At 41.9% G+C, this 121,896-nt stretch overlaps 2 protein-coding genes across 4 annotated transcripts; both read right to left on the reverse strand.

Moving 5' to 3' along the window:
• Positions 1-50,285: 50,285 nt before the first annotated feature.
• Positions 50,286-90,900, reverse strand: RPAP3 (RNA polymerase II associated protein 3). 2 transcript variants are annotated; one of them, XM_055318654.1, is made up of 17 exons: positions 90,827-90,900; positions 87,431-87,610; positions 86,525-86,665; positions 82,891-83,013; positions 81,957-82,084; positions 70,841-70,962; positions 70,055-70,125; positions 68,798-68,923; positions 67,715-67,842; positions 65,242-65,363; positions 63,625-63,695; positions 63,408-63,509; positions 56,037-56,269; positions 54,623-54,809; positions 53,719-53,816; positions 53,147-53,247; positions 50,286-50,586 (listed from the first exon to the last, which is right to left on the reverse strand). In XM_055318654.1, the coding sequence occupies exons 2-17, from the start codon at positions 87,581-87,583 to the stop codon at positions 50,501-50,503; spliced, it is 1,992 nt and encodes a 663-aa protein (XP_055174629.1). In that variant the 5' UTR covers positions 87,584-87,610; positions 90,827-90,900; the 3' UTR covers positions 50,286-50,500. The 2 variants fall into 2 exon arrangements, with proteins under 2 accessions (XP_055174629.1, XP_055174630.1); XM_055318655.1 differs by lacking the exon at positions 82,891-83,013.
• Positions 90,901-103,493: 12,593 nt separating this feature from the next.
• On the reverse strand, positions 103,494-119,654 carry ENDOU (endonuclease, poly(U) specific). 2 transcript variants are annotated; one of them, XM_055318800.1, is made up of 10 exons: positions 119,370-119,654; positions 114,110-114,232; positions 111,707-111,778; positions 111,102-111,239; positions 110,470-110,641; positions 109,915-110,114; positions 106,720-106,833; positions 106,208-106,314; positions 105,318-105,460; positions 103,494-104,633 (listed from the first exon to the last, which is right to left on the reverse strand). In XM_055318800.1, the coding sequence occupies exons 1-10, from the start codon at positions 119,422-119,424 to the stop codon at positions 104,513-104,515; spliced, it is 1,245 nt and encodes a 414-aa protein (XP_055174775.1). In that variant the 5' UTR covers positions 119,425-119,654; the 3' UTR covers positions 103,494-104,512. The 2 variants fall into 2 exon arrangements, with proteins under 2 accessions (XP_055174775.1, XP_055174774.1); XM_055318799.1 differs by lacking the exons at positions 114,110-114,232; positions 119,370-119,654 and adding an exon at positions 112,316-114,103.
• Positions 119,655-121,896: the final 2,242 nt, after the last annotated feature.

Here is a 121,896-nt window from a genome sequence, read left to right on the forward strand (position 1 = left end):
ATTTTTTTACAGACCGAAAAAAAATGATTTGTATTTCTTGAAAGCTTAAACAGGTGGGTGTTGGTGCACATAGTTCTGCAGTACCCCACCACAGAGCCCACCATTATCCCTCCAAGCTAGCTTAAGAAGCAAAACATGCTGGGTCATGCGATCCAGCCAAAAGAAGTCATTAACCCAGTAATTAACATGGAGGATATTGTCCTATTGAGAACAGATGCTTAACTTTGTCAAGCCACTTCAGTTAAAATTTGCCTTTTCTGCTCTCCAAGGTGGAGTCAGAGAGGGCTCTTGGGCTCGGCCCTGAGGCGCCCACAGGAAGCCCGGACCCCTGCGAAGGGCCCTCAAGGCTCAGCCTGTGCGACCCTACTTGCAACAGGCTTGGGGTTCGGAATGTCAAGGGGGCGGGGTGGGGGGGCCTCACCAGTGAGGCTGAATGCCTTCTGCTTCCTCATTGAGAAGAGCCACGGGAACCTGGGCCTCTAGCCTCATGTCCAGGATGACTGCACTGGTTTAGATGAAGATGAAGATGCGCATGTCTGGGAGGATAATTGGGATGATGATGATGTAGAGGATGACTTCAATCAGTTATGAGATGAACTAGAGAAACATGGTTATAAGATGGAGGCATCATAGCATCCAGAAGAAGTGTTGAAGCAACCTAAACTTGAACTGTTTATTAATTCTAGGACAGAGAACCCAGGATGGGGTACTTAAAAAAAATGTTTGTTTCATTACCCATTTGGATTTCTTTTTATTTTTGTAACAAAAAAAAAATGTTTTGATCTAAAAAAAATTGCCTTTTCTAGGATTGCATTTCCTAGGTGGTTTTCCAATAAGAGTTGATATTCACTTTAGTTTCCAAAAGTTATGAGTTCAACTGGTCAAACCAAAGGAAAAATGTTGCTAGAGAAAATTAGGGAAAAGAGCAAAAGGAAGAAATGGTAATTGAGTAGAAAAAATTAATTTACATACATATTGGGTGTAAAAATTACATGTTAATGGTGTCCAAAGCTGTCATTTGTTGCTTAGTCATTGGGAAAATGTTTAGGGTTGTTCCACATGTGGTTAGTTCTCTTTTCACGAGTTATATTCATGAGGTTTCCCATTTTTTTCCAGGATTGAAAGACTTATTCTATTTTATAGATTATTAGTATGTATTGTCATATTTGGCTTTTCCTATATCCCTTGGATTTCACTGTTACATCACTGTACTCTTGGGGGTGTCTGTGTGGTTTCTTTGGTATATCTATATATACCAAATATACCAGTATATATATATTACAACCTATTTTTGAAAAGCAAAACTTGGACTTGATAATCATTAGGGCAGCTTGTATAAGGTTGCAACTTACTTTTCCACTGAAGACTTGTCAGCCACTGTCTGCTTTTCCCTGACGTACCTGTCGTCTTTCCCCGTTGGGTTTCCCCATCGAGAACTTGAGTTAATATTGAATTTAATCAGACTTTAAAACGTTGTTGTTGTTGTTGTTGTTGTTGTTTTTTGTCTGTCTCATTAACTTTTTTTTAATAAAACACTTTGACTGGTGTGGAAAAAAAAAAAGACTAGTCTTACAGTTAGTGGTGTGATCACAGGATGCATCACCCACACAGGCCACTTCCAGTTTGTGACATTAATATTAGTGTACAGGAAGAAACTCACTCAATCTTTTTCTATGGCCAACGAACAGACATTTACATTTACTAAAGTCAGTTTCAAATCATTAATATTGAATTAATACAAAAGGGGTTGCAGAACACAACCTTGCTTTGTGCTACTGAATACTGTTAGTTGACTCATCAAAAGAAGCCAGAAACAACCTAAGTGTCTGTCAAGAGATGAATGGTAAAGAAGATGTGATATATATATATAATATGTATAATAATGTACTTATAATATTATTCACCCATGAGAAAGGAATCTTGCTATTTGCGACAATCTGGATAGACCGTGAGGACATTATGCTAGATGAAATAAGTCAGATAAAGAAAAACAATATGAGTACATATTATCTCACTTATAGGTACAACCTAAAAAAGCAGAACTCTTAAAAACAGTGAGTAGAATGATGGTTACCAAGAACTGGAGGTGAGAGAATGGGAGAGAAGTCCAATGGCACAAACTTGCAACCAGTAGGTAAATAAGTCCTGGAGATTTAATGCACGGTATAGTGACCATAGACAACAGTCCTGTATTGTGAACATCAAACTTGTTAAGAGACTAGATCTTAATGTCTCCCACCACAAAAGAAGAAATGATAATTATGTGATGTGATAGAGGTGCTAAGGGTCACCACAATAACAGTCGTGACTTGGTTATCAACAACCGTGAATCCACGCTGAACTCATTCAGCCTGAGCCATAGCTGGCTACTGTCAAATAGCCACGTATTGAGAAGAGGTCAGTAAAAGTTTCAAGCAAGTTGGAGGGTGCACAATGACCATCAGTGGACAAGCCAAGGTAAAGCTTGTTTGCTCCTCATATGAAATGTCAGCCTGGAAACCCACAACTGCAGGATAGAGAGAAGAGAGCTATGACAATCAGGCAAAATGCCTACAGTGCATAAAATGGTTGTCATTTTAAGCATGGGGTCCCATGTTCTAATCAGATGAAACTGTGTCCATTGCTATGAATGTTTGTGCCCCCAAAACTCATACTTTGAATCCTAACCCCAGAAGGTGATGGTGTTAGGAGATGAGGTCCCTGTAAGATTATGAGGTCATGAGGTATCTGCATTGTAGAATCAGAGCCTTAAGTCCACAATAGCCAAACTGTGGAAGGAGCCTCGGTGTCCATCGAAAGATGAATGGATAAAGAAGATGTGGTTTATGTATACAATGGAATATTACTCAGCCATTAGAAACGACAAATACCCACCATTTGCTTCCACGTGGATGGAACTGGAGGGTTATTATGCTGAGTGAAGTAAGTCAATCGGAGAAGGACAAACAGTGTATGTTCTCATTCATTTGGGGAATATAAATAATAATGAAAGGGAATAGAAGGGAGAAGAAATGTGTGGGAAATATCAGAAAGGGAGACAGTACATAAAGACTCCTAACTCTGGGAAACGAACTAGGGGGGTGGAAGGGGAGGAGGGCAGGGGGTGGGGGTGAATGGGTGACAGGCACTGAGGGGGCACTTGATGGGATGAGCACTGGGTGTTATTCTGTATGTTGGTAAATTGAACACCAATAAAAAATAAATTTATTAAAAAAAAAAGAAAAGAAAAATCTGCACCGAAGTCCCTAGCCCTTTCCACCGTGTGAGGACACAGGGTGTAGTACCAGCTATGGACCAGGAAGAGGGCCCACTCCAGAACACAACCATGTTGGCACCTTGATCTTAAACACTCCAGCATCCAAAACTGTGAGAAATAGATATCCCTTGTGTATAAGCCATGCAGGTGGTGATATTTTGTTAGATAGCTGGAATGAACTAAGACATCTATGAAGTTTATTGAAGTTATGAGGTTGATAAGGATTAGTGCTTACCAATATGAAAAATTGCAGACTGGTTCCAGCGGCAAAAGGTATTCAACTGCTATCTTATTTTTAAAATGAGGGATCCCTGGGTGGCGCAGCGGTTTGGCGCCTGCCTTTGGCCCAGGGCGCGATCCTGGAGACCCGGGATCGAATCCCACATCGGGCTCCCGGTGCATGGAGCCTGCTTCTCCCTCTGCCTATGTCTCTGCCTCAATCTCTCTCTCTCTCTCTCTCTCTCTCTCTCTCTCTCTCTCTCTCTATCATAAATAAATAAATTTAAAAAAAATAAAAAAATAAAAATGAGAAACGTTACTGGATCTCAGCTGGAAGGTGCATAGGGTCTATTACATTTGAATCACTTTCCCAAAGGCATTAAGAAATAGGTCCCTTGGGGCGCATGGGTGGTTCTGTCATTTTCAGTGTCAGACTCTTGATCTCATCTCAGGTCTTGATCTCACGGTCATGAGTTCAAGCCCCACATTGGACTCTGTGCCCAGCATGGAACCTACTAACAAAAAATAAAAAATAAAAAAGGAAATAAACAGGTCCCTTAGGGAAGAGCAACCTACAATAAAACCAGTGAAAGATGATCTGTAACCTTGAAGACATGTAACTCAGAAGGGGAAAATGGTGAAATGAAGGAAGCTCCCTTGGCCGTAAGCCTAGGCCATGGTCCCCACAGAACAGGCAAAGCAGACTCAGAGAGTAAAATTTGTAGCAGTTCTTCAGGATCTTCCAAAGAAAGGAGTTTCTGACATTTCCTTATTCTTTAATGCAACATAACCATAAATTTAGATGAATCGTAAATGAGAAGGGTCTTTTGAGAATAACCAGCTCTCTTTGCTCTGGTTCCTCCTGCATCAGGCAGTCTCCTGAGGAGTCATTGGGCTCCTGCACAGTTGTGTACACCACAAGAGGATTCCTCTCCCCAGAGGCAGGAGCTGGACCGGGGCCCGGTGTGACTCACTGTAAACAACTAAGCAGGACAGAACAACACCTGCTGAGTTTAATTCTTGTGACTCCCTCCAAATCTGATTTTCCACATGTGTACAAATACAAGTAAGCTGGGTAGCCAGCAAACTGAGGCATAAAAACATCAAAAGCTCATATGCCTCAAAATGATCTGCCTGCCTTACCTATTTCATCATTCGTTAATTTGTTCAAATATTTATGGAGTACCCACTGTGTGCCAGGTAGTGTTCTGGGTGCTGGAGTGAACAAGAGATAAAAATCCAGACAGACAAAAAAATAGATAAATAGGTCAATTATAGAGTTAGACAATGATAAGCACTATGGTATGGGGAAGGAGAAAAATTGAAAAGAGCGAGAGTGCCAAGGGGGTGGGAGAAGGGTGTCATTTTAGATAATGTGGCCCCAGAAGTCTTCAATGAGAAGGCCATATTTGAGCAAATTCTGGAAGGAGATCAGAAAAAGCATTGTGATATTGAGGGAAATAACATTCCAGGAAGAGGCAACCGCCAGTGCAAAGGTCCTGGAGTAGGAGTGTGCTTGGCGTGTTTAAGGAAGACCTCAAGGAATGAGCAAAGAAGAACTGTAGATGAAGCAGGAAAGATAATGAGGCCACAGGGAGTGGAGTAGGGGGGAGGCACACTGTGTAGGGCCTTGGGAGGAGTGGCGGGAGGGAGGGGGTTTTGTTATTACTTTAGCTTTTTTTTATTCAGTGGGAAGCCACTGGAGTTAGTCCCCATAGTAACCCTATAAAATCGGAGTGATTACAGGTGAGGAATCAAAGGCTCACCAAGCTCATGAGCTTGCCCATCAAGGCCATAGACAGTGAGGAGGGACCCAGGTGTTCAGAATTCAGAGTCCAAACCCTTAGTCCTCAGGCCACAGGGCCGCATTTTGTCTTTAACACCCACACAAAGGATGTCACAGGAAGAAGGCTCCAGCAGGAACCTAGCAGACGGCCCTCACTGGCTCCCCAGGATGGGTGGAGATAGAATCTGGGGAGGCCTGGAGCTGAGGGCCCAGGCACTCAATGTGCTTGTCACAAGGGAAAAAAGCAAGATGGCAGGGTGTTGGTGGATGGCAAGAAGACCCAAAGAACGTCCAAAGAGAGGAAGGTCCCACTGCGGAGCAGCTGGAGGTGAACTGGAAAGGAGAGGCTGGGCCAGAGGACAGGTGGCAGTCTTAAGTGCATCTTCCAGGCCAATGGCTTTCAAATTCGGTGTGGCTGCTCTGCTTTTTAGCAGTGGGATGCCATAAAATACAATATTACATGGGAAGTCCATAAACCAAGCAGGTGAGGAGAAGCAGAGGGCCCGAATTCCTGCAGATGTGGCCCTCACCCCCACCCACCCCCCCGCAGAGCAGCTGCGGGTGGGGTGGGCAGGCGGAAAACCCTTGGAGGGGGGAGAGCGGAAACAGAGGTGGGGAGGGGAAGCAAAGGAGAGATTGCTGAGAGCTGAGTTTTTGTCTTCTTCCTTCCTGTTTTTTCTTTCCTTTCCTCCCTTCTTTCCTTCTTTCTTTCTTTCTTTCTTTCTTTCTTTCTTTCTTTCTTTCTTTTTTTCTTTCTTTCTTCTTTCTTCTTTCTTTCTTTCTTTCTTTCTTTCTTTCTTTCTCTCCTTCTTAATAATTCGGTGCTTGAATACAAGCACCCTAGGCTTTCTGATACCCACTGAAATATGGAAACCACTGCTCTGGGCATACAGGGTTCGGAAGGGAGCTCTCCTCTCTTCTCTTTCTCCTCTCTTCTGCTTTCTCCATGTTCATCTTGTCTTTCTTTCTTTTTTTCTTTCCCTTTTTTTTAATGTTACCAAAGCATCCAATAGCCACCGAAGAACACACTGTCTTTTTTAAACATCAGCATCCGGAGCACCTCGGGGTGGAAGCCAGGTGTGAGGTGCATCAAAGCCTCAGGTCTAATCCAGAACCTGCCCTAGAGTCCACACTCGATAAGTGTTGAATTATCAATGACATGAGGGATAATACGCAGAATTTTTAAAGTTTCTTAAGTTCAGACACTAACTTCCTTTACCCTCCTAGGAAAAGAATTAGTAGCCGCATTTTTCAGCTGTACAATTGCTCATGACTGATTTTGACATTTCTCATTCCGAGCTTCTCGTAACCAACACTGCCTGGCTTCTACAGAATAACGGCTGCTCATATTCTTGATAATGAGCCTACAGCTCTGCAAAACCCTGAATCACTACCGGAGCACAGATTATGTTGAATTTTAGAGCTGTGTGTTGCCTTGTGCCCAACATACACGGGTAGGAACTTCAATGCCTCACTGGAAATACCAAAAAGACTGAATGGGGGTCAGAGGCAGGTAGAAGGAACTCGTACAACTACAAGGGGAGGGAAAAGGCAGGCTGGATGGTGTTGTGCTCTGCTAATAGAATATGCCATGGTCACGATTTGTAATTTTTCAAAATTGGCAAGAGAATACAGCAAGGTTTATATCAATAGGAAACTGGTTAAATAAATTCCGTTCTACTTACTGAAATACCACACAAGGAAGGAGATAGGGAAAGAAGCCCATGATCTATTTTCTTGAAATAGACTGTAAAATAGAACATAGTAACTTTTCTAAAAATTTGCCATGAAAACGCAAACAACAGAAGATTAGGTATATATAAACAATTTTAATTTTTAAAAGTAAATTTTGGGTGTTTTGGGAAAGAGAGAAGAGTTTTAAATGTTCATATAAAAATCCAGATGGCCTTAGACCAGGCTATTATTGGTAGCGAGCTCTGGGAAGTGAGAGCAGAAGGGGCCGGGGAAGAGGTGGGCTTTTGTGTTTATATACATTATACTTACTCATATTGTTTGAAACTTTTACAGCTACGTAGCATTACAGAATTGTACATTCTCAGTCACATCAAGTCACCTACTTGTGAGTTACCACTCATGTGAGCAACTTGCCATTAACCCACACGAATTTCCTGTTTCTTACACAGGCCAGCTCATCCCACTTGGAGCTGAACAACAGCCCAGTCAGAGGCAGGAGACCCCCTCTACTCCGCCTTTGCCCCAACCAGCTGTGTGTCCTTAGACAAGTCACTTCAACTTTTGGGGCTTTATCAAGAGGATGGACGCAAATTCCTTCTGCATTTCTTCCTAAGCTCAGAATTCCTGAAGACAAAAGAAATTTTATATAAGGGTTCCAAGTAAAAACCTGATTCAGCTGCACCTACCTAAATATATTTCCTCCATGAATCAAACAGTTCAAAACTTTGAAGAAAAAGGATTCAGTGGGAATTTAAAAAAAAATCCATTGGACTTTTACCTCTACTGCCGATTTTCCAGTAAACGACCAAACTCATTTGCTCACAAGACAACCTTTCTCTGTTCTCTGATCCCGAGTATGGCTCGCCCAAAGTTACCAAGAGCTGCAAGTTGCTTTTTCCTACAGCCTCCTGCTCCATGAATATCTATAACTTCTGTCTTCTTTTGGGAAAAAAAAAATGGAGTTATAAAAGAGTTTGCTGTGGGGCTATCTAACCAGCCGTTAAACCAAACAAACTTCATGACAAAGCAAGAGTTATGAAAAGAGATGAAATGATTCATTCTGAGCCTAACTAAATATTTGATAGTAGAGTGGATAATATATCAACACCATGAGATTTCATGTAAACCCAAGAAATTGGTTATATTTCAGCAATGTTTTAATAATAAATAAATTTTTAGTCCAAGCCAGTCCAACAGATTGTGTTTATCAGTCAGATGGAGCATAGCTAATAAATAGGCCTGCTTAAATGCCTTTTTAAATTATTTGACTACTGCGTGAAGAAACATGGCCTGGAGCATAAATATGTTGTCAACAGTGACGTTAACGCAGGATTTCCATGACTCTCCAGTGTGCAGGGTGCATCACAGAAGGTTTGTGGCTACTGGGACAGTCAGGCCTGGGTTGCACAGCCACACCAGGCCAAGCCCACCTTTGCTTGAGGGAAGGTCTGTTGTGATGGCCCCCGCTAGGAAAGTCTAGTGAGGAATTGTATTCCACGATCCTGGCAGTTCTGGGCTTTGGAGCAGGAGGAGACGGGTTCAAGTCTATCTCCACCTCCCACTAAGCAAGTCACATAAACTTCCTGAACCTCAGTTCTCTCATCTGTGAAGTGGGAATAATTCACACATAACAACACAGGGAGGTGGCTGCCCACTGGGAAAGAATACGGGTAACACGACTCACCCTTGGTGTAAGCACTCCATAAATACTAGTTTCCTTCCATCCAAGCAAAGATTTTGCTTCCAAAGCCTCTGAATACCAGGGTGAATTTAAGAACTATTTTACACTCTTGGTCTGATGATTTTGCTGAGGCACGCTGGACTACCATGTGTTCCTAGGTAAGCTGCTCAGGCCCCCTATCTATTTTCTCATTTATAAGATCGGAATGACATCTCCTTGCCACCCTACTACTGCATAGGGGGGTCACGAAGACTGAGATTTTCTATTTCTATAAGCAATGAAGTGCTCATACAAGTGTAAGCAGTAACATGATTATCGCCTTTCAATTATCAGATGAAATTGCAGGTACTGCTTAAAATTCTAAGGTGAGAAAGAACCTCGTAGAGGTTCCTGGATTTTGCCATTGGCAAGGAACACCTCCTATGTAGCGCCTCACCAGTGGCCTTCTGGAGGTGATGGCTAGCGACAAACTTCAGCCCGGTGAGCCAAGAAGATAGATACTCAGGGGAAATGAGGGTCCTCAGAGCAGCCTGAGTCCCCCCAGCCCTTGGGCACACATCTGCATTCAAATGAGCACCAGGACGAGAAATAAAATGCAGACAGTACACAGCTTGAGAATAGAGCCTACCAGCTTTCCGCGACGGTAGGCCCTCCAAGACTTTGGGAAAGCACCAGCCCATGCTCCTTCTGTGAGGCGCCTCGGTGGCCAGGAAGCTCGCCCCTGAGACCCCAGAGCCGATTGCTGACATTTTGTTTCCATTTGATTGTTTTTATTTAATGTCCAGTCCAAGACTAACAACATGATACACTTTTATTTTTCTTCCAGAAAGCAACCAAATATAAGGCTTTGCTCAAGGAGAGAAGATAAAAAAGCCAAATGTGGCTATTCTTCCTCATTAAAACTTAACATGTCAAGCTCTAAACCCCAAGGAAGAGGCCGAGAGGCAATAGCTGGGAGACATTTATTGACTAGAGAAAGGCAGTGATGGATAGAAAGAGAAGGGTAATGCGATTGTGTTTTCCCCATCTCTCACTAATGTTTTCCAGAGCTTGCTGTGGGAGCTCCCATTGCGTCCTGCGAGCGACATTTGTCATCCTGTAACCCCAGCTGCCTCCAAATCGTGCCCCCCTCCTTCAGACCAGGAGGGGTGAGATGGGGGTCCTCGAAGCGCAGTGAAGGCCACCACATGGCCGCTGGGCCTTGGGCTCCAGACTCTGTGGAACGTTCCTGGAACAGCATTCATAAAAGCAAGAACTCGTTGTCTCACTACAGCCCAGTGGGGAAGTACTCTTTTCATCTCCATTTTGTACGTGAGGAAATTCAGGTGTAGAGAGATTAAGTAATTGGGAAGAGATTAAAACTGTTGGCTGAGGACTCAGGATGCAGTCGAACAGCCTCCTCTCTGGGGGGCCGGGAGTGGAAAGGGCAAAGCGCGCCCTTTTCAGAAATGCTCAGGCTTCCTCCATTTTCTAGTCATTCTTGAGTAATGGAGGGACGGGTAGGAACGTCGAGAACACAGGAGATAGCAGGTGGGAGGAGCACGGTGGCCCACAGTAGCACCCAGGCGGTGGCAGGTGTCCTCATGAATCCTCACAGCATCCCCGTGAGGAATCTGCTTCCACTCACCCATGAGGGGGCTGAGGCTTCACCACACAGAGATGGGCCCATGGCCATCCAGGTAGGAGATGGAGTTGCTGGAAGGGGAGCCCAGTTCCCACCCAGTCTGGGACCCTCCCCACCACCTCAGCCACCCACAAACTCTCCTGGGGTACGCCCCCACCCCACACTACGTGCTTATTATTGTATTCAGCGCACACCACAGCCTGGTGAAGATGGTGTGTCATTGTGCATGTAAAATTACCTGGGATGAGACCTTTGAAACTTCCAGACGAAATGCACGTATCTCTACTTTTCGATCCTTGTTGTGGTTGCCAAGATCTGGGCATTCTGAGAACAGCCGGACAGGGAACACGTTGCCCATTTTTATGATATTTCAGGTCTGGAACTGAATGACTTAAATTAGAAGAGAAAAAAAATCAAATAAAACAGGGAGAAGATTAAATTTCTCAATTTTTTTTTTTTTTTTTGTGTGTGTGGGGTTTTTTTTTTTTTTTTTTTTAGGAGAGAAGCTTATTTCTCATTTGATTCAGGCAGCCCAGGTAATGAGCAATGCCTCAGGTCACCTTTTAACAGCGTTACAACATAATGACTCCCCAGACAGTCTCTTGAGACCCTAACTTTATTCACTGAAGCTGGCATTGAGGTTATTTTAAATAACATTTTAATTTCTTCACTCCACCACGATAGAATTATACTTTGCATCTGAAGATCCTTTATGACATTATGTTCTCGGAATTAGCTGTGAATCAGGAATGAGTCTGCCCCAGAGCTGCTCCATCTACTTGATATGATAAAGTGAAAATCGCATGTCTAATAAGGCATGTCTGAATTGTACTGTTTTGTAAAACTTTGAGATGAAAATCTTTTGAACCAAAGGAAAAATGTAAAACTTTACTTCTGAGGGGTAGAGTAATACTCAGAAGAATACTAAGGGCAGGGTTCTGAACTTGCCACAGCCTTCTAAAACCTACTCTTCTGGGGAGGAAGAGGGTTGTGTCTTGGGGGTTGGGGGTGGGGCATGGAAGGGTCCTGGCTCACTGAGAAGGTTCTGGGTCCTGTGTGGGGCAGGGGTGGTACTGTCCAACAGGTCATTAAACTGTCCATCTGTTTTCTGTGTTTTTTATTATATTTAACAATTTTTAAAAGTTTGGGACACCTGGGTGACTCAGCGGTTGAGAGTCTGTCTTCGGCTCAGGTCATGATCCCGGAGTCCTGGGATCGAGTCCTGCATCGGGCTCCCCACAGGGAGCCTGCTTCTCCCTCTGCCTGTGTCTCTGCCTCTCTGTGTGTGTCTCTCATGAATAAATAAATATAATCTTAAAAAAATTTTTTTGTTTGTTTTTAAAAGTCCTACTATGGAGAAGCCAAGATACTAGGTTCCGAGGATTTCAGATCCCTTGTATCTGTTTGTTCACTGCTGAATCTTTAGGATGTAGAAAAGTACTTGACCCTCAAGAGGGACCTGGTCAGTATTTGTGGAAGAAGATTACACTTTGAAAAGGACATTTGTTCATCCATTCCCTCACTGAGATAGCATACTTGACAAAATAAGATGACAACTAAGGGTTAGGCTCATTCAGGAGATCTGGGTTGGGGACTGGGAGTCAGAATTACTTTTAACTTTTTATTATGATATTTTCAAACGTATAGAAAAAGGGTATAATGACACCCATATGCTTATTATCTAGGTTAACTGTTGTTCACATTTTTATCATATTTACCTCAAATTTTTTACTAAAGTATCTTTAATAAATTATATGAACATCACTAAAATACGAATATTTTCCTTGTTAAAATCAATACCATTATGCAACTTTGAAAAATCATATTAATTCCTTATTATTATCTAATACCTAATCTATATTCAAATTTTGCCAGTTTCTCCAAAAATGTATGTTACTCCCATTTTAGCCCTACCAAGATCCAATCCACATTATGTAGAGTTGATATATCTCTTAAGTCATTTATAGCCTAAAACAATGCTCCCCTTCCCCATTCTTTGGCATGACATTAACTTGGAGAGACCAGGCCAGGTGTCCCTCGGAATGGCTGACTTTCTGTATTTGTAGTGTCGTGTAACTTATTCCACTCACACATGCATTCCCTGTAAACTAGAGTTTGGATCTAGAGGCTGGATTACATCCAGGTAAATATTTTAAGCAAGATATCATTATTTATGCTATATGACGTTGCAACACATCGTGAGGTACATCACATCTAATTGAACCGTTATTGGTAAGCCAGAGCTGGTTTCCCCCTCCACTAGTAAATTTCCATTTTCTTTTTAAACCTTCAGATCATTTGTAGAGTAATACTTCAGCTGCACTATACTATCCAATTCTCCATCAGTATATCACCTGATGGCTTTATCATCCTCTGATGATTTTGGCCTCAATCAATTCCTTCATTAGGGGTTGAGAAAATGGTGATTTTTTTCTATTTCTATGATTCATTCCGTATTTATTAGCTGATGATCTTTGTGAGACAGAGAGAGAGCAAGAGAGAGATTTATCTGATCAACTGCTCCTCCTGGAAAGGCAGAGAAAATAATTATTTATCTTGAATTATCACTTTTCAGAATAAGGAGTAGGTGGCAAATGGTATTGTGTTTTGTTTGTTTTGTCTTTGGTTTTCTCTTTTCTGAGTATCATTTTAGACACTTACAGATTTGTGTAGTGAGCATGTTTCATCCCATTGTAGTGACTCTTTTTGAAACTCTAATTTTTCCATCTTTGCCCTTCATATTGGCTCTTTCTTAGCCCAGCAAGGTATCCCAGGCTCATTCCCTCACCCAGACCCAGAATCAGCCATTTCTCTAAAGAGTAATTTTGCTAAATGGTAGCAAAATCTGGGTGCTAGGGGTTACTCACTGCCACTGGATTCTCAATGCTTCTAGGCCCTTCAATGGATAAAGGTAGGAGGAAATATACATGCGTGTATTTTTAAATCATATGTTTATGCAGAAATTTCCAATTCAAATTTAACAATACAGAGCTTCTACTTTAAGCAGATGGAAGGTGGGAGATTGATTACAAAAAGGTGGATTAGGCAAATAAGGAAAATGGAAGCCAAATTAGTGTCAGAGAGAGACATAACAAATAATAGAAAGGAAGAAAACGAGAATGAAATCTGTGATATTAAATAGAAACTGAAGCTATTAAGGTGACCTCAATTTCCAAAATATACTCACAGACACAGAAATAAAGATAGATGTAAATTTATACACATGCAAATATATATATATATATATATATAGCTTCATCTGTCCACTAATATGGCCTTAAAGCAGACACCACAATAATAATAAGCGCAGCTGGGGATCCCTGGGTGGCGCATCGGTTTGGCACCTGCCTTTGGCCCAGGGCGCGATCCTGGAGACCCGGGATCAGATCCCACGTCAGGCTCCCGGTGCATGGAGCCTGCTTCTCCCTCTGCCTGTGTCTCTGCCTCTCTCTCTCTCTCTCTCTCTGTGTGACTATCATAAATCAAATAATAATAATAATAATAATAATAATAATAATAAGCACAGCTATCACATAAATCTTAGTTTCTAAACATCATTCTCCAGTAAAAGGAACCAGGTATCCTTGGAGAAGTGGCTGATTCCAGGGCTGGGGCAGGGAAAATCCAACATTAGAACACCTTGTGCCAGAAAGCATGGAAGTACTCCAAGAATAATGAAACCATCTCAAAAAGACACATAAGCCATCTTGTAGGGTCTCCTACTAGTCAAATTTGGCACAGTTTGGCCTCCAAATAATGATCATAACAAACCATAATCTATGAGTAATATAGGAAACCATGATATGAATTAATTAATCCAAAGTTTGTTGAGGAACAGGATATCTACACACTTTCAAAGTCCCTTCCCACGAACTACTTACTAAATAATCACAAACAGAAAAAGAGTAACTGTTGTGGACCATCTTGATCTAGTGATCAAAGTCGACATCATCGGTAATGGACAACTTGAAATTATGAAACGAGAACACACCTCATTTTTGTTATGTTCATCCCCAAATGCACAGCCTTGAATCTAATCATGAGAAACATCGGACAATCCAAATCAAGAGATATTCTTCAACATAATGGGTTGGCAATATTCAAAATCTTCAGAAGGTCATAGAATAAAGACTGAGGAACTGCTCCAGACTTTATGAGACTAAAGAACCTGACACTAAATGTAGCATGTGATTCTCAGCAAGGACTCTCTTATTCTAAAGGACACTCAGAGACTGAAACTTGGATGGGGCCTAGGGATTCCACACTTATCATGTTTCCATGTTACTGTCCTGATGTGGTGAGCGTAGCATGTTTCAGGGAAATGCGCGCTAAATTTTTGGGGTGTGAAGGAAGCACCATTTCAGCAATGTACTCTAAATCATTCTGAAAAAAAGTTATTTGCACCAGACTTGCAACTTTCTTTAACTTTGAGATGACTTTAAGTTTCAGATAGGTTACCCTTTTTATTAGTTTCTGATTTTAAACTTCCAGTGGTTTGTGAGGAGCAAAATAAAGAAAAAAATACATGAATTCTTATGTCCTCTCTTCTTGAGTAAGGGTAGTATAGCACACACTGTTCTTCATTTGGTGTCTTATTTATTTATTTATTTATTTATTTATTTTACAATTAACAAAGTATTCTGGGTAGCATTTCACATCAGTACATGGAGATCTTCCTCATTCCTTTCATGGCTGCATAGTGCTCCATTAAGTAGCTGTATTAGGATTCATCCTAAAACCCTCTACTAATGCTCATTTCAGTTATCCAATACTTTTAAATTATAGAAAGAGTATGAGAGAGAGAGAGAGAGAGAGAGAGAGAGAAGAAAGAAAGAAAGAAAGAAAGAAAGAAAGAAAGAAAGAAGAAAAAGAAAAAGAAAGAAAGAAAGAAAGAAAGAAAAAGAAAGGGAAAATGCAAGCCACGACGAATAATTTTACACACGTGTGTTATTTTGTACTTACGCAGGTATATGTTTAGGATACATTTTTAGAAGTGAAATTGCTGAGCCAAAGAATAAATACTTCTTTAATTTATTATTCTATAATGTATTGTCAAATTCTCCTGCTTAGAATCCGTTTGCATTCCCACCAACACATGAAAGGATCTGTTTCCCCCACAAGTCTCACAAACAGAATGGGTCTTATTTTTTACCATTCTAACAAATAATTTGCATTTATTTTATTGTGAGTTTAGTCACGAGTCTTTTCCTATGTTTGAAGGTCATAGAAATTTTGTTCGGCCCCACAGGTGAACCTGATGGGTGCCAGGTTTAGAAACTATTTTCTTGTCCTTTGTGGTTTGGGTAGTTAAGAAGTGCTGAATAGTAAATCTGTTCATGTTTATTGATTTTCATTTGAATTTAGATAGATAAAGGAAGATAAGATTAATCTACTCAAATATCATATCATCTATGAAAACTTTCCCAACTTCACTGAGCTGGTCTTAGAATGGTTTCCCTTGGCATTTTGTGTGTACCTCTATTAGCACTTATCTTACCAAATTAAATCTATTTGTTTAAATGACAAATTTAAACAAATAGATTAATCCACTTCCTGCTTCATTTTTGAGCCTTGGAAGGTAAAACACTATTCATCTTATTCATCTTCAGACCTTTAGGGTCAAGGCCCCATTTCTAGCACATGGAAGATACTCAGTAAGTGTGAGTTTGAATAAATAAATAAGCAATCGATAACACTGGTTTTCAATTCATACTCATATCTAGCACATAGTTTCTCAGTAAAAACAACAGAAAGGAAGGGAGTTTTCTTTCTTGGACACCTTGAGCTTTGAAGGACTGTTTATTTCAGGCTTCTGATCTCTGCCTGAATTTGTCTGGCTTCACTATGGAAACAAGTCAGTCTCCCAACTTCCTGCTTCCTTTCCTTTGCCAGTGGGTAGGTAGGTGTAGGAGCCCAGCTCCTTACACAGTGACACCTCCCGGTGCTGCCCAGAGGGAATGCTCCACAACCTGAACCCTACCTTAGCAGCAGCATCTCTCACATTTCCAGAACATTTGGAGTAAGTCGAGTTATCATGGGATGCCTCTCTGACGCTTTTCCTTCCTTCCTCCATGCTCTAAGCAATTGCACTTCTGGCAACTCACTTCATCTTTGAAATTTCATTAGGCTCAGGTTAGAGCCCAATCATTTGAATCTGGAAGATGACAAGCATAATGTTGTGCCTTGATTATTGTGCTTCCATTTTTCTACCTAAGGGGGGAAGGTCTTCAACATAAAACCACTAGTACTAACGATATACCTTAGGAAACCAAACTCTCTTTCTAACAGTCTCCTTCCCAGTTGATGGTCATACTTATTCTGAGGAATATTTTAAATATCTTTCAAAAGACAGCCATGTTCCTATTACAAAGCATTACCACAAAATCACATGCTAAAACTGCCAGGAGCCACAGCGGCGCACAAAGCTGTAATCAGGGAATAGGCACGTTTAGTCACATCATTTGTAAGTTAATTTAAAAACATATGAAGATTGAAGCTCTGGTCTTCAAGAAAGCTGTTCTGTATAATAATAATTGCAGTTGTTAACTTCAATACTCTTTTTCTTTCCTAGTCCCCAAATATATCTGTACACTTCTATTAGAATAGCAAATCAGGGGTGCCTCGGTGGCTCAGTGGTTAAGCATCTGCCTTTGGCTCAGGTCGTGATCCTGGGGTCCTGGGATCGGGTCCTGCATTGGGTTCCTCATAGTGAGCCTGCTTCTCCCTCTGCCTATGTCTCTGCCCCTCTCTCTGTCTTTCATGAATAAATAAGTGAAATCTTAAAAAAAAAAAAAAAAAGAATAGTAAATCAGTTCTAAGCTATCCATTACTATTTGATTTTTTTTTTAATTTTAGTTCAAAATCAAAGATGTTAGCTAGAATTCCAACTTGGTCGTGAAGAAGGTTGAGCCATCGCATTTGAGGGATGAAAGAAAGTGAAATGTGAAGAGGTCAAAAGAAAGGAGCACCTCAGGGGAGTGGTTCTGGCTCTGGCCTGGCTCAGAGACAGTGGTGGGGGCCAACCAAAGGCTCTGAGGAGTTTCCCTGCGCTGTTCTGTGCTAGCTCCCTGGTCAGGCAACTTCAAGGGCCAACCCAAACCAAGACAGATGGAGGATGTAAGATACAGAAATAGTGAAGCCAACTAACCTAAATGTATAAATCAAATAACATTAAGTCAACAAATTGTGCCCACTGCTGTCTAATAAAAGAATGCAAAGTAGGGATTCTATTTTTTTTTTTTTGCTTTTTTCTGTGATGTTGTATAAATACATTTTAAAAAACAAAAGACCTTTCCATAATTCAAAGATGAGCCCATCTCCTCTTCCTAATGCCCCTTCACGCATGAAAGGCCCTTTCCTGGCTGGCCTTTTCTCTCTCCCCCAATCTCATCATTTCTCACTTCCAGCATCACCACTTTCAATATACACCCTAGCTCCAGTCCTACTTAAAGACATGCAGTTCTCCCCCGTATAACAAGTTCTGTACTTTTTTTGCTTGTTTGTTTACGGTTTGTCTCCCTTCACTAGAATACAGGGTAGTGAGCATGGAAAATTTGTCTATCTATGTGTAGCAGCATTCCCAGCATTTGAAAATATTCCTGGCAACTTAAAGGCACTTTTGTAAAGATTTGTTGGATAGACAGATGAAGGAATACCCCAGTGCCCTTGCATGTGCTGTTTCTACTATTTTAATCAAGTCTTTTCTCACTGCCATCCTGACTTAATTTTTTTTTTCAAATGCAGTCTGAATATCAATTCTTCTGGGAAGCCATCCATTGCTATAATATCTCTTCCCTCCCCCACCACACACACACACACACACACACACACACACACACACACAGTTAGGTTTCTCTCTCATCTGGGCTCCCATTACAGTCCTCCTCTGTGTTTAAGTCCCAGAAACAGTTGACTGTTCACCAAAGGACTAATACTCCCCTTCCATTCTGTAGAATGGTGGCCAGAAAGTGGCTGCCCAGCATGGCATTATGCAGAAACGATGTGACTAAGCTCTGACAAATGGCTTGTGGCCACCACTTTCAAACCTAGCCCAGAAAACCTTCCTGTGCAAACTCCAGTTTTCTCTTTCCTCCATCTGTTGGCTAGCTGCTGAGGATCCATCAAAGAACTCCAAGGCCATGGAGATTGCTGGAGCCATGTGACGACTGCCTTCCAAACACCTGCATGAGTCTATAATACAAGAGAGAAATAAATGTCTACCGAGCTGAGTCATGGGCTTGTTTGTTACAGCAACTAGCCCATCCTAACCTTCACAGCGTGCCACTACCACAGTACACATCCTGCCATTGCCCGGGTGTCTGTCTCCATCTCTGTAGTCTGCACACCTTGTGCCACATCCCCACAGTACCAGGGTCTAGTCTGGGGTCTGGCACTCGTGTGAGGTTCATACATGTGGCAGCTGTATGACTCCAGGACATGTGGCAGTGTTATGACTCCAGGAAAAAAACCAAACTGGGCCAACTCTTAATTTTGTCCCTGAAAAACTTTTTCCCATAAATTCTTCGCCATTTCTACTATAGAGAATTTCTCATATGTTTTATCTTGAGCATCAGCTGGACTCCCTCCCCTCTGCTAATACACCTCACCCATCTTCTCAGCTTGTGACTTTGTTACCAGGATGTTCAGCTCTCACCTCTACCCAAAGAGCTCATTGAGTAGAATTACCTTTGAAAAAGCAATCTATGCCTGTAATTAATTCCACCCTTCCCTGGAATGCTTTATTTGTTTTATAAATAGCACTTTTTTCCTATTAAAAATGAAATAAAATGTGCCTAATGTCTCTTCTGTTTTCCAACCCAAGCTCATCATTACTACTTCTGACTTTGGTGAATTCATTCTTGTGAGTCTTACATTTAATGGGGGTCCTAAGAAACCAAGGTGGGAGTTAATTCCATTTCTAATGCAAAGCATAAAATCTAAATAGGTTCTGGAGTGTACAACAAAATGGTCTTTTCTATTCCACGTTCATGTATGGACTCACCACATCGAGTAAACCACTTAGATAGGGTGGGACCATCATTAAAATCATTAATAATAATAATAATAATAATAATAGGCACCATCTCAAGGATTTATGTACCAAACGCTATAGTAGACACTTGAAATGCCACCCTCACTGCAACAGGAGATAAAAGTCATCCCCCTTTTGTAGGATCTTCATATAATCTATTTGGGACAACGGAGACACTGAGGAGAGATGCTATGCATATGTGTGCCCGGGAACAAGGCATAAACCAAGATCAGCCCTGGGGAAAGCAGGGCATATGGTACCCTACTCATGTTTCAGCTAAAGAAACGCTGACCTGGGGTACCAAGTGCCTTACCAGGCCACATGGCTTACAAGGTGGCAGGATGTAAAAACAGGTCTGGGTGACTCCAAAATCTGTGCTCTTTCTAGTGCCTTTGTCTAAAGTACTGGGTGTAGTGGGAGGAGATGGGAGGGTAGAGCGTAGAAGTGGAGGGGTTAAGGGTGACTGATCTGGTTCTATCCACCTGCTTAACCGGGTCAACCTCACTACCACAGACTGCCACCCCCACTGTTTAATCTGCATCTCCCCAAACTCCAGACCCCACAGAGCCTAGGGACACAGTCAATACGTGCTCACTAATGATGGATTATCTGTGGAAGTTTTCTGGGAGAAAGAAAGAGAAAATGAGAAAAGAACAAACCAAAAGAGACTAAGGGATAATGACAAGGTAATCTAAAGAGAATCACCAGGGAAACCAAACTAATGAATGCAGGAGGCTTCCCAGAGGACCCTTGGATTTTGCTCTACAGGAACCGTAAGTAAGAAAGGGGGGAAAATATACTTTTAGCAGAAAGCATGATTTATTTTTCCACCTGTCAGACTATTTCATAACCCAACCAATGCTTTCAAGAAATTGTTTACCATTGCCTATGCAGATGGGTTTGCATAACAAGGCTTCCACACTGGCAAATATTTATCATAAGATAAGAAAATACATCTGACTTCCACAGGCTATAATGTTTTCAAGCAGTTGTTCTTTAAAGAAATGTTTGACTCATGCATTTGCACTAACATGCCTTGATTGCAGCTAAAGAAATATGAAATGAAATGACAAGTACTTCAGCTGGAAAAAAAAAATAGAAAAGCAGTCACCCCCAAGGGGCATCTTATATGTCAGTTCAGACTATGCAGCTTGATTGATGTAAAAGTATTCTTCACCCTCTAAACAGATCCTTCATTCCACTGTTCGGTCCCACACCTCAGTTCAGGGAGAGGCATGATGATTTCAGCAGTGAACAGCTACCCAGGGGTAAAAGTGACTCACAAGGCAGCAACGTGGAGATGGGATTGTGAGAGCTACAGGATGGAAAAACTTGGTAAAGAAGACACTAGAAAGATAGGGAGAAGGGAGAGCCACTGAAGAGCCCTGCAGGCAGTGTCAGGGTGGGCGGGGTGGGCTCGGGTGTCAGGGAAGAGCTGGGGAGGAAGTGGTTTTCTGTTTGTCTGCCAGCTGCAGGTTCTGACCGTTAGGCACCTGCTGATGAGTCCCCTTCTCCTGAAGTCTCTGAGGTCCCTGAAAAGCCAACCCTGATGGAGGAGGAGAAGCAGCGACACAAATGCTCAGAGTTTTTAAACAAGCTCAAGATCTGTTTAAAACTGATCCCGTTGCCTCTACCCCATAGCTCCTATTTCTGCCTTTCCATGTGGTTACATCTTACTGTTTTCCTATATTTAAAGGTATCCAAGCCTCCCTTGAAGCTCCCCTGATGAGCTCTGTTTGATTAATTCCCTTTTCTCCGTCTGTGCCCAGGGATCCGGATGCACCGGGGCAAGGCCGGCTCGACATTTGCTAACGCAGTGACCCAAGTTGCCTCTGTTTCGTTTAATAAACAGGCAGCCTTTTAGCCTGGGGCCAGTGATACATCTAAGGCTGCAGCGCACCCCAGTTTGTTTATGACGGATGTTTTTGCCTGTGGTAAAATGTAGGCATCAGCTATTGATTCCTTCTGAGTTTATTGAATGGACCGAGAGTCAGGAAAATTTTTTAAGCTCTTCAAAAATGCTCATAGAGGTGTTCTCTCTGTGTCTTAACATACTCAAGGAAAGATAGAAATTTCTTCCCCTGCTATGCTTGCCAATTTCTGTCCCCTTCTGATTGCCAACTGGAAGGAGAAGATATTGCCCATCAGTGCTCAGCGCAGAGAGCGCACTCCGTATAGGGCCCTCATTTCAATGACTCCTTTCCTAAGTCTTCTCGATTTACCTTGAGAACTTTACATCATATTTGTACATCTGCAGCAGTAACTAAGTATTCTTTATCGAGCATCTGCAATGTATCATGCTCAGAGCTAAGCACTTGACATTCATTACCTCATTGATGCTTCGTAAGTACACCTTGAGGTAGATACCACTAATATTCCATATTATGGATATCCAAGAACACACGTCTATTAAGTAGAAGAATTAAAACCTAAATTTGTCCTACTTCGTACAGACTCAACCATTTAGAATCATTCTAGGAGTCCATAGGACTATAGATTATAAATTACTTTAGCTGTTGTAATGACGAGGGGTCCAGGATATGCTACCCTAAAATATGGCACCTTGGTATATCAAATATTTTAGGCTGAAGGGGTTTGAGAAAAGAGAAGAAGCAAGAAGGTCACTTTGATCTCTCTATCCTTCTCCCCTAAACAGATCATAAAACCCTCCTGTGAGATGTGCCCTCCCTATACGTGGAGGAAAGGAGTGTCCTTATCTCTCCAGACAAAGGGACATGGAGAAGGACCCTAGCACACAAGGCTTGCTGGTTTCCCCAGCTTCCTACACTTACTTCATATGCTTCCATCTATCAGGGTCCTCCATAACTATTCACTCCTCATCAAATCTGGCATAAAAATACTCAGGTCTAGCTGATTCTTTGGGTCTTCACTTCCTTAGGAAGGTTCCCATGTCACATGAAACTCACAATAAACAAATCTGGATGATTTTCTCCTCCTAATCTATCTTTGTTAACTCAATTTTTGGACCCAGCCAGGGACCCTAAGAAGGTGGAGAAAAACTTTCCCCTCGCTGCAGTGACCCCATCTGATCCTAAGCACAGCACTCCAAAGTGGGTAGTATTGTGTCTATCTTTCAGGTGAGAAAATTGAAGCTCCAAGAGTTTAAATGCCTTGCCCAAAGTAAGATTGCTAGACGTAAGGGGAAGAAACACAGGATCCCCAGTTAAATTTATTTTGGATAATAACAAATAATGTCTTAGTATAAACACATCCCCAATATGATTCATTATCTGAAATTCACATTTTTCAGAATGTCCTGAATTCCTATGGCAACCTTAGCCCGAAGTCATGGTACTGATGTGAGGCACTATTGGACAGTAAGACAGGGCTTCTCACCTAAGCCCAGGGCTCTTTCCACCACCCTGAGGAAAAGGGTTTAAAATCCCTACCCAGATTTGCAAATCATTATAGAAAACTGCCACCATCAGATACTCAAACAGCCATGTCAACTGCTAGTTGTCACTATAGCGACATGGACTTTGTGGTAGGTATGAACCTCAATCCACACACACCCTGAAATCAAAAATTTTTTTTCTTTACAACTCAACTTAGTTTCTATTTAAAATCGCCCTCCTGGGACAGTGGAAGCACTACTTCCTGACCCTCTCCCCGGGATGTGGCACTATGAGATAATAGAAAAAATATATATTGATTTCTGTTCCTGTTCTTGGCACGGAGCTCCTAAGTGGATACTGAAGTGATAAAAGCACTTTTGTTCTAATGTTTGGTCTTTGACCCCAGTTCCTGACATGGAGTTCCTAAATTCCTTGAATTTTATGAGTCATAATGTCTTTTTGTTCTAATGAGGTGACTCTTGGTGGGCTCCTGAATGGCTCCTAGGTGGGTCTGGTCACCAGCAAGACCAAGCCGTGATTAGAAGCTTGGAATTGGCAGCCTTCCTCCCCCACCACCACTCCCTCCCATTCTCCAGAGAGGAGAGAGGGGCTGGACATGGGGCTAATCATTGAGCATGCCTATGCCCCCAAAGTATGAAATCAGGAGAGCTTCTGGGTTGGTGAACACATCCACATCACATACTAGGAGGGTGATACGCCCTGACTGCACTGAGACAGAAGTTTCTGTGCTCAGGATCCTCTCAGACCTCTGCCTACATACCTCTTCACCTGGCTGTTCCTCTGGGTCCTTCATGACATCCTTTATTATACAATAAACAGGTAAAGGTAAGTAAGTGCTTTCCTGAGTTCTGTGAGCTGTTCTAGGCAACAATCAAATCCAAGGGGGAGGAAGTCATGGGAACCTCTTGATTTGTAGCCAAGTCGGACAGAAGTTGTGGGTCACCTGGAGACCTTCTACTTGTGATGTATCTGCAGTAGGCAGTCTCGTGCAACTGAGCCCTTAACCTGAGAGATAGGATGCTATCTCCAGCTAGCAGGTGTCAGAACTGCGTTGAATCCTAGGACACCCAGCTGACATCAGAGAATTGCTCGGTGTGGAAACCTGTCCACACCTGGTGTCAGAAGCGCTGAGTGCGGTAGTGGTGTGAGAGTGAAGGAGACACGCAGGAGGGCAAGTGCGGGCTTCCTGCTCAGCCACAGCTCTGGAATCTCACCAGTACCAGGTTGCTGTGGGCCAGGGCTCCCTCTGGTGACTATGTCATCTGCTCACACAGGGTGCCTGCCGCCTATGCAACCCTTCAAGTCCCATGGCCCTGATGCTGCAATGACATGGAGGTGCAGGCCTTGGGGAGTTGCTCTGGCCATGTCTTCCTGCTGCAGGGTCTCCAGGAGACTGGCCACCCTGTGGAGCTCTGCCCGGGGAGCAGGCCACAGGCTCTCTGCTCCCATCACCTCTCACCCTCTCACAGGGAGTTTTCTTTTTCTGGTCTTTGAGAAATCACACCCCCCTTCAGTGTCTGGCCAGAAGCTTTTACCCATCCTTCAGAAACTTCTCGCTGTTCCTTGAGGTTTAGACTTTTGAAAACCACATTCGAGAAGATTCCCACACCTTTGTATCTCTACCACATGCCCTTCCCTGTGGTATGGAGCTCAGGACCAACTCATTGCCTAATTGGGAAAGAGAAGTGAATTCCAGGAGAGAAAACTATCCTTTAGTATCTTACAATAATCTCCTGCCATACATTACAACATAAGAGTTATGCTTTTGCAAATAAAATATTTATATGTTATGGTTCCTTTGTTCAATACACCGCTGGCTGCAGCTCCATAATTAAAATTAATACAATCGTCTTACACAATCGTTACACATTGCAGCCAGACCAATTTCCTAAAGGCAGAGCCATCAGATTACTTCAGAGCTCAAATCCCTCTAAAGGTTCCCCTTTGTCTCCAGAACACAGTCCAGGCTCCTGGGTGTGGTGCTTGAGCATGTTCACAACCTGCCCCCTTTTGTTTTCAACTCTAGCTTCCACAACTCGACACGGCCCCTCGTGATCCCACTACCACCTTACCCTCCTGCAGCACCACCCTGCCCCCCTGCTGCCTCCCCAAACTTGTCAAGCATAACTCTGGGGTGCATATCCCACCACCCACAGCTACGCCAGCCTGGACCAACCAGTTGCAGTCCACATCAACCAACTCTCCCTCCAACCGCATCACTCGGTGTCCCTTTAAAGCTTCTGAGAAGAACACTTTGCTGTTTCAAAACATGGGGGCTGGGAAACACACGCGCTGGCACACACGGTTGTTAAACACATGCAAGTTGCTTTGCTTTGGAATTATACTACCTCATAGTGGTAACACTGGTTATGCCATAAAAATGAATGTCTCACCAATCTTGGATCAAGAAAAAGTGAGAAAGTAAGATTTGGTAGAAAAGACTGGAAAAGAAAGGCTCAGGACTGAGATATAACAGGTACCTTTAAGACCATCCCACCCATCCAGCACACCCTTCATCTCACAGCTGAGGAAATAGCTTCCACCACCCCCACCGCACCCCCAGACAAGGTCCTTCCTGCCTAGTGAAAGGCGATACTCCATACAATGTGGACAACCCACCTGCTGAGAAGCCTATGGAAACTCCTAGGCATAATTAGTGACAATCCAGAAATGCACTAAATGGGTGGATGTGATGAATGACACCAGAACAGACACACTCTGAGGAAGGCACTGAGGAAGAGGGACAGTTTGCCCAACTGTGTCCTTCCAGGCCTTCACTCTTCAGATTTGCCCCCAGTCAAGCACCATTGACCAGAGACTTCCTCCACGAAGCTGTACTTGGGTAGTTCTTGAACAAATGCTTGCATTGATCATTTCCCCCCTGGGCATGTTAAGAACAAACTGCTTTTTCTAAGCAGAGAAAAGGTCTCCCCTGAAATGCATCATCTTCTCAGGTGGCTGGAGAAACACCCGTCTTTAGACCAGAATCTAAAACTCAGGGGAAAGGTCCCTACAAGAAAGACAACACTTGCATTTTTCCTTGGCCTTGTCCTTGAAGAACTGAAAGTGTCAAGGAAACCAGGTGCTGACGTCTGGGAAACCAGAATGAGGCCTTGGGGAAGAAAGAAGGTGCCTTCCACATGGAGGCAGTCTCAGAGCTGGGACTAAGGGAGTTGGGAGGACCCAGCAGAATGCTGCAGGCTACCCAGGTGTCATGAGACCTGGACTGTGTGAGCTGAACTCTTTATACCTCTAATATCTGCTTCATTTATATTCGATATTTGCTCTTAGAATTTGGCAAAGTCCTCTTGAAAATGCCAATTTGTCCAAGCTCTGCTGAGGGGAACCAAAGAAAGAGGCTTGCATCTGTTCATGGGTTCAAGTTTTCAAGCTTCATCCCTCCACCCTGGGATGAGTGCTCCAAGGAAAAACCAAGTCACATCCCCGTGGTCCCACCACATGTCCCCATCTGGCAAGTCCCTTCAGCTCTGTAAGAGAGACCCCCACATACCTGGCCCACAGGAGCATCCTCCCCACCCGCAACAGGTGTTGCGGAAAATAGCAACAGGTCCCAGCCCTGTTAACAGCTGGCCCTCAGCAATATTCTCAATCCTGTACGTAAATCTGAGCTCCCACACTCATTTCTTCCCCCGTAAATCTCTAGCTGCTACTTATTACATGTCAGTCTTTGTTGAGAGTCTATCTACTCATGCAAAAAAAGAGCCAGACAAGCATGAAAGGCAGAACTTCAACGCTGTCCTTGGAACTCTGGCTTCACAGCCTGCGGAGGGAGGTCCTGGATTGCTGGTGGACGAGGGCTTAGCTTCAACATTATCACTGGTGTCACTGGCTGAACAATATCCCAGTGGCAGGAAAAAGAGAAACACTAACCCTCAGACCCACAGAGCCTGGGGGAGCCCAGACCACAGCAGGAGCCCTAGAGCCTCCTTTTCTGGAGATCCAAGTCCTAACTACTATTCCAAAAATAGGAGTTAAAAAGCCAGAGGGCTCCCTAGTGGACTGGAGATTTAATTTAGATAGCACATGCAGAAGGAAGCATGAAATCTGAACTGACAGTAGATAAAGGGCTAGCATGTTTCTTCCAATACATGACCCAGGCTCTAAGTGAGTGAAAGTGATCTCAACCACATCAGATTATTAAAGTCACTCACTAGCATCGTTAACCACAGTGTGCTTGCTGTTAGCGGGCTGTCGCCTCCCCTATAAGGAGGAACCTGATTCTTGGGCTGCAGGGAAGTTAGACAAGAGCTCCTGGGTGCACGGAGAACTTGGGTAACGTCCTTCTGGTACCATGATGCCAATGAGGACCCTCACTAATGCCTCTCCTTCAACTTGGTCTGTTGATGTGGGTCATGGGCATAATCGCCTGGACATGGTTCGTTAATGAAACCTTCTGAAATAGGTCTCACCTGAGCTGTCATTGAGGCTGCCTGCCCTCCCCCTCCCCCTCATCCCTAACATTTTATTGCATTCTCATTAGAGTCACTCCCAGTAATAATAAAGCACAGCCCTTGTTGCCACTAAGTCGCAATCCCAATGCCAAGCACTTTAGATGAGTTATTTTTATTTAATCCTCACATCAACTCTGAAGTACATGCTATTATTATCTCCTCTTCACAGACGAAGAATCTGAACTTCAGAGACCTTGGGTCATCAACCCCACAGCTGGGATTCAAACTGCTAGCTTTTCTGACTCTCAAGTCTACATTCTGATGCGATACCGCCTCTCTAGACTACAAGCACAAAGGCAGAAACATGCCACTCATTCATTCACTAATATTTATTGAACGGCTACTCCAGACGAGTCTAAGATATTCTAAGGGCTAAGAGTACAGTAAACAGGCAAGGTCCCTGTTTGCAAGAAGTTAACATTCTAGAGGTTAGAAAATAGAGAAGAAACAAATAACTGATAAATAATAAGGGTCAATCGGGTGGTGATAAATACTGAGACTGTAACCAAAGAAGTGGATATACTGGCTAGAGAATGACTAGAGCCTGGGGGTGGCAGGGAGGGAGTTTGTTCACTTCAGTCTGAACGATTAGGGAAGACCTCTCTTAGGAGGTAACCCCTGAGCCGTGGCCTACAAGGTGAGGAGGGAAGAGAGTCCCAGGCCAAGGCCCAAGGCATGTTTGAGAAACAGAACCGAGGCTCACGTGGCTGGTGTGAAATGAATATGGAGATTCTGATGCTGAGCGTGAGAATTTATGTTCAGTGCCAGAAGGAGCCAACACCATCTCCTTGACCACTGAATCTCCGGCCCTGATGTGTTCAAGGTACGTGTCATGGTCACTGAACAAAATGCTTGTTGCTTGGAGGAGGGAAAGGGCGAACATCACCCAGCTTCCAGTTCAAAGGAAGAAGTTACACAATGGTCTATCCTGGAGTGGACTGTACCTGACACTGACCCGCGACGCAGAGTCCTACCTCCCAGCCCGCGGCACACTGGGAGCGCCTGGCTGGGCGGCTGGACTCCCTAGAGGCGCTGCAGAGGGCACACCAGAGCCCACTGGCGTGCATGCAATACAAGCAGTAGGAGATGGGCATGCTGCTGCTGGGGCGGGGGTGGGGGTGTGTGTGTGCACACATGTGTGTGTGTGTGTGTGTGTGTGTGTGTGTGTGCGCTGCCCCTCCTCATAAACTACACAATAGCTTCTTTGTTTGGCTGCACGTACAATCTCCTTTAATCTCTGGAGGACACATGTGTGTAACATACAGGAGGAGGCCAATTTCCTGTGGACTGTGGTCCTCATTTCCGGGTGACAGATCCCGAAGAGTCAACGGATGAGCAGAAGGGAACTTGGCAGAGAATCACACCAGCCTCACAAAGGATGAGAGACCATGGGTTTAAGCCAGCCTGTACCTAACACCGTTTGCGGGACTCACGTGTTGCCTTCCCTCATACTGCTTTTCTCATCTGTGACACGGCATCTGATGAAAAAGGTTTTCTGATTATCTCCAAGCCACAGATTCACTGGAGGAAGCAAGCCCACAGGCCACCTTAAAGGGTTATCAGGTACGTTTTATTTTGCCAAGAATCTTATCAGCCTGTCCAGATAATGCTTCTACTCCTTCCACTGCTCTAGATAGACAGCACATAAATAAGGTCAAAGAGACGACTCTTGGACTAGAGAGACAGCACCATCCTCAGGGTCAGCCCGAAGTGTGACTGTGACCTGAGTGAATTCTGGCCTCCATGCTCTACTTCCTTGCCATTTTTTTTCCTACCACGCACACCATCACCACTACCCCCATGTGACCATATGCTGTACACTACAAAAGGCGGGTGCAGAGAGGCAGTGCAGCTTTGGAAGCAGATCTAGTTTTGAATTCCAGTTTTACTGCTGTCAGCAGTGTGATCTTAGTCCAGCTATTCAACGTCTGTGTGCCTCAGTGATCCAATCTGTAAAATTAAAAGAACAGTGTTGAGAAAATTAAAATTCCAAAAGCACCAGAACACCCAGCTCTGTATATCTTTGGCATAATTTGGCACTCATCCTTCTCCCTCTTGCCCTTCCCCTACAACCAAATGCCCATTCCCTTGGTTCCCTAAGGACACTGGCCAGAACAGAAGGAGGATGCTCACAATTTGTTCTCACGAAGATGTTAATATTCAATAACAATTGTATATGTTTCTCTTCCCAGTAATATATTTTTTAAAGATTTTAGTCATTTATTTGAGAGAGAGAGAGCACAAGCAGGGAGGAGAGGCAGAGGGAGAGGGAGAAGCAGAGTCCTCACTGAGCAGGGACCCCGATCTAGGGCTCAATCTCAGGACCCCAGGATCATAATCTGAGCTGAAGGCAGACACTCAACTGAGCCACCCAGGCCCCTCTTTCCAACTGGCAAGATTGAAGCCACAGCCCAGAATTCCTAGCTCAGGAATTGCATGCTACACGGTCACGCCTTCCCTACTATGATACATCACACCACAACAAGCCTACAGAAAAAGCAAACCAGGATATTTGTGAGTTTACCATGATCTTTTTTTTTTTAAATTGGAGTTCAATTTGCCGACATACAGCATAACACCCAGTGCTCCTCCCGTCAAGTGCCCGTCACCCAGTCACCCCATCCCCCCCACCCACCTCCCCTTCCACCACCTCTTGTTCGTTTCCCAGAGTTAGGAGTCTCTCATGGTCTGTCACCCTCACTGATATTCCCCGCCCCTTTGGGATTTTACCATGATCTGGTGCCCGCTTCCACATGGTGCAGCCACAGTTCAAGGTGCAGCACCTTCATTCAGATAGAAGAGGCTGACTGAGGAAAGAAACCACATACAACTTTGGAAGTGAAATCTTAGACAAAGCAAACTTTTATTGACTCTTCGAGATAGATCAAAAATTCATTAACTCAGAAAAGAACGAAAGTCTCTTCACGCAGTTCTTGGGCCAGATTCACTTTACTGCTGACTTGCATAAATGTTGTGAAAGCTCAGCCTGCTCTCAAACAGCGAACTAGGCTCTCTGCTTTCACATCTCTCCCTCTTTCTGTCTGGAAAGCTCTTATCGCCCCTTCTGCAGCTGGCAAAATCCTATTCATCTTTGAAGGACTAGCTCAAATGCCATATTCTCTGTAAAGCTTTTCAAAATCTTCATCCAACCATCCAGCAAAATTAGTCACACAATTCTTTATCTCTTAGTGTTTTGTTCCTACCTTGAGAATAAGGCTTTACCGCAGTTTATTCACACATCACGTTGTAGTACAGTGAGTGGTTTGTGCTCTGTCCCCCATACCAGACTGTGAGAAATCAGAGGGCATGAGCCCTGCTTTACTCATGTTTGTGTTCCTGGGATCATATACTGTGCCTGGCATATAGTGGGCCCTCAGTAAATGATGATAGGATTGAATCCATTAAGTTTGGGGAAAGTACTGAATCGCCCCAGGCCTCAGTTTCCTCCTTTATAAAAGGTGACCGAGATAACTATAACAAAAGGCCACTGTTCAGATTCTGTATGTCAGATGTGAACAACTATCTTATGCCCAACGTGGACCGCTATACATAATTAGTTCGCTAGGAGTTGATTAAATTCATCCAATCGGTAAAAGTTATTTAGACACTGTGTCTCCAGTGCATTTCAGTAAACAAGACAGGCAATAACCCTGATCTCATGGACTTTATATCTCATAGGGAGAAAACAACTAATGACTAGTAAACAAATATACAAGAAAATAGTAGGAGGAATAAATGTTTTGAAGAAAATTAAACAAGGTGTTGATACAGAAAGCTACTTAGGTAAGAGAGGTGGAAGGGAAAGCTTCTCAGAGAAAGTGAGGTTTTAGCTGGAATCCACATGAGCAAAGGAACCCTGTGAAGATCTAGGAGAAGAGAACTCTGGGCTGTGCAACAGCAAGTGCAAAGGTACCTCAGGAGGCAGGTACAAGATAGAAATACTGAGGAGGAAAAATGAGGTATGATGGGATCATTTTGACTTAATGGAGGGATAGAAGGGATGCAGTTAGAGAGGTAAGCAAGGGGTAGGTCATTTGGACACTTAACAGACTAGGATACAGAATTCACATTTTATTCAAAATGAAATTTAAAAAAACATTTAGAGGTTCTTAATCAGGGTAGTGACATGAAGTGATTTGTTTTTTAATGTTTACTATAATAATTGTGTAGAAATGGATTGTAGGGGCAAAAACAGAAGCAGTGAGACCTGTTACTCTTACATGTAGTAGTCTAAGAAGGAGATCCTGACTTGACCTTGGCTGATGAAAGTAAAGATGGAGAGGAGAGGATCTGAATATATTTCAGAGACAGAGCCAAGGGGACTCACCGATAGAAAATGAGGAAAAGTGAGGAACCAAGCATGATATAGAGGTGTTGACTTGAGATGCTTCTGGGAGAGATTAAGTTTGAGAGTACACAAAATATTTTAAAACGATTAGTAATAGGTGAACTTTTCCCTAGTTCTCCTGCTAAATACAAACAAAAATCCCTGGATATTACTCATAAATCAAATATAAGAAGATTGAAATGTAGAGATAATGAGGCAACCTCAGATCAACTAGGGAGACTGGGGCCCAAAGAACACAGTGGTAAATACCCTGGGCTTTCTTTTTGCATCATATACTCAAACATGTTGCTGAAAAGACCAGCAACCCAGAAACATCAATGGGCCCTGACCAAAATAAAGCCCCCAAAAGTTTGCCAAGAACCAAGAAAGGAGCAGCAAAACAAGGCAGAAACTTTTAGGTAATAGCTATTCTGCTCCAGACAAACACCATAGAAAAGTCTGTGACTTCACTCTCATTCATACCAGCAAAAGTCAAGTAGGGAGCCTAGACTCCCACCCTCATGAGGCTCTAATGAAGAGCTCCAAACAAAAGGGGGCTGGTTTGACAGAAAGACAAGTAGGGAGTCAGGAATTTTATCCCCACTGGCCAGTAACAAGCATCCCAACCCCTCGTGGTATCAGTGGACACCACAGGGCAACTGGACTTCTACCTCCACCCAGCGATAATGAGGTGCCCACTCTCCTTCCCAGATGGGATGGTGTCAAAGGAGACCTAATAGAGAATCAGGACTTTGACCTCCACTCAGCAATAAGGAGACTGCCCCAGGGCACTTGGGTAGCTCAGTTGGTAGCTCATGTCAGGCTCCATGCTCAATGGAGAATCTGCTTGAGAGCTCTAGCCCTCTTCCTGTGCCCTTCCTCCCTGCACATGCTTTCTCATTCTCTAAAATAAATGAATAAATCTTTAAAAAGAGAGAGAGAGACTGTCCCTATCACAGTATCAATGGAGACCACGTGAGGAAATGACACTCCCATCTCCACCCATCAGTAATAAGGAATCCCCACCCTCACCCAGGTGTCAACAGACGCTGAGTGGGAAACCCAGAATTCTATCTCCACCTGACAGTAATAGGGTGGTGGTGCCCCCCACCCACATCTCTGTCAGAGAAGTGCCAGATTAAATCAGTTTTAAAAATATGATCCAAATAAGACCCAGACTTTCATACATAATATGAATATCCCCAGGTTTCAATTAAAAATAACTTGGGTCCTCTTCCTCCAGCTGCAGGGCTAAAAACTAGTATTTATACAAGACAGAAGAAAAAGGTGTCATTCTGTAAAGTAAATATCATCATCCTGGTCCTGGCTGTTGCTCTCTTCTGACTGGTTTTTCACCATAACTTCCTGGGCCTGAGCAGTTTGCTAAGGAATGAGGTTTCAGATTCAGGAATTGTGGGGTTTCAGCCTATTGTCCCAAATGTTCCCCGACAAGCTGTAGATGGGAGAGAAGAGGAGATTCCTGTGGTCATTGCTGCATCTGAAGATAGGCTTGGAGGGGCCACTGCAGCTATGAACAGCATTCAGCACAACCCTCGCTCCAATGTGATGTTCTACGTTGTACTCTCAATGGTACAGCAGACCATCTCCGGTGAGCTCTGCTTGCCTGACATTTCTGCTTTTAGAGGATGCTCTAGAATAGGCCAGCTGCCAATCCAGGAAATGTTTTTTTCTATATGTATATACTTTTTTTATAATTGGGACTATATCACGTAAAAATTGCACATGTTTTCCATGTGATTGTATCATAAACATGTTCCCAAGATGTAAATCAACTGTGCCATACACACATTGTTAACTCAAGCTGATACTGTTTTGGTAATAAGAGTTTCTCTGTGAAAGAAGCAATATGTTAATTTACATCCTGTTACAAGCTCCTTATCTCATGATATACCTTGAGTAGGTCTAGAGTGGGATGGGATGGGGGAGCAGTGGCACAGTCGTGTGGTGGTGTGAGCACAGATACTAGATCCAAATCCTGGTCCAGAGTGATTACAGCCCATTTCCACATCTTTAAGTATGGAGTGAAAATATCCAACTTAGAGGATTATTGTGTTGCAAATGAGAAAATATATAAAGAACACTAAGAACATAATCATTCAGCAGATGTTCCTTACTACAGTTGTGACTAATCATAGAATCCTAAAGCGAACAAGATCTTGAAAATGCTCTGAATTCAGATTTATGAAATTTAGTCAAAGAAATATCTTGTCTAACAGGCTAATAGTTGTCAAAGTTCTAAAACATTTCTGTCCTTGTGGCTAGTTTCTCTACATGGTTCATGCTTAGTTTGTGAAAATTATTTTCCCCATAAAAACTCTGAAACCATCTAAAATAATGTAAAAACAAGTAATGCATTTGAATAGCTACAGGAAAAATGTGCAGTACATTAGAGAAGATGGGACTTTTTACCTTAGATTCAAGTGGAAAAATTAGTTATTACAGTGAATTAATGAGTGTAATAATGGGGCGATTACCACTTTTTGTTGCTAATTAGCTTTCACTACCATATTTTGACTTTTCTTCACCATGTATTTGGAGAGACAAGAGTTGGACCACATGTGGTGATAGGATATTCTCAACTACACAGGGTGCTTTTCTACCGCATTGATCCCAAGCGTGAGCCTGGTGGGACCACTAGCCATCACCACAGAATCTTGGTTCAGGCAGTGACTCTCTGATGGGCATACCCTCAACTGCAGATGAAATAAAAGGCTGTAGTTTGCGGACATGGTTATATAAAACTGAAATTTGGTGCTTTATTTTCATCAGATCCTGGCTCAGCAGCAGTACCTTGAAAAGCATCAGGTACAAAATTGTGAATTTTGATATTAAACTTTTGGAAGGGAAAGTAAAGGAGGATCCTGACCAGGGATAATCCATAAAACCAGTGTGTTCCATGCATCCTTGTTTGTACTTGGGAGTACAGTTGACTCTAGAACAACACAGGTTTAAACTTCGAGGGTCCACTTACATGCAGTTTTCAATACAGTAGATTTTTTTGATACAGTACTGTAAATATTTTTCCTTATCTTAACATTTTCTCTAGCTCACATTATTGTAATACAGTATATAATTTGTAACGTACAAAACGTGTGGACTGTTTATATTCTAGGTAAAGTTTCTGGTCAACAGTAGGCTATTAAGTTTTGGGGGGAGTCAAACTTTTTTTTGACTGTCCAGGGGGCCGAAGTCCCTAAATCCTGCATTGTTCAAGAGTCAACTGTATTAGGAAATGGATGGGTAACTGGGTACACTGTAAATAGCTCTTTGGGGACCAAGGCTGGGCAGTTCTAAGATACCTACAGCTGTCTTCTCCTACATGGGTATGGAGAGCATTCTGGGAGTTTCTAATAAAGGCATAGCCACTGATGAATCCTTAAAAAAAAAAATTAAAATTAAATTAACATTTAAAAAGTAACTTGGTACACAAAGAAATAGGAAGTGATCAAACTGAAAAGAAAAGGACAATAAATGCCAACACCAAAATGACAAAGATGTTGGAATGATATGACAAGGATTTTTAAGCAGCCACAATTAAATGCTTCAACAAGGAATTATAAACATACTTAAGGCAAAAAAAAAAAGTGACAATCAGAAGATGTAAAGAACCAGGTGGGAATCTGAGAACTGAAAAATATAATAACCGGGATAAAAATCTCAGCAGATGAGCTCAAAAGCAAGATGAAGCATAGGGGAGAAACCATGAACTGAAAGATAGAACACTAGAAATTACAGAATAAATGAACTAATAGATTGGAAACCTTGAAAGCAGCCAGAGAATAATGACAACTTACCTGTAGGAAAATTACAGTGACAGTGGATTTCATATCATAAACCATGGAGACCAGAAAGAAGAGGCACAGTACTTTGCAGTTCTGAACAAAAAAACTATCAACTAAGAATCCGAATCCAATAGACTCACTGGATTCCAGTGAAAATATCTTTCAGGAATGATGTGGAGATCAAAAAACTCTCACATGAAGGAAAACTGAGGTCTTACCAGGAGACCTGTCCAAAAAGAGTGGTTAAAGAAAGTTCTCTAAATAGAAAACAATAGGCTTTCCTTCATTATTTTCTTACATTTTTTCCTACATACCATTATCTCCTGTAATAGGCTTTCTAAATTATGTTTGAAGATTGAAGCAGAAACTATAACATTGTCTGATATGGTTCTAAATATACATAGAGAAGACATATAAGATTGTTACAGATAGGGGAGGATAAAAGGAGGGAATATTTCCACACTTCACTCAAACTGGTAACATGACAATATAAGTAGACTGCAATTAGTTACGTATATATAATGCAATACCTAAGGCAAGCAATAAAAGTGCTATTTTCAAACATACATTTAAACAAAATATAGAGATAAATCAAAATGGAATTTTAAAATATGTTCCAGTAACACACAAGGAGGCAAGAAAAAGAAAACAGAAATGAAAAACAGTAAGAACAGAAAACAAAAAATAAAATGGCAAACTTATATTCTAATATATCAATAATTACATTAAATACAAGTGGACATAAATATAAGTGTAATATAATCAATAATTACATTAAATATAAATATATAAATTAAAAGCCAGAAATCGACAAATTGGATTACAAAACATGACCTAGCCATAGTCTGTCTACAAGAAACTTACTTCGAATATAATGATATAAGAAGTTTGAAAGTAAAAGGATAGAAAAAGGCATATCATGCAAATATTAAAGGAAAGCAATCAAAGGAGTGCTTATATTAAACAAAGTGACTTCAAAATAAAGAAAATCACTAGAAACAAGGAGTGAGATTACATAATGACAAAAGGACCAATCTACTAAGAAGACACAGCAATTCTTTTTTTTAATATTTTATTTATTTATTCATGATAGACATAGAGAGGGAGGGAGAGAGGTAGAGACACAGGCAGAGGGAGAAGCAGGCTCCCTGCAGGGAGCCCAATGTGGGACTTGATCCCAGGACTCCAGGATCACGCCCTGGGCCAAAGGCAGGCGCCAAACTGCTGAGCCACCCAGGGATCCCCAAGACACAGCAATCCTAAATGTGTATGTATCAAATAGCACAGTTGCAAAGTATGTGAAGCAATAACTGATAGAATTGAAATAATAGACAAATCTGCAATTATAGTTGGAGACTTCAACACTCCTCTCTCAACAATTGACTAAATAGACAAAAAATTACAAGATATAGAAGAATTCAACACCATCAACCAACAACTTGGGCATTATAAAATACAAATCATTTTAATTTTCAGCAGAATCTATAGCTTTTTCAAATGCTCACAGATCATATACTATATTCATAAAACAAATCTCAAGAAATTTAAAATAATTGAAATTATTTCAAGGATAATAAAAGAGTACTACAAACAACTCTATACATACAAATTTGACTACTTATAAGAAATGGATACAAATATAAACCACCATTATCATTCAATATGAAATGATAATTTGAATAGCTCTATAGTTCAAAGGAAATTTAATTTATCTAAAAACTCTCAAGAAATAGATAGACAGACCCAGATTTTTACTGGAGAATCTGATCTAATGTTTGAGGAAGAATCAGTACCAATTCTACATAATCCCTTCCAAAAAAATTTAAGAAGAGAGATTATATCCCATTGTTTTATGAAATTAATATTATCTTGGTTCCAAAACCAAAGACAATACAAAGGCAGACCAAATACCCCTCCTGAATATAAATATAAACAATTCTTAACGAAATATTAGTAAATGGAATTCAGCATGGTATCAAAGAATTCTATACCGTGAATGGGCTTTAATCGAGGAATGTAAACCTAGTTCAATATGTGAAAAACAATCAATGTAATCCACTGTATAAAAAGGCTAATAAAAAAATTTGCCTGGTCTTATCAATTAGTACAGAAAAAGCATTTCAAAAAATTTAACACTCATTCTTGACTTTAAAAAAACTACTGGCTTGTGCAGTCTGTTAAGCCTCAACTCTTGATTTCAGCTCAGGTATGATCTCAAGGTCATGAGAGACCTGCCCCCCACTGGGCTCCACCTTCAGCATGGAGTCTGCTTGAGATGCTCTCTCCCTTTCTCTCTGCCTCTTGTGCCCTCCTTCTCTAAAATAAACAAATCTTTTAAAAAGTTAAAAATTTACAAAAATAGAAGTAGGGGATAGAGGGGACTTCCCTCAGCTTGATAAAGACTATTTACAGGGCAGGGTGGCTCAGTGGTTGAGCCTTCAGCTCAGGTTGTGATCCTAAGGTCCTGGGATCAAGTCCCACATCAGGCTCCCGCATGGAGCCTGCTTTTCCCTCTGCCTATGTCTCTGCCTCTCTGTCTGTGTCTCTCATGAATAAATAAAATCTTCAAAAATAAAACAATTTTAAAAAATAGTATCTACCAAAAAAATACATCTAGCATTAAACTTAATAATGAAAGACTGAATGTTTCCCCCCTAAAATCAGGATCAAGGCAGAATGTTCCCTGTATACGGAACACTCTTATTCAGTATAATGTGAGAAGATCTGACCAGTGCATTTAGCCAGTGAAACTTTCACAAAAACTTACTCAAGATGGATCATAGACCTGAATGTAGAACACAAACCTTCTAAAGCTGAAACGGAAAGAGAAAAAAATGAAAAAGAATATTCCAGAACTGTGGGACAATTACAGAAGGTGTAGTATACACAACAGGAATACGAGAAGGAGAAGAAATATTTGAAGTGATAATGACTGTGAATTTCCCAAAATGAATGATAGACACCTACCCTACCCTTTCCCTGGTCCAGAGCTTCTGAAGCATTCTGGAATACATTCCAGAACACATTCTGATTAATTTGCTAGGGCTACCATAACAAACTACCACAGACTATGTGGCTTAAACAACAGAAATTTATTTTCTCACAATTCTGGAGGCTAGAAGTTGGAGCCTGTAGGGTTGATTTCTTCTGGAGGACTCTCTCCTTGGCTTGCAGAAAGTTGTTTCTTCCATGTATCTTCATATCATCTTCCCTCTGTGTGTCCTAATCTTTTTTTTTTTTTTTCATAAAGACAACAATCATATTGGATTCGGGTCCACCCTAATGACTGCATTTTAACTTAACTATCTTTTTAAGGACCCTATCTCCAAAGACAGAACATGAAGGGGGTTAGGACTTCAACATATGAATTTTGGGAGAACGCAATTCAGCCATAACACGTTCTTCATGCCCCTTCACACAAATTCTTTCTATAACTCCTTTCACCTTCAGCTTTCCAAAATTTGTTGATATCTCATTTCCTAATGCCCTGCTGCCTTTCTTTTTGCTGTTTATGGTTTATTCATTTGTAATCCTTTACTAGTATTTTAGTAAGATCTGAGGAGAGAGGGGAGGAAAAATGAATGTGCTTAAGCCATCATCTTTATCCGGAAGTCCCCTCCCATCCTCTTAATTACCTCTAAGAAGTCTTCTTGCTGATACCAGGCAACAGCAATCTCTCCTTCCTCTTAACTCCTAATCCATTTAATACAAAACTGTCATCTGCTTCAGTTATTAGCCTTGTGAGTCCACATCTAGGTATTAAGCTTCTTACAGCGATGATGGCTTTTTATATTTCTATACTGAAAATCCTGCTCAGAGATTAAGTGTTCATTATTTGCCTGATTAAAAAAAGATTAATTTTATGAATTTAAAATATGACCCTATTCCTATGACTCAGATTCAGTGTTTTACTATTGTTTTAATGTAGTGAATCAATGAATACATTACATCATGGATTTCACAACGCACCACCCTATTATACACACCAGCTTAAGGGAGAAGGAGGTCGAAGAGTTCAAATCCAAGTCCCCCAAAACAAAAAGCACACTGCCATCTCCTGGATCAAAGTTAATAATGCAGCTCTTTAAAAAATGACAATAATCCAGCTCCAGCTGAGCAGCAGATCTACAAAAAGTAATTATACATGAAAATGAGACTCTGCTTTCCTTCTAACAAACATTATGGGCAATGTCATTAAGATCAATATTGGTCACTATAGTAACAAAAATCGTAGTCCCTGAATTCAGATCATTTACATCTAGTTAAGTTGACCTGTTAATATTATCATCCAAGTTCATCTAAAGAGCCTTATTCCTTTGTATGATTTATTCTTTTCCTGAATTTCCACCAGGTCTAGTCTCAAAATTCACCATGTGTTCAGTTAATGACAGCTTTGTTCTGCTCTGCTGTCAAAAGCAATGACAAATCAAGTGTGATGAAGAAAAGTATGGCAAACAGGCACTGACTTTGAAGCATTTCAGACTGCCAAAGTCTCCAGTTTACCTGACAGACTATATACTCAATTTGAACATTCTGACTTACTCTGGTTACCCAAACCAGGTTTTCTTGGATGCAAAATAAGGTAAGGAATGGTGAGTAAAAAGGGCTAAGGAAAATCCCAGGTTTTCCAGGTTCCCACTGTAAGACACAAAACTAACTAAAGCCAATAGCAACATTTGGGGAATCACAAGCATTCTCTGCATCCCATGTATACTGGGTTTTTTAATTCCTATAGGAAGGTTCTTCTATTGCTCTGAGAAAGACAATTCGTGTTTTGGTCAAGCAAATCTAAGGTTAAGCACCTACGCATTGTCCCTGGGAAGTCCTGAAAGCAGGTGTGATCCAAGCACAGGAGCAGAGGCTGCAGACTCTGAGGCTGAGCCTTCAAATGTAAAAGTCACCTTCATGGAGTGAACCTGTGCAGAGGCTATTACAGGAGGATACCTGGTTTTTGCTTCATCTGGCATAGGCCAGCTGGGAGAGGAGAATTCTGGATTGAGGAAGGGCTGCCATGTAAGGAAGCAGTGGACTCCGAGAGCTGGGATGCCTGGTTGAAAGTTCGCTCTCTGTCCTCTAATGCTCTGATGCCATCCTCAAGTATTCCCACGGGGTCTTGTTGAACTTTTGCCTTCTAGTACCACCTCCACTTGGGAGGTTAACAGAGAGGTCTGTGCCTACACTTTGGGGTTGAGCAGGCTTCAGGAGGAGCAAAAGCCAGAAAAAGCTACTAGGAAGCCATGGCCGGAAAACCTGCAGCAGCTGCCCACAAAAAGGATGGATTTGCATGTATGTGCACACTCCTTGGGGTGGGCTGTGATGGGAACCAGTGGAAGAGGATGCCTTCCAGGGACACAAGTAGGAGGCTCAGGCTATTGTTGGGGGGGGGGGGGGATCAAAGAAATGGATGACCTATTAGAACTGGAGCCCTTGGAGGTCTTGTGGTGACAGTTACAGAAGTCTATCTGAAGCTGGATTCTGCAACTTGTGGGCTTCAAATGGCCTTGCGCTTTGGTTTGCAATAGGGCTGAAGGCAGATGGGGCCACTTACGGCATCTTACTGAACTTCACCTTCCACTAACCTCAATCTAGCTATTACTGGGGCAACAGAGTACCTAATACGGAATGGACTCAGGAGAATGCTTACCCTGGAGATCCATTATACGCACATCAAGGTTGTGAATCACGACCTCAGTGTCTCCAGGCCCCAGGCAAAACTCTGAGCCTGAGGGAGGTGGACAGGATTCATTTGCCTTCCTCTTCTCCTCCTCCATTTCCCTAGTTAGATCACTCTCTTCACTTCTGGAACTTCACTTCGCTACTTGGAACTCCACCTGCGCTTTAGCCTCCCAAGCTTGTCTTTGGATTCCTTCAGCATCCTCTCTCCAAGGCCTGAGGGTAGTATGGATTTTATCAGTTAAAATCATCTCTGCCAAGGGACCAATTAGCTCTTTCATATTATAATGCCTGGGCCAAGAGGTCCAGGATAGGTTGTTCAAGCACTGCAGGAAGACAGTGGGGAGATGTATTTGGCAAAAGGGGCCCTCTGGTGCTTGTTGGTGACTGTCTAATCCAGGCCCAGGGCTGAGGACATGACCAAGCCTATAATCAAGCAGAGTTTGTACCCCTTTTAGACTCTAGGGTTGATAGGGTCTTAGATGATAGGCTCTAAGGGCAAAAATCAGGTCAGTAGCAACTTCAGCTGGAGAAATAGACTGGCACATCAGTTAATTGCTAGGCAATAAATAGATGAGCCCTTCCTTCCCTTTGGTCTTCTTGCCATCCTAATAAGCTAATTCCTGCCCAGTGGACAGTGACTAATCACAAAGAACTCAAGGATGTTTAGCACTCACAAAAGGCTTGACACAAGGAGTAGAAAAGAGGATTGAACATGGTATAATCTTCAGGGTATTGAACCAATGACCACAAACTATGACAAGCTCTTCTCAACTTGGCCTTCTCCTGTGGCAAATGCACCACTTTACCACAAACTAAGATCTGCCCTGACTTCATAGTTATTATAGTTTTTGCTCTGATGTTCTAGAACATGCATATCCCAGTGCAAAATAAATACAAAAATCATCATATATTTACTTACTTAAATGGACTCCTTAAAGCAAAAATCAAAACAATTCATTGATGATGGAAAATGCGAGGCAAGGAAAGTAGAAGAGAAACGGACCTGAGTATCATATACAGCTCTTTAGCCATTTCCCACCACATGTACACACACACACATGCATGCACGCACATGTACCTCTCCCTTTTCTGTCCTAAGGACAGACATTTCTACACACTCCTTTCTGATTGCGTTTTGTGACATCTCTTCCCTTCAAGCCTAGTCTATTATTTATTTTAGATCCAGGTCCTGCGTGCTAAAGTATTGAAGGGGAGAATGCCCCCCTACACACACCCCACATCCTCCTAGTCCCTAGAAAGACTTCGTGACACTCTAGAAAAAGGGACTCTACTTGGGATAGGAAAGATGGAAGTTCTGATGTGGCCACAGTTGGACACTGACTCTGACGTGTGCTCCCTGGCTGGACATTTATTTGTCCAGGGGCCTCACAGTCTCCCTGCATGACCAGACCCAGGGATGCCAGACACCTATGGCCAGGACAGAGTGAAACCAATGGCTCATAACAGGAACCAAATAAACACTGACATTCTTTCCTGTGTGCCAACTACCCAAGCCAACCACCGTGGTGCCCAGCACAGAGGCGGTCTGCAGGACCTGTGTGTTAGTCAATAGAATGAACTGGAGAATGCATGCAGGACCAGACTTAACAAATTGTTGGCCATACTCCATTCCTTCACCATATCCTCCTCCCAGGTTCCAATACTGGACAACACCATCAAAGGTCAGACCCTTACTTTTGCTAGAAGTGCTAGGAGGAGACTTCTACAGACACTGAAGAGTCAACATCTTGCTAAGAAATTAAAATTCATTCATTTGGATTCCTGTCAGAAGCTGTCTGTCATGTTTGTGCTATTTTCTGAAGATACAGTGGGTGGCAGTGATACCAAAGAAATGCCAGCTGCCAGCCTACTTCTCCAGCCACCCTGCTTTTGTGTCATCGTGAAGATTGTTTGGCCTTGACTATAAAGTGAAGAAGGAAGTGTCCAAGTGTCTAGGTCAGACTAACCTCCATGTGACTCCCAGCTTCACAGACAACCTCTTTCTGAGCCTGCTTCTGACTGAGATAATATGTGCAAAGCCCCCAGTACAGTGCCTAGCACACACGAGTGCATACAAATAGCAGCTAATCTTATCACAAAGCCTGCTGGAACTGTGAAGACCAATAAAACAGAGTTCCACATGAGAAACAAAATTCCTATTCCCTTTCCACACTCATTTAGAATTCAAAGAACACTGGAGGGGGGTTGTGGAGTTCTCTGAACATAATCCTATGAAATAGAATTAAAATAATCCCCATTGATGATGATGAAAAGGTCTTTAATGCTGAGGCAAGTGCTTTGAGCCAGTTAAAAGGCTATTCACCTGGGCACTTCATCTCATTCCACAGTCCTTGAATTCGTTCATTTATTCAGCAAATATTTACTAACTTCATATTATGTGCCAAGTAACGTGCTTTGGAAGCCAGCCTTTTGAAAACACACTGCGTGTCTATAATCCCTCTGACATGCAGACTAACTCTAGTTCCCAGCGAGTCCACACTCCATGGTTTGTAGCACTAAAAGTTGAGTCGTAACATCGTTACTGGATTCCATGAGAGGGGACCTGATAGAAATTTCTAGAACCACCACAAAGTTTTCAGTTACATTGCTATTTACATGACTTTGGGCAAGTAATCTGACCTAAGAGCTGCCCTACATATAGTTTCAAGGGTCACAGAGGATCAACGGATTGTCAAGAAAACTACACCGCACCAGAGCACAATGTGATAAAACCTCTATCCTCTACTATGGCCTGATCCTTCAGGACAGAGTTCCAGATGTGTTCTAAATGGTATTGCCAATTCCATCCCGGTTCCATATCAGTAGGATGAGTCTGAGTCATCCATCCTGGTGTGTTTCCACCACTCTGGCTCCAGAATGGCTATTTTTACATTTCTCCTTTTGTAAGACCAAATGAACAGGTTGGCTTCTCCCTGGTGTTGGTGGACAAGTCAGAGCAACAACTATCTGGAGCTTTCCTCACCTTTCATTTGATCAGTGTTAATTGAGTGCCCACTCTGAGCTCTGCTCCATGCAGGGCAGTCTCCATCCCGAGGGAGGAAGCAAGCCTGGGTAGCCAGAGACTCATTACTAAAAGAGCCAGATCGGGTCAGAGAAGCATTTGATACATTTCAGAGACCTACTAGCAGCTGAGAATCTTTTATTATTGATGACATTTTTACATATTTTTCACTATTTCTTACAGTCTCTACCTCACCTTTATTAATCTTCTCATTTTATCCTGTTCACCGGCCCCACACCACCCAAAGGACACCCTAGTTTTATGAAACGACTTTTCCCCCCACCATGAGCCTCAGGGTCATCATCCGTGTGTTCGTCAGCTTTGGTGATTTTAAAGGTCAGTCGGTAAGGTGAGCAGCAAGGAGTAGATTAAAACAGAACTCAGACATATCTTCCTCCCTGAAGATTCAGATAATAAATCAAAGGAAGGGTTCTAATGAGGTAGATTTATAGTTTTTTCCATGTCATTGGCATGACTATCTGCTTCCTTTGATTTTTCTTCTCGGACTCCTCAGGCTGGTATCTCAAAAACGTGAAGTTCAAATGCTACAGTGTCCTCATAGGAAATACAAGAGCTTCCAGGACAACTACCGGCTGACAACTCTACTACTTACTGTTCACCCAAGGTATCTCCGGAGGGAACAGGACTGGACCTTGCTGTGCTTTCCGGGAACTGTCACAGCAGTTTCCATTCCACCACTTTATTGTCCATCTGCAACCCCTGGCAGCTAGGACGCTGTCACCCCTCTTCCACCCGACCAGATCCTCTGTGCCCTTCCAGGCTGCTCAGAGCCCACCTCCTCCACCCAGTCTTCCCTGCTTTGCCCTGTACCTCCAGCTCCGGAATCATCAGGTCCCTCCGCTGGGTCTCTCATCACACACAGCCTCACTGGCTTTGCGGCCAACAACACAGTACCGGTCACTGCAAAATCACAGTCCTGAATCCGTGAGCGACAGGGAACTGTGTTCGACCTCCCAGGTTTGCCTAACTGGCTGCAATCAGAAGTGAACAACAACTAAAGGAGTGTCTTCTTAGATATGCTCCCCTTGGATGTGTGCCTGGGGTGGGGGTGGGGGGCGGGGGAGGCGGGCACAGCAGCCAGACACACAGAGACCAAGCCCTCTGCATCTCGGATCTGCAGTGCCCTCCACAGCCGCGTCCTGTGAGACACCAGGACAGGGCTGTTCACACATGCAAGCTTTATTTGTGTTGTTGGCAGGGTGCGTGTGTGTGTCTTTTTGTCTGTTATTAAATATGGATACTTTAAGATAAATACAGATGAGTAACACTTACTGAATAAAATTACCCAAAGGTCTTTTTTGCTTAATTTCAAATTCATAGTGAGCATCAGTAATGAAGGTTTCCAGATACTTGAGGTGCTCCTACTTTAGGAGCAGCCATTTCCAAGACAGGGATGTAGAATTCAGACCCCTCGCTAGCAGGTTTGAAACAGGAATGCGCACAGCCTGCTGTATAAACCTAAAAGAAGTGCTCCATCTTGTTAAAAGTCTATGGCTAGACAGGCTGTTGTTAGGGCTCATTTAACGTGAAGCTTTCCAATTCCCATGCTTCAGGGGAATATAATTGAATTTTTAAACCCATATATAACTCAAACAATCATGTTAAAAAGGATTACTGATCAAGTCCTTTGGTTGCCCCAAATTATTACTTGACAAAATATAATCAAACTGATTTTGGAATACTATGTACAGCTTAATTTTCCTTCTCCTTTTCAACTGATTCCTCTAAGAAGTTGTGAATAGTGTAATTATCTAGTGAATCAGAAGTTTTGCTTCATTTTTTTAATGCCACCTGCTTCGTAACTTTAGAAAAACTGAATCTCTCACATCTTTTTTCAAAAGCAGAGCTCCTGAAAGTCAACTTTCCACACCATTTCAGCTTTTTATAAGTATAAAAACAAGGTTTCTTTACCTCTGAAAGATTAGCTGTTGTGAAATATTTGCCACCCAAGCCATAGCAGCAGCAGCCCCAAGAGAAAGGAGGAGATGGCATACAATAAAACAAATCAATAATTTCTTCATGGAGTTGTTTCAGTATCACTGAATCTTACTGAGAAACCCACTGCTTAGCAAATGGTATGATACATCTGTAGCTCCCCAGACCCAGGATTTATGTGATTTGTGGGTCCTACATTAAATAATCACAGTGAGAAGAAATGCACCAGTAACAACATAGATCCATCAAAAACATGAACTCAGCCTGTCTTAAACAAGGCCAATGCTAGCACCAACAACATATAAGACAACATCAGGACTTTCATTTAGCTTAAAATCTAGTACAGAGTCAGGATGTGCTTGCATGAAAAATGAGTGAAAAATGAAAGGAAAACGTAGTCAATCAACTCAGACTCTCTCTCCCGCTTGTCACCTCCCATAATGTATGGAATTGCTTAAAACCTCCAGGGCAAATCAAGGTGCTCCTGACCACGTCACATGACCTTCAGCTATGCCAATCCCTCTGCCTAGACACTTGCCCTCCCAGCCGTGCACCTGAACCATCGTTCTCATACATCAAGTCTCCTATCACCCTCTGTGCCTCCTCCTACCCTCTCCCACCCTGATTCAGAGCTGTCCCCCCCTCTGTCCCCTCGATGCCCTCTCTGAACCTCTACCAGGACACTCAGAACACTGTACGGCTGCTGGTTCATGACTCCCTAGCTACTACACTGGGAGTTACCTGAGGGGAGAAGCTCCATCTCGCTTTCCTTAGTGCTTAGTCCCCTGTCACCCTCTGTGGTCTCTACTCAGTAAATGAAACCACCATCCCCTGGGGAAAAATTCTGGGCATGGTCTTTAATGCTTCCTTCTGCTTCTCAACTTATGTATCACCCAAATACCCAGTCCACAGCAGGTCAAGATGTTGCATTCTCTGGAAGCATTCACACAGTATCCAGGTGTGCCATTCACTAGACAGTGTGAACAGGTGCTCCCTGGAGGTTAAGCCCTCTCCCTCTTATGGCTAGGTTCAGAATACTCTAGTTCAGAATATCATAATCTCTTGCCTTAATTACCCAAAAAGGCTTCCACAAGATCCCGATTCCAGTGTCCCCATGCAGCTGTTCTTCCCACAGCAGCCAAAGTAAACTTGACAAAAATCATATTTGAGACTCACTCCTCTGTATCAACCATCACTAGTTTGCCAGCTCCCTCATGATAAATCCAGATGTCTATCATCTCGGCTCTGCATTTCTTACTACTATCTAAGCTCCCACTCCATGCTCCAAATTAAAGCTTGTCAAACATGTCTTGTATTTGGCATTGGCCATTCCTGCTATTTCCCATGACCTGCTGGCACTACCTGTCATAGCATTTATCATACTGTTTCTTTGTATCCTCCAATGCCACTTTAAGCTTTGTGAAGGTAAAATCCATTTTTAGTGCCTGGCATTACAAGTGCACTCAATAAATACTTGTTTTAATAAATGAATGAAAGAATCAAACAAAAGTTTCATTAACATCAAATTTTTTTAATGTCTCTTTAAACAGAATTCTCTGACAAAAGTCAAACATTAAGAAAATGTAAAAATGTAATCTGAGCTTTGGTACGGTGTTCAGAAGTGCCTTCTGTTAACACAGATTATAGATTTGTAGGTCGGGAGTAAAATCCTTCTCAAATGCATCAGCACAAATTACTGAAATAGTGAGGACTTGGGTATACTTTACCCATTTTTCGAAAGTAATGCAAATAAAACAAAAGACTGGGAGGAAGCCAATAAATGGGAGGCATGGTATTTCTGTCAATCAGGCAATAATGATTTAAATGATGCTATCAAGTATTACAGTGAAGAACTACATTTTTAGAAAGAGATCACTTGGGAAAGTCCTGCTTTTGTATCTTTACGTCAATTAATGACATTACTATTAACCAAAATAACTCAGCGCTATGTAGCAGGCACTGTAATAAATGCTTATATGTATTAGCACTTTTATCTTTCCAAGAATCTTTGAAGTAGGCACTTACTATTTTTCTAATTTTATGTAAGAGGAAACCGAGGCTTAAGGAGGTTGAGCAATGTGTCCAAAGTCACAAGCTAGTTCAGTGCAAATAGGATGTACACACTCAGGTCATGTGAGTATACAAAATGATTCTCTTTACCATTAAGACTACAATATGATATTCCCTAAAGACTATACTTTATTTCAACAACTTTTAGGACAGGAGGGTAACTGTAGTAATAATAACAAGGGTAACTTAGTAAGTGCTTACTATGTATTTGAGCGCTGTTACAAACACAAAGGTGTCCATTCCTTTAATCCTCCCAGTCATCTGATGAGGTAGAAAGGATCAGTATGCCAACTCCCAGCTTAGGAAACCAAAGCACAAAGAAGTGATTGGTCCGAGGCCCTAAAGCTATTTGAAGCCAGAATTCAAATATGAGAAGTCTGATTCCAAATCCTTTTGTGTCTTAACCACTAATGTGAAATTGTCTCTAGGGAAAAATAGGTTAACAAGAAAAAACAGTAATAATAATTAATGCAAATTCTAAAGTATATCTTGGGATCTATACTTCTGTCCTGTCTTCACAGAAATAATAAATACTGCAGCTTGGAGTAGTTCAAAGAGCTGCAGACTACAAGTAGAAGACAGCATATTCTGAACCTGTCTTGCTGTTTTCTAGCTCTGTAATGACCCTCTGAATCTCTTATGTGAAAAATAGCCATCAGTCAGCAATAGATGAATGGATAAAGGAGAGGTGGTATATGTATACACTGGAATACTACTGTTCAGCCATCAAAAAGAATAAAATCTTGCCATTTGATGTGACAGATGGAGACAGCATTGTGCTAATAATAAGAGTCAGAGAATGACAAATGACATATGATCTGATTCATATGTGGAATTTAAGAAACGAAATAAATGAGCAAGAGAAAAAAAAAGAGAGAGAGAGACAAACCAAGAAACAGACTCTTAACTATAGAGAATAAACTGTTTACCAAAGGGGAGGTGGGTAGGAGGATGGGGGAGACAGGTGAAGGGAATCAAGAGTACACTAATCATGATGAGCACTGAGTAATGTACAGAAAAGCTGAACCACTATATTATACACCTGAAACTAATATAATACTATATGATGACTATACTGGAATTAAAACTAAAAACTTAAAAAAAATGGCAATCACACTACCTGCCGTGACTACTTTGTAAGTTTCTTCTAAGGATCACATAAGAAAATAGATGAAAGAACTTTCTTGCCTTTGGAAAGTTTTTCTGTATAAAATCAACTTATTTAATGACTTGAGAAAAATTCAAGTCATTCAAAATTCAATACTTATAGCTCATGTATAAGCTATAGATAAAAGGCTCAATTTTATTACCTTTTCATATGCCATGATACATTTAGCAAAGCATAACACTAACAAACTCTATGCTAAGTGCATTGTAAAATACTGAAGCTATGCAAGTTATGATCATTTCAATAATTTATACCATGAATTAGGGAAATTTTCTTTGTAAATAGATTATTACTCAAGCAATTTTAAGTGTACATATGATGCAACAAAAATAACCAAGAGAATAAAATAAAAGTCTTAAATTTGACAGTCTTATTGATGCTGATAACAGCTAGATTGTGACCTAATATTTTAACAACCTGGTAGCCTCTAAAATTAGCTTGGTTTTAACAACATTTACAGCAGCCCCAAAATTTGCAATGTGCTATTTTAGACATTTACTGAAGTTGATTCCTAAGGTAAAATTCAATGAAATTATATAAATATCAAGTGAGCACCTCACTATGTGCAAAAAAGGGCTGTGCCAGGTACTATGCAAAACAAGAATGAGAAGAATTTTAGTTCTGCTTTCAAAAGTTTACAGACACCACACTCATACACAATATATATCCATAAGCTATATGCTAATTACTACTTTAGACAGTCTTAGATTTAAAATTTTTCCACTTTGCTTTAGATTATTATATGCCTTTAGATGACATATAATGTGAATATCATCAGGGAAAAAAACTGCAGGATGAAAATATAAGGATGCTATGACACTTGAAGTAAGCCAATTTAAAGAGTATAGTTAGGTCTCCATTCAATGTAAATACTAAAAATACACATCCTGCAATAAATAGTTCTATGTTAGTAAACTAGCCCAATGATATTATTTTTAAAAAATCTGTTTATCTACTTAACAATCGCTATACAACTATAACTTTATTCATATGCTAATGAAGCAACCTTGTCCTGTGGCTACAAAAACTTATGAAAATATAAAAATAATGTTAAGATTACAGACACTGAAGAATGCATCTAGATTTAAAATTTGAAATGACATAAATACTGAACTTTACAAGTATACATCATTATATTTTTATTTTTGGAAAATGACTTATAAATAGTTCACTTGAGTACATTTCTCATGACTTGACTCACTGTACAGTTAATTAAACTGTGCCTAAAGATAATCTTTTCCTGTATGATTCATTTTCTTAAAAAGCAAAATACTTTATTTTCAATTAAAAAATTTACATGAAAGTCAAAGACAGTAATTTCACAGTAAAAATGAAAATCAACCACCATATCTTTTCTTGAGTTCTTCAATAGACTTATCCTTCAATCCTGATTTGTCTATGTGATTGAACAATACATGTGCAACTGAAAAAGAAAAAAGTTTCATTTTAATCTTCATTTTATAAAAACTAAGTGAATCGAAATTTAAAGAGAGTAATCTGACTTGTCAAATAAAACCTTCTATATTCTATATTTAAAAAAAAACTTTTATATTTTAAAGCAATAACCATTAGGATTATTTATAAATTCTACTTCAGATATTTATTTATTTACTTCAGATATTTAAACAGCTAATCTGAGAAAATTATACTAGAATCTAAGGTTTCTTACCAAAATATTTTGTAAAAGCATTTCCCCTACTTTCTCAATAACATTAATCTTGCAGATTAAACTTAATTCATTCTATACTACCTTAAACATTTTTGCCCTTTGTAACAGCTATATTTACTTAATATTTTACTTAACTGTTTTTCAAACTGAAACCATTTTATCTTAGAAGAAAATTTTGTACCCACTACTGTAAATGGAAACTTAGTAATAACATTTACAAAATCATGTTAGCTATACATTTTTATAATATCCAATAATATATATAACTATTAAAAATAAAACAAAACTTGCCTATAAAACACCTTTCCTACCACTGAATGGTCCACACTCAACACTTTGGGAAACTCTATAATTCAACATGAACAGTGGCTACTGGTCGTTAATGATAAGGAAAGTAACAACAGCAAACAGTGACTGAATGCTTAGTTACAGTCCAGGAACCATTCCAGGTGCTCCCCCTGTTTAGCTCAGCTGATAATGGTCACCCCACCAAGACAGTACTGCTGTACGCCAGTCTAAAGAACCAATTTACATTCTTTAGTACATCTGTACTTATCACATGACAGTAGCAAGAAATTCAATTATTCAGTGCATTTACACTGACAGGTTGCTATGCACTAAGCACTAAGAACAAGGTACAAAAAGTTCCTGCTCTCATGGAGTTTTCATTCTATTAAGGGAAAGAGAAACAATAAACAAATACATGAAATATTTGCAGCTAGTTACATATTATGAAGAAAAATAAAGAAGGGTAATAAGCCAGAGGGTGACAAAGGGAGGCAGGCAGTTATTCTGAGTAGGTCTGTGGAGGAAAAGTATCTCCAAGGTGGTAACTCTTAGGTGGAAACGGAATGAAGTGAAGAAGCAAGCAAGGGGAAGATATTCTAGGCTGAGGAAACGGCCAAATGCAAAGCACTGAAGGCCAATAAGTTTACCAGCTTGGTATACCAAAAAATATAAAGTCTGTGTGGTAGAGCAAAGTAATTGAAAAAAGGTAGAATTGTAACAAGAGAAGCTAGTATTTTTCAGAAAACTTCAGGGACTGTTTCTGAGTAAAGATAAAACAGAAACATCTTTTAGTTTAAACTCTATTTTAAAAACTTATGTAAAATGACATGTCCACTTCTCTTAAGTATAATGTAGCATATATTTTTCTTAGTAATTCAGACTCATTCACTATTGCTGCTAGAAACATAAAGAAACAAGAGAAGGAACCCGAGTATGTTTAGTCTAGGAGATAAACGAAAATGGTGCAGTTTCTGCTATTTTTAAAACTAAAAACCTGGTACTCTTGCATTCTAATAATTTTTCTTTTTCCTAAAACTAGAGTAAAGCCCAAAACTCTTAGTAATTGAAGTTCCTGCATAGTTTGATTTTACCTAAGGTTTTCCTAAACCGACACTTCATGGGAAAGACTGTGCTGCAGAAATAAACAGGGAGTATAATTCTGCAGGCTCATCACTGCCAATTCTCCCCCGACTCTACAATCCAGCTGCACTGTACTTCTTTTAATTTTCTTCTTTTTTTTTTTTTAAAGATTTTATTTATTTATTCATGAGAAACACACAGAGAGAGAGAGAGAGAGAGAGGCAGAGACACAGGCAGAGGGAGAAGCAGGCTCCATGCAGGGAGCCCAATGTGGGACTTGATCCCGGGTCTCTAGGATAAGGCCCTTGGCTGAAGGTGGTGCTAAACCGCTGAGCCCCCCAGGCTGCCCTTCTTTTAATTTTCTGAAGTCAATCTGCTCTTTCCTGCCTCTGAACTTCTGCATACATCATTCCCAGGGTCTAAAACTCTTCCCTACTCCTTTCATTTAGCAGGCTCCTGTACTTCTTTGAGCATTCAGCTTCAATCAAATATACACAAGGAAATGGGCTCTCAAAGAATGGGGTAGACCTCCCTGCACCCATGCCCAGTGACATGCTTCTGTGAGAGGTACCCTTCACATGTTCCACGACAGCAAGCTCTCAACCATTACACTTTAAGGCGTTGTCAAGTAGTAGAGTCCAGACTATAAAGTCAGACTGTATAAGTTTAAATCCTGGGTCTGGCTTCCTACCTAGGTGACCTTGGTCAGGTTCCTTACCTCTCTGTGCCTCAGTTTCCACCTTTGTAAAAGGGAACTGATAATCACACCTATACCTCATAATGCTGCTGTCAAGATTTTATGTAATTCAATTTAACTTAATTGTAATTTAAATTTAACTGTATCTTATACACAGTAATTATTCAGTAAATGTCCACTATCATGTGTTGAGTAAATAAAGGAACATGTCATAAAGAGATCTGGAAAAGCTTTCTTCACAGAACTTACTTTTTTTCTCAGGTTCTGACATAAACATCACTGCCATATCAAACCTTTTTAGTTCAGAAAGTTTTTGTAAGATTTCAAAGATGAGTGATGGCTCTTCTTTCCTGAAATAATCCAAATATAAAACAAATGATTAATTAAAAGTAGCTCACACAATTCTGTTTTTCTATCATAATAGTTCTAATTATACATAAATAAGTCTTCATTTATCCTTTTTCCCTGGATACTGTTTATATTTTAAGGGCTCAAATGAAGAGCTTTATCAAGTCAATTGAAGAAATTATAATATTCTTAAATATGAGGTTTATTAATTTGCTATCACATTTGTCACTTCACCTCCCTTTCTTTAAAAAAAAAAAAGTTGGAAAGTCCTTTTCCCTCCTACCTAATCACTTCCCTTTTTTTTGCTTGTACTTGTCACCTCTTCACAACTTCTGCAATGGTCAAATTTACTAGCAAGCTAATTTTGCTATACAGAAGGTAATAATAGGACATCAAGGAAAATGACTTTGCCAGATCACTAGAAATAGGGTAACATTACAATACACAGGTATAACAAAAAAAATTCCACTTACTCAATGTAAAAGTCATGCAGAATTTTAATGATTTGGTTGAATACATCTGGATCTAGATTTTTCTGAAACAACTTAGGATACATGGATGGCTCAATTTGCTTGGAAAAGACAAAGAGAAAATTACATCATGGCAACATTCACATATCACATATTATGTATGCAACAATTGCTTAGGGGAATATAGGGAAGAGTAACTATTATGCACTAGTCCTTATTGAATAATAATGAGGTCACATTGCAATGTAACTGTGATAGAAGAATGAAAGTCAGAGGAACTCTAAGATAATCACTCTGTTTCAGGCAGAGAAAAATCTCATGTTTCCTGAGACAGGAAACTTCAGAGAGCTCTCAAGGAGCAATAAAAATAACTAGACAGTTTAAAAACCAGAATTACATAGGATAATATAGTTAGAAGTAATTGTGTATCTTCTATGCAATAGAAAATTATAAGGGATTATTACTATAATCACACTTGAAAAAGATAATGCTAAGATCCATTATTTGGTAAATTTCATAAGATCTGATTCTTTTTCTTGGAGCAAATAAGAGCTCATTTTCAAAAGAATGATGGTCTAAATATTGCAAGTAGTGCTTGGGGCACATGGAAGGCACTCAGTATATTTTAATTTCTTTCCCCATCTTGAAGAATGAAGAATTAAGTTTAAGTTAGGATTTTTGAAATGAGCATTTAGTTATTTTACCACAGATTTAACACAGAACCTATTTCCAAAGGTTTCCTGGTTGCAAATATTTCAAATGGTCTGGCCAAGGTTATACATGCAGCAGGCAAGGGTTCCACAATCATATTATTCAAAAAGCAAATACAGTACTATTATCATACAGTAACAAAAGAAGTTCTTTGATCTTTTACTTAAACTAGAACTACTAGCTTCCTCTTTCTTACCTTCAAATACTGATACAGCATATCTGGAGAATTTTTCAGTTGTCTGAAATCAGATTCAAGCTGGAAGGAGTTAGCAGGAACTGGAGGAAGAGCAGCAGTGACAAACTGAGCAGGTGTTCTGTCTATGTCTACAGGAATCTTCTCACGGAAAGACTGACATACACCCTGTTTCAACTTGACTTGAGGTCTAAAATATTTCAGAGGCATCAAACAGTTTAGAAAAGAACCATAAATAGTTACAGCTTACAAAAGGAAACATCAATAGTGAGTTTTCAATTTCTGACTTTATTAATATATTTTTGTAATTGTTTATAGTCTACATGTAGTAAATTCTTTCAGCCGGTAATAACATATTTTCGGCAAGAATAGATTATGCTTTTGCCAATTTTCACATGCTGCCTACGTAATGACTATTCTCATCTGTTGGGACTAAGTTAGCCTGGCCACCTTTTGAAGTATACCATTTCTACAGCCTGCATTACAACATCATATCACAGATCCTCACAACTCAGCCTTTCAGAAATCTGAATTATCAAAGTTTGAAGAAAGATATTCCAAGATACCAAGAGATGTTTCCTCTTTTTAAAAGGTCTGCCCATTTAGTGTTTTCCCAAATCACTAAATATCACTATCACTTTAAATAAAATCACTAAAATTCAACATTAAAAAACTTTAATAGGATTGCTGAGTGGCAATAAGAATGTATGAATTAAGTTTCAACATCCCCAAATAAACCTAATTAATCTAGATCTTTTATATTCTCATCATTAACCAAAAACATGACTATTTCTAAAAATTCTACACATAATTTAAAGAGCTCACAAATAATCTGAAATATTAGTGGCTAGAATAATAATGAATAAATTCTACATTTATGAAGCTTCCTTTTAAAACCTTAAAGATTTTTGCTGAATTAAAAAGTGAAATGCATATATTGAAGTTCTAGAGTAAAAATGCACAAAATCAATTTGTTCAAGATACCTTCTTACCTCCAAATTCCCCACTCTGGTATAGGAACAGTGATCATACCTTAAGCAAAACCTCTCCTCCAGGTAAGTACAAATAAAAAAGAAAATCTAGAATGTGAAGTTGAGCAGTTCAAAGAATTATGGTAATACGTACAAACCAGAAGTCTCAGTAGTAGTATCAATTTTCTAGTGAACTATTACCATTCTCGATGAGTATCAAGATTTTTCTTCTGGGGCACCTGGCTGGCACAGTCAGTTAAGCGTCCAACTCTTAGATTAGGCTCAGGTCATGATCTAAGGGTCGTGAGACTGAGCTCAACATCAGTCTCATGCTTAGTGCAAAACCTGCATAAGACCCCCTTCTCCGTCTCCTGCTGCCCCTGTCCCTCACTCTCTCTCTTTAAAATAAATCAATCAATCTTAAAAAGAGTGTTTCTTCTACTCACGGCTGGGTTGAAGTATCACTGATTTCTTCTACTTTCAATACTTTTGCTTTGGGAATATCACTTGTGGGCAAAAGGTCATCTTGGCTCGAATTCTTCTTACTTGGAACACCTGCATTTGCTATTCCATTTGCCAGATTAGGATTACTCTGTGGAGCAGCAGTAGTGCTTTCTGGCACATCAATAGTCTGTATCAAATTACCAGTTTCTTCAATAATAACTTTCTTGAGTGGTTTCTAAAATAATTAAAATCAATTTTTTAAATCCACATATAAAGGTTTCCTATTTTAGGGTCACAAATTAAAAGGTTGCAGTGTTCTCACAATTACCATCTGCTTCATATTTAAAGAATGTACTTAGATTTCATTTTCATAGACTAACAGTTTTAAGTAAATTCAATCTGATGGCTAGACAGACAGGAGTCACACTCTGAGAATACAAAGAATAAAAAAGGGGCAGCCCGGGTGGCTCAGCGGTTTAGTGCCGCCTTCAGCCCAGGGCATGATCCTGGAGACCCAGGATCGAGTTCCACATCAGGCTCCCTGCATGGAGCCTGCTGCTCCCTCTGCCGGTGTCTCTTCTCTCTGTCCCTCTCTGCCTCTCATGAATATATAAATAAAATATTTAAAAATAATAATAATAGGGGATCCCTGGGTGGCTCAGCGGTTTGGCGCCTGCCTTTAGCCCAGGGTGCGATCCTGGAGTCCCAGGATCGAGTCCCGCGTCGGGCTCCCTGCATGGAGCCTGCTTCTTCCTCCTCCTGTGTCTCTGCCTCTCTCTCTGTGTGTGTCTATCATAAATAAATAAATAAATCTTTAAAAAAATAATAAAAATAATAATAATAAAAAAGATGCCTAGCACCTACCATATGTTAAGTCTGAATGCAAGAAAGAAGAAATGTACGTATATATAATTACAAGGCAATGGGATGCGTACCATAAAAGGTGAAAGCACAACATACTAAGAGAACACAGAGGAAGGAAGACAAACACTGGCATCAGGAGAGTCTTCACAGATAAAGTACAGATGACTGGTAATGTGGAAGGGCACAGCATGGTCAGTAGAAAGATGAGAAGTCCAATGGGGCTACTGCAAGGGGAGGAGTGGTGGGGATAAAGCCTGAAATGAAAGGCTGCTTAAAGGCACCTTATAAAAGAGCTGTGCACCACGTTAAGGAGTTTGGGCTTTATCCTAGAGGCAACAAGGCCAAGAAAAATTATGGCCAAACCTATAGTGGGCTAACTCAAGGGAAGCAGAACAAGGTCAGGCAATAACCAGTATTCTGTAGAAAACAGACTAACATTAAAACCTAAATGGATTTAAAACAAAAAACACTTAAGTAGATTTTCTAAATATGTAGCTGCTGGATAAAACCAGCCTAATATTAAAGATTTGCCAAATACATTCACAAAGTTGGTAAGACTTGACCATAATGGTTTCTAATTTAATAAAATAATTAGGGTTCACTGTTTATTTCAATCATTATAAATGTCAAACATGCTTAATTTCTTCTGAAGTTTACATATAATACTATTATTTTTAATAAACTTTTCTTCAATATACTCTAAGTGTTCATTCCAACTGTATGGTTGAATTTTATTTTATTTTTTTTAAAGATTTAATTTATTTATTCATAGAGACACAGAGAGAGAGAAAGAGAGAGAGAGGCAGAGGCACAGGCAGAGGGGGAAGCAGGCTCCATGCAGGGAGCCCGACATGGGACTCGATCCAGGGTCCCCAGGATCAAACCCCGGGCTGCAGGCGGCGCTAAACCGCTGCGCCACCGGGGCTGCCCGAATTTTAAATTAAGAAGTTGTAAATATAAAAACTTTTGACATATATATCAAAATCAGTGTTAAATCCAGATATTGTATTAACATAGCTAAGAGAAGACCTAACAGTAACAATCAAGCGTTACTGGATGAACATAAATTTTAAAAGCTATTAGCAAAATTGTTAACGGAATCCTAGTAGCAGTTCTAGTTAAAGCACAATCATGTTAAGCGGAAGCCTTTGCCTTGCTGAGAATTCTCGACAGCAAGTTTCCTCTGAAGATATTAACCAAGAATGGGCATGTGTTAGTGCTGCACAACAGACTATAATTTCCAACAGGCAATAATCACTGGATTAAATCAATACAGTCCTATGTAAAACCAAATCCTTTTACTGACAACAGATATGTAAATGTGATCTTAATCTAAAAATTTCCTAATCAGTGGTCTCTATTAAATGTAGAACTGTGGGTACCGGGAGCTACTGAGGGCTACCGAGGGATGAGGGGATGACAGTATGCTGGTTAGCAGGAATAAAACACAAAATGTATCACTACAGAAAGATTTAAGAAAATATGATGATTAATCCTTTTTCAAAATTAAAATTTAGATGCATAACATTTTATTTAGCTCTACATTATGATCATTTCAAGAAAATGAAGAGAAAAATAAACGGAGAAAAAGAAAGGAAAGGACTGAGGAGGAAGGTGAAGTTTTGCTATAGGAAAACAGAAAAATGAAAGTAAAACAAAATAAAGCATTTCAGCAGAGACTACAAGATCAGGAGACCCTTCATTTACTACCACCTACCCGGGAACCCCGGGGTCCCGTGTGATCTACATCACTGTTCTCCTACACTCTCTCCAGAGAAGATTCACCAAAAGTACTCCCAGGATGTCAGCATCCTGGTCTTGAAACATAGACTTCCCTGGCCTAGGCTCTCGATTGACTCAAGTGCTCCTAGGACACTCTCCACTTCCTGGGCCTTCCTCCCTTTCCTAACCACTTTCTCCAGTGGTCAGGTTGTCTCACAAATGTGTGACTGAGACAGAAATTCATATTCATTTCACCTAAAACTGCCTTAGAATTAATGGATATTATTTCCTTTGATCGAAACTAACCTGTGAGTTATCCTCAAGGAGAAATAGTAAGGATCACACAGGGATTAGATAACTTGCCCAAAATTTCAAAGTTTATAAAGTGGGGCTCAAATCAACTCTTAAGAACATTATGCTCAATTGCATCTTCTATTTTTTAAATAATGCCCACATTTTTATTATAAAAATAAACAATTTTCCCTCTTCCTGGTAAGATACTGATTTTGTTTGGGATCATTTACAGAATGGTTTATGTCCGAGATCCTTCATTGCAGAGAGGTGTTCTATTTGAGATCTTGTCACGAAGACTTAAATACATGTTGCATTTTCAAATTACTAACATTAATTGATTTTTAAAGTGAGGGAGAAGAGAAGCCAACAAATGAATAAAAGCTCCTAATTCTGGCCACAGGACATCACATATACAGATATTTGATTTACAACATGGCTGTGTTTTTATAATTATGGACAACAAGGTCTGACAAAGCCTTTGTTAAAGGCTTTTCTAAACCTTGTGAATTATTCTTTTATGAAAACCTCTTACAAAGATGTAACAGCTTAAGCCCCTTTTTTAAAACCATTTTTAATTAAACACATAAACTTTATTGAAAAGAATAGCATATTAACATAATCTAAGAAAACGAATACAATATATAAAAACAACTAGATTTATGCCTGCTCCTGAAATAAACATTGTCTCAGAAAATCCAATAAAGTCACAACAAGAACACTGGGGGGCATCTGGCTGGCTCAGTCAGTAGAGCACACAACTCTAGATGTCATGGTCATGAGTTGGAGTCCCTACGTTGGGTGTTGGAGCCTATTTAATTAAAAAAAAAAAAAAAAAAAACCACTAGAAAAGCATTAAATTAAGAAATTCTGTTACTAACCTGAAATATGAACTTGACAAAAGACTTTGCCTTTCTTCCTTTGCAAAAGGAAGATAAAATATCTACTCTGACTTCCTTATAAAATTGTTAAGGCTCTCAAAGCATCCACCATGCATAAGTTACTTCCAGAAGACTGAGAGAGGATCATGACCAGTGAGGGGCACACAGGGAGATTTTGGAGCTGACACTTTTCAATTTTTGACCTAATTGGTGATTTCATGGGTGTTCACTTATAATTTTTAAATCTTAATTTGTCTCACTTACTCTTTTGTATACATTATATAAATGTTAGAAACTACCATTGATATCATATATATAAATATATATATATATATTAGGTAACAACTTTAAAGATTCAGCAGAACACAAATTGCTAAATTCATGCCAGCTACTTTCTGTTCTAACATTTTTGCAGGGAAAAAAACCTGGCTTTGTTGGACTTAATGAAAAATAATACAGTGTACAAAAACAAAGTGCAATGTATATTTTTAAAGACAATTTGCTTATACTAGAGTTTTGCCTTAGGTGCTAATTTTTTTTTTAAAGATGTAGATATGGTTTTGGGTATTTTATAATGTAAGGATAAACCTGGCTGAGGATACTGTAACCATCCTAAGTTTCTCAGGACACACATATGATGGGCTGTGTCATTTCCCCATACTGAGCTGGAAAGCAGAGGATTCTTGCAGAGAAAGAATGAGGTGGTTTACAGAAAGGCAGATGTACACCACTCCTGCAGATGTGCATTGAACAAAGACCATATGCTGGGTTCTCTGAGCCAAGAGGCACACCTCTGACTTTCTCCCCAGCTGACTGAGCCCCAAGCAGCCCGCAGTTGTTTGATAAGTTAGGAAACACCTGAGCCAGGGTCCTGTGGTGTCTTCACCAAGTATAGGACAGGTGTCCCCCTTATCCTTGGGGATCACCTCAGCATGTGGGAAATGCTCTGCTGCCATTCAGGGACCTGAGAGTAGGAGAGAGTTTAAGGCAGTGGAGAAATGAAAGGAGGGTCTGTTTTATTTCTGCATAGTCTATGCAAATCAAAATAAACCTCCATCTCTTCCAGGGCCTTTATGAGATCCAAAAGCTGGTGCCTCTCCCCTGGGAACAGCAGCTCTGTCTCTACCAAGGACACAGAGAAGGACAAGGTAAATGCTGTGGCCATTTTTAGTTGTACTTCTTCTGGGAAATCATCTTTTTTATACAGCACTCTCTCCTGGTCTTACCTCTGTTTTGTGGGTTGTGTGAGATGTCTGCTATGTTATTTATTTTTAAAGTGCAAACTCTTAACCCTACAGGCTTCTCGATTTTCAGCTTGTCATCTTGGTTATGCCTCCAGAAGCCAAAAGTACTTAAAGCCTGAGGACCTTAGGGAGTTGATTATATATTTCTAGGAATAACACAAACAAGACAAAACCACCCTCGACGCTGAAGTCTCCTGACCTGGCTGACTCCTTCCAGAACTCCTCTATGCAGGATTGTTGTTGTTTCCACCTTTCCTGTTTCCAGTGAGGTGGCCAACCTGTTTAGAATGTCTGCGGTAATCCTCACCACTGGAAAAGGTGAGATGCCATCCCTCCAACTTTACAGTGTGTGCTTTGTGCAATTTTGAATGGTCTCAGGTAAGGGAATTTCCCAACTCATCACTGCTCCATCTCCTTGGTAAATGTGCTATACAGAATCCCACCAGTTGTACCCTAGGTAAAAATATTCTGAATTGTTAGAGGTGACATATTTGTAGAAAACATACACTAGAAATGAAATCATGAAGAGAGAAAAAGTTAACTGCAGGGCCAGATGCGCACAAAGTCCTTCGGCTGTGTTCATATGAGTAGTTTCTGCTGTGCCCTGAGTCATTGTTCGAACTGATACTGCCTCTCATAATACATCATTAGAGTTTAATACTAGAAATCAAAACACATTTGTGTTATTTATTCTGTTGTTCTGTTATTTAGAATTTTTGCCTTTTTCCATAAAACATAATTACTATGTGTCTCATGGTGTATTTAAAATAAGACCTACCTACCTATGAATTAATAAGATAAACATAGCTGAGCTTAGTTGACATTTATAAGTAACATATTCCTCTCAGAGAACACTCAGTTTCCCTCCAAAACTCCAGGAATCTCCATCTCCCAGAGGTCTCTGAGGCCACAGAACTCCCAGAGAGAGTCCCCTTTGTCAAGGAGGGAAGCAAAAGAAGGTCATGGGCTAGCAGGTAGAACTTTTCCATAGCAGTGATTATGATACCATGTGTGGAGAATGGGCTTTTTATTCTCATTCTTTTTGTTCTCAACATACAAATAACCATCTCCTGCAGCCACGGAGGAGGGACGTAGGGCTATCCTAAACACAGATGCCTGCCTGTCTGGAATATGCTACCTTATTAGTTTATAACTTCTGTTAATCCTCTAGGATGGAACCCTTGCCATTCTACATTCGCACACATGGGCAGTGACTTGTAGTGACAGTAATTTAACCTCTTGGCATCTATTCCCTCAAGCTGTATGTGGCACCCAGTGGGACGGAGTGTTTTCTGGCGTGATCCTGCTCTCTTGGAATCTGGTGGGGTAGGAAAGGTGGCAGGTGCTGACACCTGCTCTTTTGGGTTTCAGCTGTTGTTGGTATTATTGGCTCTTTTGTCTCTCATATCAACACAGCTTTCACTTTTGCTCTGCAAGTCAATATGGTTACAAGAGGACCTCCTCCTTTACCAGGGCCATCCTGCACGTCCTACTGCATGGGCCGCCCCCCCTTCATCACCACCCAGGGCTATGAACCATCTCTGCCTCCTGCACCTTGGTGGCGCTGGGGATGACACCTACCATCTCCACCCAATAAATGATCTGAGCAGTGGATCACATTCATCCTTATTTCTGTTGTTGTTGACCTTAGGTACTGATTTTAGATCTAACCCCACATAGGATGCAAGGCTATTGTAATAAAATCATAATCCCATATGAAAATGGTACTAGAAATTAAAAATAATTATTATAAAATGTAAAACTACCTCAAATTCCTTTAATATCAGAAAATATATAGGAATGTTTAAATTCAGGCAGCCCGGGTGGCTCAGCGGTTTAGCGCTGCCTTCAGCCCAGGGCCTGATCCTGGAGACCCAGGATTGAGTCCCATGTCAGGCTCCCTACATGGAGCCTGCTTCTCCCTCTGCCTGTGTCTCTGCCTCTCTGTGTCTCTCTCATGAATGAATAAATAAAATCTTAAAAAAAAAAAATTTAAATTCATAGTGCTAAATTAAGTCACTGAAAAAGTCATCCCAGAATTCTAAAGAGCTGAATTTCCCCCAATTTTATTATGTCAATAATCCTAAGAGTATTTTTTAAAGATTCTAAAACAAGTTTATTAATTCAACAGTTTGCTTCCAACTCTTATTAATAAAACACTGATATAGGGGCACCTGGGTGGCTCAGTGATTGTCTACCTTTGGCTCAGGTCATGATTCTGGGGTCCTGGGATCGATCAGGCTCCCCACAGGGAGCCTGCTTCTCACTCTACCTATGTCTCTGCCTCTATCTCTCATGAATAAATAAAATCTTTAAAAAAAAAACTGATATTAAAAGGGAAAAAAAAATGAAAGAAAAGTGCTTTACTTACAGTTGACCCAAGATGAGATGGATTATCAATAGGTTTTATCACATTTTGCCTTTGTGTAGAATCAAGAAAAACATCATCCCAGTGTCCTTTCTCAATTAAGTCCTTGAAAATAAATTTGTAAGCATGACTACCAAATATTCTCAAGTTAATTATATAACAGATAACGTGTTTCTGTTTCAAAAAATAAGGCCATATTTTGGTGAAAAGAATACATTACCTTTTTAATTTTGGAAAGTTCAGTTACTGCTTGCTTATTCCCAGGTTCCAAAAGTAAAACAGTCTCAAAATCTAAAGTGAATTTTTAAGAAGTAGAATGAATTAGTGAAAATACTTTACAGAGTTCAAGACATGATACGTTTAGTTAATAACCCAGTTAATCTCTAGAAGTTTTAACTCAGGACACTAGGAAACAGGTGAGCAATAATAAGAGCTAAACACTGAGTGCTCTTCTAGTTACTTTATGCAACTTTTCATGTCACCCTCATCACAACCCCACTTTCCAAATGATGCAACTGAAGCCTAGAGGTCCTCTAACTTACCAAAGTTCACACTATTAATAAATGACAGGGTTACTCACCAAATGTAAGTCAGCATCTAAGAGAATTCCATGTAATGGAGTATCATCTGGCCTTAAACCTTAGACATTATGCTAGTGAAAGACACCAGACACAAAAGGACAAATACTGCATGATTCTATTTATATGGAGAATCTAGAATAGTCAAATTTATAGAAACAGAAAGTAGAATAGTGGCTACCAGGGGCTAGAGGAGAGGGGAATGGGAACTTCTTTTTTTTTTTTTTTGGAATGGGAACTTATTAATCAGTAGATTTTCACGATTGGATGATGACAAAGTTCTGAAGATGTTTGGTGGTGACGGTTGCAAACAGTGTGAATGTACTTAATGCCACTGAATTGTATACTTAAAAATGATTAAGATGGTAAATTTTTTAGTATGTTTATTTTGCTACCATTTTTTAAATGCACACACTACAGCTGAAGCCAGGCTTACAGAGAAATTCTCAGATTTAAATGTACATATCATTAAGAAGGAAGGCTGAATATCAATTTTCTAAGTACTGAATGCAAGATATTAGAAAAACAGCAAATTAAACCTAATAAAATAGGGGCGCCTGGGTGGCTTATTTGGCTAAGCGTCTGCCTTCCATTTACGTCATGATCCCAGGGTCCTGGGATGGAGCCCCACAGTTGGGCTCCCTTCTCAGTGCGAAGCTTGCTTCTCCTGCTCCCTCTGCCCCTTCCCCTGCTCATGCATACATGCACACGCTCTCTCTCAAATAAATAAAATTGTTAAAAAAAATAAAATAACATAAACCTAAACACAATTGAAGGAAAGAAAGAAACAGCAGAAATAAATGAAATAGAAAACACACACAATAAAACCAAGCTGGTTCTTCAAAAAGACTAATAGAATGAGTACTTAAAAGACAGGTCCTGGAAAAATAAAATAACTAATACTGAGACTAAAAAGGAGCATCCTTGTAGATCTCACATTATCCTCTAATCCTTAATGGCTGATTCTCTCTTTCTTTTTGCCTTTTCCTTCTCACCTCTAATTCAAATTACTCATTAACTCTGATTGACAGCTAGCCAGATGAGACCACACACCATTCAAGTAAAAGATAATCTGGTCCACCACGGAAGCTACATTCCTTCAAATCTGCAAACTACCCTCCATCTGAACCGTGAAAGAAAATTTACTTCTGCGAGTTCTATATCCTTGAACTATGGAAAAGCTACACAAGTCCCTGCTTCTGTAACTTGGGAGTCTCATGAGGACAAGTGAGTGATAGCAGTTATAAAAATAGTCATACCTTGTTTGGCCTCATTTAACTTTCCCAAAAATGTTCTTGCCGTTCCTCTTCTGGCAAAAGCTTTAGAGTATGATCCATCTAATAATATAGCTTGTGTGCAGTCCTTTTCAGCTTCTTCATATCTATCCAACATGACAAAATTAACAACTAGAAAATGCAGTTAATAGAGAAACTTCACATAAACTGAGTCTCTAATGTAAAAAGCAGTCACAGTGTTTTAATTAAAAACTCCCAAATCTGTCTTTGACCCTCCTATATGTCAAAATGACATTAATGAATTACTGTGAATTTATTTGGCATGATAATGGTATTGTGGTTATCCTTTAGGGATAAGATGTCATAATGTCTCTGATATGCTTTGTAATGATTCAGACAGGGGGATAAATGCTAACTAACTATAATGACAAAAGTATGGCTTGTTAAAATTAGATGATTTGGTTCATGGGGCTTATTATATTACATTTATGAAATCTACAAAACTTTCATAATAAAAAAATCCCAAAAAAAGAGAATCGCCTATGATTACATTCTCCCCAAAGCCTAGATGAATGCCATCCTATGCTCAAAACAAGACCTCATAAGAATGAAGTAAAAATTTCTAGTGAACTTAAACATGTCTTCTCTTAATTCTTTAATTCACTTTTCAACAAAAGAAAGGATATGTCTGTATCTGTGCAAATGTGTGTGCATATGTTCCACCAATATATTTTCTACTTTGCTGATTATATCATTCTCTTATTCAAGACATGTGCATGGCCCCCCCAGTTTTCAGGATAAAATACTTTACTGACTCTCCAGCACTGTACCCTGGGTAATAGCCATAATTATCATTTGCCTTTTCCAGAAGTTACATTAACTTTTCTACTATTGTGCCTTTAAATCTGTACTGGAACATTCAACCTTTCATCTCACTTACTCTAACCAACATAATATATCGCTAATTGTGTCTGTTAGTTTAAATGAGAATAAATATACAAACAAAATTTACTTCTATGATAGGAATTCCTAACCTGAAGTCCTTTGAGAGATCTGAAAAGTTGGATGGGAAAAATATTACATCCTTATTTTCACTAACTTTTAAATAGGATTTAGCTTTTATTTCAATTATAACTGTAGACAACAAACCACAGTAGCAAAAGTAGTAGCTATGACTTTGCCCCAATAAATATCATAGATATTTTCATATCACATTACAACTATTACAGACATCTCAAAATATTTATTACAGTAGTAATTAAACCTGTTATTTGTATGTGATCACAGTATCCCTGTCTATAAATGCTCCTAGGACCTAACTGTACAACCATAAACAACTAACTCTACCCCTCCTAGTCATTCAGATACCAAAAAGTAAAGTCATATGCTACCACATTGGTAACACAATCATCTGTGTTACCTTTTTATTTCCTATCCACACTTATTGGTTCATCACCAGGTGGAAGATGTCATGGATCAGCCCAAATTTAAATTTTCATATTATGAAAAAAAAGAAAAAAATAAATAAATTTTCATATTATGTCTTCAAAACAAATTTAGCTTTAAATCAGCCTCTATTTTAAATGTAGTTTCTCATTTTGTTGTGTCAATGAAGTATATATACCACTAGATATAGTGTGCAAACTGTAATATTTTACATTTATAACTTCAAATGTATAATTATGCATTCAAATATATTATTGAGAAAGGTTCCCCATCAGCCAAATGGGTCAATGGCACCAAAAAAAGTTCAGAACCCCTATTTTAAATAATTACAGGGTTTTTTTTCTTAAATCCCATCACTAGTATATAAAATATTATTACAACAGATATAAAGACTGTGAGACAGTTTCTGCCATCAGATATTACCCTGCTGATTGTCCAACTTAGAACCCCTAAGAGTGCAGCCAGAAACAGCTGATTAGTATCACAGGACCAAGTTTTAACTGTATATATAATCAATCAGCTGATCTCAATGGCAATAATTCTCTTTTGTTATGTACGTATGGATATGCATACATGAAATACTGCCAGATAAGAACTTGAAAATAATTTTTAAATCACTCATAAAACTATTAAAGAAATGTTAAATTGTGTAATGCCATACTATTACAAGTGGAAAAATAATAACAAGAGCAAGCATTTACTAAATATGTGCTGATGATACTCAGTTCTTCATTTAAATTTAATGCTCAAGGGATCCCTGGGTGGCGCAGCGGTTTAGCGCCTGCCTTTAGCCCAGGGCACGATCCTGGAGATCCAGGATCGAATCCCACGTCAGGCTCCCAGTGCATGGAGCCTGCTTCTCCCTCTGCCTATGTCTCTGCCTCTCTCTCTCATTCTGTGTGACTATCATAAATAAATAAAAAAAATTAAAAAAAAAATTTAATGCTCAAGAGTAAATAAATTATATTTTAATTTATTATTTATCTAATATGCCAACTTATGGTAAATTTCGTTTTCATCCTAAAAAACATTAACTATAACGGAGACTTACTTCTGAATCTTTAGATAGGCCATTGCTCTGTTAGCTGGAAGAAGGGCATTAGTGCCATCTGCTGCTATCCCTCGAGTATAGCATTCAATTGCTCTTTCATATTTTCCCTCTTTGAAAAATCCATTCCCCTACCATTTTGGAGAGAAGTGTAAAAAAGAATGAAAAAAATATGCAAAAAATTAGCTGAATTCAAATCTTAAGTAAACACTACAAGAATACCCATCAATATTATATCAGTAATTAAAATATATTTTAATGTTAATAATCTAGTCCATGATACATGTTCTAGAATCTGTTTAGGTTGTTTTTTATAATGGCATTATTCTCTTTTCAGTACTAAAAAAAAAAAAAAAAAAAGTATACCTCTATACTACTTTGCACTATTAACCATTATTCTACTAATTATTATACAAAGCCCTAAATTTAAAAACACAATAAATACAGACCCAAATATTATACTCTTTAGTTATAATGGAAGCTGTACAACAGAATTTCATAACTCAAATAATTTCTGTGAAAGAACAGAGTACCAGAATTGTACAGCTCATTCTTTGGTTAACATCAACAGGACTAAAATAGGATAAATTAAACCATACCAGAATGTGTATACCAGATTTCACTCTAACATTTATAATCAGTCAGGTTTATCCCAATTAATGTCATTCCATAAGTATTCATTAAAAATCTTCTGTGGGTCCAAGAAAAGCTAAAAATATGTTAAACTGAATCTTGACTTGGGATTTCTAAAGGAATTTTGATCAGAAATAGTCCAGTCTGAATTAATGGAAAAAAATTCTCTATCAGAATGAACTGTAACTTATCTCTGTGTTAAATGTATAACCACCTACATGTAAATATGTTAAAATACTCAAAAGTAATTTGCTCCCTAAACTATGTTATTTTTTTAAATTATGTGTTAAGTCACCAATTACTCAAATTTTGAATTAGTAAGCTCCGGAGGTTTTTAGTATAACTTTCAGTTCCTACTGAAGAATTTTAATATTACAGAAGATAGAAACAGGATACAAGAAATGAAGAGTAAACTCAACAAAACATATATAGCTTGAAATCCCTCTGAATTACCAGATCTTTCTCTGAAATGGCTTGCTGCTTATTCTGTTGCTCTTCAATTTGCTTTTCCTCTCTTTCAGTTGATTTAATCATTGTATCAGCTTCCTTTGGATATAAATTTTCTTTGGATGTTAAAGCCTAGGAGACACAGTAGTTAGCTAAAATAAAACAAGTAACGCAAGATGCATATATATTTAACTTTAAAAAACTAAATTACTCAGGTGTATTAGAATTTGTCACAGTTCAAATTAATATTGAAATAATAGTTTTTACTCTAATTCAAAGTCTAATTCAAGTTAAAAAACAAAAGTGAATCTAATATACATCTTATTCCAAATAAAATAAATCATATCCACTAATGGCAGTTGTTCATTTATTTATTCAAGAAATATTTACTGAATTTCTATACAGGCCAGGCACTATTCGGGTAACTATTTTCAAAAATAAACAGATAATTAAGACCACATCCAAATTTCTCAAATCTAATATGCATAGTCATTATTTAACCAAATACAAAAATATATAACAATTCCTAATTATAAGCAAGCTGATAGATTTGTCAGATTTTATTGCAATAAATCATGGCAATATTTAAAAGCACATTTTCCTAGTCATTGTCATTTTTTTCTCAGTTTCAATGGATGGCAAAATGATTGTAACTGACTCAACAGCAAAATGAAAGGAATATGTAACTGTACAGTATCATTTGACAGCAAATTTTATAGCTAAATTATAACTATTTTCTCACTGTTAAAAAATTAGCAGTTTTTTCTAAAACAAACTATAAGGATGGAGCAACTTAAAAATTACAAAATCAAAGAAATATATGAAAGTTTAGTACAGAAATCAAAGCACTAGCCAAAAAAGAAAACTTAGTGGGACAAAGAGAAATAATTCTATCATCTGGGAAAAAATAAAGCAGCAGCAGTTCAGACCTCAGATGACTTTTTTTTTAAGATATTATTTTAAGTAATCTCTACCTCAACGTGGGGCTCAAACTTACAACCCCAGGATCAAGAGTTGCATGTGCTACTGACTGAGCCAGCCAGGGTGCCCCTCCTACGACTTTTTAAGAGGACTCCTAAGGATCTTTAAATACCATTCTACTTCCTCTAGCTTGCAAATCTGTTTAGTAAAACTATACAGTACAAAGAATTAAAATTAGAAAAAGTCTCTATTAAGTCATCTATAGTACAAAGACTACACAAAAACCTCTACTTCGTCAAATAAAGGTAAGTAATGCACTTTATTTAAATAACTGTGATTTACCTGATTAATTTTCCTGAGTTCATTCGTTGCTTCAAAGTTATTTGGTTCCAGTTCTAATACTTTTTCATAATCTAAGTAAATTTAGAAGATAAATATTTGAAAGATAGGGTATTAAAAAAATTCTATAAAACAATAATCATTTGCTACATGTGACAAAGAGGCAAGTGTCTTACAGAAAAATTCAGAGTAAGAACTGCTAATCAACAGTATCTCTGTTCTCCCCCAGGACAAGCAAAACCCTACAGAATCCGTGACCAATCACCTTCACCCACCAGCCCCAGGAAGGATACTTGCTATCGTTAAGTTGCATGACATAAACCCAAGAAGTAGCAGAATCCTATCAGGTTATCAACTTTATTCAGATTTTGTAATTTATAGTATATAAATCTATTTTATGGAATAATAAAAGGCTTAGAATTTACAAAGAAAAATGTGTTAAAAACTTTATGTGCAGTGCCTCTGCCTCAAAATATCCAACAAGATGTTTTAATCCTTATTTTACAGGTAAGAAACTGAAAATCATAGGAGAACCATAACCTTCCCTTTGGTCACACAGCTAAATACATGGTGGAATGAGAATTTGAACAGAAGTCTGACTGGTGGCAAATAACGCATTCTGTCACAAAGTATCAAGATATTTTTAAATAGCAAAAATGAGCCTTATTCAAATACACAAAGCTCTTAAGGTGGTAACGGTGATTGTCTAGTATCTATGATTCTTTGTATAACATCTGTTAAACTGTTAAAGAATTTTTTAGATAATAAGGACTTGGAAAATATTAATACCTTTTTTGGCATCCTCTAGTTTTTGCAATGCAAATCGAGCAGCACCTCGTCTTGTGTAAGCCTTCGTATAACTTCTATTCAAGGCAATTGCTAAATTACAATCTGACTCAGCAACAGCAAATCTGCAATTTAAAAATATTAAAGTTAAAAAATTAATTAAAAATTTTTAAAAATATATTAAAATTAATAAAATTCATTTGTTAAACTTAAACTTCATAATTTGTTTCTGAAAATCCCAGAAGGGGATTAAGTTCCCAATTAAAGGTGTGTTTCCCATCTTTTTTATTTACTTAAAGCTACGAAAGGCATTAATTAGTGATGGTGAGATGTTAAGTAATGTTCCCTTTAAAGCAAGGAACAAGAATGTCCACTATTACTGCTTTTTTGTCAGTACTGTGCTAGAGGTCCTGACTAATGTAGTTTCAAAGAAAGAGATATAGCCAAAAAGACTGGAAAGGAAGGAATAAAACTGACATTCTCGGATGATATAATCGTCTACCTAAAATAACTCAAAACAATCTAGAGACACTTAGAAATAATGAAAGTTTGCAAGCTGGCTGCTTTACTTGAGATAAGCAATAAAAAACAGAAATAAATCTAACAAAAGATATGTAAGACTCATACACAGAAAATTTGAAGCCTGTCCTCATGAACATTAAAGAAGACTTAAGTGGAGATATATAGCACATTCATGATCTATAATAAGTCAAAGAGACATCGCAATATAATTCTCTCCAAACTGAGCTATAATTCCAAAGCAATTATAATCAAATTCCCAACATAATTTTTCAAAGAATTTGACAAGATGATTCCAAAATTTACACTGATAAGCAAAAGTCTAAGAATACCCAAGACACTCCTGAAAAATAGTAAGGTAAGAAAACAAGCCCAATGCCAAATATCAAGACTTTTAATGCTATAGCAATTAAAGATAGTATGGAAAAGGCATAGGGATAAGCAACAGATCAATTGGAAAACAGGGATTAAAAAAGAGATCAGTGCAAACTTGACATAGAAAAATGGTGGCACTGCAGATACATGGGAAAAGCAGAGATATTCAATAAAATGACTGAAATGATTGAAATATTCATATGAAAAGATATGAAACTGGAATTCTACCTTCAGCATATATATAGATTTAACCGTGAAAAGTAAAACATAAAAACTTAGAAGAAAATACAGAAGACTATTAGCTCAGAGAAGGAAACGTTTTTTTAACAAAGCATATTTTTAGAAGTGCTATCCTTTAAAAAAAAATCAATAAATTGAAATATATTTAAAATTAAGAATTTCTGTTCATTGAGACTTCACAGAGAGAAAAAAAGCAAAGACACAAATTGAGAGAAAATAATCAGTATCCAGAACAAAGAATTCTTAAAAGTCAAGAGAAAAACAGCCTAAAAGAAAAATGGCCAAAGACAAAACAGACATTTCACAGGAAAAAAATACAAGTGGTGAATAGATAGATAAGATGTTCAGCTTTATTAGCAATTGTGGGTATGCAAATGAAGACCACAATGAATTACCATTTTATATCCAGCAGATTGAAAACAGTTACGAAGCCCGATTCTACCAGTGTTGGGAAAGATATGGAGCAAGTGTTCTTACACGGTCCTAATGGGAATAAAAACTTATACAACCACCTTTGTACTATTTGTACAATTGGTCATCACCATGTGAAGTCAAACGTACATACATCCTGTGACCTAACCCCAAGAAACATACAAAAATGTTGACAGTATCACTATTTTAAATCAATAAGAAAAGAAGGGTGTGAATGGTGGCGGGGGCACAGGTAGGAAAGGAGAGGCAACCAAAAACCCAGCAACAGGAGAATGGATACAGAATAGTACGTTCCTAAAAAGGAATTATATGTAACAGTAGAAATGAAAGATCTATAGTTATATGCAAAAGATGAAGAAATCTTAGGATCATAATATTCAAAGAAATATGCAAGCCACAGAAGACAACATTACATATATCAAAGCGCAAAAATAAACAGTTACACAATATATTATTTAGGAATACATACATATACAATGAATTTTTTTAAACCAAAAGAATGATAAATAGGCAATTTAAAACATCTCAGTTATTAACTAGAGAGAAGCAAGGGTCAGGATATGGAAAGGAACCTAAGGTAGCTTCAGAAATAGTAACAGTAATGTTCTAGTTCCTAAGTTGGGTGGTAGGGGCATGTGGGTTTATTTAAAATTATTTTCCATAACTTACACATACTAAATTGTAGATATATTACAAAATGTAAATATTATAATTTGTCAGGATATTCAGACTTAAAAATGTCATTTAAACAGTAAAAACTCAGATACCAATATAATTTGTGTTTTGAAATAATAAGTTAAAAATTTTAACATTCAAGAAACATCTTGATGGTATTTGTCTTTTTTTTTTAATTCTTTCTTTTTTAAAATTCTCATGGTAAGTCAGTTCTCTGCTTATCGTAAGACCATAACACAGTCATATTCTTCAACATTAAGAAAGTATTTAAAGGGTCAGTATGACGTAAGGATAAAGATTAAAACATATTTTAAGTTCACTACAATGAAAAGTCTCTAGGTTAAAGAGTGGATAAATGATTTTTCAAAATAAGGAAATTAATATCTAAAAGTTTTTACCCAGCTAACTTTCCTTTCTTTTGTGAATTAGGTAAGAATATCATAACTCAAATTTTTATTGGAGGAACATCTTGATAACATGAACTACAGAAGCATGGTCTGAGCCTCTGAAACCATTTGAACCATTAAAATGGTTTGAATAAAATAACTCAATAAAAAGAAGTGAGCTGTGAGAATTTACAGTTGAAAAGAAATATGTTTAATCTTTTACACATACTTTATCATGAAAGATTTTTTATTCAAATTTTTTTTATTAAGACAAATTTCCTAGAGTAGTTTTAGGGTCACAGCAGTACTGAGGGTAAGGTACAGGTATTTCTCATCTGTACTCTCTGCCTCCACATATGATAGTTACCAATATCCCACATCAGAGTGGTACATTTGGAAAAGTGATGAGCCCACACTGGCATATCATTATCATCCCAAGTCCACAGTTTACAATTTATTCTTGATATTGTACATTCTATGGGTTTGAAAGAGTATAAAAGGGCATGTATCTATCATTATATTACCACTGAGTATTTTCATTGCCCTAAAAATCTCTGTGCTGTCTATTCATTCCTCTACCACCCTAACCCTTGACAACTACTCATCTTTTTAATGTCGTCACTTTACCCCTTCCAGGATGTCATACATGAAATCATGTATGAAAGTTGAAAACATGAAATCATACAGTATATAGACTTTTCAGATTAGCTTCTTTCACAAAGAAATATGCATCTAAGTGGAAATCATGAAATCATACAGTATATAGACTTTTCACATTAGCTTCTTTCACAAAGAAATATGCATCTAAGTGGAAATCATGAAATCATACAGTATATAGACTTTTCAGATTAGCTTCTTTCACAAAGAAATATGCATCTAAGTGGGGAGCTAAGATGGCAGTGTAGGAGGATCCTAGGCTTGCTTCATCCTTCCAACTCAGCTAGATAAGTATCAAATCATTCTGAATACCCACGAAATCAACCTGAGGACTGACAACTAGAGAGAGAGAAGAGGCTATATCGAGGAAGGTAAGAAGTCCAGAGATGTGGTTCAGGAGAGAAACGGATGATCTTGGGTGCTGTGGAGGGGAGACAGCCCTGGTTGGGGTGGCGGGGAGAGAAAGAGAGAAAGAGGAGAGTGCTCAGGGATATGCACAGAGAGAACAGGTCCCCAAAGCCATTGGTTTTAAAAATGAGAGGAGCCGATTTTTGTTTTCGCAACCAGCAGGGCTCAAAGACTGGAGTTTCAGAGGTCAGGCTTGGCTGGGATACAGCCCTGAGGGTGCTACCCTACTCCTGGAGAGAAGGCAGGAAAACCAACCACCCCCCAACCCCCCCACAAAAAGCATCATCTGTGGTTTCCTTAAGGCACATAGGGAGAGACTATTCACTCTTCTTGGAGCACATTTGAGAGATGGCATTCGCAGAGATGCCTGTCGAGGGACAAAAGAACCAGCGGGCACCATTTCCCTCCCCACCCCCAGCCCCTCAGCATAGTTGCAGAGATACCAGCTGAGGGCTGCTAACCTGGACATTGACTGTTTAGACTGCTTTGCTCCAAATCCCGTGTCCCTGCACTCTGGCACGACTACCTTTCTTGGTCAAATCTGCATTTGTCCCAGCACAGCAAGACCATCCCCAGGAGATGAGCGCAGGCCCTTGCCACTGCAGTCCCTAAAGTTTGGAGTTATAAAAATCAGCAGGGTTGGCTGGGACAGAACATAAAGTGTACTGCCCTGCTCCAGGCAGTCAAGCAACGGGGAGACAAGACAGCATGAAAACATCCAAGGGGAAACTGTTTGCACTTCTAGTATTCCCTGAGGGTAGCAAGGACAGAGACCCCACTCAGGGACAAAGGTGCCATTTCCCTCCCTATCTTCAGCATAAATCAACTTCAGTAAACAGCACAGCACCAATATTGTCTGCCTAACCTGCTTAAACCAATCCCACCCCCCTGCATTCCACTGGTACTGCTTTTCTCAGGCAAGTGTGCCTAAGTCCCAGCACAGCAGGCCCCTTCCCCAGAACACCAGCAGAAACCCCCATACATACCACATCTACCAATTATAGGCTTCAGTTCTTGTGGAAGTAGCATCAGGTCTCATTTAACAAGCAGACCAGAGCACACCGAGTTAAAACTTGCCACTCTCTGGTCAAGGTTCAAACACCGCCCACAGCAACCAAGGAGAACCTCTGCAGGAGACTAACCTGAGGGATAGAGCAGCCCAAACACAGCAGCAGAGTGCACGCATCACACACCAGAGATACTCCCTGAGCACCACATCCTGGACACTATATGACCTCTTCTCCATAAAGCCATTACTCTCAGGAACAAAAAACATAACAGGCTTTTCTAACACACAGAAGACAGTCTTAGACAAAATTCCAACACAGAGGAATTCATCCCAAAAGAGAATGAGAAAAGGTTATGGCTAGAGATCTAATCGAAACAGACAGGGGATCCCTGGGTGGTGTAGCGGTTTAGCGCCTGCCTTTGGCCCAGGGCGCGATCCTGGAGACCCGGGATCGAGTCTCACGTCGGGCTCCCAGTGCATGGAGCCTGCTTCTCCCTCTCCCTGTGTCTCTGCCTCTCTCTCTCTCTCTCTATGTGTGACTTTCATAAATAAATAAATAAAATTAAAAAAAAAAAAAGAAACAGACATAAGTAATATGCCCGACGAAGCATATAAAGCAACAATCAAGGATACTTGCTGAGCTTGAGAAAAGCATAGAAGAAATCAGGGAGACCCCTACCACAGAGATAAAAGAGTTAAAAAACAATAAGAATGAAAAATGCAATAACTGAGATTCGAAAAAGACTGGATATAATGACCCCAAAGATGGAAGAAGCAGAGGAACAAATAAGTGATACAGAAGACAGAATGGAAAGTAATGAAACTGAAAAAAAGCGAGAAAGAAGAGTTATGGATCACAAGAAAAGGCTTAGGGAACTCACTGACTCCTTCAAATATAATAACATTCATATCACAAGAGTCTCAGATGAAGAAAAGAGAGAAAAGGGAGAATATTTTAGTAAATAATCACTGAAAACTTCCCTAATCTGAGAAAGGAAGACATCTGAATCCAGGAGGCACAGAGGACTCCCAGCAAAATCAACAGAAACAGGCCAACGCCAAGACATACTGTAGTTAAATTTGCAAAACATAGTGAGAAAGAAAAAACCTAAAAGCAGCAAGACAAATAAAGGTCCCTAATCTCCAAAGGAAGACCCGTAAGGCTAGCTGCAGATCTCTCCACAAAAACCTGGCAAGACAGAAGGGAGTGGCATGACACATTCAATGTGCTGAATGGGAAGAACATGTGGTCAAAAATACTCTATTCAGCAAGGCTGTCATTCAGAATAGGAGAAATAGTATTTCCCAGACAAATAAAAACTGAAGGAGTTCATGACCACTAAACTAGCCCTGCAAAAAATATTAAAGGGGACTCTTTGAGTGGGAAAGAAAGACCAAAATTGACAAAGACTAGAAAGGAACAGAGACAAAATCTCCAGAAACACCACAGAAAATGACACTAAACTCCTATCTACCAATAATTACTCTGAAAGTAAAATGAACTAAATACGCCATCAAAAGACAAAGGGTGTCAGGATGGATAAAAAAAAAAAAAAAAATACCCATCTATGTGCTGCTTACAAGAGACTCATTTTAGACTTAAAGACACCTGCAGATTGAAAGTTGAGGGGATGGAGAAACATTTACCATGCAAATGGAAATCAAAAGAAAGCTGGAGTAGCCATACCTATACCAGACAAACTAGATTTTAAATCAAAGACTATAACAAGAGATGAAGAAGGGCACTATATCATAATAAAGTAGACTATTCAACAAGAAGATCTAACAACTAAAAATATATTTATGCTCCCAACATGGGAGTGCCCAAACATATAAGATAATTAATAATATAAAGGAACTTGATAATAATACAATAATGGTAAGGGACTTTAACACCCCACTTACAGCCATGGACAGATCATCTAAGCAGATAATCAATAAGGAAACAAAGGCTTTGAATGACACAGTGGAGCAGGTGGACTTAACAGATATATGTAAAACATTCCATGCTAAGGCAGCAGAATACAAATTCTTTTCAAGGGAACAGATCACATACTAGGTCACAAATCAGGCCTCAACAAGTAAAAAAAGACTGAGGTCATACCACACATATTTTCCAACCACAACACTATGAAACCTGAAGTCGACCACAAGAAAACATTTGGAAAGAACACAAATATATGGAGGTTAAACACCATGCTACTAAAGTATGAATGGATCAACCAGGAAATCACAGAAGAAATAAAAGAATACATGGAAACAAATGAAAATGAGAACATAACAGTCCAAAAGTTTTGGGATACAGAAAAAGCAGTCCTGCAATATAGGCCTACCTTAAAAAGCAAGAAAAATCTCAAATACACACCTTACTTTACACCTAGAAAGATGCTAGAAAAAGAAAAAAAAAAAAAAAAAACGAAGCCTAAAGCCAGCAGAAGGGAAAAAATAAAGATTAGAGCAGGAATAAATGATATAGAAACAAAAAAAAAAAAAAAAAGAAGATCAATGAAACCAGGAACTAGTAGTTCTTTGAAAGAATTAATAAAATTGATAAACTCTTAGCCAGACTTATCAAAAAGAAAAGTTTTGAAAGGACCCGAATAAATAAAACAGTAGACATAACAACCAAGACCACAGAAATACAATTATAACAGATGTTATGAAAAATTACATGCCAACAAATTGGACAACCTGGAAGAATGGATAATATATAAAACTGAAACAGGAAGAAACAAAAAAATTGAATAGACTGATAGCCAACAAAGAAACTCAACTAGTAATCAAAAATCTCCCAACAAACAAAAATCAAGGGCCAGGTCATTTCACAGGTGAATTCTACCAAACATTTAAAGAAGAGTTAATACCTGTTCTTCTCAAACTATTCCAAAAGAACAGAAATGGAAGGAAAACTTTCAAACTTATTCTGAGGCCAGCATTACGCTGATTCCAAAACCAAAGAGTCCACTAGAAAAGAGCACTACAGACATCCCTGGGTGGCTCAGCAGTTTAGCGCCTGCCTTCTGCCCAGGGCGTGATCCTGGAGTCCCAGGATCGAGTCCCACATCGTGCTCCCTGCATGAAGCCTGCTTCTCCCTCTGCCTGTGTCTGTGCCTCTCTCTCTGAATGAATGAATGAATGAATAAAATCTTTAAAAAAAAAAAAAAAAGCACTGCAAGTCAATAACCCTGAAGAACATGGATGCAAAAATTCTCAACAAAATACTAACAAATTGAATCCAACAGTACATTAAAAGAATCATTCACCATGAAAACGTGGGAATTATTCCTGGGCTGCAAGGGTGATTCAATATATGCAAATCAATCAATGTGATACATCACGTTAATAAAAAAAAAAGGATAAGATCCTCTCAATAGGTGCAGAAAAAAACATCTGACAAAGTACAACATCAATTCATGATAAAAATCCTCAATAAAAAAAAAATCCTCAATAAAATAGGAATAGAGGGAACATACCTCAAAACCACGAAGGACATACATGAAAACCCACAGCTGACATCATCCTCAAGGGGGAAAAACAGACTTTCCCCTACAGTCAAGAAGAAGTGAGGGATGCCCACTCTCACCACTTAACATAGTACTAGAAGTCCTAGCCTCAATAATCGACAACAAAAAGAAATAAAAGGCATTCAAATCAGCCACTCCTGCAGATGACATGATACTCTCCACAGAACACCTAAAAGCCTCCACCAAAAAGTTGCTAGAATTGACACACAAATTCAGTAAAGCCGCAGGATACAGAATCACTGTACAGAAACTTGCTGCATTTCTATACACCAATAATGAAGCAGCAGAAGGAGAAATCAAGGAATTAACCACATTTACAATTGCACCAAAACCCATAAGATATCAGCAATACACCTAAACAAGAAATGAAAGATCTGTACTCTGATAACTAGAGAACACTCATGAAAGAAACTGAAGAGGACACAAAGAAATGGAAAAACATTCCTGCTGGTAGACTGAAAAAACAACTACTGCTAAAATGTCTCTACTACCCAAAGCAATCCACACATTTAATGCATCCCTATCAAAATACCATCAGATTTTTCAGAGCTAAAACAATCCTAAAATCTGTATGGAACCACAAAAGACCCAGAATAACCAAAGCTATCTTGAAAAAAGAAAAGCAAAGCTGAAGCATCACAATTGCAGACTTCAAGCTATATTACAAAGTTGTAGTCATCAAGACAGTATAGTACTGGCACAAAAACAGACACATAAATCAATGGAACAGAATAGAAAACCCAGAAATGAACCCACAACTATACGGTCAATTAAACTGATAAAGCAGGAGAGAAAGAATATCCAATGTAAAAAAAGAGAGTCTCTTCAACAAATGGTATTGGAAGACTGGACAGTAACATGCAAAAAAATGAAACTGGATCACTTTCTTACACCATACACAAAAATAAAGTCAAAATGGATGAAAGACCTAAATAAAATAAAAAGCTTCTGCACAGCGAAGGAAACAATCAACAGAACTAAAAGGCAACCCACAGAATGGAAGAAGATATTTGCAAATGACATATCTGATTAAGGGTTAGTATCCAAAATATATTAAGAACCTCTGGGACACCGGGGTGGCTCAGCGGTTGAGCATCTGCCTTTGGCTCAGGGCGTGATCCTGGAATTCTGGGATCGAGTCCCACATGGGGCTCCCTGCATGGAGCCTGCTTCTCCCTCTGCCTATATCTCTGCCTCTCTATGTGTCTCTCATGAATAAATAAATAAAATCTTTAAAAAAAAAAAAAAAAAAGAACTTCTCAAACTCCACACCACCCAAAACCAAATAATCCAGTTAAGAAATGGGCAGAAGACATGAGAAGACATTTCTCCAAAGAAAACATACAAATGGCCAACAGACACATGAAAAAATGCTCAGCATCACACATCGTCAGGGAAATACAGATCAGAACAGCAATGAGACACCACCTCACACCAGTCAGAATGGCTAAAATTAGCAACACAGGAAATAACAGGTGTTGCTGAAAATGTGCAACAAAGAGAACCCTCTTGCACTGTTTGTGGGAATGCAAATTGGTATAGCCCCCTTGGAAAACAATATGGAGGTTCCTCAGAAAGTGAAAAATAGAACTACCCTACATTCCAGCAACTGCACTACTAGGTATTTACCTAAAAGAAACAAAAATATTGATTTGAAGGGGGTACAAGCACCCCGATGTGTACAGCAGCATTATCACATCAGCCAAATTATTGAAAGAGCCCAAATGCCCATCCACTGATAAATGGATAAAGAAAAGGTGGTATATATGCAATGCAGTATTACTCAGCCACCAAAAAGAATGAAATCTTACCATTTGCATCGATATGGGTGGAGCTAGAGTATATTATGCTAAATGAAATCAGAAAGAGAAGGACAAATACTGTTATGATTTCACTCACGTGTAGAATTTAAGAAACAAAACAAGTGAACATGGCGGCGGGGGGGGGGGGGGGACAAACCAAGAAGCAGAACCTTAAATATAGACACAAACTGATGGTACTGGAGGGGAAGTAGGTGGGGGGATGGGTTAAGTAGGTTGGGTATTAAGGACACTTGTGATGAACAGTGAATGTTGTATGTAAGCAATGAATCACTAAATTCGACACCTGAAAACTAATATTACACTGTATGTTAACTGAAATTTAAATTAAAATTTGGAGGGAAAAATATGAAGATCCCATCCCCATTTTCAAGGAAAGAAGAAAGTTATCTTTTTATGATGTATGATTCCCAAATGCTAGTCTGTATGCAAGTGCCGGAATCTGGGACAAGTTTTTACCGCTTTCTGATAAAAACTGGGAAAAGACAGGCCATGTAGTAAATTCTTATAAAGCCAAACTGATTTCACTTAAAAGACTCTTCTAAGATTATGTCCTTAATACTTCCAAATAGGGGATGCCTGCGTGGCTCAGCGGTTGAGCACCTACCTGAGTCCCAGGATCAAGTCCCACATCGGGCTCCCTGCATGGAGCCTGCTTCTCCCTCTGCCTGTGTCTCTGCCTCTCTCTCTCTGTGTCTCTCATGAATGAATAAATAAAATCCTTAAAAAAAAAAAAATACTTCCAAATAGCCTTTTGTTCAAGAAATTAATGACAGCCAATGGCTCTATGTTTTACTATGCTGAGTTACGAAAATAAAAAATAACACTAAAAAAAAAAAAAGAAAGAAAGAAAGAAAGAAAGAAAGAAAGAAAGAAAGAAAGAAAGAAAGAAAGAAAAGGGAAAGAGAAAAAGAAATATGCACCTGAAGGTTCCTCCATGACTTTTCATGGCTTAATAACTCATGCCTTTTGATCACTGAATATTCTGTCATTGTGTGGACATATGAAATTTTTTTTTTAAATCAGTCTCCATATACATATAAAATAGTCACATACGTTATGGGAATCCCTTACTTTTTCAGTCTAAAGTATGCTGATGCTCTGTTTGTTGGCAACACAGGATTATAGGGATCAGCATCCATGCCTTTGGTGTAGCATTCGATTGCTTCATCGTATTTTCCTTGTTTGAAGTATTTATTGCCCTGAAAAAACATATGAGTCAGATATATACTGACAGAGAACTGTAGAGCCATTTTCTTTCAATATTATGCATCTCTTTCTAACTCATTAGCTGAGTGTTCAAGGTTAACAGGAAAGAAGAGAGAATTAAGCAAAATGGCCTTTCAACAAATGCTGAAATTCAGTAGTCATTGTATGAGCACAATCCAAAAGCCCTGGTAGGAAAATGAGTAACATACCTAGCATCATGTACGTCTGACTGACAATAACCCACAGAAAGGTAACAAAAGAGAGGCATCAAGATGAAGCTTAATCTGAAAAGAGTTCCACCTTTTTGTAAAGCAATAATATTTAGTTTTATAATGAGGCTTTCTGAAGAGGGATGTTTAGTAACATTCCAAAAAGTAATCAAATAAGGCCAGTGATATGGAGGAGTGGGATTTAATATTCATGTCAAGGTTCAAGCTGATTTTAAGTTAGTCGACTACAAAAAATCCTAAAAGGACTCTGCACAGTCCACACATTTTACATCACTGAGGTTTAGTAATAATACTAATCTTATTTTTACAGTTAAGAAAACTGAAAAACAAGTAATTAAAGAACTTGTCAGAAAAAAAAAAAAGAACTTGTCACAGGATCTGAACCCCTACAACCTGGTTTCAGAGCAAATATTCCTAATCAACAAGCTATACTGCTTCTAGATACAGATACACAGCTAATAACTCAAAGTATGAACACCTCTCAAACTACACTGAAGAAATATTGGATCTACGTGATTTTCTACATATCCTGCTTACATGAAGGAAACTAATGCTAACCTAAAGAATACCTTTTCTTTAAGAGCAAGAGCCTTTTGTGAATCTACATGAATCCCATCTTCTTCTGACTCTGATTCTTGAGACACAGAATCATGGGTACTCTCTTCTTTATCAAGCTCATCAAGGATACTGTCCTGAAATTTAAGTAGGAGAACAGTGCTCATAACTACATGACCATTAAAATAAAAAAGAAGACATTTTTTAAAAAGTACATTCAATAGAACTTAGGTTGTTATGATCTAAGGACATAAAGGCCTAAGGTTGCTTTCAATCCAAATAACCTCTCATTGTTAGGATTATATCCAAAGAAAAATGTACCCTTGTTTAGAAAACCAAGATCCAAACCACTTAAAGAATCTAGCTGTGGACTCATGAAGTAAGCTAAGTCAATAGAGTCAACAAATCACCCCTAAATCACAAACTATTAGTAACAAGGTATTTACGGCTGAACATAAGTGAAGTTTGGAAATAACCCCAAACTAATGTAATAAACAACCAATAGACAAGAAAGGGTTTTTATTAAAAACCTTTTTCTTCCTTATTCTTAAAACATCAAAAACTGCTTATAAAGCACAGTAACTCCTAATCCTCACAAAAACCTATGAGGTAAGTGTAATTCCCCATGTTTTTTACTGGAAGTAACCAAGACACAGAGGTTTGTTGACTCAAGGTCACGGATTTGAACTGAGGCAAATCTGCCTCCTCTGAAGAGTTCAATGACTATGTTATACTGTCTCTCAGTGAATTCCCAAAATATAGCCAACTCTACCAAAAAAATACATAATATGCTAGTCCAACAATTTTCAGTCTCCTTTGGATCACATACTCCTTTCATGGTAAATCATCTCATAAACCTCATCAGGATTTTTTTAATCATATTCTTCATATAGGATAAAATAATGGTTTTTAGTAAAAGACTTTAAACCAGTAAGTATTAAAGAGTTCCTTAAAGCTCATTAAAAACAAAAATTTTAATTATATAAACAAGATCTTTTTTGCATTTAACAAATACCATACTATCTTGTCAATTAGTTGTCACTAATTATTGACAACTTAAAAAATAAAACCTATGCTCAGTTTCACTGAATGAACATTAAAAGATAGAGTGAAACTCAGCTATGTGTTTTGGCATGAAGATTCTTCAAATACCACTAACCAAAATTATCCAACACTGCTATGCTTGCATGTGTAGACCACTGCCAGCAGCAGAACACTAAAGCAGCTGCTCAGTTCTGAACTAGAGTGGAATGGTAAGTAAACACCTACATCTCATATAAATACACTAAAATGACGTCAAGTAATGTAACAGGTCATGATGGCATTTGCTACAAAAGCAAATTGTAGTATGTTCAATTACTATCTGTTGAATGAGCAAATGACTGTGTAGGAAGCACCTCTCTGAGAAATGATCTGAGGATGATGCCTTTCAGGAAAAAGCATTATAAGAAGATACCACCTTATGAAAAGGAAAAGCTATATGAGGGATAAGTCACAAAAAAGTGAAAGTAGACTATATAATACTCAGCAGAGAAAAAAATTATGTTCAGAAAGTATCATTTCCCACAGCAATAAATCCAAGACCTAAAATCATCTCTCTTACATTAGGACAATACTGAAGCAGATGGCAAACTATTTAATTAGTAGTGCCACCTCTATCTTGAGTCAGTTAGCCTCTGTTTCATTAAGAAAAATGCAACTAATTTGGAAAACTATTGAGCAGTTATCTTCTAAAACTAAATGTATATATAAAGTGACCTGGCAAATTCCCTCCCAGGTACTTCTATGCATTAAAAGACACATACAAGAATGTACATAGCAGGTTTATTCATAATAGCCCCAAACGGGAAACAACCCAAACGTATGTCAATAGGAAAATGGATACACAAATTGTGATATACTCACACAATGGAATTCTGATCAGCAATGAAAAAGAACAAATTACCGCTACTGATAATATGGATCAATCTCAGACAAAATTACCCAATAAAGCCAAACACAAAAGAGTGCATACTGTATGATACATTTAAATAAAATTCCCAAACTGGCAAAACTTATCTATAATATTAGAGATCACCATAGTGGCTACCTTTGGGAGGTAACCAACTGAGAAGCAAGGCTTCTGGGATGCTAGAAATGTCTTACATCTTGATGTGGTTGGTGGTTTCTCAGGTATATACAAGAGCAAAAATTTAGGAAACTGTACACTTAAGATTTTCGCACTGTACTGTATATACATTACAACCTCAAATAAAAATGTTAAACATAGGGATGCCTGGGTGGCTCAGCAGTTGTTGAGTGTCTGCCTTCAGATCAGGGTGTGATCCCAAGGTCCACGATCAAGCCTCGCATGGGGCTCTTTGCAGGAAGTCTGATTTCTCTCTCTATGTCTCTGCCTATCTCTCCTGAATAAATAAAATCTTTTTTTTTTCTGAATAAATAAAATCTTAAAAAATAAATAATAAAAATGTCAGACATAAAAGTGCAAATAAAATAATAAACATAAAAATCGGAAGAGTGGTTATCTCTGGGGGTACAGGGAAGGAAAGAAGATGGGATGGGGAAGGAGCACACTGGTAGCTTCAACAGAATTGAAAATTTTTAAGTTAGATGGTGGGCTCACATACTCATTTTCTTGTTATGCTTTAGAACATGTATCTTCACTTACTTTTTTGTATGAATCGATGCATAATAAACACTTTTAGAAAGACTAAACAGGAATATATAGTCCAAATCAACCCTTAAGGTGGGTCAGAGTCTAGACTGAAGCTGGCCAACAGACCGCCTTTTGCAGGCTGGCTACAACGGCCACTGGAAGCACTATGTAGAGGGTTATGAGGCAGAGTACTGGTGGTAATTCTTCAGTTACACCGTGTGTATGTGTGGGATAAAGGAAGCACACTCTACACGTTGGCTATCCCTGGTTTAGAAGGGTGAGGCCCACCTTCTTAGGATCAAGATGGGCCCACTTTTATTGTCCCACAGCCCAAGACTAGACACAAAGGCATTCCCTTTCAGCCAGTATCCAACAAGTTCTTCAGCCTATAAAAAAGATATTGGCAGAGTCATTCCTTTCTGGGAGTTCTTACAATCTTTGAATTCTGGCTACTTAGGGGTTAGAGACGGTGAGAAGGAGAGATGTAGGTGCAAGTATAAATGGGTAGCACATGAGAGCTCTGTGGTGATGCCTATTTTTGAATTCTAAATGCAATGGTGGTTACTCAAATCTACATGTGATAAAATGGCAGAGAACTATACATAAATTGTGCCATATCAATGTCCTGGTTTTGATACTGTACTATAATTAAGGAAGAAAGAACCACAGGGGTAAACTGACTGAAGAGTATGCTGGACCTCTATGTACTATTTTTGAAAAAAGGAGAAAAAAAGAAAAAAGAAAAAACAGAAGAAAAGAAAAGAAAAGAATCCTGGCTGTTTTAGCTACTACTCACTGAAAAAGGGCTACAGGAGAAAAAATAATCTAATTAACTGAAAAGCATTATAATTAAATTTGGATTTATGTAAAATAATCTAGAAGAGAAAGATACAAGGGTAAGAACTTTACATTATTTTTCATTTAACCCACGACTCTTAGCTAACTCCAAGACAAATTCATTCAAATACTAACACATAAGTAGATTAACTTACCACATCAAGTTTTGCCCATGCCTCATAATCATAAGATTTTATCCTGTTTTTTGTGTTTTCATCTTTGGTTTTTTTAGAAGACTCTTTAGGTTTACCTTTTTTCTTTTTCCTAAAATTCCCATTTCGGATAGGAGGTAAATTCTAGGGATGGGAAAAAATAAACAATGTTTGAGCATTGCTCTGTTACCACTTTTTTGTATAACTGGCAATATTTAAGATTCTCACTAAATTACATTTTCTAGAAAGTTCTTTTTTTTAAGTGCTTAAAAATACCAATTTACCATCTTCACTTACAACAATTCATGCTTGAAAAGTTTAATTCATTCTTTGACAAATGTTGAATATGATGTAGTCACAAGGAAAGAATTAGCTAGATATTTTGATTATACATTTAATTTGCAGTCCTAAATTCAAACTTCCAAAACTGCCTGCTCTTCAGCATTACTACAGTCAATAAGCAGTAGTATCACAGCAAATTGAACTGCCTCCACATCACCAATAGGAAAAAGTTATCCGTATTTAAATGCAGTCTTAGGGCAACATTTGGTTGAACCTACATAAGTAATCTACATTTTATGCCAATACTAGATGTTAATGTATCATTAAATATATAATTATACACAATCTGTATAACATATATATGCCCCTAAACATTGTATGATGCTATTTATTTACCTTAAGAATTATCACATGGTCTTCCTTTCCATAAGTACTGGCTACACCTTAAAATGTCTTAATAGAGTTAACAGAGTTCTTACAAAGACTTTAAAAAGCAGAATTTTTCCAAATGTTAACAAGCAGCCAATCACTTCAATTTCCGTTTTTTCACAAAACATTTTAAAAGGCTGTTCTTTATTTTAAATAGTTTTGCAGGACGCTACAGTAGGATTTAATTAAGAAATTTACCTCTTCAGGAACACCATTCTGTCTTCTTAGTTCCATATCCTTCTGTTTAATATCTTTTTCCCAGTTTTCTAAATCCCTCATAAAGTCCTGTAATTCTTCTGCATTTTGTTTCACTTGTAGTTGTAATTCAATTGCTTTATTTGTCGAAGTCATTATGGCCTGCAGAGTTCTGACCAATCTCTAAGAAGAATTAAACAGAATTATGTTTTGTTTTTGAAGCTTAACTAATGATTTTTTTTTACCACTTCATAAATGGCAACAATACATGCATAGAGGAGAGCCTAAAGTGATGCTGAAGAAAGAAAACATCAATATATTATTTTTTAAATGAATCAATGTTTGCTTAATGAACAAATGAAAAACAGACCTGTCTGGGCATCACTGCAATGCAATATGAATGGAAGGCAATGAGAGAGAAATCACTAAAATTAGCAAGTAGCCCATGGTAGCAGACTCTCTGCTCATCTCTAGTTTATAAACTAATCCTAATTATCTCCTCTATTCCTTTTCAAAATTTATTGCACTTCTGGTGAGCGGCAGGCCCTGTAAAAACAAGTAAGACAAGGTCCCAAGTCTAGTGGAGAAGGAAACAAAATAATGAAGTACTGAGCCACAAAATATCATGGTAGGCAGGGTTTCTCAACCTTGGGGCTATTGACATTTGGGGCCAGATAATCCCTTGTGGTAGAAGATGTGTCTTATGCATTGTAAGATGGTTGGCAACATCCCTGACCTCTTCCAACTAGGTAGCAATATTCCTTCTCCCCCCAAGACTGTGACAATCAAAAATGTCTCCAGACATTGTCAGATGTCACCTGGGAAGCATAACAACTCCTGGTTAAAAACAACTGTGCTGGAGACACATACACATGCTGTGGGACTGAACACAGAGGACAGGAATAAAGCAGATGGTGGATAGGGTGGTGGGTTCAAGAAGAGAGTCCCCAGAGGTGCTATAACCAGCTAAGTTTCAAAAAAGCCAGCCAAGTGATTAACTAACTATGGAGAGGTGGGCAGGCAGACTGAAGGACTAAGAAAGATGGAAGAGAAGGCTGAGGTGGCTATGGGACAGATTTCAAAATGCCAAGCCATCAGGTCTGACCCAGGATCTGAAAGCTATGAAAAAGTATCACAGAGGTAAAATAAAAGGTACCTGATTACTGATTCAACTGAGCAGCTAGAGAGCAAAGGATTTAACCAGTGTCCTAGACTTCAGGTTGAGAGCCTGTTGAAATTAGCAGTGTCATTTGAGTCAGAATCACAATTTTAAAAGGAAAAGAGGGGGGTAGCCCCAATGGCCCAGCAGTTTAGCGCCGCCTTCAGCCCAGGGCCTGATCCTGGAGACCTGGGATCGAGTCCCACATTGGGCTCCCTGCATGGAGCCTGCTTCTCCCTCTGCCTGTGTCTCTGCCTGTCTCTCTCTCTCTCTCTCTCTCTCTCTCTCGCTCTCTGGCTCTCTCTCTCTCTCTGTGTCCCTCATGAATAAATGAGTAAAATCTTAAAAAAGGAAAAGAGGAGGGGTGCCTGGCTGGCTCAGTTGGTGGAACACGACACTCTTGATCTTGGGGTTATAGAGTTTGAGCCCCACGCTGGGTGTAGTTTACTGAGAAAAGATTTTAAAAATCTTTAAAATAAAAAAAAGGAAAGGAAAAGAGGTTTCAGGGTTGGAGAACACGAAGACAGACAATATTTCGGTTTGCTGAATGGAGTCCTTATGGGACATCAGGATGACCTATCCGGTAGATAGTTACACAAGATAAGAGATATAAATTTAGGTGTCAGTAGCATAAAGGTGGAAGTTACAATCATGGATTTGGACCTGCTTAATCACTGTGACTCCTGGGTTGGGTTGGGGTGGGCGGCGGGGGAGAGGAGCCTACAAAACACTACCATTTAAGGAACCAACGGGGGAGAAGATGCCAATACAGGAAAAACTGGGCAGCAACATCTAGAGAGCTGGGAGGAAAACTTGGGAGAGTACGTCCCGGGAGAGAACTTTCAAGAAAGACTTCGAGGTGAGCGAGGCTAGCAGTGCCTATGGACACGAAGGTGGCATAAGGGGAAAGAAAGTGCAATGTATTTAGTCATGTAAAGATTTATTGAGAATTTTAATGAGGTGTAAAGAAAAAAATGGAAATATAAAATGAGCTGCTGAGTGAATGAGATTATATGGGGATTAGCGTAATTCTGTCTTTAACAATCTGAGATCGCTCCTGACTGTAGTCCGGTGGAGGAGGGAGGGTCAAGAGAATCAAGGTGAAGGAGATAGAGGAAAAAGGATGAAGGATGGGGCAAAGTCTCCAAAAAGGTGGGAGCGGGGAGTCAACGCTTAAGGGGAATGCGGGAGCCCAGACTAGAAAAATCACTTTTGGGGCAGCCCAGGTGGCTCAGCGGTTCTGCGCTGCCTTTGGCCCAGGGTGTGACCCTGGAGACGCGGGATCGAGTCCCGCGTCGGGCTCCCTGCATGGAGCCTGCTTCTCCCTCTGCCTGCGTCTCTGCCTCTCTCTCTCTCTCTCTCTGTCTCTCTCATGAATAAATAAAATCTTTTAAAAAAAAAAAAAAGAAAGAAAGAAAAATCACTTTCCTAATGGCTGTAAATGCAGACAGGTCTTCCGACCCCTTGTCTGGCCTTAGAACCTACACTAAATCTGGGCCTCTTTTCAAGCAGTGCCCAAGTCTGATGACCTAGGTCCGTCACTAAAACAAAACAGGGCGGTTTGGCGCCGCCTTCGGCCCAGGGCGTGACCCTGGAGACCCGGGATCGAGTCCCGCGTCCGGCTCCCGGCATGGAGCCTGCTTCTCCCTCCGCCTGTGTCTCTCTGCCTCTGTGGGTGTGTGGGTGTGTCTCATGAATAAATAAATAAATAAAATCTTTAAAAATAAATAAATAAAATAACAACAACCACAACAGAGCCAGGACGCGCTCTGCTGGGGGCTCAAAACTTGGAATAAAGGCGCAGCGCGTCGCTGAGCGGCTGCAGACGCCGCAACCCTTTCCCGCTTCGCTCCTCCCCTCCGCTGCCCCCGCGGTCCCCGCGCGGAGCTGGAGCGGGGCGCAGGGAACCGGAAGCTTCCAGGGCTGGGTACCCGGGAGAACAGGGCACACCCCCGCCGAGCGGACGCGGGCCCCGCCCCCCCCGCGCCGCCCCCCCCCCGCGGTTCTCCACGGAGGGAGGGTCCGGGTCCGCGCCCGCAGCGCCGCGCGCCGGCCCGAGGGGAGGGGCGGCAGGTAGACCAGAGCGCCCACCCCGGGCGCGCCGGCCGAGCCCCTTCCGGGACGCCCCGGGACGCCGCCGCGCCTCGCCCCCCGCCTCCCCCGGGGGCGCACGGCCGCGCCAGGCCGCCCCAAAGCCTCGCCGCCTACCGCAGCCAGCGATAACGGCAACGCCGGCTCACCTGACTCGGCCGTTAGCGCCCGCAGGGCCGGTGCCCCCGGCTCTCAGCCACGCTCGCCGGCCCCGCCTCCCCGGCTTTCCCACAAGCCCCCGCGGGCCGTCGCCCCGCCCCCTGCGTCCCGCCCCGCCCCCCGGCGTCCGGGCGGAGCATGCGCAGAAGGTCAGGCATGGTGCGCCTCGCCTCGGGGGTGGGGTTAGGAGCCCCGGCGGCTGTTGTTGTTTTTGTTTTGTTTTGTTTTTTAAGATTTTATTTATCTATTCATGAGAGACACACACACAGAGAGAGAGAGAGAGAGAGGCAGAGACGCAGGCAGAGGGAGAAGCAGGCTCCATGCCGGGAGCCCGACGCGGGACTCGATCCCGGGTCTCCAGGGTCACGCCCTGGGCTGAAGGCAGAGGCTCATCCGCTGCCCACCCCCCCACCGGGCCGCCCATGACGGGTGTTTTAACGCCAAATGCGCCGCCTCCACTGCCTCCGCTGTGACTAAACTTCTCGGGAGACAAGCCCAACCCTGCAGAGCCCTCCTCGTGACTCGTTCTGATTCCCAGAATAGTAGCGCCTTGAGTATCAACTCGGGATCCCCTGGAGACGGATTTTAGCCCGAATCCCGCCTTGCGGGTGTCTAGGGGGTCACGACTTTTGTAAGCATGAGAAGCATCCGAGAAAGTCACTGATTCGCTACCGTGAACAGATGATGTCATCCTGGAACTCTGACGATTGTGCAGGGCCCTTTTTTTTATTATTATTATTATTATTATTTATCCATGAGAGACGCAGGGAGACAGGCAGAGACACAGGCAGAAGGCGAAGCAGGCTCCCTGCAGGGGGCCCGACGCGGGACTCGATCCCAGGACCCTGGGGTCACGCCCTGGGCTGAAGGCAGAGGCTCAACCGCTGAGCCACCCCGGGGGACCCAACTGTGCAGGGTCTTGTGGGGTTGTTGGGTTTTTTGTTTGTTTGTTTTATTTTGTTTTTTCTCCCCTTTAAGAACTGGTATTTTGGCAAACCAGTTCTCGAGTCTGACTCTTTTCCCCTTTGCAAGTAACCTCTCCTTTTCTGAGTATCTACCTCTGAGTCTTTCCAGGACGTGTGTCAGCATTAAGGTCTGTCTTTCAGATATGCCCTGGCTTACAAAGAAGGAAGAATGTGAAGCTTTTAACACCTCTTGCTTCTGCGAACCCTGTGAGTTTTCCTTCATTTTCATGACAACTCTAAGACTGTAGAACTAAAATAATGTCAGCAGTCCACGAAAACAAACAGAAGCAGACAAACCTGTCAGGTGGAAGCTGATGTCAAACATTAGCCCCCGAGTCCAGTTCAGTGGGTCTCAGCCTTGGCTGAACTTTGGAATCATCTACGGAGCATTAAAAACAAAAATAGGAGGGATCCCTGGGTGGTTCAGCGGTTTGGCGCCTGCCTTCGGCCCAGGGCCTGATCCTGGAGTCTTGGGATTGAGTCCCACATGGGGCTCCCGGCATGGAGCCTGCTTGTCCCTCTGCCTGTGTCTCTGCCTCTCTCTCTCTCTCTCTCTCTCTCACTCTCTCACTCTCTCTCTCTCTCTGTGTCTCTCATGAATAAATAAATAAAATCTTAAAAAAAAAAAAAATAGGGGCACCTGGGCAGCTGAGTTGGTTTACCCTCCTGCTCTTGATTTCGGATCAGGTCTTGACCTTGGGGTCCTGGGATGGGGCCCAGTCAGGCTTCATGCTCAGCGGGGAGTCTGTTTGGGAATCTCTCTCTCCCTGTCCCTCTGCCCCTCCGTCTGTGTGCTTTCTCTCTCTCTCTTCAAAATAAATAAGTAAATCTTTTTTTAAAATACCGATTTCTAGGTTTGTCCCCAGAGATCCCACCTAGTGCAGCCTAGGCATCAGGATCTTTAAAACACAAAGATAGAGCTGTGCCTTTGAGGCTGGGAATCACTAATCCAGATAATGGTCCATGAAAAAAACATCCTGGGTCCTCTCTTACAAGGGCACGTTATTAGTTCATCTTTCCAATTGTAAAGTTATATGGTATCTTTGTATTTTAACATTACGTTAGTCAAATCATTAAGTGTGTCTTTATTTACTAATGGAATGAGTCTTGGTTTTGTGTTAGCTGAATTTTCAGAATTATTTTGTGTCTTTTATTTTGTGTTTTAAAATTAATAATAGATAATTTTAAAGCAGATATTGATTTATGGGTGTTCTTAACAAAAGCAGCTGTATTCTTTTTAATGAACTGTGCCAGATTGAGAGAGAACCGGGCAGCCAGATGCTCTAGTAAAACCTGCTAGGCCCTTGGGTGAATCCTCCCTTCTCTGTCTCCCTCTCAAGTCACATAATAGTTTCCTAGTGAGTACAGAAGCAAAGTGAAAGCAGTTAGTGGAATGGTCTTGATGGCCGTTTTACCCAAATATGAGGGTTGTGTTGTTCCACAAAAACAAAACAAAGACTATGCCTCAATGACAGACTTCTTTCTTGTGAGCTCAGACATGGGCCATCTTAAGATCTTTTCTAGATTACAGACCTCCTTACTTCTTTCTTTTTTAAGATGATTTATTTATTCATTCATTCATGAGAGACACAGAGAGAGGCAGAGACACAGGCAGAGGGAGAAGCTGGCTCCCAATGGGGAGCCCCATGTGGGACTCGATCCCAGGACCCAGGGATCACGAGCTGAACTGAAGGCAGACACTCAACCACTGAGCCACCCAGGCGTCCCTAGACCTCCTCATTTCTGTTGACGTGCCTTCAAATAGTTTTCACCAAGATTGATAAATTACGCCTTTTTTACGTCTCTTTCATTAATTTCTTAGTGTGAATAAACTGCAGTTATCTCGGTTGTATTTTTTTTTTAATCTCGATAGTCATTTCTTTAAAAAAGTATCACTTTCCATAGTGAAAATATATATGAATGTTTATTATGACAAGTGTTAAATGCTGCAATTAATGATGATGAAGAGTGTTAATTTTGTCAATGGTGTCAATGTCCAAAACAGTTGCTGAGATCTTTCAAATAACTAAATAAGGAAACATTCTGACAGTTAATATGAATCTTAAGAAAGGGAATATTAGCTAAGTGGCTTTATTTAGCAAGAACATTTATGAACCTTGGGGCTTCCTGTTAACAAACTGTATGAGGTTTGATTGCATGTAAGTTAAAGCCCCGCATAAGAGTGCCTTAAACATGAGAGAATAATATTTCTCTCTCAAATAAAAGAAGACTGAATATGAGCCATGCAGGGTTGGAATCATCACTCCAGTGTCAGACCCAGGCACCTTCTACTTGCTGCTCCATCATCTTCTGCACGTAGCTTCCCTGGTGACTCAAGATGAATGCTCACGCTCCCACTATTTCATCTTCAATCCAGACAGCAGGAAGGGGCAAAGTAGGAATAATGGTACCCTCTGGCTTTTAAGAACTCCCTTTTCCATACCACTGGCCAGAACTTAGACACATGGCCACTCTTGGCTGCAAGAGAGGTATTTACTCTTGGAAGTCATGTGCTCTTCTGAAAATTAGGAATTCAATGATCAAGGAAAAATAAGAGGAAAGCAGATATTGAAGGGCAACCAGTAACTTCTACCACAGGCCTTCATAAGTATTCTTTAAAGAATAACAAATGAATGAGGCAATACTGCTAGAAATCCAGGTTCACTATAGTCTGAGGAAAAGGCTTAAATTTTGTGACCCTATTCTGCTACTGAGAATGTGACTTAGTCTAAGCCTTAGTGATCTAGGTAAAATTAAAGTTGTAAAGATAAAAATCACTAAGAGATTGAGAAAATGTATGTAAAATCCCTACCTAGCACAGCTTGGGACAGCTTAAGATAGTAAATATTAACTCCTGCCCCACTCTCCTTGACAAAGCTAAGGCCCAGCCCTTGGGATATGCTAACTCTCTCCTGCATCTCTGGCTCCTGTCTCCCACCTGACTGCTTAGAAGACCTCTGCAGAGGGCTATAAGGAGCACGAGTACTAGGCATCAGTAGATGAAGGTTAAAGTTAATAGCAGGGAAGGTGAACCGCCTTTCTTCGTGAAAAATGAAATCTGGAAGAAAAAAAAAAAAGGTAGCTCAGTGGTTGGCCACCTGCCTTCGGCTCAGGTCATGATCCTGGGATCCAGGATGGAGCCCTGCATCAGGCTCCCTGTGAGGAGCCTGCTACTCCCTCTGCCTGTCTCTGCCTCTCTCTCTCTCTCTCCTCTCTCTCTCTCTCTCTCTCTCTCAGTCTGTGTCTCTCATGAATAAATAAATAAATAAATCTTTAAAAAAATGAAATCTGTGTAATAAAGGAGATAGGTAAGAATTATTTTAAGTAATAAACATATTATTTTATATTCTTTATCTCACAGCATAATGGTAATATTATCCCCCATTTTACCATTGAGGAAGCTGATTTGAATAATTAAGAAATTCGCCCGTACCTTGGTGAGGTACCTGGGCATTCTGACTTCAGAGCCAGCACCAGTGACCACCGTGTTCTACTGACTCCTTGTCTTGCTCATTTGACTGTGAGCTCCCCTAAGGAAAGGCAAGATGAGGCCCTATTTCATCCATCTGCACTCTGTAACTCGCCTGAGGTGTTCCTTCATGCCTGGAATTTTCCTAGTATCTGTGACCTACATAATCTGCTTACAGGTAAGAACTCTCTTAGTTTAGTTCACATTAGTCAATGTCTACAACCACAGAAGGATCCTTATGTTCCCTGTGGATGTTGGTTAGAGGGCTGGTTGTCAGGGCTGGGGCTCACCAATCTCCATTTACTTCACCCTATAATGTACAATGCTCCTTCCACTCTTTAAGACTTTATTTTTTAAGAAGTTTTAGGTTTCCAATAAATTGAGATGAAGGTACCAAGATTGCCCATATGCCTCCTGCCCCCACACATACATAGCCCCCCTCATGATCAACATCAGTCACCAGAACAGTACCATTTTGTATCAAAGATGAACTTATATTGACATCACAGTCACCCGAAGTCCGTAGTTTACCTGAGGATTCACTCTTGGTGTTGTACAGTGCATTCGGACAAATTTTTAACAACTATATATCCATCATTGTTCTATCATTTGGATTATTTTCACTGCTCTAAAAATCCTCTGTGCTCTTCCTATTCATCCCTCCCCACTACCTGCATCTCTGGCAACCACGGATCTTTTTTTTTATTGTTTCCATAGTTTGCCTTTTCCAGAACGTCATATACTTGGAATATGACAATATTCCAATATGTCCAATAGGTAGCCTTCTCAGATTAGCTTTTTTCCTCCCACTTAGTAATATAAATTTAAGGTTCCTCCATGTTTTTTTTTCCTGCCTCTATAACTCATTTCTTTTTAGTTCTGAATAGTATTCTATTGTCTGGATGTACTACAGTTCATCCATTCACCTCCTGAAGAGCATCCTGTTTGCTCCCAAGTTTTGGCAATTATGAATGCAGCTGCTGTCAACATTCACATAGGTGTTACTGTAGGGGCATAAGTTTTCAAATCCTTTGGGTAGATACCAAGGAGAGTAATTGCCGGATCTTATGGTAAGAGTATGTTTTTGGTTTCCTTTCCTTTTTTTTTTCTTTTTTTTTTTTTTAGAGAGAGAGAGAGAGAAAGAGAAGGTATGTATAAGTGCATCCAAGGAGGAGGGGGAGGAAAGACAGAGGGAGAGGGAGAAAGAGAAACTTAAGCAGGCTCCATGCCCAGCACAGAGCCCGACACAGGGTTTGATCCCACAACCCTGAGATCATGATGTGAGCCGAAATCAGGAGTCAGATGCTTAACCGACTGAGCCACTCGGGCACATCAAAGAGTATGTTTTGTTTTACAAAGAAACTGCCAAACTCTCTTCCAATGTAACTGTCCATTTTGCATTCTCACCAGCAATAAGTGAGAGTTCTTGTTGCTTCACATCTCTACCAGCATTTAGTGTTGTCAGTGTTCCAGATTTTGGCCATCTAATAGCTGTGTAGGGGTATCTCATTGTTCTAATTTGCATTTCCTTGATGAAATATGATATGGAGCATATTTTTTTAAGATTTTTTTATTTATTCATAAGAGACAGAGAGAGAGGCAGAGAGAGAGAGGCAGAGAGAGAGAGAGAGGCAGAGATACAGGCAGAGGGAGAAGCAGGCTCCATGCAGGAAGCCTGATGCGGGACAGGATCCCTGGTCTCCAGGATCAGGCCCCAGGCTGAAGGTGGCCCTAAACCGCTGAGCCAGGGGATCCAGGGAGCCTGCTTCTCCCTCTGCCTGTGTCTCTGCACCCCCCCCCCGCCATGTCTATCATTAATAAATAAATAAATAAAATCTTTTAAAAAACAAATAAATAAACCGCTGAGCCACCCGAGCTGCCCTATGGAGCATCTTTTCATATTCTTATTTGCCTCTGTATATCTTCTTTGGTGAGGTGTTTGTTATGGTCCCATTTTTTCATTGAGCCATTTTCTTGTTGTTGAGTTTTAAGAGTTCTTTGTATATTTTAGAAACAGTCTTTTACACTTGACGGGACGAGCACTGGGTGTTATTCTGTATGTTGGTAAATTGAACACCAATAAAAAATTAATTTATTAAAAAAAACAGTCTTTTATTGTGTATTTCACAAATATTTTCTTCTTGTCTATGACTTGTCTGCTAATTCTCTTGATGTTGTTTTTCACAGAGCAGATACTTTGAATTTTAATGAAGTATAGTTTCTCAGCTTCTCTTTCATGGATCATGTGTTTGGTGTTGTATCTAAAAAGGCATCACCATCCCCAAAGTCATCTAGGTTTTCTCATATGTTATCTTCTAGGATTTTTATGGTTTTATGTTTTACATTTAGGTCTACGATCCATTTTGAGTTAATTTTTGTAAAGGGTGTAAGGCCTGTGTCTAGACTGATTTTCTTACATGTGGATGTCTGGTTATTCCAGAATCTCGTTGAAAATAATATCTTAGCTCCGTTGTATTACCTTGGCTGCTTTGTCAAAATCATTGACTACATTTATGTGGATCTATTTCTGGGCTCCCTATTCTATTCCATTGAACTATTTGTCTTTCCTTTCACCAACACCACACTGTCTTAATTACTATCGCTAGCTGCATAATGAGTCTTGAAGTCACGTGGCATAGTCCTTCACCTTTGTTCTTGTCCAATATTGTTTTGGCTTTTCCGGGTATTTACTTCATATAAATTTAGAAATGGTTTGTTGATATCTATAAAATAACTTGCTGGGATTTCGATTGGGATTGAGTTGGGAAGAATTGACATCTTGACAAATATTGACTCTATATGTAAACATGGAATATCTCTCCATTTACTTATTTTTATATTTTGTTCATCAGAGTTTTTTAGTTTTCTTCATGAAGATTTTGTGTATACTTCATTAGGTTTATACTTAAGTATTTCAATTGGGGGGTTATTTTAAGCAATAAATGGTATTGTGTTTTTTATTTCAAATTCCACTTGTTCACTGCTGGTATACAGGAAGCCAACTAACTTTTCTGTATTAACCTTATATCCTTTAACCTTGTTATAATTATTACTTTGAATTATTACTTTGAAGAATTTTTTTACTGATTCTTATAGATATTCTACATAGATGATCATGTCATCTGTGAATAAAGACATATTTGTCAATATGCATAATTTTTATTTCCTTTTCTTGCCATATTGCATGAGTAAGGACTTCTAGTTTGATGTTGAAAAACAGTAGTGAGGGCAGCCTGGGTGGCTCAGTGGGTTTAGCACTGCCTTAGGCCCAGGGCATGATCCTGGAGGCCCAGGATCGAGTCCCATGTCAGGCTCCCTGCATGGAGCCTGCTTCTCCCTCTGCCTGTGTCTCTGCCTCTCTCCTCTCTCTCTCTCTCTCTCATGAATAAACAAATAAAATCTTAAAAAAAAAAAAAAAGGAAAAAAAAGAGTAGTGAAAGGGGACATTTTTGCCTGGTACCTGATTTTATTTTTTTTTTTTTCTGGTACCTGATTTTAGTGGGAAACCTTCAAGTTTCTCAGTATTAAGTATGTTAGCTGCAGGTTTTTTGCAGATTATTTTTAATCAAACTGAGAAAGTTTCCTTCTATTCCTAGTTTACTGAAAGTTTTCATTATGAATGGGTGTTGGATTTTGTCATGCCTTTCTCTGCATCTGTTGATATACAGTTTTCTTTTTTAGTCTGTTGATGCGCTAGATTATATTAATTGATTTTTGAATGTGAACCAACTTTGCATACCTGGTAAAAACCCCACTTGGCTGTGGCATACAATTCCTTTTAGAATTTTCTGGATTCTATTTACTAATATTTGATCGAGGATTTTTATATCTATGTTCATGAGATATATTGGTCTGCAGTTTCTTGAAATGCCTTTGTTTGGTTTTGATATTAGCATAATGTTGACCTCACAGAATGAGTTAAGAAGCATTCCCTCTTTTTCTATCCTCTGAAATAGATTGTAGAAAATTGGATAAATTTCTTCCTTAGCTATTTTATAGAATTTACTAGGGAACCCATCTGGGCCTGGTGTTTTCTCTTTTGGAAGGTTATTAATATTACTTATTTCTTTAATAGATCATCTATTCAGATCATCTATTTCCTCTTGTGTTTTTCAAGGAATTCATTCATTTCACCTAGGTTATTAAATTTACGAGCATAAAGTTGTTCATAGCTTTTCTTTATTATCTTTTTAACTTTCATAGAGTCTGCGGTATTATTCCTCTTTCATTTTTATTTGTTTCTTAAATAGCCTGGCTAGAGGCTTATCAACTTTTCAAAGAACAAGCTTTTAGTTTCATTGATTTCTGCTCTAATTCTTATTATTTCTTTTCCTCTACTTTGGTTTTATTTTTCTCTGCTTTTTCTAGTTTCCGAAGGTAGAACCTTAGATGATTGATTTTAGATCTCTCTCCTTTTCTATTATATGCATTCAATGCCATAAGGTTTCCTCTAAGCACTATATCTCACAAATTTTGATAAGTTGTATTTTTATTTAGTTCAAAATATATTAATATTTATCTTGAGTTTTTTTCCTTGACTCGTGTTATTTAGAAAGTGTGTTGTTTAATGTCCATGTATTTTACGGTTTTCCAGTTATCTTTTGTTATTGATGTCTAGTTTAATTCCATTGTAAGCTGAGAGCAGACATTGTGGGATTCTATTGTTTTGAATTTGTTAAGAGGTATTTTGTGGCCCAGAGTGTGGTCTATCTTGGTGAATGATCCATATGAATTTGAGAAAAATGTACATTTTTATCTTCTGGATGAAGTAGTCTATAGATGTCTATTATATTCAGTTGATTGATAGTGTGGCTGAGTTTAACTGTATCCTTAACTGATTTTCTGCCTACCAGCTCTGTCTGTTTCTGAGAAAAGGCTTTGGCACCTCCAACTATGGTAGCGGATTCATCTATTTCTTCTTTCTGTTTTATCAGTTTTTGCCTCATGTAGTTTTATGCTCTGTTGTTATATGCATACATCAAGAAGACATGGGGTTGACTCCTTTAACAGTATGTAATGCCCTTCTTTTTTCCTGATAACATTCCTTACTTTTAAGTCTGGTCTGTCTGGAATTAACATAGCTATGCCTGCTTTCTTTTTGATTAGTGCTAGCATGTTGTATTTTTCTCTATTCATTTATTTCTCATCTACATGTGTCTTTATAATTAAAGTGGGTTTCTCATAGACAACTTATAGTTGGTTCTTGTTTTGTGATCCACTATGAAATCTTTTACTTGTTGCATTTAGACCATTGACGTTCAAAGTAGCTATTGATATAGTTGAATTAATATCTGCCATACTCATTACTGTTTTCTCTTTGTTCCCCTAGGTCTTTGTTCCTATTTTTGTCTTCCATTCTTTTTCTGGCTTTTATGCTTTTAAGTCAGCATTTCATATGATTCCTTTTTTTCCTCCTTTATTAGCAAACCCATTATACTTTTAACTTTTTTTAGTGATTGTCCTAGAGTTTGCAACATACACTTACAAAATTAATCCATGTCCACTTTCAAAAAACACTATATCACATCATGGGTAATGTGAGTACCTTATAGTAACAAAATTATACTAATTCCTTCCTCTCCTCCCTTGTACCTGCTATTCATTTCACTTAAATATGAGGATGAATATGTATGTATATGTCCATAATACACATGTGTATACAAGTATACATAAATACCTGTGTGTATATATACATAATATATATAATTGAACACATTATTGCTGTTATTTTGAACAACTGTTGTCTGTCAAATCAATTAGTAATGAGAAAATAAGTTTTTATTTTACCTTCACTTTTTACTTCTTTGATAGTCTTTTTTCTTTAGGCAGATCTGACTTTCTGATCTATGTCATTTTCCTTCTCTCTGAGGAACTTCTTTGAAAATTTCTTGCAAGGTAGATTGACTGGCAACAAATTCCCTGAATTTTTATTTGAGAAAATCTTTATTTGTCCTTCCCTTTTGAAGGATCATTTTTCAGGGTACAGAATTCTAGGTTAGTGGGGTTTTTTTCTCTCAATATTTTTTAAAGCTTTTATTATTTATTTATTTATTTATTTATTTATTTATTTATTTAGAGGTACAGAGAGCATGCACAAGCAAGGGGAGGGGCTGAGGGAGAGAGAGAGAGAGAGAGAATCTTAAGCAGAATCCATGCTGAGCACAAACCCAACACAGGGCTCAATCTCATGACCCTGAGATCATGACCTGAGCTAAAATCGAGAGTTGGACACTTATGCAGCTGAGTCACTCAGGTGCCTTCTCTCAACATTTTAAATATTGCATGCCATTCTCTTCTTGCTTGCATGATTTCTGAGGATAAGTCAGATGTATTTCTTATCTTCATTCCTCTGTAGGTAAGATTCTTTTTTGCCCTCTGGCTTCTCGCAAATATTCTTTATCTTTGATTTTCTTTTTTCTTTTTTTTTTAAGATTTTACTTATTTATTCATAGAGATACAGAGAGAGAGAGAACGAGAGGCAGAGACACAGGCAGGAGGAGAAGCAGACTCCATGCAAGGAGCCCGACATGGGACTCGATCCAGGGTCTCCAGGATCACGCCCTGGGCTGCAGGCAGCGCCAAACCGCTGCACCACTGGGGCTGCCCATATCTTTGATTTTCTATAATTTGAAAATGATATGTCAAAATATAGTGGGTTGTTTGACATTTATTTTGCTTAGTGTTTTCTGAACTTCTTGGATCTCTGGTTTGATGTCTGACATAAATTTGGGGAAATTCTCAGTCATTATTATTTCAAATCTTTTTTCTGTTCCTTTCTCACTTTCTTCTCCTGGCATTCTCATTATGTGTATATAACACCTTTTGTAGTTGTCCCACAGTTCTTGGATATTATGTTTTGGTTGTTTTTTGCTCTTTATTCTCTTTGTTTGTTGGCTTTTGAAGATTCTATTGAGATATCCTCTAGCTCAGAGATTCTCTCTTCAAATGTTTCTAGTCTACTAATAAGCCCATCAAAGGTATTCTTCATTTTTGTTACAGTGTTTTCATCTCTAGCATTCCTTTTTGGTTCTTTCTTAGGATTTCCATCCCTCTGCCTACATCGCACCATCAGTTGTTTCATGCTATCTACTTTGTTCATTATAGCCCTTAGCATATTAATCATAGTTGCTTTAAATTCCCCAATAACTCCAACATCCTTGCCATGTCTGTTTCTGATGTTTGCTCTATCTCTTCAAATTGTGTTATTTTACCTTTTGATATGCTTTGTAATTTTTTCTTGATCGCCAATCTTGGTACATAGGCCTTTGGTAATGTGGGGGGCAGGGAGCATTCTACAGTCCTGTGATTTTGTCTCAGTCTTTTACTGAGCTATGCCTCTGGACTGTGAACTTCACAAGTGTTTTTCAGCTTTTTGCCCTTTTTGAGTAGAAGAGGATGGCTAACATCGGTGGAGCTGGGTATTTCCCTTCCCCAGATCAGTTAGGCTCTGATAATATTCCAGCAGGTTAGCCACCAGCTAACAAATTTCCCCCAAGGGCAGGCTTTGTTCAGAATGACAGAGTGCTCTGGCTATTTCAGAATGGTTCCACTTCTCCTCCCTATGCCAGAAGTCCAAGAAAGTTTTTCTCTGATACACATTATGGGAGCCTTGTGGAGCTCCTGGAGATAAATTTCACAATACTGTGAGATGCCTGGATGCCCTGGAGTTTTTAACTCAGAGTAGTCTGCACTGTCTCTCCTTCAGGCAATTCATCAACTGCAGTTCAGATTCTCCCATCCTGGCACTGGTTTCTGCAATATTTTTCTGTATGAGAGTCTCTGCTCTCAAGCTTATCTTTCCAAGGTTATTCCAATCTATATTTGCCTAACTTTCCCAACCCTGAGGTTTGCCTAACTTTCCAAACCTTTGATTGGTTTGCCTGCATCCTCTCCTCTCTTACAGATTGAAGAAGAGTTGTTGATTTTTCAATCTGTTCAGTTTTTTACTTGTTGTTAGGGTGGAATAGTGACTTCCAAGCTCCTTATATGTGGAGCCAGAAGCCATAAGTACACTGCTGTTCTTCACATTACAAATCTGCCAGGAAGAATTCTCTTTCCCTCTTGGCTAGAGAGACTTGATGAGTCCTCAGGGACTTTGAGATACCACATTCTCCACACCATCCTGAAGAGACACTGAAGCCAGCAGCATCACTCTCAGCTCCAGGAAAACGGCAGAGACGGAGGGAGACAGTTGAGGGGGGTCATATACAAAAAGGAGACAGATTTCAACTTTTCTTAATGACTTTAATTGGAGACTCAATCTCTGTAAACCATAGTTCCAGCCTAGTTCTGTGGGACAGCATCTAGTTCTCCCTGAGGTCAGGGGAGGAGAAATGCATAATTGAGGTTGGAACAGGGAACCCCACTCTCCCTGGTCTTTAACTCCAAAGTAATTCCACCAAATTATGACTTCTGGATAAGCCTTAAAGTAATTGTTAACGTCACCAAGCTATAAGTTCCTTCCTTCTGATGCAAAATGTTCCTCCTATTTGGGGAACTCTTTCACAAAATATGTGGGATCAAAATATACCTCTGTACCTGCACTAAACATCTACAAGTAGGAAGCTTCTTGATGCAGTCATTGGGCTGGCCGCAAAAACACTCAGGCCTGGAGAAGTTCACTCCCTCCCAAGTTCACTCACTGTGTCAACCCATTATCCTCTCCATCAAGCATGAGAATTTTCCCAGACCCTGTTCTGAGAGGATATAACCCTAGAAAACACCAAATACCCACTGCTTGATTTCCATGACCGGAGTTCTTTGAGGCCCCAACACAGGGCTGAATTGCAGTTTGCAGAGCTGTGTATGATAACAGCCATTATAGTAACCTTGAATTTTTATCTGCTGTTCTTCTTAAGAACAATTGAAAACACCTTCACAGTAACGATATCATCAGGTTTGCCCTCTCACCAACTCCAAAAAAGAGGAAAGAGAGCCCACCGCTTCCCTTTACATTAAAAGGAAATATGAGGACTCGTCCATGGTTTCACTTCCCATCTGGGCAAAGGGCTACAGAAGGCTCCCATCTTCTCTGTGTAGACTCTATTTTCAAAATGCTGGAGCACAAAGATTTGAGTGTTTGTTTGCATTTTTCTTTTTTGTGTCTTTTCTCTCAATTCTAAGGGCATTTCTAAACTTGGGAATGCCTCCAGTCTCCTCCATCCTCCTCCAGCCCAGAGCAGATAGCACCTGAGTCCTGCAAGAACTTTCACTGCCCTCATGCCCCTAGCTGGCTCCAAGCTCTATTGGGTAGAAGACACCACATAGGCAGTGGCGATGTATTTCTTGCCATTTCCATAGGTGGACTTGTCCCAGGGATAGGTCTGGATGGCCAAGGGATATCCACCCAGGCTTAACTGGCACCTGTGGGGAAAGATGGCCAAGTCATAGGGGCCCACCGTGTCCTTCCATGCCCATCTCCTGACTGGGAAGATTAAGCCCAACCCATGTAGAAGGGCTCCACCCTGACTTGAACAGCCCCCAAGAGAACCATCACAGCTTTCTCCAGCCATTGTCTCCCACTCCCCATGCCCAGGCAGCCCTTCAAAATCTATGCCTTATTCTCTAGCTTCCTAAAGAACATTGCTCCTCATCTTTCCCAGACCAGTATTCTAAAATCTCAGATTCTAGAGCTGAATGCCCAGAAATTAAATGTCTGCTCAGGGTCTCAGAGGTAGTAGGACCCAAAGTCCTCAAATATTAGAAGGTGAAGCCCAGTGGTTTCAAGTTATACTCTCTGGGGCTTTTGGGATCCCCCTCTCAGCCTTGGAGACCAAACAGAGAGGCTTGGAGCCCCAAGGCGACTCCATTTCTAACTGTTTCATCTATGAAGGTTCTGTACAAGATTTCATGTGGTTTTGCTGCTAAATAAAGTTTGACAACCACAGTCTTATCTAACAACTTCATCTCCCAAGTGAGAAAACTGATGTCCAGAAGGGTGATTTGTCCAAGCCAATGAGTTGCAGAATCTGGCTCTCCCAACTGTCCTGGCTGCAAACAGCATGTGGCCCCAGCCTGCTCCCCAAGCCTGGCTGGCCCAGTACTTACACTTTTCCTGGCCTGGCAATGAAGCACAGGGAGTAGAGCGCAAGTTCAAACTCAGGGCTGCTGCCAATGAAAGCTGAGCCCACTTCCTTATAGTAGCCATCCCAGTTGAACTGCATGGCAAGCACGTCGGGGTATGAATCCCACTGTGGAAGGTAGTAACAGGGGCCTGTTGAATATCACGAGGAGAGAGGTGGCAAATGGTAGCAGTTGGCCAAGATTTGGTGAGGGCCCATTAGGTGCTTGTGTGAGTTTTCTGGGGAAGCTGGATTTGTGACATCGACCAAGGGAACAGTCTGCCCTGCTAAGGTGTCTGAGTGTGACTTGGATCCTCTGTCTGGAGCTGCCAGCGTGCATCTCCCTGAGAGGCCAGAGCCAGCACTCCTGTCACTGGTACCAGGGCAGCAGAAACCATAACTGTTTCTTGTGGCTATCACATGTGGAGGAGAGGGACAATTTATTGTCCCCAAATTATTTCTTGGCACAGGGCAGCAAAGGTCTCTCTCTTTTGTTTTTAAATAAAATAAATGGAGTTGAACTCAGACTAGCCAAGGCCACATTCTAAAGAAATTCATGCAGCGGGTAACTACACATCTGTGAGACTCGTCTTCCCATCTGAGAGTCCTCCCCTGCCCCGAGCCTCCCATCCAGAGACGGTGTTCTCTGCCTCCTGCTCTCTGCAGCTCTGGAGCATTCACTGTTTGGAAGGGAATCTCGGGTCCTGGCTGCCTAAACTCTAGCAGATAGGGGAGTCATCCTCACAATCCCCACTAGGCGGCCAACAAGAGTCAGGGTGAGAGGCAAGTGTGGCTGTTCAGAGTGCAGAGTGAGGGCAGGAAGTCTGGGTACCAATAAGGCTTCTCCAGCCCACGGGGTCCACACTCCGTACTCACAGGGCCATCGTAGATGTGACTGTAATAGTCAACCAGGCCCTCCTTCTCCTGCATGTAGAAGCGGATCCAGTTATGGAAGCCGGTGACTTTGCCTTTTTTGATTTCACCTATAATAAAGAGTTCAAGGTGGGTGATATGGGCCTCCCCTCCAACACCTTTTGCCCCTCCCATACCAAGGCTGTCCGCCTTCCTCGGACTATGGCTCATAGAATGCCCATAGCCCAGAGGACCATGCAGAAGTAGAGAGCCACACCCCCAAACACATTTTTCTTCCTATGTGTATCCTTTGGGAGCCCCAGCATCTGGTCTCCTTTCCCCTTCAGAAACTCCAGAAACGACAGTTCCTCAAAAACAGCTGCTCAGACCCCTTCCTCTTGGCTTGGGAGTGGACATGCCTGTCCCTGCTAGCTGCTTGGCAGCCGATTCATCGGTGCCTGATGCTGCCCTACTCCTGAGGGAAGCTGTCTCTCTTCATTCCTCCAACTCTTTCTTTCCAAGCAGAATGATCCCACCTGAGAAGACGTGTTCAAAGCCACTTGAGTCCTCCTCTTCATTGCTTCTTGAATAGAGCCCAAACCACATGTTCTTCAAGTCGTTGACAAACTCCTGTTCTAAGCTATAGCGATCTGCGGGGAGGAACATAGAGGACTTAAGAGAGGGGAATGCGGGACCAGGTTTCAGGAAGCAGGGAAGGGCCACCTGCTCTAGCACATCAAGAGACACAGGGTTTCAACCAAAAATGTATTCAGTGGGGTGCCTGGGTGGCTCCGTGGTTAAGCGTCTGCCTTCGGCTCAGGTCATGATCCTGGGGTCCTGGGATCGAATCCCATATCAGGCTCCACGCAGGGAGCCTGCTTCTCCCTCTGCCTGTGTCTCTGCCTCTCTCTCCATGTCTCTCATGAATAAACAAATAAAATCTTTTTTAAAAAACTGTCCTTTCAATAACTATGCACAGTGCCCCTGTTTTGTGCCAAGCCAGATCTACAGGCTGAGGATTCAACAGGGAATAGCAAGGACAGGATCCCTGCTTTCACAGTTTCCCTCCCAGCGGAAGAGACAGCTAATAAACAATATGATTGCAGATAAGCGCTATGAAAGAAAGAAAGCAGGGTACCCCATGATGACTAGAGGTGGGTTGTGTTGGGGAGTTCTTCTAGAAAGGAAGATCAAAAAGACCTCTCTGAGAAGGTAGCACAGATCAGAGACCTGAAGGGTAAGGGATAGGCCACACAACATCGGGGGAAAGTTTCTTCCACGTAGAGGGAACAGCAGGAGCAAGACTCTAAGACCACCTGGGCCTCACGTTCAAAGAGCTAAGGGAAAGCCAGGGTGGCTGGAGCACAGTGAATGCAGGGAGGAGAGGAAGGACAGGAGGTCGGAGAGGTAGGAGCGATCAGGCCTGGCAAGCCATGCCAAGAAGGATGGGTGTCAGTCACAAAGTAATAATTCAAAAAGAGTTTCGAATTGCTAACCACGTTCTATGGGCCCAAACTATGTTAAGTGTTTCCAGTCCTCACATTGAATCTTCACATAGGGTGGGTGCTAATTACCCCCAATTTAGAAATGAGGAAATTGAGGCCAACTGGGGTTGTGTAACTCCCACTAGATCACAGGGTCGATAAGAGGTAGAAACGGCACTTGAGCCCACGTGACCATTACACATGTCAACTGTCTCTGAAGGACTTTACAGCTTCTTGGAGGCGAGAAAGCCGCCGAAGGGTTTTAAGCAGGGGAATTATGTGATTGCTTTGTTTTTAAAGGCCCACTCTGGTTGTGTATATAAAAAGTCAGTGGGGCGTACGAGCAGCAGAGAGACCAGTTTTGAGGCTAACGCGTCGTCCAGGCCAGAAGCAGTGGTGGCAGCCGTGGAGGAGGGCTGAGAAGTGGGCGGACTGGGGGTAGATTTTGAAGGAGGGTGCGATGGACATTCCTGATGGAGGAACAGGAGGCGGGGAGCCGTGAGGCAGAGAAGAATCGAATATAACTCCTGGGTTCAGGCCTGAGCAATGGGATGATGGACTGTGGTGTCGTTGATGGGATGAGAAAGACCAAGGAAGGAGGGGTGGGAACCATGAGTTCTCTTCCCACTAAGTTCTTTTTTTTTTTTTTAAGATTTTATTTATTCATTAGAAACACAGAGAGAGGGAGGCAGAGACACAGGTAGAGGGAGAAGCAGGCTCCATGCAGGGAGCCCGACGTGGGACTCGATCCCGGGTCTCTAGGATCACGCCCTGGGCTGAAGGCAGCGCTAAACCGCTGAGCCACCCGGGCTGCCCTCTTCCCACTAAGTTCTGAGTAGATGCATGAGAGACCCACGGGAGGTGGAGAGGCAGGTGGGACCCATGAGAAAGTCGGGGCCGGAGCTCTAACTTAGGGAGCCACAAGGTACCAACTGCTACTCAGAATCGTGGGTGGAGGATACCAAGGAGATACCAGACACATTCCATCCTCTCAAGGACTTAAAACAGGGTCAGAAAACAAGACAAAATGTACACAACATAGCAGACAATGGTTTCACCCTCCAGATGGCTACCACTGACCCGGTGCTAGTCCTTGCACTGAGCCCTTCATGTGCATTAACCCGCCAAGACCCCGTTTCACAGATAAGGCTCCGACAGGTAAGCTAATTTGCCCAGGGTCACACCACCAACAAGTGGTAGTAGAGTCTCCGTGGCCCAAGGCTATTTGGAGCTGCCCCCCCCCTCCGCCCCCCCTCCCCCCGACTTCTGAGGACACGCTGGAAGCCAGTGGTGCGCTGGGGCAGGTGCAGCTTCAGCAACGCGGGATGTGAGCTAGAGCTTGAAGGACAGTCTGGATTTGGCCAGGGAGAGGGGTGAGGGCAGGATACATAATGGAACAGCCTGGCCCCAGTATGGGATCGATCCCAGGGTGCCTCATCTCAGACAAGTCACCTAGCCTGGGGGGTGAGGGGAGGGGGTTGCTGCTGCTCCCTGAAAAGCTGGCGGGCCTGCTTGGCCTCCAAGTTGTGTCTTGTGTTTGCTGCAGAGGAGCAGCAGGGGGCGGTGCTGGATCGCGCCCTCTTCACAGGGGCTGCCCGCGTGTCCCCAGCTTTACCTGCCAACCTCCCTGGGCCTCACTCTACAGGGACGGCAGGCAGGTGGGACCAGCCACCCTGAGCCCGGGCAGAGGCCTGGACAGAGCTGCCCATAGGCCCGGCCCCTGGCGTGGAGGAGAGGACCTGCACACTGACCAGCACAACCTCCTGCCAGAAAGTCCTGCGCCTCAAACCCTTTTTGGTCTGGTTCAAATGTCTCCCTATCTGGAGCCACTCGAGCCACAGCCCCTCCCGGGAGAACGTCCCCTCTCAGAACTCTTGGTGATTTTCTGTTGCTGCTTCCCCAGCAAAGATGTGGAGAGAGTCAACATCCTTCCTGGCCCCGGAGCGGGGGTGGGGGGAGAGGCTTAGGGACCCTGCGGGCCCCCCCACCAGGAAGAGTGCCGCCTCTGGGATCAGCCTCGGTGGGGTGGCGTGGGGTGACTCCCCCTCTTGCAGAGGCCCTGAGACTGAAGCGGCGAGTGGTGGGGACAAAGGACGCAGCTCCGGGTCCATCAAAAGAGAGGCGAGAGGCCCGGGGCCTGGCCTGGGCTCCTCTCTGGGCCCCTCCCGGTCGGCCACTGGCCACCAGGCCCTCCCCAGGCCAGCCCGGGCCTCAGCCCTGCCCGTGGGGCCCGGGGGGCTCACTCACTCTGCTGGCGGAGGAAGCCGTACAGTTCCTTCATGACCGCAGTCCTCATGACCGCCCTGAGGAAGGCTTCCTGCTCGGCCAGCTGCTGCGCGCTGAAGCGCTCCCCGCGGCCCGTGGCCGGCTGGTAGTTGTTGAGGAGGTTGATGAAGGCCGCGTAGGTCGGCTTGGAAAACAGCTTCTCGTTGACATACGTGAAGAGCCTGCGGGAGGCGGAGGGAGGCCCAATGGGACGGTGAGCATGGAGCGGGGCCCCCACCCCACCCGGGGCCGCCAGACAGGCCGGGGCAGGCATGCGAACACAGCGGGGACTTGAGACACTCTCGAAGCTTCTTCCGCTTCAGCCCTTGGGAGGCCCGTCAATCACGGAAACCCTCCCAGCTGGACGCCCACAGGCCCTCAAAATGGCTTTATTTGTCTCTGGGGACCTGTTTTTCTCTCTGCCTTCCATCCTGCCTGCCCTGAGGGGAAAAGTGCCAGGGTGGAAAGAAGCAAAGGTGGGGGGGCCTGGGGTGGCAGTGGTGGGGCCACCGCGCAGGACGACTGAAGGGGACTCACGGTTCCGGGCAGCGGTCCACTTGGTCTCTGGTCTCCGAGGGCAAGATGCGGTTTTGGCTGTTGAGAATGATGTCTTGCTTCTGGGCTTTGTTGACGTCCGCCCTGTAGATCTTCTCAGAGATGCTCTGGAGCTCCTCCTTGGTTATGGCATCACTGCTGTAGGAGAAGCCCTCTGGGAGGAATTGGGGGGGCTGTCTCAGCCTCAGGAAGGCCTGGGGCCGTGGGGGCCTCCGTGTGCCCCCTCCTCTGGGCACCTTCCAGAAGCCGGCAGCCAGGCAGAGGGGCCGCAATCCGTCACCCTAGGGGTCGGAGGCCAGGGGCCTAGCACCTAGAGGATACCTAAAAGCGGCACGTGGCCTTGCCCAGAGTGGCCACACTGCCCCCTCCTCCTGGAAGCTTCTCAGACTGGCATGCCCCCGAGTGACCTGGAGGGCTTGCCAAAGCAGGGCAGTGGGCCCACCCCCAGCGTTTCTGATTCAGTAGGTGTGGGGTGAAGCCCTGGGGTCTCCCTTTCTAATACATTCCCAGATGATACAGTTGCTGCGGCTCCAGGGGCCCCACCTGGAGAACCGTCATTGCCCCGGAGAGCTCCTCCGTCTCGGGGGCTGCGCTAAAGGGAGCGGGAGACTGACCGTGGTGGCCACAGAGGCCCTCGAAGTCCTGGCAGCAGTTCCCAAACTCTGGGCAGCGGGCATCGCAGTGGCAGGGCTGGTGCCTGTCGAAGGCCTCGTGGCAGCGGGCCTGGCAGGAGCTGGGTGCCGAGTACAAGTCTGGGACGACAGGGAGCCGTGAGTCCGGGGCAGACCCCTAGAGGTCGCCTGGCCGGCCGTGGGGGGGGGGGGCCTCCAGCACCCCCCCTCCCCCAGCCTCACTCCCTCCCCGCTCCTGTGCAAGATCTCCGGGGAAGGAAAACAAACAAGCTGAACTGGTGCACACCCTTCTGGGTCAGGAAGCCCTTTCCGAGAGGCCAAACGCTACTTTGGGGCCTGTTGTTTTGCAAAGTTTCCCACTCTAAAAATAAAAGCTCTTCCACTTCCCTCCAGAGGCCCGGACGCCCTTTCCTGCCTACCCCCGCCGCCCCCCCCCCCAGCTGCCTGGCATGGCCTCTTACACCGCCCCGCGCTGCCTTTAGGGTCCGCCTGGCTTAGGCCTGCGCCTGCTGCCACCAGGGTGGCTGCACCTCTGGGTCACCCCTTCTTTTAGCCTGAAGCCCCCCCCTTTAGAAAGGCAGACTCACGGCCAGGGGGGGCCTCCAACATCTCTTCCTCCAGCTCCAGGAATGGCTCGGGCTCCTTGGGGTCCTCTTCCACTGGAGGTCATGGAAGTAGAGTCACTGGCCGCCACCATCCCAGGCCCCCCACCCCCAGAGGGCGGAGAGGGGGGTTCCTTCCCTTCCCCTCCAGGACAAGCAGTGCAGGGGCAGGAGACACAAAACAGAGGCTAAGGCACAAGGAGTAAGTACCAAGTGACGAAGGAGACAAACTGAAGATGGAAGACAGACGGGATGGGCCATTGAAGGCTGTCATTAAAAAGTGACAAGAATTTGCCCAGGCAAAAAAAATAAAAAATAAATAAATAAATAAATAAATAAATAAATAAATAAATAAATAAATAAATAAAAGAATTTGCCCAGGCGACAACTCTCCCTGCCCCTCAAACGCTCTGGTGTCCAGTGTGGCACAAAGGGGAGGGGGGGTGGGAAGTGGAGCCTTCTGGATTGACACCTCCCATGTGGGTACGACTTCTCTCCAACCTAAGTTGATAGACGGAGAGGCTCGAGCATCTCCAAATGACAGCGACTTAGGGAACTAAGGAACAGGTCCCTTAGGGAACATCCCTTACCTACCATAAGTCCCAGTCCCAGTCAAGGGTGAACTCCACCCAGGCCCTCGGGGACTAAGAACTGTTTCCTGCGATACCGACTTCCCTTCTTTCTTTACAACACTTGGCAATGGCAGTGGAGACTGGGGGGCGGGGGGTGCCCAGAAAAGCAGGTTCCTATTGCTGCCCTGCCCCCTTGGCCTGACTGTGGCCCGGGGTGGGTGGAGAGGAGGAGGAAGGATGCTCCTGGGGACTCTGGGCTCCTCTCCCTCACGCAGTGGGGGAACTTCCCCCAAAGAAGCAACACAATTCCAAAGAGATTCAGAGGCTGTTAGTGAGTTTTCCGGGGAGTGTCCTGTTAGGATCATCAGAACCACGGGTCAGATGATGCATCGAGCCAACAAACCTCTTCTGATCACTGACTTCGTGCCAGGCCGTGTTCTGAGTGCTGACAACCCACGGGGTCCTCAGCCCAGCCCATGTCACGCTAACGAGACTCTCAAGGGCTGACTTAGAGTCTCAAGCATCAGCTGTATTTTTCCTGCCGGAAAAGGATTCTGAGTTGCAAATCAGACTTGGAGACCGACTGGCCCCTGGCTAAGTGCTGTCCGCGCCGTGAGATGCCAGCCCGATGGTCCGAGGCGCACAGGCTCCCCTGGATCTGCCGGGCACCGGGCGGGGGAAGGCGGCAGGCTCTGATTCTGGCCCTGAGCTCTGGACCAGGGCTTCCCTACCCGGGCCGGACCAACAAAATTTCAGCTAGTAGAGATGGTGTTTTCGTGTAAAGTGAATGGGGGTTCCTTCGAGGTGGAAGCAGCTCAGTGGGCACATGGCTGGGCCAGCAGGTACCCACTTTGGGAAAATTGGAAAAAGGTACTCCTTTCTCTCAGCAGACACAGCTCTTTACCAAGGCACATGGACCAGCAAGAAGGGTACAGATTCGATTTTGGTCAACTTGCCTTCTCCGACAGGTGCCCTTGTGCAGTGCACAACCTGCACCACCATATGCCGTGGGTTTGCTGGCCGTTACCCACGGTGGCTTCAGTCAGTGATCATGTTTTGCAAACTGAGGGTCAGGGCACATGGTTTGACAGTGAACTTCACAAGGCTTCATGGCACAAAGCAGACCATTTATCTGGCGGTCTAACATGCTGGAAGCTTCCAAACAAGGGGATTATTCAAAATTATTTTTTAAAACTATGTTGTTGGAGTAGCAGAGAAACAAGGGGCTCTTGAGAGCAGCGTGTGTGCCATTTAATCACTGGACGGGGAATGACGGATTGGAGATGGTGCAGCCGCCTCGGTCCACTCATTCTAGGACGAGTGGTGTGAATCACAACAGTCCCTGTGACGCCGTGCGGTCTTCCTGGAGGCACACAAGCTGGAAAGTTCGACTCCATTTTTACACTGTTGCAACGTAAAGTGTTGAACAACGAGAAGGGGAATGTAATACATGCTATCTTAATGTTTTATGGTTAATTATCATTTTGCTGTTTGGGGAATTACTTAAACTTTCAAGATAGTGTCGTTAATCCTGACCCTTCAGAGAGATGTTCCAGGTAAATAACATCCGTTTCCTTGTAAGTTGGGGTCTTACACTGGGGACATCCTAGAGTATCTGGGACAAGTCCTGGCCAAATCCCCGACCTTTGCTCTGCCCTCAGTGTCCTCAGTCGGGCCCCTTGAGCCCCACCACCAGGCTTGAACCCTGCTCCAAGCTGCTGGACACCCAAGCCAGCGTCCTTTCAGGCACTCTGGCCATAGGCATGGCCTGGCCCGCTGTGCCTCCTGGACCCTTCTCCCCCACGAGGAGCCTCACCACTGCACAGGTGCTCATAGTCCTCACAGCAGTCCCCATGCCGGTGACACCGGCGGTCACACTGGCAGGCAGCGTCCCGGTTGAATTTCTCATTACAGCGAGATGCACATGACTCCAAGTTTCCTATGAGCAGTAAAAGTCACACACTCAGCAATCTGAGGAGCCCATTCCCCTCATCGAGGTGCCCCCTTGCAAGTGGGGTTTGCAGACAGGGGCAGGGGCCCCACCTGGCAGGAAAGATCGTTGCTATCTGCAAGGAGAAATATATGCACAGCCACCCATGCACCAGTATAAGCCTCATCCCCACCGCCCACCACCCACCACCCACCCTATACCGCAGGGCTCATAATATAGATGAGGACCACAAACCTGAATGCCCAGTGAGGCCAGACCTTTAATATAAGCAAGTAAAGAAGCGGGGAGGCGGTAGGAAGAGGTGGGGATCGTGACAAACTTGGAAGTGATGCTCGGTCTGAAATTGGCAGCCACCATCGGTCCCAGCCACTCCTGCCAAATTGGGATGCAGGCTCAGTGTTGCTAGAGCCTCTAGGTTTTCAAGAGAAGCCTGAATTTTCGTGTGACATTTTCCAATTTTTACAAAATTCAGACAGACTGGGATGCCTGGGTGCCTCATCGGTTGAACATCTGCCTTTGGCTCAGGGTGTGATCCCGGGGTCCTAGGATTGAGTCCCGCATCAGGGTCCCCACGGGGAGCCTGCTTGTCCCTCTGCCTGTGTCTCTGTTTCTGTGTGTGGTGTGTGTGTGTGTGTGTGTGTGTGTGTGTGTCTCATGAATAAATAAATAAAACCTTTTTAAAAAAAAATCAGGGCAGCCCAGGTGGCTCAGAGGTTTGGCGCCGCCTTCAGCCCAGGGCCCGATCCTGGAGACCCGGGATCGAGTCCCACGTCAGGCTCCCTGCATGGAGCCTGCTTCTCCCTCTGCCTGTGTCTCTGCCTCTCTCTCTCTCTCTCTCTCTCTCTCTCTCTCTCTCTCTGTGTGTGTGTACTCTCATGAATAAATAAATAAAATTTAAAAAATAATTTTAAAAAAATCAGGCAGACCAATGAAAGAAGTCTGTGTGCTGGTGGTGACCCACAGGCCACCCTTCATCTGTCCCATAGATGAAGGGAAGTCACTGCTGTCTCAGTGATCCCTCCTGCCCTCTCCCCTGCGACACCCCTCCTCTCATCCTGTCCCTTTCAGGTCTTCTGCTGGTTTGTTCTTTGTTCCCCTTCGTCGGGTCTCCCCTGCACCCTGTGTGCCCCGGGTCCCGACTTTCTGTTTCCTCTAGTCTTTGGCATGCATTTGAATTAGTTTATGCTTGGGTAGGGCATGAGGCGAGTATGGGTGAGAACTGGATTCTGGAATCGGATCCCTTGTGTAACCACAGACCACAACCCTTACTCCAGCCACGTGGCTCACAGAAGCAAATGTTTGGTCCCAAGGGGGCATGGACAAAAAAGCTTTTGAAAGAAATGGTACAAATCCACTACCACTCCTAAAAACACAAATGCCCACCCCAGCAAAGACAGCGTCGGGAGCACGCCAGAGCGACAGCTGGCTTCGGGGGCCCTTTCCTTCCACTTTGAGCTTTAAGGGTAATTACAGAGTCTTTGTTTCCACTTGAGGTTCCTGAGGTTTGGATCTCGGAAGGCTGGGTTTAGGGGCCAGGCTGTGGGCTACGGAGGATGTCAAGACCGGAGTCAGGGTTGCCACGAGCGTCGGAACTTGTAACAAACGCAGAAACCGAAACCTAATTTGCTTTAGATTGAGAGTTGAGGTTGGGATTTGGGCTTTCGTTAAATGTATTGATGAAGTAACAATTTTGCACCAATGCTTAGCGGAGGAATGGGATTGGGGGGGGGGGTAGGTTTAAGACAACCTCCGGGTTGAAGAGTGTGTCAGGATTAGGAGAAGGAAAATAATCCCACTTTTGCTTTGGGACTCGGTTCTGGTGGTGATTCCACACAGGTCCGGAACCTCAACTTAAGCCTGGATGGGGTGGGAGGTGAATATTAAGGACACGGGATTAGTTAAACTGGCTTGGGCGGTGGGGTTACGGTTTACACAGTAGTAATCAGGGTGGCACAGCAGGCCGGGGGGGCTTGAGAACCTGGACTCCGATGCCAAAACTGCTTGGGGCTGGAATTCTGGTCCTGCTGCTTTCTAGCTAGAAGACCTTGGGCGAGTTATCTGACCTTCTGTGCCTCAGTTTCCTTGTTTATGAAAGTGTCATAACAATGGAGTCCGCCTCACAGAACAGCTCTAAGACTCGAATATGTTGATTTTGGTAAAGCACTTGGTACGGAATGACACATACCAGCAACACACGGTGGTTAGATAAACAGTGACAGTGTTCCGTGCCCCCTTGGCTGGAGCAGTCTCCCTGGGACGTGCTTAATCTGGGTTTCAGCGGGGCCGCCCCTCGGACCGGGGTGTCAGGGCATTTATGTGGCTGACAGTTTCCTAGCTGACATCATTGCTATGAGCCTGTGTTCTGCACATCAAAGAGGAGTCAGGTCAAGGTTAACCAGGTCCTGAGGCAGCCTCGAGTTGCCTCCGGGGCCTCCAGTGTGGCCAGGAAGGCAGGCCTTTGATCCAGTGGATTGTTCTCGAAAACGATGCTCCCTTGGAACCTGAATGCAAAGAACTCAAGGGGGGAATTTTTAGGCCGGGAGGAAGGCTCGGTCAGCTGCCTGCCCGGTCAGCCTGGCAGGACACCCAGAGTCCAAAGGGAGAGAATTCAGACAAATCAGGGCAAGGCTTACAATGGGCCAGATCAGCAGGTCCCCGGGAAAGAATTCACTTCCTTCCAGCAGCTGGCACCACTTGAGAAGGGCGCCACGTGAATGGTCAGCTGTGGGGAGCTCAGGAGGCCACCACCACCCCCCCCCCCGCCCCGGCTCAGTGGACTTTTTCATCTCGGTTCAAGAGCCCTGTCCCCGTAAGAACCCCTGGAAACTCCGTCTGCTCAAGAGGACCTGGGGCCTGGGGGGTGGACGGGAGAGGTAGGAGGGACTTTCCTCACGGGCGTCTCGCTGTGCTGTTCTGGGGACACTCAGCAGGACAGTCACCCTGACTCCACTGGGGCGCCCCCGCCCTGTGCCTGCGGCCCACACAGGGCTCTGCGGGTGCCTGGCTCGCTGGCCAGGTGCTGAGTCACTGCTCAGCAGCCCTCCCGCCCAGCTCTCGGGCCTCTGCCTTTCTTCACTTGGGCCTTGCCCGGCTCAGACTCAGGCTTTCCCTCCATCCCCCCCTTGAAAGGCTTAGGGCCTCCCCTCTCTCATGAGATGCTCAAGCTCCCCGCGCTCTCCAAGACGGCCGTATGCTAGAACGCCCACCCGCATCCGCGCTGTCCCCCAGGGGAGTCAGGTCCCAAGACTGGAGGTCCCTGTTGTGGTCCCCTGAGCCACCCTGAGGGCTGGAGCATCCCACACCCGTGCCTGTCCGGGAGCCCCAGAGGCTGTTTTCCTGGAGACTGGACGCACCAGGAAGGCTCATTTCCAGGACCAGCTTCCTGCCTCGTTCATTTGGAACAACCAGTGATTCCTCCGTATGGTCCATATTCCTGCATCCAAGCTCTGGGATGCTAGAACCCGGGGAGACAACAGCCAAGCCTCCCCCCCGCCCCCCGCCCCAACCTTAGGGAAGAAGGCCTACCCGACTTCCCATCCACCCCACAGCCAGGCCCCATCACCACCCCGGCACCACCCCAGGCGCAAGGGCTCCACCTGCACCTCTGAAGCTACTGTGGCCTCTGTCCCCGGGGGTGTCCGCCACCCCCAAAGGTCTCAAGCCACCCTCCTGTCCTGAGAGCGGGGTGTACCGACCCAGCGGCCACTCCTGCACACTGAGCTGGAAGTTCTCACGCCCTCGCTGTTGGCCCAGGTGGAGCTGATTCCCAGCTCCACGGTGGGGCCAGAGTGGAGGTACGCGGTCCCCCCACCCCCCCAGTTCGTGGGGGCCTGGGAACAGCTTTCTCCTCCAAAGGTTTTTGAACCTGGAATCCCGCTAGGGGTCTCCTTATACACAACCTGACTGGAAATGAGGACATTGCTCCCAGGAAGATTTATAAGCATGATCGCAATCAAAACCCCAGTTCAGGGCAGCCTGGGGGGCTCTGCGGTTTAGAGCCTGCCTTTGACCCAAGGCATGATCCTGGGGACCTGGGATCGAGTCCCGCGTCGGGCTCCCTGCATGGAGCCTGCTCCTCCCTCTGCCTGTGTCTCTGCCTTTCTCTCTCTCAATCTGTCTCTCATGAATAAATAAATAAAACCAAGAAAGAAAGAAGAAAGAAAGAAAGAAAGAAAGAAAGAAAGAAAGAAAGAAAGAAAGAAAGAAAGACTAAACTGTAAAAATAAATAAATAAATAAATAAATAAATAAATAAATAAACAAACAAAACAAACAAACAAAACCTAGCTCACTGAGATCTCAGTCCAGGTAAGATGCTTTTTCATTCACTGTCTTAATCAATCCTCACAATGGTCCTATTTAGGACCAGCCCGGGTTGGGTGGGATGTGTATCAAGCTCTGATTCTTTGTCCTCTGGGCGGAGGAGGGTTGTCTCCACACCTCTCAGCTCAGCCCCCTCCCTTGGCACTCGTTCCCACTCACCCATTAACCAACCGCCAACTAACACATCAGCATCAGCACTTTGCACATCCCCTGAACAGAAAGCTGTGCTGTTCCTCTGCCGGTCCCATCCCTGCACCGCTAGTCTCTGGAGGCCAGGATCCTTCTCTCTGCTCTACTTCCTCCAACACCGGGTCCAAGACCCATTCCTCCGCCCACTTGTACAGCCTAGAGAGCCCCCAGCCTAGCTCTCGGCCCAGGGCTCCTCCGCTTTCCCCCTGAGCCTGCCCATTTACCCAGAGCAAGGCCCCACCCCAAACAACCTCACCTGCCCCTGGGGCGGAGGAGGGAGTGACCAAGGGCAGCCAGGCCACTCAAAGCCAGCAAGCCACAGCACCGGCGGCTTTATACCCTACAGCGGTCCCACAGACAAACCCTGGTGAGATCAAAAGTCAGGCTGGACTGAGGGATGTTTGGGTCTGGTCTTCCAAGGAGTCTAGAAGGGGCTTCCATAGGTTAGTCCATCAGGGACAACTAGACTCTGACATGGACAGGTCTAAGGTGCTCCATGGCTTTAGGACAGAGCTGCCCCTCCCTTGCCCCACTATGCTCACCCCCTACCAGGTTCCCTAACCGGCTGCTTTTTTTCTGCTGGGCCCTTTCACCCCCACCAGATGATGACTTACCAGCCCAGGCCAGGCTGCAGAGCGCGGCCACAATCAGGGGCACACAGGCCCTCATGGTGCCCGGTTGGAAGCCCCAAGTGGATTGGCTCTGGGACTTTCACTAGAGTCAGGTGAATGTCACAGCTCTCAAATGAGCCTTATTTCCCAGGCTGATCCTTTTAAAGACATCAGAACTTGTGGATCTGGTACCTCCAGATCCTTCAGGAAGAAAAAGGGGAGGGAGGGACCCCGGATGGATAAGAGGTGGAGAGGGGGTGGAGCCCTACAGGTGTTGGAAGCCAGAGGGAAGGTGACTAAGCAGGCAGGTAATTCCAGATGTTTAGAACAGGTAATACGAGCTGTTCGTAGCCGGAAAATAGGTCATGCAAGCTGGCACCTCAAGATGGGCCTAGTTGGGGAGATGGGGCTCTCCGGCCAAAGTGTGAGCGCCAATGGGCTTGTCTTTGGGGGATGTCCTCCAAACACCCACCGACCTGCAAGCCACTGTCCTGACCTTCCAAGCAGCTGCAGGCTGGCTTCATCTTTGAGTTCCCAGTGCTTAATCTGAGGAACTTAATAAGGGGATCATTATAAACCTGACAAGCAGTTAAGAGCTCAGGCCCGCGTTGAGGTCAGTGCAAGGAGAGACATAGGACATGTGGGTCAGAAACGAGGGCCCCTCTTATTAGCATCAGACCACCTGTAGCTAAATCACCCCAGAAATAGCTGCAAATGGTCTCTATTTCTTGCTGAGTCAGCATCTCAGGGGTTACAGGTTTCAGGTTCTCACAGGTTCCAGCTTTACGAGGCCAGCGGTGGGCAAGAGCCCTAGAGGCAGCCAGAGGACGCACCCTTCCTCTCCTGGGGTCCAGGAGCCCACTCCTTTCATCCCCTACTTACACTCATCTTCCCGAGGACCCTCCCCCTCTTGACACTCCTTCCTCCCCAGGGCCAAGAGCAGAAGCACAGCAACATGGGGCTGCCAAGTTTCCCCTCCTAGAAAGGTAAAATCTGCTAAGTGAAATGCCCTTTCCAGAAAGAGCACTGCGTGGACATTCAGACTTCAGTAAAAGAGAACTCTCACATAAAAAGGCGAAATTGATAAACCATTGAGTCTATAGTGACTTTTTTCCAGGGGTGAAGTAGGGGAGCGTGTCCTCCTCGGCTGGAGTGCTTGAAATGTGGGATACCGAGCTCAGTTTCCTCATCTCTGGAATGATGGGTTTGGACCTGACAATCCCTCCCAGGTTCATTTTAGGGCTTCCCCCTGCCACACCCAGGGTGAGCCACCAAGGTTGCTTGAGGAGAATCCCCCAGCCTCGCTGTGCGGGGATGAGACCACATGTGGAGCTCCGGGGTGCAGAGGACAGCTGCGGCAAGCCACCTTCCAAGGTGACACATCAGCTGGGACCTTCCATGGAGGAGGGTGACTGGTTGAAGAAGTGGGAGCAGAAAGGCTGCTTGGCTGCTGGGGCAGGAGAACAGGCTGCAGCCACTGCTGGCAGGAGCCCGCAGCCCCGGGGGCTGGTGGCACCCATGGGGATCTCGGACTCTGGTTAGTTTAGGGAATAAAGGAGACTGTCTCCGGCTGGGCCAGGAGAACAATGCCTCAGAATTTTGGGGTGGACGGTGCCTTCCAAGGGCCCTTGGCTGAGGCCGGATGTGTGGAGTCCATCCAGGGCAGCCCCCTGTCCAGCTGAGCTGCCTGTGGGGTAGAGCTTCCAGGGCAGAGGTGCCCCCTCCCCAATAGGGGAATTTTAGGTCAGTAAGGGGACGGTTGAGACTGACTCCATTGAGCCAGAGGGCGCATCTGAAAGACCTGGGTCCTCCAACAAGACCCACAATTCCAACTTTATGGACAACCACCAACACCGATGGAGCATGTGCTGGCGTATCACACTCCACGAGCCTCCCATGCACCCTCTCCTCCACTCTCACTACAACCCTTAACAGTACTATTGTTAACCTCATTCGCAGAGGAGGAAACTGAGGCACAGAAAGGTTGGGAGGTACAGTCAGGAGCACCTCAGTAAGTTATGCAGCAGGGCCTCCAGCCAGATGCCACCCTAGTGGGCACTGATGCCATGTCGTCCCACAAAACACATCAACAACCACTTCATCATGTCTGGGGTCCGACACAAATTGGTCTGGGCTCAGATCGCGTGGAATTGAAGGGACCCCAGTGGTCACCTGGCTCCACATCTCTTAGGAAGTTGCAAGCCCTGCACAGTCCTAAGAGGCTGTCCTGCCTCCGCTCGCATGCCTCTGTGCCTCTCAGGGCTGCTCATCCCCACTCCCCAGTTCTGACTCCCAAACCCCAGGACTGTGTAAGCCAAGACGTGCTGACATGGAGAAAAGTCATTAGGACAGTAGGAAAAAATCCAGCTAGCCAACGTAGGAACACACATCTGTGCACTTGTGCAAAGATGCCTCAAGGTCAATTAGATGCACATTGATGTATATAGAGATACACGCATTAAATGCTATTTCGGGGGCGCCTGCGTGGTTCAGTCAGTTAAGCATCTGCCTTCGGCTCAGGTCATGACCC

The sequence above is a fragment of the Nyctereutes procyonoides genome, unplaced genomic scaffold (assembly GCF_905146905.1).
Source record: "Nyctereutes procyonoides isolate TBG_1078 unplaced genomic scaffold, NYPRO_anot_genome, whole genome shotgun sequence".
NCBI lineage: Eukaryota > Metazoa > Chordata > Mammalia > Carnivora > Canidae > Nyctereutes > Nyctereutes procyonoides.

What these genes read in the sequence shown, in the direction of transcription:
- RPAP3 (XM_055318654.1), bottom strand. Translation starts at nt 87,583, where the DNA reads ATGACTTCGACAAATAAAGCAATTGAATTACAACTACAAGTGAAACAA. An exon ending in ACTAGAGGATGCCAAAAAAG is followed by an intron (nt 70,126 to 70,840) that starts GTATTAATATTT and finishes AAATTTACTTAG; the next exon opens with ATTATGAAAAAGTATTAGAA. An exon ending in GCCTATCTAAAGATTCAGAA is followed by an intron (nt 65,364 to 67,714) that starts GTAAGTCTCCGT and finishes CATGTTGGATAG; the next exon opens with ATATGAAGAAGCTGAAAAGG.
- ENDOU (XM_055318799.1), bottom strand. Translation starts at nt 112,658, where the DNA reads ATGATCCTAACAGGACACTCCCCGGAAAACTCACTAACAGCCTCTGAA. An exon ending in GACTGGGACTGGGACTTATG is followed by an intron (nt 111,779 to 112,315) that starts GTAGGTAAGGGA and finishes CATGACCTCCAG; the next exon opens with TGGAAGAGGACCCCAAGGAG. An exon ending in CGGCTTCCTCCGCCAGCAGA is followed by an intron (nt 106,834 to 109,914) that starts GTGAGTGAGCCC and finishes TCCTCCCCGCAG; the next exon opens with ATCGCTATAGCTTAGAACAG.